At 36.3% G+C, this 144,179-nt stretch overlaps 3 protein-coding genes and 1 long non-coding RNA gene across 4 annotated transcripts; 2 read left to right on the top strand and 2 right to left on the bottom strand.

Annotated features, from left to right (window-relative positions):
* Positions 1-8,312: 8,312 nt before the first annotated feature.
* On the bottom strand, positions 8,313-9,913 carry LOC105441458. The gene is made up of 3 exons (XR_972030.2): positions 9,808-9,913; positions 9,394-9,507; positions 8,313-8,969 (listed from the first exon to the last, which is right to left on the bottom strand). It is a non-coding gene; the product is annotated as an uncharacterized LOC105441458 (long non-coding RNA).
* Positions 9,914-20,826: 10,913 nt separating this feature from the next.
* Positions 20,827-21,492, top strand: LOC115926529. Its single transcript, XM_030991322.1, has one exon. The coding sequence runs from the start codon at positions 20,827-20,829 to the stop codon at positions 21,244-21,246; it is 420 nt and encodes a 139-aa protein (XP_030847182.1). The 3' UTR covers positions 21,247-21,492.
* A 20,481-nt stretch (positions 21,493-41,973) lies between these two features.
* Positions 41,974-61,771, top strand: LOC115918803 (RING-type E3 ubiquitin-protein ligase PPIL2-like; the record flags this gene model as incomplete). The annotated part of the gene is made up of 17 exons (XM_030991320.1): positions 41,974-42,116; positions 44,718-44,770; positions 45,845-45,890; positions 46,114-46,228; positions 47,125-47,176; positions 47,388-47,479; positions 48,956-49,121; positions 50,995-51,095; positions 52,359-52,403; positions 53,356-53,431; positions 53,715-53,821; positions 56,385-56,474; positions 57,819-57,852; positions 58,260-58,377; positions 60,438-60,494; positions 61,115-61,247; positions 61,751-61,771. Coding segments are annotated over exons 1-17 (1,338 nt in total), but the record flags the coding sequence as incomplete, so codon positions are not given.
* A 10,284-nt stretch (positions 61,772-72,055) lies between these two features.
* On the bottom strand, positions 72,056-135,850 carry LOC115926893 (sodium-dependent dopamine transporter-like). The gene is given in 16 exon segments (XM_030992501.1): positions 72,056-72,463; positions 73,867-74,034; positions 77,225-77,337; positions 78,216-78,315; positions 78,806-78,829; positions 78,832-78,936; positions 79,948-80,060; positions 81,193-81,317; positions 82,596-82,699; positions 84,800-84,934; positions 87,227-87,365; positions 87,806-88,070; positions 88,621-88,755; positions 95,675-95,857; positions 108,502-108,611; positions 135,385-135,850. Coding segments are annotated over 15 exon segments (1,917 nt in total). The 5' UTR covers positions 108,575-108,611; positions 135,385-135,850; the 3' UTR covers positions 72,056-72,328.
* Between the last annotated feature and the right edge of the window lie 8,329 nt (positions 135,851-144,179).

Genomic DNA, 144,179 nt, shown 5'->3' with positions numbered 1-144,179 from the left:
ACAAAAGGCGGATGTATATAAGATGGGTCGAAGAGAGTGCCAAAAGGCGGATGTATATAAGACTGGTCGATGAGAGTGACAAAAGGCGGATGTATATAAGATGGGTCGAAGAGAGTGACAAAAGGTGGATGTATATAAGATTGGTCGAAGATAGTGATAAAAGGCGTATGTATATAAGATGGGTCGAAGAGAGTGACAAAAGGTGGATGTATATAAGATGGGTCGAAGAGAGTGACAATAGGTGGATGTATATAAGATGGGTCGAAGAGAGTGCCAAAAGGCGGATGTATATAAGACTGGTCGATGAGAGTGACAAAAGGCGGATGTATATAAGATGGGTCGAAGAGAGTGAGAAAAGGTGGATGTATATAAGATGGGTCTAAGAGAGTGACAAAAGGCGGATGTATATAAGAGACTGTTCACACCGCAATGAGATAGCGCGGTCTATCGTAGCACCCCCTTTTTTCTAGCGCGCGCTAGACCGCGCTATCTCTCGTGGACCACCCCCATAGAGATATATACTACTAAACACTAGAGGGCGTACTCGCTCAAATTGCTGCTCCGAGCTGGAGCGGTGGCCGCCATTACTAAGGAGGGCAGAAAAACGGATGACTCAACAAGATACTGTGCACAACATACGTGGAAAAAATTGGAGAAGCCAGGTTCGTGCGTTGCATTTGGATGTTCAAACCGAAGAAAGAAAGGGAACTGCATAATATTTCACAAGTAAGTTCTTCTTAATGTTATGTTGATTAATAAGGAGATTTTAGAGCTAAAAATGTAGTTTATGCAGTGACTGTAGTCTGTACCCGGGTTGTCTCATGACAAGCCACGGCAGCTCCTGCAGCAGTGGAGCGCGCCAGTCCACACCCGGCGGGCTGGGGCAGGCATGGGTTAAGGTTCTGGGGATGGTGATGGGAAAATTCTGCTGCGCTGGAGTCGCTCGCAACTCCAAGAGTCATAGAGTCCAACTCGGAAATATAACTCCATGAGCTTGATTCTATTAAAGAAAAGTCTAGAATAAAATGATATAATTAATTTTATCTTATCTAATTTCAAGATAAAAATCAAATGTCAGCTTCTTTATATTTTAACTAGACTAGAGTCTAGAGTCTAGATCTAGATCTAGACTCTAGACTCTAGATCTAAACTCTAGTCTCTAATTTCTAAAGCCTGAAAGGCAAAGCCAGGTTAGACAGAAATAACCGTCTGATATGGGTCATTTCTTTAATAAAACTGACATTTGTTGACATTCCCCATAATATAATCAGAGGTCTAGTGGAGCCAGACACAGTCTCAGTAGAACAACCGACAATATAGAGAGACTGAAGCTTTTGGTCTAAGCCTATAGCCTACTTGGTACTTGGTTGTTGTTCCTCCAAAAGATTCCTGGTGGAATTTAAACTGGAGGTCGTGGTGGCAGAGAGTGGACTTATTTCCGGAAGGAGTGCTACTTTAAACTTTGCTGAGTCAGTCAGGGATACTAAAGTCGGATTGAGATTATTCCATGCTTCGGTTGTGGGAGGAAAAAATGAGTTCTTGTATACATCCAATCTGGCTAATGGTATTTCAAACTGACTTGAGTGCCCGCGTCTGCTACAATCTGGTTTAGGTTTAATGTGGGTTCGGGGATCTATGTCCAGCTGGCCATGTAACATTTTGTGGAAACAGCTTAGACGGTGAGCTTCGCGACTGTCTTGGAGGGAGTTCCACTTAAGAGAATTTAGAAGGTGGGTGACGCTTGCTTCTCTCTGATAAGTGCTTGTGACAAAACGGGCTGCCTGCCTCTGGACTCGTTCGATAGAAGAAATGTTCTTAGCTGTGTATGGGTCCCAAGCAGCAACTGCATAATCTAAGTGTGGCCTAACGAGGGTGAGATAGAGTTTCTCCTTAATGGAAGTTGAGCAGTGATGAAAGTTGCGTCTCAGAAAACTCAAAACCCCAATAGCTTTTGTTGTTGCGAGGTGAGTTTGGCCATTCCATCGGAGGTCGTTCTGGATCACAACACCAAGGTACTTTGTCTGCTTACATTCTTCCAGGGTGACACCAAGGAGGTTGTATGAAGATTTACCTGGTTTCTTCTTCCTGGTGACACGCATTGATTCACACTTCTTGGGGTTGAATTTCATGCCCCATTTCTGAGACCACTCCACCATTGCATCAAGGTCTTGTTGCAGGATGTCCACGTCGTTCACTGATTTCACTGGACGGTACAGCATGCAATCGTCTGCAAATAGCTTGCCATATTTCACATCACAGGAGTTATCCAACTAGGCTAGGCAAGCCTAAAAATCCCACCACACACTACACTATTTCTATCAAATTTGCTTATGACTTGCTAACATTATTATTATTTTATTTATTTGGCAGGAAGCTGCTTTCAGTTTCAGTCTTAAAAATCACATGAAATAGCATGAATAGTAGAACAATTGTCATGTTATGAGAAAAAACTCATTGTTTCCATTTGCTTTTATTGTAATGCAGGAATACACTCAAGAGAGGAAAGGATGTTACACACCACATCTCATTCCTAGAGCTGTGCCTACTGTCTTTTCTGGACATCCTCCCTATAAACAGACCCATGGCTCAAGACTCCCAGCAAAACCATGTACAACATCCGAAAGTGTTCCCGTGCCTCCAAAGAAACCCTATGACATTACAAAAGAACATGACTATTCTTTTTCTGTCTGAGTTGATTAGAAACTGAATATAACCAGACAGCAAGTGCAGGATGCCAAGAAACAGCTTAAAGTGGTGAAACAAGGTAAACAGGAGAGATGGAAAAACCAGGACTCTCTTGCAGGAAGTCCACGAAAGCAAGCTCATTAGCCAGGATCAGCTTGACCTACTTCAACACAACTTTGGAGAGAACGCATTTTCAGGAAAAACAAAACAAAACATAGAACTTCATTCGTACAAACTACAAAGACAGATCGGTCTTTTATATTTTGCCTCTTGTCTGCATAGCTTATCCACTGGATGATTGACTGTGAAGCTGTTTAAAACTGGAGAGAGCTTTCAATAATCTTTTAAAAAAACAGAACAATCTGAGACTTTTGTTCTGTGTAATGAAATAAAAATTTTGGGACACATTGTGACAGTTGCACAACCTAACCATAATTTTCTGTTTGTTAACTTTACACGAAGGCAAACTAAAGTGGAACTTAAAAGAGTTGCACTTGAATTTTGAGTTGTTGTGAGGTACACTGTATTTGAATATTTACTCTATAAGCTTCATGATTGTACCTGCTGTATCTGATTCAGTTGCTATAATTTTTGCAAATTATTTGCACTCTACATGTGCTTTGATTCTGCAGGTACAGTATGGATATGTATGTTTTGTACATAGGTTTGAATTTTGTTCCAAAATGGAAAACTGCTTTTGAAGAGATTTGATAACAGAAAAATTATATGGAATAATGTCACTAGATGTAAACCCATAAGATTGTGCACTCTTTGGCTTGTTGTATCTACTGTGTACATTTGAGGGTAATCAGTTTCAAATTTATTATTATACCTGATGAATAATGATGTCAAAAGACCTTATTACTATGAGGTTTCACTGAATAGTGTAGTGCAGTATCCTGAGATGTAAGTCCCTTCAATTATAGTTCTTCATAGCAACACAGGTGACTTGGAATATATATGCTCAATTACTATTTCTGGTTTGCATTTATTACTCGATGAAATGTCTTTGTATTATTAGTAAATGTGACGCGCCTGCGTGCACTTGGAGCCAAGACTAGTTAATAAAGTGTTCGTTATCGCTGACATCTTGACACATAGACATTGGCCTCCTGACATTTATGTTTTGGGAGTTATTGTGGCGGTTTGGGGATGTGTAATGCTTGTCTTTGGTGGCAAATCAATTTGTTGTGGTTGTGTTGCCTATGATCCGTGACAGTAAATTTGGGGCTAAAATATGAGGTGTTGTTTTTGCAATGTCTGTCCTTTCAATTGTGATGTATTATTGCAGTATATTATGTCCGATAAAATGTCAAAACTTAAATGCCTATGCTGTAGAATATCAACACACGTGTGCCGTGTGGTAATAAAAGGTTCATTTATTCATTTTTTTCTTCAAATTTAATTATAAGTTTATTCTCTAAAACTGGTTGATGAAGAAAATAAGAAATACACTGTATCAAGAAGAATATTATTTATGGAGAAAAAAAGTGGTGTGAATAAATAATTATTACATCAATGATCAGCTGTTTTTAAAGAATATTCATATATATATTTATAGTGAACTGTAAAAACTTGAATTGTTCTTTCAGACATATAGAGATTTTATAGAGAATAGGTGAAAGACATAAGGTGTGAATATAAAATGAGTGAGAGAAGAAGAAAAAGAATGTTTGGATGGATGGATGAATGATTGGATGAGTAAATAACATAATTTTTTTAAAATAAATGTGTATTATTCTTTCCTTCCCCCTCTTCCTATCTTCAGTATCATCCTATATCTGCATTTCCATTATCTACCTATCCTTCTATATTATATCTATCTATCCATCTATTTATGTGTCTAGCTATCTACATACCCATCTCTATCCCAAATCTATAAGTATTAATATGTTTATAATAGCCATAAACATAAAATTAATATAGATCTATTACTTTTAAAGCGTTTTAAATCAATAAACCCTGGCTCTCATAATAACTGAATTAGAAAGACATTGGCCCCCGGCATTGGCCCTGTAGCATAAAACTTTGTTTAATATCATGACATAAATATCAAATACAAGTCCCAAATGCTTGATTCTGATTGGTTGAAAGCCAAGTAATATTTAATGTCATAATATCACAGTTTTATATTGACAAAGAGGAAGAAAAATTGAAGATATACTGAAATATAAATAGCTTTTTGTGTCCCTTTTACCTCACCATAACATCCGTAATTAATCTTGACCTACACCAGATACCATGACTGAGGCATGAGTAGGGTTCATGCATTATGCAAAATATCACAATTATAACGTTTCATACTCGAAAACCGATAAATCAACCCGAAAAATGAAGCTTCACATTGCTTATCAGTAGCACAGTTTCGATGGAACATCCGGGTATTTCTCGATGTTGTGCCCTCCTTAGTAATGGCGGACCGCGCTCCATGCGCGCACAGAGCTTTGAACGGGCGCGTATGACGAGTCCGCACTCTAGCCTTATTAAGTATATATCTCTATGACCACCCCCAAGAGGTGCTCCAGTGGCACGCCGTTTTGGCTCGCCGTGGCTCGTTGTTAGGCGGACTGAAACGACGTTGTACCTTCCAAACCGCAGAGATAGCGCGGTCTAGCGCGCGCTATCTATGCCGGTGTGAACAGCCTCTAAGATGGGTTGAAGAGAGTGAGAAAAGGCGGATGTATATAAGATTGGTTGAAGAGAGTGACAAAAGGCGGATGTATACAAGATGAGTCGAAGAGAGTTACAAAAGGCGGATCGATATTGGATGGGTGGAAGAGAGTGACAAAAGGCGGATGTATATAAGATGGGTCGAAGACAGTGACAAAAGGCGGATGTATATAAGATGGGTCGAAGAATCTCTATATCTTTACAATGTTTTACATTGTTATCTCTCACATTCTCTCACTCTTTTGTTTTCCTCTTTTTCAGTTAATCTGACTCCTTTTATTACAAAATACTATCTCGTTATCACCTTCTCATATTATTGCAATCTTCAATTTAGTCTTCCTTTCACATTATATCACGTTAACATACATCTCTTTCATGACAAATTTCTCTCACTTTAAATCAATATCCTCTCACATTCTTTCACTCTTTATCTCTTCCTATCGAATTCTCTCACTAAATTATACATCTCTTTCATTATAACCTTTATCAATTTCTCTTTTCCACAGGTTATCTCTCTTCTTTTTACTTAAACAAACACAATTGATGGTATAATAATTGAAACTAGATTATTTTTATATTTCACGTCAAACAAACATTTAAACACTAATGCTACCATTTCAATCAGAAATAAATCATCATGTAATAGTAGTAACATCCAGTATATCAAGTTTGCCTATAGCTTGGAAAATAATGATTATAGTCATAGCAATAGTAATGATAATAACATAATAACAACAATACTGATACTCATGTAAGGCGCCCATCAATTTGATTCTTGTTTCATACATATCGTTTAACTTGGTCTGTTAAAAACTTTAGGCAGTTCTTAAAATGCAAAATTACTGTGCATTACAATTGCATACCCATTCACGAACTAAAATATGACTTTGTACCCTCACCATCGATAATATTTTAATAATGCATTATTTAATGATAGAGATGGTATTAATCTTGCCCTCATTATTAAAAAAGGCTCATTACAATAATCTTCTCATTCGCTTTTAGAATTTGTGTTTCTTTCAGGTCACGATCGGTCATGTTCGCGTTTGATACTTTGATACTAACGGTTTAACTCTTCCATATAAATCTGGCACAGGAGGATGTTGACATGGCATTTCAAAGGAATGTTTCTCAGTCCAGCTTGTATAGATTAATGTATCATTGGAAAGCATAGTACCTCTGCTCTATGGAAGCCATGCATATTATTATACATCTCATGGATATTCACATTATCTATTTCTTTTCGAGTTTCATTTTTACTAGAACGCAGTGTATAGTGAATTATTTATAAACCGATCATCTTACTTTAGATTACCTCATATTTCACATTAGGACCATATTTGTTTTACCTTACTCTAGAAGATAAAATTTTGACTTTTTTCTTTCATTATTCTTTTCCTCGTCTTGAATCACCTATTAACCTGCACTTGCACTCTCCACCCAGGTGTTAAATGTGTACCCGGTAGGATGCGACCGTCATTGTTGGTCAAACAGTTTTTGAGCGTCCAGTAACGCCTGGCTGGAATGCTCCCCAGGGAGTGGAGAATGCGCACACATTGTGTGTCGGCAAGCACTGAAACCAATGACCGGGGTAGTAGTATTTTGGTAAAGCGCTTAAAGACATTTGTATTAAGCACTATATAAAAGCTACATATTATTATTATTATTATTATTATTATTATTATTATTATTATTATTATTATTATTATTATTATTATTATATGACATGGTTTCACATATTAAAGGTAACACAAAGTGTTGGTATGGGGTCATGAATTTGGTTCAAATAAACATATTGGGGGCATATGCGATTCTACAATATTCAGTGATCGTTGTCGCGGTTGAAATCGAGTAAAGTTATGAAATTGTAAATAATAAACTCTTTATGTTGTATAGCTCCCTCTCAAGGTCGAGACATTAATAAGCAATAAAACAATGTTTTTTGGGACTAAAATCGACCTATTAGCTATTCCCATTTGAAATTCTATATCACAACTAATATTCTGATATTTTCATGGTCGCAGCTACCATTATATCCAATTTTATTTATCCAAATTTACCGGGAGCACAGGTAAATTTTTATATTAAATTTTTCTCGAAAGCAGTTTTAGGTGTTTTAGGGGCTAAATTTGTTAGTGCTTATAATACATCCACAGGGGCATCAAAATATATCAAAATTGTAAAGAATCACTATCCACCCAATTTTCAAAATTTCCCAACACTTTGTATTACTTTCAATATAAAAGCAGTTAAATTAAAAAATTCTAATTTTTGTCTTCCTCAAATGTACAAATTACTATAAAGATTTTTTTTATTACAAATGTAACTATGTTTTGTATACATTTTACATTATATTCGTTATTATGTAATGTATTTTGTTGGAAATAAAATGAAATGAAATATTTTATATAGTTTGCATTAAGGAATGCATTTATTATTATTTTTTTCGATTTATTTAGGTAATAATTGTGAAGTATGAAATAAAATATACTTGAAACTTAAAACAAGTAAATAATGTCACAAACTACCGTGTATTTTGACACATTGACGTTACAATATTTTTTTCGTTATTCACTGGTTTTCTTTGTCTCTGAAGTATAGGCTCATTACTCGAGAGAACACACAGACAGATATGTATTGTCATATTAATATGCATATGTTTATATGTATATGAGTATGTGTCTTTACATGTATATCCATGTATGTGTATGTATATGTCTATATATACGTAGATGTATACTTGGATGTATATGCATATGTGTATGTATATGTATGTTTAAGACGTTATTCATACTTTACTACACAAACTACACGTTTATGTTATCAAATATCTTTGACGTTTCATCATGCAATGAAACACACTATTATTATACAATGAAGTTTAAACAAGGTCTCTTGGCAAGAAAAATGAGATTATATCAAACAAACAAAAACAAACCGCCACTAGTGCTAATCATTAATATGATTATTCTTGAAATGCTTGAATGTGAAGATGAAGAGTGCTCCGTAGTTTAGAGATTATAAATTAACATCTTTTCTACATTCTTTTGAATGCTTTGCATGTGAAAATAAGTGCATGGAACGACAAAAGACCACAGAATTGAGCATTCCTACGGTTCCGATAGACCTTTACGAAAACAATGACTAAAGAAAGAAAACCTAATTATATACTCTTTTGAGGGGGATTCCCTTGCCCCCATCTAGGGGTTCAAATGCACCAAGCGGCGCAACCAGATAGTATGAACAATTGAAAGAAACAAATCCAATCTTTATATCACTACTTTTTTTTTCATATGAATCCTAATTGTCTGGATCGATCATTATCTTACCAACTATATGGATACGTCTCTGGCGCACCAGATTGAATATGATATCAAATTTGAAAAAAGTTTGCATTCTCATTAAACGAAAAATGGTTTAAGTTTGTATATGTAAAACTTGATCCGTCTTGCCACCTTGCCTTTCTGTAGCTGCGACCGGTGAGCCTGATCCAGTAGTTATCACTGGCACCCCCTACGATGAAGTCCTGTTCCTCTTGCGACTCGATGAAGACCAAATGGGATCCGTATTGGGAACAAGCTGAAACTGTAGAAGTATAATTTATCTCGCAAGTGCTGAAATTGTAGAACGTCCCGCCGTATTCATATTCCACCGGAGGAGATAAGCATGAATGAAAGATGAAAAACGATGTGTCAATGTAAATTAAACAATTTAAAGACAGAAGACGAAGTGATCAAAGAAAAATAGATAATAATGATAAAGATGGTGATGACGAAAATTACAATAAGAATGATATATAAAATAATGATACTGAAAATAGATGCAAAGACATGAACACAATCACAGCTTTATTAATCTAAAGAAAATTAGCTCACTATTGCAAATTAGGTATTGCCTTTTGTTCTAAATACATGGTTACTGTTTCACTTTTATTCGATGTTAAATGGTGTTTAGGTCATTGCTTCCTTTTCAAACATTACGTGACAAATTAAGTCTCTCTTCGAGACACTTGAAAATTTAGTTTAAAAAAACACTCACCTGTTTCACAATGTGTTCCTTCATAACCGGCTATGCATGCACAGGAATAGCCATTGACTGCATCATTGCACACTCCACTATTTGAACAGGGGTTGCTTGAACATTCGTTCGTGTCTGGAAATGAAGAAGCAAATTTCCGTTCGACAAACTTTCCAATTCGTTAATAAACGCGGATTTTTCAACGAAATATGATTAAAATTAAACACAAATACAATAAAAAGGAATTTATAACTTCTTGATTCACCAATGTATGTCAAATAAGATATTCTTCTCTTTTGTTCCAAATACATGTATATTGTTTTACTTCTATTTACTGTCAAATGGTGTTTTGATCATTGCTTCCATTTCATACATTACGTGACAAATTAAGTCTCTCCTCTAGGCACTTGGAAATGTAATTTTAAAAACACTCACCTGTTTCACAATGAGCTCCTGCATAACCGGCCACGCATGCGCAGTAATAGCTATTGACTGCATCATTGCACACTCCACTATTTGAACAGGGGTTGCTTGAACATTCGTTCGTATCTGGAAATGAAGAAGCAAATTCCGGTCGACAAACTTCCAAATTCGTTAATAAACACGGATTTTCATGTAAAAATGACTATAATTAAACACAAAACAATAACAAGGTAATTCTAATTTCTTGATTCAACTATGTATGTCAAATAAGGTATTGCCTTTTGTTCTAAATACATGTTTATTGTTTACTTCTATTCGCTGTTAGATGGTGTTTAGATCATTGCTTTTGTTTCAAACATTACGTGACATATTAAGCCACACTGTACTCCTTGTAGCTAATTGCTCCCTCTATATAGAAATCTTCCCCAATCAGGGCCTGTTGGTCCCCATGATCAAATCAAGTCTTTTCGGGGAAAAAATACAAAATATAAAAAACATTTACCTGTTTCGCAATGCGTTCCTTCATAACCGGCCACGCATGCGCAGGAATAGTTATTGACGCCATCGTTGCACACTCCATTATTCAAGCAGGGGTTGCTTGAACATTCATTCGTATCTGGAAATGGAGATGCATATGAATTGTTCGATAATCATTTCAATATAATATGTAACGGAGAATACACATACATGTATCATTCAAAACCCAAACAATGAAATACAATGATATTTTCCTGGGTATGTATGCAATGACCTGGGTATTGCCTTTCCTTTAACCTTTCACTCTCACTTGTTTTTAGATTATGTTCAGGTATTGATTCCAATACAAAGAAACTTAATCTCTGATCGTGCCAAAAACATAAAAGTTACCGCAGAATATAATACATTATCAAACATATCTTAAATGAGCCGATTAGAAACGTTGTGGCATTGTCCAGTCAATTCATGAAGTAGTTTCATGAGAAACTACGAAACAGGTTCTCAAAACACGAAGTAGATAAAGTGGTCACTACTAGAAAAATTCGCAGAAATACAATAAAGGATAAAGTAGTTAAAAGAGTTTTTGCATTGGTTAGAAGAAGCCAGTACCAGATAAGTTCTTCGATTCATGGAGTGGTTGTTATAGGAAACACTACGAGTTTTCAAAGCTAGGATTATTGAACAACGATTTATGTAGAATAATATTGTTATGTTACAAAATGTCAGCTCGACTATGTATCACTTGGGAAAGTTAAAATCAAGGCAACTTTAGAAGAGGAGACAACGGACATGATTGATATTCCTAAAAAGACCGTTGCATGATTTCAATGTTATGATACACAAATATTTCATTTGCTTACCAATCTCACAGTGTAATCCCTCATATCCAGGCGTGCATGAACATGAATAGCGATTTATATCATCAACACAGGAGCTACCATTCTGACACGGCATGCTGATACACTCATCATTATCTGATAGGGAAAATTGTCAGGAGAGATGCTGGATTGTACAATACAGTCTAGTGAGTTCGCATTTTTTTATTTCATATACATAATAACTGACGAAATGAACAGCCACGCTTTTAACGCGGCATATGTAAACACGAGGTGGTTTACAATAACCAAATAGTGATTGATAGTGAAGAGTTTTCAAAATGACCCTTAACATTTGTAATACATTTATATCTCTTTGGTCTCAAAAGCTGTCGTTCTACTATTATGTCCCGTATGTAACGCATTTGAAATTTTTTAAGTATTGCTTATGGCTTTGCTTAGGAGAAATAGTGAAACTTTTAATTTTCAACATTTCAAACGGTACAACTCGGTGTAATACCCATTTCTATGTGTCTCAGTTTATACAGCTTTAAAGATGTTTTTGGAAGTATATTTATTTTCTTTGGACTACCTGACCCCTTAGGCATTTTCTTTATTCAAGCGTATTTTAAAATGATAGAGAGGAAAATCTATAACAGCCCTTATTACTATGGTCCAAAGACCAATGAGCAACACAGCCTGATCTCAATGGCCAAGAAATCAATAAACAAGAAAGCCCTGATCATCATGACCCATACAGAAATAGAGCATGATTCCCAAGATCTGGAAAGCTTTTTTATAAGACGGGATCCTGCTAGTCCCTCCCCCCCCCCCCCCCCCCAAAAAAAAAAAAAAAAAAAACATACACATATACACACACACACACACAAACACGCACACACAAACACCAAGAGGTCTAAGCTACAGAGCTTTGATTTGAATTGAATAGCGCCGCCTGTATCTTCCCTCCCTGTGAAGTCTATTTTTTAACACATGTGCGGATCCCAAGTTTTCTGTTTTTCTATAAAGAGATTGCTCCAGATGGTCTACAAGTCTCTCAACCACCGATGTTCCCCGTACATAGCTGACTGCTTTGTTCGTTGTCCTCGAGTCCGAAATACCCGCTCATCATCATCCATCTGGCTCACCCAGTGTCTCTCTAAGAAACGTGCTGGTGAATTGTCTTTTCCATCGGTTGCTGCAACACTGTGGAACCAACTACCTACTGCTGTGCAGACTGCCTCATCTGTTGACCAGTTCAAGAAACTACTCAAGTCACATCTATTCTGCTAGAAATTACTTTATTACCAGCCTACATATACTTTACTGATCTCTGAGAAGTGTCTAACTTTTGTTTTTAAGTGGCCCAAACATTGTCGAGCATGTGTGCAGCGCTTTGTAACTGCAAGGAAAAGGCGCTATATCAAATATTTTTTGGATTGGATTGGATTGAAAATATGACACGACGTAGTCTACCGAGTTGTGCACTTTTGCAGGATCTACGAACAGGCTTTGCTTCAATTTGTCTCGCAGCTGTAGATATATATTAGTACTATCTATGGACAGATTTAAAATAATAACTTACACCCCATGCCGGATTTGACTGACAATTGTATGTTTTAGAACCTATTAGTAAATGATCATAAGTATCCTATTTTATGTGTAGTTTCTATCGAATTATTTATGAATTGACAAGGCCTTGGGAAAAAAAAGACAGAATGTCTCGACTTCTAATAAGTTTATATAAATAGTTATAAATAATAGAAAATGTGTGCGAGAATGATAATTGTTACTTCTTTTGTTTTAGTAGATAAAATATAACAGCAGATAACACAAACAGATAATTAAATACTTCGTTCAATACAAAATACCTTGCTTAATATAGTTAGGAGTTACTAAACACTAAACACATAGGAGCGATAGTTCGAGAAAGCATGATCCAAAGACTAAGGTGGAACACGGACACGATAGAATGGACTTACCCGTTTCACAGTCTGTTCCCTCATAACCGGGAATACACGAACAGTTATACTGATTGACGTTATCAGAACATGTTCCCCCATGCTGGCAAGAAGAACTATTGCATTCATCAGTATCTAAATAAATATTGACAAGATATAAAGAGTGAATGGATGAGGCTTGGTCTCCTGGTCGAAAAAGGTGTAAGCTTAGCTTAAAACAGCCCAGGGTTCGGTTGATGAATGCAGTGTCCTTTCAATGATGGCGTCATTGACGTAAAGGTAAAAAATTGTAACGTCTCATTGATACCCATCAATACATATTTTTTTCGTTATCTCACACTCATATCTTCTTCAATATGCAAATGACTTTTTTTAACGACAAATAATAATAGTATTAGAAATGTAGCCAATAAACCTTATCCTAACCAAAATACGAAAATTCTAGGCGAACGTGTAGAAGTGACATCAATGTGAATTTTAGTGCCTTAAATTATCTAAAACATCGAAATCTTCGGGCTCAGTGTCCTGTAACTCAAACAAATCTTGTATAAGGGAATCATGGTGATAAGATTTCTTAACCGTCTCACAAAAGATCCCCTTAAAAACCGTACCAGGACAATAACCCCCTGGAAAAAAAAAACCCGGAAAATTACCCCCCCCCCCCCAAGAACAATTACCTCCCGAGGACAACTACCCCCGAGGCATCTTTTTCCTCGAGGACAATTACCCCCCGATGACAAATACCCCGAGGCATCTTTCCTCGAGGACAATTACCCCCGAGGACAACTACCCTTCAAGAACAATCGCCGCCGAGGAATTTGCAACATTGTGACGTATAATGCGAGCTTGTCTAGTTACAGAAAATTTCATAAACTTTATTTTCTTAGTTATTTATGGAGTTCATTTCAGTCTTTACAAATCATTCAATTCAATATATATTTCTGTTGTTATGCTGAAGTAAAATATGTTTTCTTGTAAAGTAATTAATTTTGTAATAGAAAGTGCCTTCAAGTTATATCTACGGTGCCATGCCAAAAGAAATATCCGCTGGGACATTTATCTCATTGATTTTGTAACTCCATAGCAGCGTTTTCCAACTGGGGAGTCGCAAGAGAATGTTAGTTACATAACAACATTTTTTTGTAGAACGTTGATTTTGTGAGAAAAAAAATATCAGAAACGGTTGGAGTATGAAATTACATGAGAAAATCTAATTTCAAAGATAATAAAGTGTCTTTCTTCTTCGCTCGCTTACAATATTATGACAGCAAGGCGTTCGAATATACATTGTATCTTTTATTCGAAATTACATTGTTATCACATTCGTTATATTTAGAAACATGATTAAAAAAGGGCATCGAGAGGCACAAATATTCTCATATTCGTGTATCAAGGTCTAGACCTAATATCTATCTTTTTATTCATGTACATTCAGCAGCGAGGTGCCTCCATAAGGTATTTTAAATCGTTTCTAGTGTTTTGATTACGAACTAATTTTTTACCAGTCTAAAAATGTCATCTCCTTTTTTATTCTTGCTCGTTCGCTAAATCAAGAAACAAATGCGCTCATACATGACATAGCACTCGGCGAGTTCCAGAGTGATGCAGAATAAATAGTCTGTGAAGAATTTGGGATTGAGAGAAAATTTCATTGCTTAAGAGGGTACCGTGACTAACTAAAAGTTGAAATAACGATGCTCCAGAGAAGTGTATTTTCATGCATTTTGAGAGCCGCTGGACAACTACTTAAAGGTCCAAAACTTACATCCTAAGTTGGTGGAAAACAGCAACCGCACTGGTGTTGTATAAATTATAATTAAAGGGAAATGTGTAGTAATGACGAAGATAACGTGCTATATAGTATTTGAACGAATGTGGGTTCACGAATGGGAATGTTGGGCTCGTCGCCATCTCTCAATGTGTCAGACCGTCTTCTGCTATTGAATCCTGATTTTCCACGAGGGTAGTAGTCCTCGGGTGCAATTGTCCTCGGGGGTAGTTGTCATGGGGTAATTGTCATCGGGGTAGTTGTCCTCTGGGAGTAATTGTCATTGGGGTAGTTGTCTTCGGGAGGGTATTTCTCTGGGGGTAATTTTACGGGGGGGGGTATGTGTCCTTGGGGGTAATTGTCCTCGGAAGGTAGTTGTCCTCGGGGGGTTGTTGTCCTCGGGGGGGGGTGAATTCTCTGGTGGTAATTTTTATTGCCCAGGGGATAATTGTACTAGAACCCCTCAAAACGATAAGGCATGAGCACGTATAATGGTTAAATACTTCATTACAAGTGCTACCATTCGTACGTCATGGACAACTTGCACATTCCAGAGTTTCTACAAAAGATATATTATTCACGAATTGTGAAAAAAATACTACCTCGAATGAAGAAAACAAATTCAAATAAGAATTCAGATTTACATTTCGTGATATATATTCAAATGCATATCCCAAGCGGTTGTAACTATTATAGTCTTCAATGTCTTTAGAGGGATAGCCCAGTAGACAGACAACACATTAGACCGGAATTTCGCAAAGGGGCTACGATACCGACAGCCGAGGCGAAAAGTGGCATTCTGAGAGACCGACAGTCCATGAGACAGACAAAACAAAGCGAAACGAAAATGAATGATACAAAAATGAGTTGACAGAAACAAATCGAAAATGTTGAGACATTGCACAAGTCAAACCGTTCTGAGCCAAACAAAAGCTTCCCGGTAGATTTGCTTTCAATGTGACTCTTTAACAAAAACATTGAGTAGCAGTATTGTCTTTCCTTCAGCTTTAAAGGAAGCTGAGGTAACTCCACTGATCAAAACGTCCAATGTCTTGATCGGAATAAGCTAAACAATTACAGATCTGTCTTCGATTTTCCATTTTTCTCCAAAATAACTGATAAAGCTCTATTGTCTCAAGTCTCAAACCGTTTGCATACAAATGATCTTTAATTCGAAAAGCAGTCAATTTATCGATGTTTGCATAGGACAGAGTAAAGGTACAAAATTGCATTCCAGATGCCATAAACAACGAGCCTATTACCCTTGTAGGCAAGTCTAAGGTATTTGGTCATTTAGGTGCCCCGTACGTCTCCAAGTATTTTAGAGTTCTGTCAGAAGTCCGGGTGTTGACATTGGGTTCTCGCTGATGAATCGCCACCTTTCAACCTTATGTTGGTTCGCTTCAGTTAAATCTGTAATTGGAAACCATTCTAGAATAGTATGGACCAGTCGGACCAGTCTGCGTATTAGAGAAGTGAAAGCCTGCATAACTGATGTGAAGATTTTGGCAATGAAAAACAAATTGTCTTTGAATGATTCCAAAACTGAAATCATCCATTTCACATCTAAGTTTCGTCAAGATCCCTCCCTATCTAGTGTATGTGTCGGTGACTGCCACATTAATCCTATTCCTTGTGCCAGAAGCTTGAGGTTGTCTTTGACCAGTCTTTGACCAGCACATCACATTGAAAGAACATATAAAAACTGTTTGCAACTCAGCAATGGCAGGAATCAGGTGCACAAGTAAAATCAGGTGTTTCCTCTCGAAGAAAGGTGCATTCACTCTGGTGGATGCATTTGTGACAAGCAGATTAGACTCATGTAAAATTTTGCTGTTTTGACTTCCCGCAATTGATATTTTCCGGAATCAAATGATACTGAACATTGCAGCGAGACTGGTCAATCGCACTCCACGCCAACAAAGTACAACTAGTACTCTTAAGAAACTACACTGGCTTCCTGTAGATATGCGCATCATAGTCAAACTCTTATTAATTACATTTAAAGCACAACATAGTTCTTCTCCTTCATACCTGACTGATTTGCTCAAACAATACCACTCACCCCGAACCCTCCGTTCAAGCAATCTAGCATTACTTTGTGTACCAAAAACCAATACCATATTACATGGGGGCAGATCTTTTGCAGTTGCTGGACCAAACCTTTGTAACAATCTTCCCAATTCAATACGACAGACACCCACTTCTGCAACATTCAAATCTTCACTAAAAACGCACCTCTTTGGCCTTAATTAATTAGTTTAAACTATCCTTACTTACGTTCTTTGTTTTGACCATGTTAGCTATCTCTTTATTATGTTATTTAATATGTTAAGTTAGTCATTTTTAGTAGTTATAAGATTTTTATATTTCTATGTGTTGATTCCTTTTGTGTGATTATATTTCTCGTCATTATGCGTGTACAGCGCATAGAGAAACTTATGTTTATTAGGCGCTTTATAAATATGGTATTATGATTAGTATTAGCATACTGCAGCTCGTATTATCTCAATATTAAAGACCGTCAATACTACTGGGCCATAAGGGATTAGACCACACAGCGATGTCACTGACAGGTGGCTATTCGCATATATACCGATCTATTCCGTCTTGACACAAAGCTTCATTTTTACATGGATGACTAAAGCATTCGTTATTGTCTGCAGTGAAAAAAAATAGTAGTGGAAAGAAAAGACAAAGTCATTATCAATGAGGCAATTATAACCACTTTAAATCAATGCTTCATGAACTGTAAACTGGTTTGTTTCGTTTTCAAAACGCATCATTTCTGCTTGAATATTCCTTTAAAACCGATGTATTTGTCTATTACATTGAAGTTTAAAATCTCGTTTATTTCTGATGAACTGTATAACTATATCATTATAAGAACTGTAGATATTTTCAAAAATGCATGTAGAGAACGGGAATCTTATGTTTGGCTCTTACAAATTTAGAAATCGGTTCTAGGACAATTTTGAGAATTACCCCCCCCCCCCCCCCCCCGGCAGCGTTATTTTTTTATGCGGCACAGATTGGGGCATGGTGCGTGTTGAGCCTATGGGAAGTACGTTCTTTCCCTTCTGAATAATGTCTGCACGTACGTGAGACTAGGCATGTTCGCTAGCGCATTAGCGCTGCGAAGAAGTTTGAATATCCATCGCGAACTATGTGTTTAGATAACATTCCTCTTCGTTTAAGTTTATTAAGTTTTATTGACTAATTATTGTGATGTTCTTCTTATTGACGTGCTGCCTCCTCTTCAGATTTCCAATTGCATTTTAATTGTTGATGTAATGATTTTTCATACGGTAGTTGATTACATGTAACACTATTAAAAACAGACCTCTACTACTAGTACGCACACGACCACTATTAGTCTGTAAATCAAGACCCCTTTTTAAAAAAAGCCCCAATCTGTGCCGCATAAAAAAATAACGCCCCCCGGCAAATTACCAAAGGGACAATTACCCCAAAAGACAATTAACCCCCGCCCGGAAAATGAACCCGATGACAACACACACACCCCCCCCCCCCCCCGCCAGGACAATTACACCCCTGAAAATGACCGCTTTGGACAATTACCCCCCCCCCCCCCCCGAGGACTATTACTGCTGTTATTAAAACCAACATCAGGGTAGACCTCCCCTTTAATGAGCAGGGGCGAATTGTCCTCTGGGGTGGTTGTCCTTGGATGTCCTATGGTGGAGTTGTAATTGTTCTAGAAGGTAATTTTCAGGGATGGGGGAATAATGTCCTTGGGGGGTTATTGTCTTATGAGAAACTTTCCCGGTGGTTATTGTGCTCGGGGGTGGTTGTCCTTGGATGTCCTTTTTGGGAGGTGTAATTGTTCTAGAAGGTAATTTTCAGGGATAGGGGAAAAATGTCCTTGGGGGGTTCTTGTCTTAATAGGAGGAAGTTTCCCGGGGTTATTGTGCTCGGGGGTGGTTGTCCTGCGGGTAATTTTCCTGGGGTTTATTGTCAGCGGGGGGGGGGGGGTTCCAGAGGGTTATTTTCGGGGGTGATTGTCCAGGGGTAATCGTCCGATATGTTAAAAAAATATTTTAAACAATAATTTGTGTATAGGTAGAATATTTAACCATATGGAAACGTTGTATCATCCGCTCAATCAGACTTGCGTGCATAGAACAAATAAGCATTTTTCCATGAAAAAGTGAAGTTTTCTAAAATGTGCGTTTCTTTCCAGCATTGGGGCGCCCGGAAGTCACTCGGGTAACATTTCATAAAGTATAATATAAAAAGACCATATGCAAATTTTCTGTACTTTTGTCGGAAAAAATACATTTATCCAGCACAATTTCGTATCTGTTTGCGTTGGAGAAGAGCAAATAGCGAGTTTCAATCACACTTTGGCCGCTCTCGCAAGCTCTCACTCGTTTCACTGTGGTCAAGAGACTTTGGGGCAAGCGGTTAATGAAAATAATATTGGCACAGTCACACGGCCACTTACGGTAGCTGCGGATGCTTACGGATAAAAGTCCGTAAGCATCCGCAAGGATCCGTATCATCCGTAAGCATCCGTATCCATCCGTAATTCAATCCGCAGGATCCGCAGACATACGCAGATCCGCAGCGGAATTTTGAAAATCTCAAAATTTTGCTGCGGATGAAATATACGTAAGCATCCGCAGAATATACGTTATCCATACGTAAAATACGTAACTCATACGTAAGATACGTAAACTCATCCGCAGGATACGTTAGATACGTAACTGATCCGCACACTTTGTCGGGTGTGCGGATGCCTGCGGATACATAGGGGTACGTAAACACTATTACGTAGGAGTTACGTATGTTTAACGTATTTTTGACATATATATTGCGGATCTTACGATAGGACTTGCGGTAATTGCGTATGCTTGCGGATGGGATACGAATATTACGGATGGGATACGGATGTTACGGATTGGATATGTATGTTACGGTTGAGATACGGATAATATGCGGAATTTTTACCTATGTCTTCTTTCATTTCGGCGGATGTCGCCCATGCCAAATGGTCTTCACTTGGGTATGCAACCCTGGATGCTGCCAGCATCCTCATCATTGTCAGTTCTTCAACTGTAGACTTTCACAGGTCACTCAAGATGGAGAGAGAACGCCGCCTTGTGTTGCTGGATTGTTTGATGGCCATCCAACACAATCAGATGCAGATGAAGATCCTGATGGCCAAGATGCAAGCCATCCTTGAAAGGAGAAAAGAGAGGATGTGTTGGGTTCGTCACTGGATCACATTGCGACCACACCAGGGTGCCTATGGTAACCTGATGCACCTGCTACGCAATGAGGATGTTCAGGGCTTCCGCAACTTCACCCGCATCACACCTGCCATGTTTGCCGAAATGGTCACCCGCCTCACTCCTCGCTTACAGAAGTATGATACCTGGTACAGGAAGGCCCTTCCAGTAGGCTTGAAGGTCGCCATCACCATGCGCTACCTTGCCAGTGGGGACTCCTACCACAGCCTGATGTACCTATTCTATGTACCCCACAACACCATCTCACTCTTGGTGTTGGACGTGTGTCAGGCCATCTACGCTGAGTATGGCGAGGAGACCATCAGCAACCCATCTACTCCAGAGGGGTGGAAGGGCATTGCCCAGACCTTCTCCGACCGGTGGAACTTCCACCATTGCCTGGGAGCCTTAGATGGCAAGCACATCCGCATCAAGGCACCCGCGAACTGTGGCTCCCAGTTCTACAACTATAAGGGGTACAACTCGATTGTACTCCTTGCCCTGGTTGATGGCAACTACAAGTTCCGGTGGGTGGAGGTGGGAGCAGGTGGTGCGAGTTCTGATGCCCAGATTTGGAACACGTGCAGTCTGAAAGAGGCAATTGACGATGAGAACATTGGAATACCACCAGATGAGCCACTGCCTCATGACGATCGAGACCAACAGCTCCACACGTTTTTACAGCTCCCATAGAACCTAGGACCATCCCTTATTTCGTGATTGCTGACGCTGCATTTGCACTACGCACCACCCTGATGAAGCCCTTTGGTGCCAAGCCACTGACCATGGAGGAGAGGATATTTAACTATAGACTTTCCAGAGCCAGGAGATGTGTGGAGAATGCCTTTGGCATTCTTGCAAACAGATTCCGGTGTCTTCTGAGTGCTATGGCACAGGTGCCTTCCACAGTGGAGACCATCGTCCTCGCCTGCCTGTGCATCCACAACCTCCTGAGAGACCAGGCATCCGCTGAGCAGAATGGCATGATGGACAGAGAGGACGACCAGCACAACATCATCCCGGGTGCATGGAGAGAGGGGGGCGTGCTGGATGACATGCAACAGAGGCTTGCTGGCAACTACACCACCAAGATTGCCAAGCGCCAGCGCCTGTACCTCAAGCATTACTACAATGGCACCGCCGGAGCAGTTCCCTGGCAGCAGCGCATGGCCTAAGCAGTTGGCCAAACATAACAAACAGACAAATCATGCAACTCTTGATGCTTAAATTTGACAACAAAAAAATTGAACAAGGTAACGAAAGGATGTAAATTTATTTATAAAATCTGTGTTGAGAAAATCTTTAAAACTCCTATTTCACAAAACAAATGGAGGAACATTGTTTCAAAACCAATTGTTACTTGGGACAAAATTTATATGATTCCTTTTAAATGTTCTTTATCAAAAAAACTTAAATATTTACAATATAAAATTCTTCATAATATCCTTGGTGTTAACAAGTATCTGAAAACTGTTGGTATATATATTTGTGTTCTTTTTGTTCAAAACACTCTGAAACTATTGCCCATTTATTTTGGGAATGCCCCTTCAATCGTCGATTTTTAGATGATTTTGAAAAATACACTCTCAAAAGGGGGGTGGGGGAACCGTCAGCTCTGCCAGGGATGGTCCCTCTTCTTCTACCTTTTGAGCCTCTTCCTCTGCCTGGGGAGGCTGTTGTGGCTGCTCACTCACTGGAGGATTCTTCCTGGTTTTTCTGCTACTTCTTCTGCCAGACATGATGCACACGAAAGTCCAAAAAGATGGAGAAGAAACTGTTGAATAACTGGAACTAGATCTCAGACTTGATGAAATGCGACTGAAGCAAGCTCCGATCCACGTGGGTTTATATGCGGATGGTGCGGACGCCAGAGGAAGCCGACATGCGCAGACAAGAGCGTAACTTATCCGTATCGTCCGTAAGTCATCCGTATCGTCCGTAAGTCATCCGTAAAATCCGTAAGTCATCCGTAAGTCGTCAGTAACATGTGTCAGCGGGTTGGCAGCGGATGGGTTCATCCGCAGGTTTTACCCGTAACATCCGTAATTCATACGTAACATCAGTAACTAATCCGTATCGTCCGCAGAATATAGGTAACTTTTGCTCAAATTTCCGTATTGGGGTTAAAAATTACGCATTTTCATTATCCAAATATACGCAGGCATCCGCAGGTCCGTAACATGGCCGTGTGACTGTAGCATTAGCTTTCTTCTGGTATCAAACTTGTTTTGATTGATTGTATAATTTTGTCGGAATAAAGGAAACAAAAAGGCTCGACCAATAACTTATCAGCGTATGAATTGACTTTTTGACCTTGAATTCCCTGATGCAAGCGCACTAATGACGTTATCTTCGCTAAATCGGTGTCTTTTATCGTAAAATGTGACACTTTCACAATGTTTATACATCTTTTTTTAATTATTAGTAAGATATAACATATTTTTTCTGATATCACTGAAGTTTTTGGTTTTATTTAATGAGTAATTTTAAAATAAGACCCATTTTACTGTTTTAATTTACTGGATCATACCATTAAAGTCACAGGGTAGAAAGATGCATTTTCCAACCGCGCCAAATTTAATTTACGTTCCGACATTCTGTTAAATGGGTTCGTGTTGTTAAGAATCCACTGCTTTCTGCTCCAACAAACGTCCACATGCGGAGTCGTTTATCAACTAAATTATTCAAATTTATGGATGCCTCCTAGCTTCCCTGGTGTTTGTGTTGCTGTTGAAGCATTTCATTCACCTGCTATCATTCTTTGTACTCCAATTGCCAGAACGCAAATTTCATTTTGGTTTTATAGTTTCATCGGAGTCGTTTATCAACTATATGTATTCAAATTTATGAATGCTTCCTCCCCAGGTGTTTGTGCTGTTTATGCATTTCATTCACCTGTTATCATTCTTTGTACTCCAATTGTTAGAATACAAAATGCATTTTGGTTAAATTTTTTAATGCAATAAGTTAGTCAATAAAAGAGTATGTTCTGCACAATAAAAACAATGTGTGTCCCTATTGTACAATGTAATGTGTCCCCACATTTTGTAATAGTTAATTTACCCATTCACATAATGGAACTACCTGCCCGATGAAGCCAGTGGCCTGTGACCCCTGAGCACTCAACACCGTGTGGGAGTCATTTCGTGGTCAAATTATTTTATGAGACAAATACAAGCAAACGTTTCCATATGTCAACAAACGGTTATTAAGGAATATGAAGAAAATCAATATCAACAACCCCCTAGATATAGGGCTCACATGGAACCCAAGTCGAACTCCATTTCCGTGTGTGGCTTTCTCTATGTTAGCGCGTACGCGTATATTAATAAGTTCACTCAACATGGCATTTTACTGTTCATCTACAGTGTATATCTACCGCAATATCTCATCTTATAACAAACAAATAATTGAAGCTCTATACAATGTAGCAAAATTGAGCCCCTTACATCTGGAGCAAAACACGTTTTGGTGATGGGTACACCTAAATATCCCCACTATTTAGTCATCCTTGTGATCTTTCCTTCCAAGTTCTCTGATTGTCCTTTAACAATGTATTCGAGAATGGCCCGGTCGGCATTTAAGAGCAATTGGCATTCAAGAGCAAATTAATAGACCCCGTTCTCACTCATTCCAAGACTAGATTCAGGCTAGATCGTTCTAGGCTAGATTAGTTTAACTGCGACTGTGTACAGACAAGAGTTCCAGGAACGATCTTCTGGACCGATTCGCTTCCTAGATTGCCCAAGACCGATCTAGTTTGCAATACGAACACGAACCGTGCCAGGAAGCAATCTTTAACCGGAAGTGAGTTTGTTTCGGGCGGGAAAGTAAAGAAATAGATGACTTACAAAGAATAAAAACAGAGAATAATATAAGGAAAGATAGAAAGAAGAGGAGAGAATGATAAAAACAATGAATGACATGAGAGAAGGTGATAGAAGAAGAAACGAAGAATGACATAAGGAAAGAGAGGAAGAGAAAATGATGACATGATTTAAACAGAGAATAACATAGTAAAATGTTATAAAAGGAAGAAACAGAAAGAATAGTGTAAGGAAAGCTAGAAAGAGAAAATAATAGAATATTAAAAGTAATGAATAACATAGGAGAAGGTGATAAAAGGAAAAAAGGAAACAAGAATAACATGACGAAAGATAGAAAGAAACAGATGATAGACATATTTAAAAAAAGAACAACATAAGAAGATGGAAGATGGAAAAAAATAGCATTAGAAAAACAGAAAAGAAAATGATAGAATGTAAAAAAAATATATATCTATTCGGATTTAAATTCCGCGCGAAAAAATTGATTGACCCGCTGACCTTTCCCACTCCAGCAAAAAGAGCGGTCTAGCTCGTTCGTACTATACCATAGCAAAAAGAGCGGTCTAGCTTCTGAGTGTGCACCTGGAGTGCGTATATAAAACGAAGCGAACCTCTGGAGCGATCCACTAGATCGGTCTACCCTAGATCGATCTAGGAATGAATGAGAACAGGGTCTTACATCTGATACAACTAGTAAGGGGATCTTAATTCGATAAGAAAAATAGAAACAACTTGCCCTATGTAATCATGTATGTCCACTAAACGTTATGATACAGTGACTAAAATGAAAGTACAATGAAGTAAATCAAATTAAAACAAAAGATTGACAGAACCTTTACACAGTGACCCTGAAAATCGTTCGGTGCAGGTACAATGAAAACCATCCAAAGTTTCGTCGCAGATGGCGCCATTCCAGCAGGGTCCTCCGAGACATGCTGCATAAAAGATATCAAATACGTAGGTTTTAAATAGCGGCACGCCAGACGATAAACCTAAGTCACAGTCACAGTTAATATGCGACCGCTTGAGGAAATATTGGTGAATGGTTGGCACTTGTTACGTGATTGATCGGCGATAACATATAATTGGCAGATGTTATTACGATGGTCGGCGAGCTTTATATTGGGGGATGGGTATAATCAGAGGAACAAACATGCATACAAAATTATAATTCCTTCCTCACTATAAGCAAACGTATTTGTTCAGATGTGGGATTATCTGTTTTGTATTTTTCATTCTGCCATTTCTGTGACGTTTCTTTACAAAATTCAAAGTAAGTTCCACTCAATCTCATTTACTGATTTAATTATAAAATAATAAAACATTTTCATGAAAAATAGAAAGGAAGAGGAGTGAAACAGTCTTAAAAAATGGAAGCTAGAAAGATGATAGCAAACTGCGTGCACCTAACTATGGAGCTCACACGTATAATTTGACCCATAGCTAATACCCTTATGGCCCTGACGAGAAGACAGTCAGATCAGAAAACGTTTTTTATTATCTATTTTTCAAGTGGCTGCCTTGAAAGAACATAAAATGGTGTGACTTTTACGTCCGGGCTATTTACTCATTAGCAACCTTCTGTTGCTGTGTTGTTGTTAAGATTAAATAAAAAGCAATCTTAGGGTATTATAATATAGAGGGAATTTTATCCATTATATTACAGAAAGTAGCAATTGCGATATATATCATTGAATGTAAAGACATACAACTCCACCTCTCGGGGGGGGGGCGTCCTATGATAGATAAAACAATTTTCGAAAGCTGATTGTAAGCCGCGCGAGAGCGAAAAATAAATATAACATCTCCTGATTAAAAAAAAAAACTGTCTCTTTCTAGAGAGTCATGTGATATTTCTACATTTAATATAAAACAGACCTCTGAGTCATTAAAATTCTCGATTGAAATTTGATTTTTTTTTTTTTTTTTTTTTTTTTTTTTTTTTTTTTTTTGTTAGCAGGCTGTTGCAGCACGAAATAGAAAACAGTTTATGTCATGAATAAAACATCACAGAATAAAACGATACAAGCGATTTATTTTCATATTTTTGTTCTTTTCTTCGCTCCCTGTAAAAAATGGACAAATATCAAACAAACCGAATTTATGAACCAGCATAATATAGAAGCAACAACAGAATTTTCAAACTTTCCAAACTTAAATTCCTTGCTAGCTGTCGGTGTTCATTTTGAGATTAATCGGTGCTAGAGGGGTCTGGGAGCGTTTTTCTGCAATCTACAGCATATCATGTTACCCCAAATGAGGACACATACATGATCAAATTCATTGTAATCATCTTACAGACAACACTGATTATAGTTATTCAAGCAGGACTTTAAGATGGTACAAGTAAAAGGTAGAATTCAACTGAGTATTAATCTTGTCTTTCCCTTTTGTCTCTCTCTTTTTGAGTCTCTCTTTCTCTACCTCTATATCCTGTTTTTTGGAAGGAAAGGAAGGGGACGTGCGCCCCCACGCCCCCTCTCCCTGGAATAGCCCTTTATTTATTTATTATTGGTCAGCAAAAGGTTATGCAGCAACGAAACCTCCAGCCGAACAAACTGGTACGGAGAGCAATCGCTCATTACTCACTAGGCGCGGATCCAGGATTTCTAAAGGGTGGAGGCCCAAATTTGAAATAAATTTGAAATTTAGTGTGCTGAAATATGAAAATCGTGCCGGCCAATATTTCACTCAGTGGGGGGGGGGGGGGGTAGTGAGCACTAAAAAAGAAATTGGCCCTCGAAAAATTAAAAATTGCACCCCCTCCCCCCCCCCCCCCCCCCCCTTGAGCGTAAAGAAAAAAGGTAAAATGAACGTTAACAAATGTAAAAATCCCCCCTTCCTGGATCCGCCACTGTTACTCACAACCTTTTAAAATTGCCTAAAACCTCTCTCGATCTCTGACAACTATTTCCCGAGCAGTAGTTTGAATCGGTGACCGGTCGTAATACTAGTATTGTTAAAGGGGCCGTCAAAAATCCAAAACGGAGCCCGCCCGACTTCTCTACGAGCCCAAAAAGGCATTTTCGCCAGGAATACGGCCGGTGTCTGCACGATTACTGTTTGATCACTGCGTGCTCCGCTCCTAGATCGCTCGGGCATCGGAAAACATTCGATCGATATTCGGCCGGCAATCTGACAATTCTAGACCAATTTTGGCTTTAAGAAATCGGACGCAAAACCTGCGCAGCTGCCATGAGGGATCCCTGCGATACTCGAACGTCCCCCTTCCGCCCGTGACTTGTACATAGTCGGGCGTTCTGGTGTCGGCACGCCATCGGGCGGCTTATACGGGCCCCGCCCGACGCTCAACTCAGGAATTGAGCCCCTGGGGTATATATACATCCCCTGCATTCTGAGATACTTTCCATTATTCCTCGTTGCTGGATAAGCCGTCTTATCCGAGCTACTTCATCTCTGTCTTGTACACAGTATGCAGCAGCTAGTCAACAACCCCCCCCCCCCCCCCCCCCGTCCCTAATCCAGCTACTGTTCCGTTTCCGTGTCGCGAACCCAATCAGCTGAAAGTAGACCTATAGCCGTTCCTCTCATTCTGTTCCCCGATAACGTTCTTGTGGACGTTAATTTGGGGGTTGCACGATCAGTGGAGAGACCGCGCTGTCGGTGAGATCGATGCGTGTGATAGAAGAACAAAAACAAAGAACGGACTGAATCTGAACTATCCCCCCCCCCTCCTTCGCAACGGCTCCGCCATGCTTGTATCCCCCCCCCCCCTCCCCAGGTCTTCTTTGGCGCCATCTTAGATCGGTTTTCTGTACATTTTCACTTTCAAAAATCCTGTGCTAACTCTCTCACAACCTTCGAAGTACTAAATGCTTCGCTGTTTACTCTCTCAGACCTCAGAAATAATTATGATGCGTACATCTTTGTAAGTGTCTCATATATATATATATATATATATTAGAGGCGCGGACGCATCCGGAAGACAACAGGGAGGACGTCGGGCTGGCACCGAAAGACCTAGCTAATATTGATCGCCGACTGAAACTCAGGTGTTCAAAAAGCACCTACCGAGCCCCGTTGAATATGTGAAAGGGTAGATTTCAAGCGAAAAATACGCTCGACTCCCCGCCGGGTATGAAATAAGGTGACTTTCTGACCGGAGACCGTTGGATATGTGACGCTGGCATAAAGCTCATCGTACAATATACGATCCGACTGCGATCCGATTTTAGAAGAATTTGCAATAGCATTGGATACGAACATTCAAACAGGTAACAGTTTTAATCAAATCTAAATTGCGATGGATTTCATGCTACCCGTTGAAGAGGAAAAGCTGAATCGTTGTGATTTCAGGCCAGTGCGTGGTTGTCCTACGATTTGAAACCGATCAGAATCGTAGTGATTTCAGGCCAGTGCGTGGTTGTCCTACGATTTGAAACCGATCAGAATCGTAGTGATTTCAGGCCAGTGCGTGGTTGTCCTACGATTTGAAACCGATCAGAATCGTAGTGATTTCAGGCCAGTGCGTGGTTGTCCTACGATTTGAAACCGATCAGAATCGTAGTGATTTCAGGCCAGTGCGTGGTTGTCCTACGATTTGAAACCGATTCGGCTGTTTTCAGACTAGAAGAATTCAATGAACTAACATTTAACTTCTTTGTATTCTTTTCATTATTGAGCGTTAAATCAGGAAGATGGTGGTTGTTTAGGTTTCCTATTTAATACAATAATATTGCTATATATTCGAAAATCGGATAATAGGATGTTCGTTTAGTATGCGTTCGGCCTAAGCATTAGGCTTTAATGCAGCACACTATATTTTTTCCCAGCCAATGTAATAATTTTGTCACTCAAATTAATTTTTCGTGCATGTAATTCAAAGCAAATGTCGCTAATCCAGGAAGAATTTAAATATTTCTGAATCCATTTTCAGACTAAATTATATAGATCTTTCAATTATACATGTGTAATTACATGACAAAACAAAATAATGTTCTCACCCGGTTTTGCGCAGTAGAACTTCGTCACATTCTCAGTAATATCGCCTTGTAGATTTTGGATTTCGTAACCGACAGGAACATGTTTAGGTAGCAGTTGTATGTGTTGCCCTGTTGATGAGTTGTATTCTACAGGGCAGATAATCTTTGAGATACCTGGACACCCGTCGCGAATCTCATAGCTAATTACTAGAATTACAAACAGAAAATAATAGTTATGCTTATCCCGATACATAATTTATATCTAAGTTATAAATCTACGGACGAACGCAACATAGAACTATGTTTTCTCTCTGTGTTAAATCAACAGTTTATACCTATGGTGGATATTGTTTACCTCTTCTTTCTCCCAATTTTTGATTTCCACTTTAATCACTGTATATTGTAATAATATGTATATCTTTATCAAAATAAATTGCTCATAATTTATTTACATTCTTGGGTGATTAAATAAATAAACGTTGAACTAAAGTTCGGTCGTTTAAAGGCAGATGGAATTATGGTTGGGGCCATGTAGGATAAGGCCAGGTTATCTATTTTATCAAGTACTTTTCAAAGCAATTGAAAATGATGTATGTGTGGATCAAAATGTCAGATACCAATATATACCAGAAAAAGGATATAATAAAATGAAGGTAAAAATAAAAATAAATAAATAAAATTGAAACTAGCAGGCACATCAATCGACCATTTTCGTAACAAAAATTATTCCCATAGATGACCTTAAAAAGGTGACCTTACCCCCCCCCCCCCCAACGGAGCAAAATGTCAAATTTTCAAATTTCGAGACCCCCCCCCCCCCAAAAAAAAAAAAAAGGGTCCTCTAAAGTGTTCATTAGAAGCAAGACGTGAGCAGTTATGTATAGACTTTGCAAATGCACTTGTCAAACACCCACAATTTAAAGAATGTTTACCTCTTAGACAACAAAGCACTTATTCTCTAAGATCTCAATCAAAGTTTAAACAATACCAATGTAAAACAAAACGCTTCCAGTGCAGCTCTCTTCCTTACTTTATAAATCTTTTGAATAAAATGTAATACCAATATAAATTGTATTTTTAGAATTTCACAGTCCATGATTGAACTATGTGAATGAATTTTGATAGTTTTAATCTCAATTTTCTGCATTACTGAATATTTCTTGCCATCTCCCCTCATCTGTAATGATAAGGTACCCTTTGTCTGTCTCTTCCTCTCTTCAACTCTCTCTCTCTCTCTCTCTCTCTCTCCCTCTCTATCTCTTTCCGTCTTTCTCTCTCGTCCCCCTTCTCTCTCTTTCTTTCTCTCTTTCTCCCCTTCTCTCTCTTTGTCATCACTCCAACTCTCCCTCTCCTACACCTCTCCCTATCTCTTTCTTTTTCAACAAAAATTTGAATCTGATCAATGAATTTTTATGAAATGTCTATAATTATGTTTGATTATTGATTTATGTCATATTTTGTGTTATTTCAATTTGAATTGCAATTGTATTGTATATAACCTTGTGAAATGGATCGCAATTCAGCCATTGGTCTAGTCGTGCCGCGCCCGATTTATCCCGATACTCGATTGACTTTTTGTACTTTAGTATTAAAATATCAAATATATAGATATGTGATTAATTAAATACATCTAAAAATCCACATTATTATACATCTGAAAAATATATCCATTTACAATTTAATCTTGCAAGTTTTATTTGATATTTGATGGGAATTTGAAGATTATATAATGTATTATGATCTATGTCGAGGCGTTGTTAGATCACGTTTAGCGAACACGCGTACATGATTTCACTTTGTATGCAAATGTTATGTACGATTATTATGGTATTACGCGCGGTACTCCGAAACCGCTCGGATGTACAAACTGAGTTTCCTTCAGGAGATTATGGCGGTGTCCGTGTGCTGCCCTCTATATACTCATTATTTACATGATTTAGACACCAGTAAAGGCGATTTTCGTAATATAATCAAATTTATTGCTCACGTATTATTTTGTGAAGTGCCTCGAAACAAATTATTTCTTTCAACTGTTACGAATAACAATATCTAAATAGTTAGAATGCGAATGATATCCATTATTTCTTGCTGGGTAGGACAGTATGGCTCACTGAACAACAGGAAATAAATATCACGACTTACCTCGTATGGTATTCACTAAACACACGAGGAGTAGGAATCCAGTTTGAGCCTTTTGTGAGATTAGATAAGAAAACAAAGGGGAGAATGTAATTATATATGTACATTAAACAAACAAAATCCTGATGTTATTACATGTATCAAGCTAAATAACAAAACAATGAAATTATCCTATATTGTGAAAATCCACCAACCCTGTGGAACTTTCCCCCAAGAAGCTCGATGGAGGCAAGACAGCCTTGAAAACATATATTTTGTCAAGGCTCTCCCGAAACCAATAGTACTCACGACCTCCCGAAGCCTGTCTGGAAGCCCGTCCACAAAATATGCTGCAGGTGAAAAGGCACGATCGCCATAAGTTGATGTGATAGATTGTAGTTTGAAGTTTGAAGTTTAAGTTTAATTGTTTCTTCTACATTTACTTAAAGTTATTACAAAGTTTTGGTATGGGGTCCTGAATTTTGTTCAAATGAACATATTGGAAGCATATGCGATCCTACAATTTTCAGCGATCGTTGTTGCGGTTGAAATCGAGTCTAAAGGAATGAAATTGTAAATAAATAACTCTCTATGTTGTATAGTTCCCTCTCAAGGTCAAGATATTAATCGCGCGATTGGCAAATCCCGTTTGGAAATTCTATATATCAACTCCATATTTTTATTCTGAGATTTGCATGGTCACAGCTTCCGTTGTATTGCTGTAGGCGCTATTTGAAATTTATTAAAATTTACCGGGAGCACGGGTAAATTTTGATATTCAATTTTTCTCGAAAGCAGAAGTGTTTATGAGGGGGAGTATCGTTAATAATAACATTAATAATATCTCTCAGTAAAGTCCTTATCAGAGAAAATTCCTTATTTGGCGGATATTTTTTAATTACAGACATTACAGAACGACATATAATTCCAAAATGATATCTAACTTGTATGTTGATCCATAATTATATCATTTACATACCCGAATTCCTCGCCTTTGATGTCTCTGGAATATTTCAACAATCAAACGTTTAAAACAGAAGCAGTACACAAATGAAGACAAATAAAACTTTGGACGAAAAGTTCACTTTAGAGACATTGATCTTTAATTTGTTTTTACGAGCCCATGACTGTCCCTCAGACAGTTATTAATTGTTTTTAAATAGCTGCCTGCAGACCACATTGAAAATAGTTGACATGGATTTTCGTGTCGTAAGTATAACCCTTAAGGCACATCGTGTTCAATGCTGACACGATTGGGTATTCCGTCCAAAATGATTATCCGATGTTTTCTTTTATTTGCATTTGTAAATTTGTATCAATTGAAGAGTTCAAAATATTAATATATTGATGTTTAATACCCGAATAAGTTATATATTTATGTCAAGATAAGATACATTCAATAATCGGTCACATATGCAAACCATACGGTCAAAAGAAAATAAAAGTTTTTACAAAATAATCAAAACTTCGGAGTTTTTCATGACACAAAAATTCATCAAATGTTTGAAGAAACAGTTACATGTTGAATCTGTTAACATCAATTTAATGTATAGTTCTGAAATAATTGACAAAAGTTGAAAAAGATTAATTGAGCCCTGCAAATTGATATTAAAAAGTGGTTCAAAATAGTTTGTAACGACATTAAAAAAGGTTCATGTTTATTGCCTATGCAAAACAAAGTTTTATTTTCATGGGGTAGTTCTATTTGAATAATAAGAAACAGTTTTTCATAGAGCTTTTTTTAAAGCATTAACTTAATACAGTTCAATAATATTCCATTCACATATCGCTTATGTTATCAGAATCATTATTATAATTATCATTCTTACAAACAAAATTACTTACCAACATCATGACGAACTGTGGTGTGTGCAGAGAACAGAACCGATAACGGTTAGTCCTATGAACTCATGACAGCATAACGAGCTCCCTATAAGGCGCCAGAAAACCCGCACGTACACACGGACGTAGACACAGATTAGCGTAATGGGACAATATGTGTACGAGCCGATGAATTACTTACCTGAAAGGGAAATTCACAGAGGCGGCGCTCTGGGGTGGGGGCAGTAGGGCCACAGTGCCCCACGTTTAAGTACCCCACTTCAGATTAGTGCCCTTTTTGTCCAATAGGTGCCCGTTCCAACTGCCCGTTCCCCTTCTCACCAATGCCCCTTTTCACCCCTGATAAATGCCCCTGTTAAAATTGATATTTGCCCCTTTTCCTTTGTAATAAGTGCCGCTTTTTATTCTCATAAGTATCCTTTTTTTCTTCTGATAAGTGCCCCTTTTTCGTTTATAAAAGACCCTTTTCCCTTTTTCGCGCGTCTGATATTGGACCTCTGACTTTTGTCGCGCTTATTTTGCGCTTATTTTAAAACATGGATTATGTAAATGAGGGTTTAAACCATGGGCTAAATCTAAACCTCCTTCGTGAATTCGGGCCTTACTGATTAGATTAATCTGGTAGGTAAATGATTATTCATTGTCGCTATGGTGTTCTATTTCTTTTCTTTTTTTAATTAAGCGAATGAATGGATCGGAACAACATGACGCAAGAAAAGAAAAAGAAAGAGACTAGGCCGACAGAAAAAGTGATTGGTATTTACGCCAAAACTAGCATTCATCAGTTTGCTTGGATGTGAAAATATCAAATAATGATAAAGTTAATAACTAAATGAATAGTCACGAAAGACTTTTGCAAATATCTATTAAAATGGAGAGAATTGGAGGGAAACATATTTTGTGTGAACTCATCCTCGAGATACGTCATTAAAAACTTGATCACCATAAACCACAAAATCATATGCTACTAACTCGATCAGCCCATATTATAGCGGCAAGAAAAATGGGAGTCTGGCAATTGGTCAATTTTTTTCCCCTACCGATCACCAAATTGGACTAAAGAATAATTTAAGCGTTAAGTGGGATGATGGATTATATCCCGACGATGTGTTGTCAATCCTAACAAACGCTTAAAAAGCAACATTTACTACAATTCCCTACAGTCTCTATTCGAGCCACAGTGCAACGGAGGGATGCATTGCCTGTAAAGTACAAATTAAAATTACATAATTGATCGGGTAACCTTTTAATATTACTGCTAATTGATTAAAGATAATGCAGTAACGACAGTATCTCGACCAAACATGGAGGAGAATCAACAATTATATCTAAACATGTATTTAGATGGCTAATATTTTCATTACAGAAGAATTCACTTGATCTAAATTTCGCAAACTCACGTCAGTTGAAATGTTTTGATCTTTTTACTTTTTAGCCATACATGATACAAATCCACAGTTTGGCAAATTGGCAAAACTGATCTGATCAATTCCTAAATTCTCCCAACTTTATTTTTACAATGTAATCGTCACAAAGCAATGAATTGGCTTAATATACCATTCCAGATAATTAAGTGTCGAAAGATTTTATAAAGCCTGTCTTATGTCCTATTTTTATGGAAAACGGTTGGAGGTTTGCTGCTTCGACAAGGTTCTCAATTTCTGATAGACTTTGTCTTTTAAGTATCGTGGTTAAAATATGATCTATACATTTTGATGAATTGCTTGTAACCCTTGTAGGCTTCAACACTAATTATTATAAATAATTTGTGAATCAAATCTATAGGATTATTAAATAAATTCTGATCTAAGATGGAATCTTAGAGGTGTGGGGAAGCACTAGAATAGTTAGAGAAGTATATTGTATTCACAGAACATGGCAGTTCGTGCTTTAACATCTAGTAAGTGGAGAACTCATACAACTTCCCTAATTAAAAGATTACAAATCCTTAATGTCTATAATTTGCATGATTTATCAATTTCTTCGTCCATGTTTAGGTAATTAGCCTAGCGCTGATAACCTCAGTAAGATATATATGTAAAACGCTTAGAGATATCTCCGATATACCAAGCTCTATATGAGCCTAGAACAAGATTATTGTTATTGTAATTTATATATATTTCGTTGTATTTAATATATGTAATATATTTTTCTTTGTTTCGTGCTTTCAGTTTTGTATTTATTATCGAGTTGGTTAAGTGACATTTAATGTTTTTGTTTAGTTATTAAAAAGCTTTAACTGACCCCCCCCCCCCCCCCCCCCCCCCCGCCTCTGCAAATAACCTGTTGTGTCACGAGTCAAATATTTATCATGTTTCGCTCTAAAACGTTTAATGAGCATAAAGGGACGTGTGTCAATTATTCTTCAAGCCATACCAAAAAAATCTCCGTAGACTGCAGTAGAGAGGTGACAGGATGCCGAACCCGATCCACCCAACCACCTCTTCTCATGAATCCATTTACGCGTGATGACATGCATAAATTGATACTGTCCGACCGATGAATAAAATTAATTATCCCCCGATGATTAGCTCCGTACCCTTGGACGGTTTGAATGATTGAATCCGTATAAGAACGATAAAACCGTTTAAAATGAGGGCAATTATTCCATATTATGCAGCAAACGTTATAGATTGATCGTTATAATTACAAAACGTCGTATTAAAAATCCTCATACTAAATGAAATAAGATTCAATATCTATTATTTTCGAAGCAGGATGGCTGAATCGTTTGTTATGAGAGTTAGGTTATGATATACAATTGAAATGAATGAAGACACACACACACATCAACACACCAGGCGCGTACGCAGGATTTTTTCAAGGGGGGGGGGGGATTAACATTTTTAAATCGGGCCCAAAATTTCGCACTGATTCAGCCAGCCGCTGAATAAGAGGGGGGGGGGGGGAGGGGGGGGGGGGGGTAAGAGGACACTTTTTTTTTTGGGGGGGGTCTCGAAATTTGAAAATCATTTTGCTCCATTGGGGGGGGGGGTAAGGTCAACTTTTTTAGGTCAGCCATTGGTATAATTTTATTTTATTTTTTATTTTTTTAATTAAAAAAAAAAAATACCAAAGGGAGGGGGGGTTTCGTCAAAAATACACACATACAAAATACCAAAGGGGGGGTTAACCCCCGAACCCCCCCCCCCCCCCCCCTGTGTACGCGCCTGGAACACACACATGTATATAATTTATATTTCATCATCATCACCAACATGCGTGATTAACATCTTATGTACAAATCTAAGTTTACAATATGTAAAAGAATTTTTTATACAGAATCGGAAGATGACATAAGCTGAAATGAGCACAAATGCTAGTCGAGCCTGGACCCTCTCCAAAACTTATTCAACTTTAATCTGCGATACAAAATAAAAACAGGTACAGTTGTTATCATGTTCATGTTTATATCACTATTTGTACCTTTTTCTCAACTGCGCCATGAGTATCACTATTTTAAACGATACTGGAGCATTGTAAGTGTTCGTATCATTATTATTATTATATAGACAGCAATATATTTGTCTTTATCGACTTTACAAAGGAATTTTTAGTGCTCCTGAAACGTCATCTTCTTTAGTTGCAGTACAGGCCTGGGTCAAGTGAATTTTCGTACTGTTGAGGTGCAGCGCAGATGTGTGTACAATGTCTGAGAAAAAGTACATTTAAGTTTGTGCGAGTAAAAACAACTACCGTTTTAGCGGAGTTGGGTCTTTTGTACCTTTTGCTTGAAGCTGTTAACAGAGGTACACTTAAAGGTGTTCTAAGTAAGGGCGTTCCAGAGTCTTATAGCATCCGGGAAGAAGCTCCTCTGGTAGACCAGCGCTTGGACAAAACTAACTATGATCTTCTTGGAATGCCCTCTGGCTCTGTGCAGGGATGTAGATGGAGTGAGGAAAGTGTGTAGCATGTCTATCAGCGAGTTGGTAATGCGATAGATCACTACCACCTAGCCTGTGCACTAGCTGTGTTCTTGTAATGTTGGCCACTTGAGCTTGTTCAGCATGGCTGATACGCTGCTTGTCATCAGATGGTCATTGATGATGAATATAAGAGAAGGTGATCGATAGAAAAAAAGAAACAAAGAATGACATAAGGAAAGACAAAAACAAAAAGTGATAGCATGATAAAAACAAAGAATAACATAAGAGAAGGTGATAAAAGGAAAAAGAAGAAATACATAAGGAAAGAGAAAATGATGAAGAATAGATAATGGAAAAATAGAAAGGAAGATGAAAGATGGACAAATAAAGAATAACATAAAAAACTGAAAAAGAAAACGATGGAAGGAAAACAAAGAATAACATGACGAACGATAGAAAGAGAAAAATGATCGAATAATAAAAAGAAAAATAACATAAGAAGTGAAAGAAGGAAAAATAAAGAATAACATAAAAACAACATAGAGAGAAAATTACAAATAATTGAAAATTAAAAGATAGAAAAGAAAATGAAAACTGGGAAAAAATACGTTTAGAAAAAAAATATTAAAAAAATGATAAAATGACAAAAAATAACAAAATATAGCAGAAGATGGAAAACGTTATTCGGTATTAAATTCCGTACGAAACATTTGACCCGCTGACCTTTGCTACCCCAGCAACAGGAGCGGTCTAGCTCGTTCGCGCTATACCCATCGAACTCAAACTATTTCGATGGCTATACCATACCGGGAGGGGGGGGGGGGGTAATCAGATTTAGCTTGGACGGGGGTGTGCGCTCAAGCCTCGAAGCCCCTACCCATTTTTAAAGCCCATTTTTTTTTTTTTACAATTTTCGGGTGTTTGCCATGCAAACACACACAAATTTTGGACATTTTGAAAAAGCGGACCCATGTTTAGGGGTGTTTTTGTTAAATGGGACCCATGTTTTAGTAAAAAAAAAAAAAAATGGTGATAAAGTGACCCATTAGAGCGGCGGGTCAATGTCGCTATTGATGAGGACCCCCATTAATAAGGACCGCCATTCATAAGGACCGCTGTTCATAATCAAAGAAGAGGGTCGGTATTATTCATGGTATGAGAAGATGAGGGTCGCAATTCATAATAAAAAATCGGGGTCGTCATTCAAAAGGGTCCCTATTCATTACACTAGTAAAAGGTCGCTATTGAGAATAGGAGAAGAGAGTCGCTATTTATAATAGGAGAAGAGGGTCGCTATTCATAATACGAAATGAGGGTTGATATTCATAATGTGAAATGATTGTCGCTATTCATAAGGGTCATTCTCAATCGAAGAAGATGGTCGCTATTCATAACAAAATGAAAACGAAATGAGTAATAAACAAAATAATAATAAGAAATCGAAATCCCCTAACGGATAGGGGACACCAACGGCTGTGGCTTGGCCGGGGGGACGCCATGTGGCCCCGAATTTTTGTAGAAAACATTTACTGAAAACAACTTGAAAACATGCATTTCTGAGAAGAAAAAAAGGCGTGCCCCAATAATGTACGTGAGTCATCATCCCGCCCCCCCCCCCCCCAATCATCATATAGGCGAAGGCGGCGAGGGGACTGGGGATATTTTATAATTCAAATTCAAACTGTATTGCTTTAAATTCTCAATTTTGTTATAACATTGGATAACAAATTTCAAAATGATAGTGTAACATATATAGGCTAATTGAGTGTAAAAGTAAAGATGACAGTAACCAGGAATGACAACAATTACAGGGATAAGACATTTGATAATACATTTTACCTTTTTTCTTCTTCTTTCTTTCGCTTTTTTCTATTCAAATAAAATGGGAAAAAAGATATACGACATGATAATAAGACAATATATAACCAGAAATGACAAAAATTTACCTACAACTGCATGTCTCTACTGGCCTTTCAGGAATATAATATATATATGATTTATGATTACCAACCTCTCCTACTAGATGACCCTGACAATAAGACCCTATTCTAAACTCGTGAGAGACAGTTAGCATGAGATGACAATATATCATGCTTTTTACAATACTAATTCCATTAAGATTAAAAATATGATGTGTTTTTTTCTTTCTAATATATATATATATAATATATATATATATATATATATATATATATATATATTCCTGTTCTCAATGTGTATGATAAGTTGACAGTCAGGTGGTATGTATATTTTCTCTGGCGTACTGATGGGGGAGGCTTGGGGGCAGTTGACCCTCCCCCCCCAAAAAAAAAAAAAAAAAAAAAAATCAAACGTGGTTTATTTTTAATTCGATACAAGTAATTACAAATGTTGCTGAAATGACATGATTTTCCTGTCTTTTCTCTCATTTTTGCCCATTATACCAGAGGCGGCATTCCCGGTGGGGGAGGGAGTTGCACTGCATGTGCCACCCACTCTTTAAAGGTTCCCACAAAAGCCCCTTTTTACATAGGACAAGTGCCTCTCTTATTTTCTAATTACTGTCCTTTTCCTCTCTTTTCATCTCTGGTGATACGTCTTTTCAGCGACCCTCTACTCCTATTATGAATACTGACCCTCATTTCGTATTATGAACAGTGGTCCTTGTGATTTGACCCTCAATTGGCGATCCCGATTGTGTATTATGAATAGCGGACCTTCCCGTGAAAAAAGTACTGCAGTAGTATTACAGTACCCAGCTGAAGTACTTGTTTGAAGTGATTTTCTTCCATTCTCGAAAATTGTCTCACTCGACCTCCAATTGGTGATGCTTGATTAGAATTTGCAGTAAATTTGGTTATTGATAACCCAGGACCAAAATCCAGTTGAAACCAATTGGAGCAAAACCAATTGAAACCAGTTGCCAACTGGTTTCAATAGGGAAATTGGAACAACTGGTTCCAATTGAAACCAGTTGCTAACTGGTTCCAATTGAAACCAGTTGAAACCAATTGCCAACTAGTTCCAATTGAAACCAGTTGAAACCAATTGCCAACTGGTTCCAGTTGCCTAATTGGTTTCAACTGGAACCAGTTGTTCCAATTTCCCTATTGAAACCAGTTGGCTTCAATTGGTTTCAATTGGTTTCAACTGGTTTCAACTGGTTTCAATTGGTTTCAATTGGATCCAATTGAAACTTACAGTTGGCATAAACTTAATTAGTTATAAGTTAATTAGCTCTTACACTAATTATCGCTCATGTCAACACAGAAGCATTGTTATATGTGTCTACATTAAGTACAATGTAAAGGGCATTATAATATGCAGACCATATAATATACTTAACAAGTTGTTGTTTTTTGTTGTAATGGCAATCAGTCAAAACCTGACTATTATCACCAACGCCTTTCTTTTTAATATTAATTTCTTTCTTTCTCTTTTTTTTTAAAAATAAGAGTATCAAAAATATAATTATAGTAAAATATAGGCTTCTCTCTTTTTTTCTTATTCTCTTTTTTTCCCCCTTAAAATAAAATGAAAGAGAAAATAGATGAAGAAAAAAAAAAAATAAATAAATAAATAAATAAAAATACGACAAAATGTAGATTTTTGTATCCTGTAGGTTACCGCGTAGTCCTGTCCGTTCTAAGACACCGTCCAGACACCGTCCTGTCTCTCGGGTGTAGACAGGGGGCTCCCTTTGGGATACATAAATAATCTGGAAACTCGAAAGAAGAAAGGAATTGATCAAGGAAGGCATTGCCATTATATATGTTTGTATTTGATGTATTTTGTACATGGTTAGTGTTTTACTAATCAACTTTTAATCTGTGTAATTACAAAAATATGTTACTAATGAACATGCTTATCATTGCTAATTAATCTTTGTATTTATCTAAAACAAATGCATTACTTGCAAATGAAAATTAATTAATAAGTACATTGTAAATCAAAATAAATTACATAAAACATTGATCTGCACACAAGCAGATAATATGCAAATTAACTGGTTTCAATTAGATCCAGTTGGGTAACTGGAAATATTTCCAATTGGAACCAATTGTGTAACTGGAAATGAATTCTAACTGGAACCAGTTGGGTAACTGGAAATTACTGGAAATGAATGCTAACTGGAACCAATATTGGGTAACTGGAAATGAATTCTAACTGGAACCAGTTGGGTAACTGGAAATTACTTCTAACTTGAAATGAATGCTAACTGGAACCAGTTGGGTAACTGGAAATGACTTCTAACTGGAACCAGTTGGGTAACTGGAAATGACTTCTAACTGGAACCAGTTGGGTAACTGGAAATGACTTCTAACTGGAAATGAATGCTAACTGGAACCAGTTGGGTAACTGGAAATGAATTTTAACTTGAACCAGTTGGGTTACTGGAAATGAATTCTAACTGGAACCAGTTGGGTAACTGGAAATGACTTCTAACTGGAAATGAATGCTAACTGGAACCAGTTGGGTAACTGGAAATGACTTCTAACTGGAACCAATTGGGTAATTGGAAATGAATTCTAACTGGAACCAGTTGGGTAACTGGAAATGACTTCTAACTGGAAATGAATGCTAACTGGAACCAGTTGGGTAACTGGAAATGAATTCTAACTGGAACCAATTGAGTAACTGGAAAAATTACCTTACTGGTTCCAGTTGCACTTCTTATTGGTTTTAACTGGAAATGAGTACCCATAACAATATTTTCCAGTTCGGCAATTGGTTTCAACTGGAAATTTTATATTCCAATTGAAACCAATTGAAACCAATTGAAACCAGTTGAAACCAATTGAAACCAGTTGGAGATTTCAACTGGTTTCAATTGGATTTTGGTCCTGGGAATAAATGGGAAGTGTTATTATGAGTAATGCCCCTCAAAGTGAATTATGAATAGCGATCGACCTTCATCTCACATTATGAATAGCAGTCCTTATGAATAACGGTCCTTATATCTTTATGAATAGTGACCCTATAGTGGTCCTGCAGGTAGAGGAATTAAGTTCCACGTTATGAATAGCGGTCCTTATTAATATCGGTCCTTATGAATAACTGTCCTTAACAATAGCGACCTGGGGCGGGTTCCTAGAAACCGTCATAAGTCTAACTTCTTGACTATACCATTGAAACCCGTGTTAATTCTATAACACACGTTTCAATGGGATAGTCAAGAAGTTAGACTTATGACGGTTTCTAGGAACCCGCCCCAGACCCCAAAGCGGCACACCGATAATGTCTCGATATGTGAGTTTTCCTTTTTATTTTCTCTACTCAGCGAGACGGTAATTACTAGCGCCCTGTACTGTCAGATCATGTACGCATATAGGCCTATACATGTACATTACGAACCAGCTAAAAACTCTACAAGATTTCTCCGTTAATTATTTATATTTTTACCTTGTTTTGGGAAACATTGATAATTAAGTGTCAAGATGGGGAAAAGACAACATCAGTCGGATAAGATGTGAGTATCAAGTCATTTTCTATTTTGGCTCAAGTTTCTACGATTCCCAGATGACTATCACTTACGCAAATCTTGGCTCAAAACGAAATGAGGTAGGCCTATGCCTTCGTGTTGTCATGATTGGGCTGTGCCGCGCCGCAGGCTCGGGGGCGAAGCCGAAGCCCGTCGCGTTGGGTTCACTGCACCCCATTGCATAGACCGAAAGCTTCAGTCTCTATAATCGTCGGTTGTTCCACTGAGACTACGTCTGGCTCCACTAGACCTCCGGTTATAGAGACTGAACGATCGCCTATACCATCGTATGTTGAAGATATCACGGCTAGATTTTAGCCGCTAGGCCCCTCCCACAAACATGACAAACTTGCCACGGCCGTATTGTTATGCCCCCCAAATCCCCCAAAATGTCATTTTACCTCGTGCATATCCAATTTTAAATTAGGCCTAGGCTATAATACATCGGTTCCACTTACTAACTTGATTGAAATAATCCGTTTAATGGTCCCTTTTAAGGAAATTATGGGTCAAAATCGACGTCCATGTTGAAAATCTTGCAAGCCGTGTTAAACTCTCGCTGCCGTCAATCTCATCCCTTCTAGTCTACGCCGAAGGCAAAATGATTATGAAGGAAAAACTGTGATAACGCCATTACGAACGTGTAGATGGCGCACAGTTTTTCCTTCATAATCATTTTGCCTTCGGCGTAGACTAGAAGGGATGAGATTGACGGCAGCGAGAGTTTAACACGGCTTGCAAGATTTTCAACATGGATGTCGATTTTGACCCATAATTTCCTTGAAAGGGACCATTAAACGGATTATTTCAATCAAGTTAGTAAGTGGAACCGATGTATTATAGCCTAGGCCTAATTTAAAATTGGATATGCACGAGGTAAAATGACATTTTGGGGGATTTTGGGGGCATAACAATACGGCCGTGGCAAGTTTGTCATGTTTGTGGGAGGGGCCTAGCGGCTAAAATCTAGCCGTGATATCTTCAACATACGATGGTATAGGCGATCGTTCAGTCTCTATAACCGGAGGTCTAGTGGAGCCAGACGTAGTCTCAGTGGAACAACCGACGATTATAGAGACTGAAGCTTTCGGTCTACCCATTGCATTGCTAGGGGGATTCATTTAGTAGTAGGGATCTTGGGAGGCCAATATTAAAATCTAAAATCTAAATTAGGCATTCCTGTATGTGAGGCTAGTTTTAAAAGAAAGCAAGGCGCTAGTTCAGAAGTCTAACCAAAAAATTACGGGTCAAATTTTGGCTAGGTTTCTAGACTTCTGAACTAGACCTAGACCTGATGCCGAAAGCAATTATCTTGGGCTTGGCGCTAGTTCAAAAGTCTATCCAGACTTTGACCCGGTACTCCGGTGTTGAGATACCCTACTAAAACATATTGAAAATCGACTAAATCTTCATCAATTGTTCAAAAAATGGTCATGATTTAAAAGTTATGTTTCTTACCTGTTTCGTGTCAATTTTCTTATCTTTTTGGAGTATTTTTCCTAAAAACAAAGACTTATAATAAACACTTTCTCACCGGATTCCGCAGCAAGCTGCTGCACAATATAATTGCATACTGTACCGATGATGGGATGGGCGCGCGCATGTGTTAAGTTAGCAACCGTGTTGATGAATTGCTTAGCATAGATTACAGTCGCTAACTTAACACACGCACGCGCCGCACCCTTTACTATACAATCAACTAGAACCTTAACTCCAGGAAGCTCAGCGTCGGAGCTTCAGTAAGTCAACCGTGGGGTTATTAAAACAGCCGATTAGGCGATATTATCTTTAAATCTGCAAAGGGAGTACTTAAAATTTTGACTTAAGATAATAGCTAGGTTGCTCGACTCCTCTGAGCATCGGAATGACCTCTTGAAATTATAATTTGAAGAAGTTTTCGATGGGAAAAAGGGGGAGATTCTGAGTCCTACCCTAACAAATTTTCCATGTTGCAGCGTCGATTCAAAATGGCAAACAGAATGTACGCATGTGCGGTAGCGGCACAGAAAATATGAATATTCATGCTATAGAGCGCCGATCGCTCAAAATTGCTGAATATGCACGAGATTGAGAAGGGCTGAGGGTGTTTACATATACCGCACTGTTAGTTCGAGTCGTGCATACTGTATTCAGCAATTTCAAGCAATTTTTATGTTAATTCTTGTCATCTGAGAAAGTTGCTAGCTCCCTTAGATATTTTTGGTGTGCCCGAATGATTATACGAACCTTGATTATTTTGTGTTGATTATCTATATAAATTGTTGATATTAATTATAAAACCTAATTGTTTTATAGTGTGGTTTTTTCCTCATGAGATCGTAAAGTTAAAAGGTACAACCCCTGTCAGGGGAGTTCTACAAACTTTTTAAATAGAGACCCTAGAAATCCAACCAAAAACAAAGCAGTTACCATTAAAAATGGCTGGATATCAGTCTATACAGTACTCCAGTGATACATTTTGCATGATGTATGTATGATGTAAAGTTTATAAAACCTCATAGATGTATATTTGTATGTCTTTATTTTTTAGACATGTGCAAGACAACACAGATGTAAATAACACTTATTATTTCTCTAATGATAAAACAGGTATGTGACTTCTAAGGAGTGGTCAGCATTCTATGGAGGCAAGAAGAAAACTGGTAAGAGTGATATTAAACCTTTATCCAGGGCTCCACACTAATGTTATGGTCTGTATGCACAAGCCGTATATAATTGTCCCAGGCACGTGTAAGTGAAGAGCCCTGCTTTATCGTTCGTAGCCAGCATATTGGGGGAGGGGGGGTAAATTCATGTACAATATCATATGACTGCCTTAGACAATTTGCAACAAATGGATAGAAGTGTTTGTATTATATTGTGAATCATCAGTGTTAAGTTAATTAATCATATCAAAATTTAAGTTAATTGTTTCTTTGTTAGACAAGTCCAAGATATTTTGTTTCTCTGTCTCTCAAAGGTTAGGCTATATCTAACCATTGGTATAAGAGATTACAGATCTTTCCTTAAGAATAGCAATGAAACTCAGTGTTTTTTAATATTATTTGTAACTTGGTAAAGACATGGGATGTACATCTATATAACATAAAATATCTTTAAAATTGCTCTGACATATATTTAAAATTGTTGGGTTAGTTTCAATTATATACCAACTACTGTAGAAGAGATGAAAACAATAGAAACAGGAGAAGGCACCGAAGAGTGTAACAAATATTTTTACTCATCTGATATATAAGAGTGAATTGAAGAGTACGTCAATTAATTTTTTTGTTAAGGGAGGTATCAAGATAACCCCCTTTTTTATTCTTTTTGTAATCCCTGTCTAACTCTGCCAAAGTAAATTTAAACGGGGCTTTGTAACATTGATAGCATTAAAACTGAGAAAGGAATCAGTAAGAACTTTTTATGTTCAAATTTTCAATCAATTGAACCTGATAATGTCTTCTTTTTTGGGAGTGGGCTTTATAAAAATTATGAATTGCCTTTAGTGCTGTAACATCACGGATATCTCCTATTCCGTTTAACCGCCTGTCAAAACCGGACGGTTTTCGGTTAAACGATTTATTTAAAAAATAAAATAAAAAAATAAAAAAATAAAAAAAACAGGAAAACGAAACCGTCCAATTGAAAACGGAATCCGCCATGGGCGGTCGGATACCGGACGGTTAAACGTTTGACTACAGCACTAATTGCCTTTTCTTCATATTTTTTCGCAGATCCACAGAAGTCTGAGTTTCGCAGATTGCCCTTTGACCATTGCAGGTATGTGGTTTCATTTGGCTAATCCTTTGACTGTAAATCACTTTTGATGTCATTTTGTTAATGTACTTTGAATTATGAATTGTTTTTCACGCATGCATGCTCTGTTATAAATTAGGTTGAGGTTTAATCGTTGAGGCTTGTTTAAATAAAATTTGTAAAATTATGATGTAATAATCATACTATTTTATGAATATCTGTGACACTTTTCTTTTTTGACCAATAGTCTGTCGCTCCAGCCTTTTGAACACCCCTACTGTACTGTTGATGGTATCATCTTTGATCTGATGAGTATTGTTCCTTTTATCAAGAAGTACAAGGCCAATCCTATAACAGGACAGGTAAGACTACAACCTGTCATCTCAAAATGTATTCCCCTATTCTCAAACAGTTACCATCACATTGTTATGAAAAGATCTTAACCAGTAGAAAACCAAGGACATCTTAACTTTTTACTAATAAAAAAATGTAAATATTCTGTGACATATTAGCTCTCACTCAATCAAAATGCAATGATTTCATTAGCTTATGAAAAACCAATATATAAGCCTTATGAGGTTAATGAAGCCTAGCCCATGTCCTTTCAAATATTTGATATACTACATTCCACTTGTACAGGAGTACAAATGAACCTTATGGAAGTCTATGAAGAGCAATAATATCCTAGGTTGGTTTCAAATTCACCTAGTCTGATCTTTCAATTGAAATATATTAACAGGATTACTTTGCAGACTCTGGTTATTTTACAGTTACCATTATACTATGAGTTGGTAGAAGTCTGTCCCTTTAATGGTTACCATTATACTATGAGTTTGTAGTAGTCTGTCCCTTTATCTGTAGCCATTATGCTATGAGTTTGTAGTAGTCTGTCCCTTTATCTGTTACCATCTTATTATGAGTTTGTAGTTGTCTGTCCCTTTAATGTAACCATTATACTATGAGTTCGTAGTTGTCTGTCCTTTATCTGTAACCATTATACTATGAGTTTGTAGTAGTCTGTCCCTTTATCTGTTACCATCTTATTATGAGTTTGTAGTTGTCTGTCCCTTTAATGTAACCATTATACTATGAGTTCGTAGTTGTCTGTCCTTTGAATGTAACCATTATACTATGAGTCCGTAGTTGTCTGTCCTTTGAATGTAACCATTATACTACGAGTTCCTAGTCATCTGTCCCTTTAACTGTTACCATTATGAATTTTCCCGTTAATGTAACCATTTTACTATCCAACATGCAGGCCCTAGATGCAAAGTCTCTCATCAAGCTTAATTTCCATAAGAACACTGATGGTAAGTGCATTGGTCCATTGATATTATTATCATCAATGTGGGATGCCTTCTTAATTACGCAATATTTGGCTTTTAAGCAAACTTACTACCCGTATTTCCTACCTATGTTGCATTTGTATGTGTTTGTTCAAAACTCCAAAAATCATAACCTGGAAAATTGATTTGAATTGTGAGATTACTCCTTATACATTATGAATTGTTCTTCTTTCAGGAAAGTACCACTGTCCAGTGACGTTCAAGGTATTCAATGAGAATACTCATATTGTTGCTGTCAAAACAACTGGCAACGTATATTGCTATGAAGTGAGTATTTAGTTCATGTTGGCCTGTAAGGGTAGTTATTAAACTATATTTGAGAAATGGTAAATCAAGGTTACATGTGGCTGTGCACGATGAGTTAAATAAACAATGTTTTTCTAAAGCTATGGTCACAAATCAGAACAGCGACCGACCGATCAGTAGCCTGCTCGGTCGCTGCTGGAATTAAGCATCGCCCAGCAATTAGGTCGGTGCCCGGGCGGCGACCGTCCAGGCACCGAGCGTATTTTGGGCGGCGAGTGAAAAATGAGCAGGCGCCGCCCAAATTTTAACTCCGCGCTAAAACTTCAGCGGCGACCGAGCGATGCCCTAAAAGGTGCCTAAAGGTGCCTGTGTTTTGTTCAAAACTCCAAAAAGGTGCCTGGGCCGCCGCCGCTCGGTGGCCGGGCAGCCGCCGGGCAGAATTGGTTAAAAACTCGCCGCTCGGCCGCCGAGCAGCCTACTTTTGGGTAATGTGACCATAGCATAAGTTGGTGATAGAGGATTGGATTTTTTTTTATACAGTGCCTGTGTAAAACATATTAGCAATAACTAAATCTAGGGTGCATGCATGTTTAAATATTTTCTTTATAGAAAATAGAAATCTATGTAGTTTTAGTATAGAGCGAATGGGAGAGGACCATGTAAGATGTACATGTAGTACATCACAGAGTTGACAATTTGTGTTTGATATGATTTCAACTTTAACAAATCCACTATTTTTTTTTATTTTTATCAGATTTTGTTTGAACCTTCTCTATTTGTTTCTCTGATTTTTTTCTGCCTGTCAAAACTAACTTAATAGCAGGATAGACTTCCCCTTTTAAAAACAATATGAATTATTTCCCCTGGGTAGACTCATGTATCAATAATGTTCTCCATGTGGGCAATGCAATTATTGTATTATTATCCTACCTTTATGACAATGATTCTTTTTGGCCTCAACACCAACAACAACAGTTGACCTTACTTTAGAACAAATCATGAAATATTGATATTTTGTTTTAACAACAGATAATGCCAATTAATGTCATATATATATATCTAAAAAATTAAAAATCTAAAGAGAATAAAGAATTGATCTTTAAAAATCCATAAAGGAATTCATTTCTAATCAGATGTAATTACTCACCAAATATATGCTCCTATACCGGCTGTATATGCCACACAAATTATTGACTAATCTGCGATCAAATTAGTGTGTATTTAATGCATATAATAGGGAGCATAATTATCAAACAACAAAAGTTCAGCTTTTGACTCAGATTTTATACGATAATGAAATTTATGATTTTTACTTTATGTAAGTTTTGGTTTTGAATCTTGGAGACCAGCAAATACCAGTAAGAATCAATTAAATTTGTAAGAATAAGAACATTTGAATCTTACTGATTTCTTGCATGTAGAGTCATTCTTTGAAGTCTATTAGGTTTAAACTGGAATATAGGCTTATTCATCGAAATTGTTCATGTTATGAATCAGGCTATTGAACAGCTGAATATCAAAGCTAAGAACTGGAAAGATTTGCTGACTGATGAAACCTTCAAACGATCTGATCTCATCACCATCCAAGATCCAGGCCAGCTGGACAAGTTCAACATCTCTGCATTCCATCACATCAAAAACAACCTGAAAGTGGAAGATGAAGGTAAGCATTGACTGGGGGAGGAAGGAAGGCAGGCAACAAAGGAGGGAGTGAAGGAGAGAGGTAACAAGGTAGAGAGAGGGAGGGGGAAGGAAGGGGGAAAGGGAGGGAGGGAGGGGAGAGAAGGTGGAGGGGAGAGAGTGGAAGATGAAGGTTAGCACTCACATAGAGAGTGGGAGGGAGTGAAGGGGAGAGGTAACAAGGTAGGGAGAGGGAGGGGGAAGGAAGGAGGAAAGGGAGGGAGGGGAGAGAAGATGGGAGGGAGAGAGAGGGAGGGGAGAGAAAATGGGAGGGAGAGAGAGGGAGGGGAGAGAAAATGGGAGGGAGAGAGTGGAAGATGAAGGTTAGCACTCACATAGAGAGTGGGAGGGAGTGAAGGGGAGAGGTAACAAGGTAGGGAGAGGGAGGGGGAAGGAAGGAGGAAAGGGAGGGAGGGGAGAGAAGATGGGAGGGAGAGAGAGGGAGGGGAGAGAAAATGGGAGGGAGAGAGAGGGAGGGGAGAGAAAATGGGAGGGAGAGAGTGGAAGATGAAGGTTAGCACTCGCATAGAGAGTGGGAGGGAGTGAAGGGGAGAGGTAACAAGGTAGGGAGAGGGAGGGGGAAGGAAGGGGGAAAGGGAGGGAGGGGAGAGAAAATGGGAGGGAGAGAGTGGAAGATGAAGGTTAGCACTCACTGAGAGAGGGAGGAAGGCGACAAAGGAAGGAGAGAGGGAGGTAACAAGGAAAGGAGAGAGAGAGGCGGAGAGAAAGGGGAAAGGGAGGGAGGGAGGGGAGAGAAGGTGGAGGGGAGAGAGTGGAAGATGAAGGTTAGCACTCACATAGAGAGTGGGAGGGAGTGAAGGGGAGAGGTAACAAGGTAGGGAGAGGGAGGGGGAAGGAAGGGGGAAAGGGAGGGAGGGGAGAGAAAATGGGAGGGAGAGAGTGGAAGATGAAGGTTAGCACTCACTGAGAGAGGGAGGAAGGCGACAAAGGAAGGAGAGAGGGACGTAACAAGGAAAGGAGAGAGAGAGGCGGAGAGAAAGGGGGGAGGGAGGGAGGGAGGGGAGAGAAGGTGGAAGGGAGAGAGTGGAAGATGAAGGTTAGCACTCACTGAGAGAGGGAGGAAGGCGACAAAGGAAGGATAGAGGGTGGGAGGGAGTAAAGGAGAGAGGGAGGTAACAAGGAAGGGAGAGAGAGGCGGAGAGAAAGGGGAAGGGAGGGAGGGAGGGGAGAGAAGGTGGAAGGGAGAGAGTGGAAGATGAAGGTTAGCACTCACTGAGAGAGGGAGGAAGGCGACAAAGGAAGGATAGAGAGTGGGAGGGAGGGAAGGAGGGAGGAAGGTAACAAGGGAGGGAGAGAGGGGGAAGGAAGGGAGGGAGGGGAGAGAAGGTGGGAGGGAGGGACTGGAAGATCTAGTTAGCACTCACTGAGGAAGGAAGGCAGCAAATGAGTGATAGAGAGTGGGAGGGAGTGAAGGAGAGAGGTAACAAGGTAGGGAGAGAGAGGGGGAAGGAAGGGAGGGAGGGGAGAGAAGGTGGGAGGGAAAGAGAGGTAGGGATGGAGAGAGAGAAAAGAAATAGGGAGTGGATGTGTGTATGAGAGTGAGAAAGTGAGGTGATGGGAAGAAGTGTTAGAAAGAGAGTTACACAATAAGGGAAAACAAAACAGAGAAGATGGTGCAAACTTCAGACAGAATTTGAAGATGGCAGGACAGGAAACAAAATACATATTAGAAACAGGTAGAATATGAGCTCAAACTTAAATAGTCCATGGGTGTAGGGGAATCGTTGAGTGGTCACAGTAACAAATTTAGAATCTAAGATATTGATGATTAGGGCATTGTGTCTTTATGTAGTATCACTTGACTATTAATGCTTTATTTGTTTTATGCCTTACAGCTGAGAAGAAAGCCAGGAAAGACCCAAAGTATACGCTCAATAAGACCAATGTTGAGACAGAAGACATCTTAGGAACACTCTACAAAGAATACCAGCCTATGGTAATGCATCATTTGATATCATTTCCCTACTACAAATATACCAGTATTCAACATTATAACAGAATGATATGTGTAGCATGCATGTACATGTAGCTTCTCAGCGCAGTTCTGTAGTCTTAGCTATATTTTCATTATAAGCAAGCAGTCAGGGAATAAAACTGATTTAAGTAAAGAGTTTTAAAGTACAATGACTTAGTGAGGTAATGTAGATATTACAAGATTCCCAGCTATCGTGGAATCGGGGTAAAACTGGTAGATTAGTTACCCTTTTTCCAGTTTGTAAAAATCATGCACATCAGGGGAAATCTAGGAGTTTTAATTGGCCCTACATTATTTGTCAGTCTCTTTATATGTATCTTGTACATACAGCTTATGATGGTTGGCCATCTAGTGATCCTGGTATTTTGAAACTCCAGTTTAAAAATCATAATAATTAGGGAATTTCATTCTCATGAAAAATTGAAAACCGTGTATAATTCTTCTTATTAGATGTGTGCTAGTACATGTAACACATCTTAATCAGATAAAGGAAACTCTAAAAGAAATCAGATAAAGGAAACTCTAAAAGAAATCACATTAAAAAACTATAGAAGGAGATCAGTGAAAGTTTTTTTTTAAATTGGACAAACAAGAAGAAAGTTTTGAAATTTTGAAAGTTGTTTTTTGCTATATCTACGTAAGGGAATTTCAAATTGGCTGAAACAATAATGTCATTATAATGTAGTGGAGGGCTACTCCATTTGTTATAATACTCTAAATTGCTATTAATGTCAGTTTTTCAATATGTATGATTCCACAGGGTCCTGTCTTTTTAGAGGATCTATAAATAAGATGCTGTTCGTTATATTTATTTTGGTATTACCCCAATGGAGAAGATGTTTAGGAGAAAAACGGAAATTAATGATATGACAAACGGGAGAGTTGTCCATGACTATGTCACAATCTGCTAACCAAAATGCCAATTTAAGATTTGCTCAGATGTTTTTTTTTCATTTCACATTCCAAACTTTCTTGTCATTGATCTGATATCTTTTAAACTTTGGCCATTCTGTTTCTCTTATTTTTCTGCTTCCATACAAATGAACTGTTTACAAAGGTTTGATTGCCCTTTCAGAGTAAAAGAGAAAGCAATAGGCAAACATTTTATACTATTGTCCTATGTGAATTGCTACCCAAATTGTATTATTTATAAAGAATCATTTCAATAAATGATGTATTGATTTTGATTTTCCTTCATCTATTTGTATTCATCTCACTCCTCAGGATGGGAAAGAAGAAAAGAAACAGAGAGCAGATAAACTCAATTCTGTGAGTATTTCATCCCATATGATTCATTTTAGTTAATTCAAAGCCTAGAATTGACCAGTCTTTCAGCAGAGTTGGTTTTGTGCCTTCATGATCCAACATACATGTATGCTCTATGTTTAGTGTTGGTGCTCCCTGCAAACAATTAAACCTGTTGGTGTTGTCTTGATCCAACAATTGCTTTTTGGTCACAGTGTGTTTTCAGTTGACACCTTATAGTTGTGTCAAGCTGTCACTATTCGTCCTTTGATTTAAAGGGAGTGTAGCATGATGAGACTACATGTTTTTCCCGTGGCCTGACTCAGGGCCAACCGGGTATAATACGACTATGGATGACGCGACCGCAGTTTTCACGTACGTGCACCATACTCGAACAGAAGCATGAGGAGAACTAAGGTTTGTTTCACGAACACTAACGCGCGCTGACCGTTAATCAAGTCCATTCGTTTACGTGCAGTTGTCCAAAAGAAGTTGTAGATGGAGTCAACCAGTATTTGCCATGCTACACCCCCGTTTATTTGAGGACACATATATAGGGTTTGGGTTGCTAATAAGTTATAGGTGTGATGTAGGGTTATGATAACATGGAGGGTTTGAATTTAACAATACTATCTGTGCTTGAGTCTAGATCACTAAGCAAAAGAGGAGTAATGCAAACCGAGCGCCCAAGGCTAGCAAAGTTTTTTAAATAAACTAGTATTGTTTAGTATGTTTACATGATGACTTTGTCTCATCTGTTATTTCTTTATTTTGATTTGTTGTATTAGTCCATTTGGCAAGCATACACTGATATTGATTGTGTGTATTGCTGTGACAGCTGTATAAAAATACAAAAAATCAGTCAATTTTGCTTTTGATTTCCTTGATTATCTTAGTATCTATTAAGTGAATACTTCAGATAATATGACAGTTGAGATTATCTTAATGAAAAAAAGAGATTTGTATTATTTTTTAGGCACACTACAGTACAGGTATGGTTGCAGCAGGTTTCACTTCAACAGCTATGGCTCCTCAAACCACTCATGAAGCAGGTTAGTCAATATTATTTTCCTCTATTTTCCACAAACCATTCAGAAGATACTAGGTAATTCTATGCTGTGGCTCATTAAAAACAAATAATATGATGTTCATGCAATCCTACTTTAATATACTGTAAATGTTTTTCCAGTGCTTGATGGTGACACTCTTTTCATTGTAACTAACTGCTTCTAACATATATGTCATGAGGAAATCAGGTTAATTTAAAGATTTTATTTAATTACATTGAATATGAATAATAATGAGTTGAACTTATATACCTTTGTTCCCATGTAGCTGTGATTGATGAAGACATCATTCGATATGAGCGGGTGAAGAAGAAAGGTTATGTTAGGATGAATACCAACAAAGGAACACTCAACATTGAACTCAGATGTGATCTGGTAAGTCATTAAACATTGTCGTAAAGGAACTTGCATACTGAAACAGGGAAAAAACTAATTTAGTATGCACTATGCAGGAATATTTAGATAAGATATATTTGTTCTACCTCTGAATTCCATAGACGAGACTAAGGGTAGTGCTGTAGCCGAACCGCCGAACCGAACCAAACCATACCGAACGCAAAGGCCTGGTTCGGATGTTCGGCAGAAAAATGTAAACGTTTTCGCAAGCTAATAAACTAGTCATTTTGTACCTAATTTTCATGTCATGATTGCTCATTTTATATTTACTTTTTTCCCATTTTCCGCCTTTGTGATTTATGCCTATCAAGTGGTGGGCGCGACTTCACTGGCGCCATTTAAATACAAATCCTGACCTCTGTTATGTCACGATCGCAGGCCTTAAACAACAATACATGTTCATGATCTAGGCGCTGATCAAAACAAGTTCAGCTCAAACCCATTCAACAACAAAAACAATATTTTAATTGTAACAATATCAGAGAAATTTTACAATATAAATAATGAAATAAATATATATTATAGTATGGTATTTATTTATTCAGGAAAAATAGGGATTTTATATTTTTCCTATTGAAAATAAACACTTATAAAAAACAGTAATCGACGCACTTGAGTCGCTATTTAAGATGGCAGCTTTCATGACTCTAACATTAGACAACAACCGTCTCGAAAAATCTTTAAAAAATATCATTTATTGACAAATTGAAAACATGATTCTTTTAAAGTAGATATTCATTGATTTTAAAAACTAACTTAATTTTTATTATTGCAAAGTTGAAACTTTGATTCGACAAGCTTATCAAAATTCAATGCTTGAAAGCATTCAAAATAATGATTATCATAACTTACAAAACGCTTAAATACAGCCCCGGCATAGCACCTGAAGAGCTCTCCGAACGCTGCTGAGATGTGTGAGATCACAGTATGGACATGATTTGCACAAGCAGACGATGTCCCATGACATCTCACACATTTTCAGTGCCTGTGTTTTCATCTTCTCTTGAGTTCTTTCTCTTACTTCAGTACCGTCGGGCTAAATGTATAACCTATTGCCTCACTCTAACCCCGCACATGTTTTTATTTTGATGACAAATGCAGCGATACAAAAATAAAGGAATCTGTCGCTTGTAAACAAAATAAGACGCCATTGTATATTCAGCTGCACACACCCCAGTATGTTCGGCGTTTCAAGAGGGAACAAATGCCATCCTTAATATCATTCCGGGGGGTTTTCAATTTGAAAGTCTGGTTTCTTTGATTGTTAATTAACCCCTATCCTGTGTATTTACAAGCAAAAGATTTTAGTTATCAGAATCGGGTCATATCCCCTTTTGAATGGTTTGACATGCCATTACATGTATATAAACTGAACTCATTATAATTTGACAAATAATAGCTTTGCACTTATGTTCATTCTTTATGGGGTGTCGTCTGCTTGGGCAGTGTTGGTTCATATAGTGACGTCATTAAACATCCTTATTTTTCTGGCGAATCTCTCGTGTATCCCAGCTGCTATGGAGGTGGTTGTATTTGTATTTTTATAAATCACCCGATATGTAGTTGACCTTAAACTTGTACGATGGCCATCTGTTAGCTTACCAGTTTCTAGTGAAACATTAGTTGACATATTTGTGATTTTCTTTGAATTTCACCTTTAAAATTGCAAATAAAACACGATTCAAGACGGAAATACGAATGTAAGTAGTACTTTTCTTCGCAAATATTTACGTTTAGAGCAGTTTTTTTATGTGAAATTCATGCTGGTCGGAAGCAGTCTTTTTCATCGGGAGTGGGCAAAAGTCTTCCGTGCTGGTCGGGCCCATCCGGCCGGCCCGCCCAGTGCCGACTGCCGTGGCTATTAAACGCTGCTTGCTATTATATTACCGAACCCGAACCAAACCAAGTTCGGGTGAAAAATTGCCGAACTCTGCCGAACCGAACCGAACACGAAGATAGCGTCTGACTTACAGCACTAACTAAGGGTGGTTTATATAAATTTAACAATTAATTTTACATGTACAAAGCTCATTCTCTCTCTTGTCTTTCCTCTTTGCCATCCAGTATGATGTACATTTAGTTTATGTCTGCTACCCAAAATAAACAGTTTTTATCTGGAATTTTTAACAATTGATGAATAATTGATTTTAGATGTTTGCTGTGACTTATTCTATTTATATGCTATATGACATTGATTGTTGTCATGTACATTTTCTGCTATTTATTTAAGTTAGTATTGTCTGTTGGGAGCCAGGGGAGTACAAATTCAAATAATTCCCGTGGCTCTACACAGAGAGGTTAAATTATATTACATTGTTATGTTGTTTATGTTATTTGTAGTTACTGTCTATGATATGTTAATGTATTGTTATATTTTATACAAATGTGAGCTGTAAAACGATTTTTATGCCTTCATTTTATTTTGTGCATGACAATAAAGAAATTCAATTCAACATATACATGTATGTAATGGAAGGATTTGATTAACCAATGAAAGGTACTCGTTAAAAGTGCAATGTGATTTATATCTTGACTACTATAGGTAACTAAGACATGTGAAAACTTTATTCAGCTGTGTGCAAAAGGCTACTACAATGGCACAAAATTCCACAGACTAATCAAGAACTTTATGGTAAGTAATAACTCACTCATTTTTTCTACTGCTGGATCAAAACATGTATCATTTAGATAAATCTGGATGTCACTTATAAATCAGGATGGACTGCTTCAAAAGTGAATATTCAATATCTCACTCCTCTGATCTCCCTCTGATCTGAGGCATGTCATTTTCAGGTTACATTGGACCGTCTATCATTATGATGATTGATAACTGAGCCACCAGTAATTGCCATTTAATTAAGTTTCACTGAATTAAGCTTTTAGATTGGTTTTAAATATATTCCATGGAAATGAACTTCACAATGATGTGGTGTGTTTTTTTTGGGGGGAAGGGGTAGGCAGCCATTCTGAGTCTCAACACATTATTAAAAACTTTAAATTTTGGTCGGAAGTGGTTACAGTTTACGTTAGTATGCATCATCATCATCCACCCCTTTTAGTGTTTGAACAGAAGTATGGCACTGCATGGTAAACTGTAAATCATCATTGATTCATTTTAGTGTTTGAACAGAAGTATGGCACTGCATGGTAAACTGTAAATCATCATTGATTCATTTTAGTGTTTGAACAGAAGTATGGCACTGCAGGTCCAAAGTCAATATATGTGGATTTTGTAAACATGTATCTATTTTTCGTGTTATATTATCTCAAGATCAATTTGGCATGAATTGTAAAGTTGATGACATTATGCAGCAACATCAGTAGTATAGTTGGCTTGATTAGGATATCTGGGATCACTTGCGCTTTAGTGTTCTCTTAAAGGTATTGCAAAGTTTTGGGAAATTTTGAAAAATGGGTGGATAGTGATTCTTTACAATTTTGACTTATTTGGATGCCCCTGTGGGTTTATTAAAAACACCAGAAATGTTAGCCCCTGAAACACTTCTGCTTTCAAGAAAAATTGAATATAAGGATTTACCGGTGCTCCCGGTAAATTTTGATAAATTTCAAATAGCTCCTATGGCCGTACAATGGTAGTTGCGACCATGAAAGTCTCAGAGTATGTAGTTGTGGTATATAATTTCCGAACGAGAATAGCTAATCGGTCGATTTTAGTCAATAAACATTGTTTTATAGTTTAATTAATATCTTGACCTTGAGAGGGAGCTATTCAACATAAAGTGTTTATTATTTATAATTTCATAACTTTAGAGTCGATTTCGACCGCGACAACGATCACTGAATATTGTAGGATCGTATATGCTTCCAATATGTTCATTTGAACCAAATTCATGACCCCATACCAAAACTTTGTATTATCTTTAACTTATTACACAATAAGACGATGATACTCAATTGTATAAAACACAACAGAAGTTGTTACTGTTTCTGTTTACCAATATTTTTTACTGAACAGATTCAAGGAGGAGATCCCACAGGAACTGGAACTGGTAAGTTACTCTAAGCTCTGTTACATGTACATGTGACTAATAATCAACCACTAAATTTTGACCCATTTATTATTGTTAAAATATATAAACACTCATGTTGAGCTTTTTATTTCATAATGGATAAACATTTCAATGTATATGTATGAGTTGTATTAAATTGTATCACTCACCTTTTGTGTACAGCAAAAATGAAATGAAACTCAATAGCTTTACCCGGCATTATCTGAGGAAACAGATAAGAAGTTTGAATAAAATACAGAATAACATAAGCCCCAAGTCAGACCTGGGTTCTGTGTGGGCCTTATTCTATGAAAGTGTGTACAGCTGCATTGAGTAGTCTACTCACAAGTTGCTTTTTTAACTGCTATACTGTACAGTTATTTATGTATTGTATTTATTTAATGTAGGTGGGGAATCAATCTGGGAAAAGCCATTTGAAGATGATTTCAAGCCTAATCTGAGCCACACAGGAAGAGGTATCCTCAGTATGGCTAACTCAGGTCCCAACACAAACAAGTCACAATTGTAAGTACAACCATTAAACCACAGTCTCTAATGTTTTATAGATTGTCTGAAGTCCCAAGCATTGTCCAATAACTTACAGTTCATATTACATCTGTAGTATAGGTTCACTAATCTACATGTATGCAAACGGGGGGGGGGGGGGGGGGGGGGGGGGGGGGGGGGGGGGGGGGGGGGGGGGGGGACTGGGGGGGGGGGGGGCATCGAGAAAATGTGTTAAAAGGGTGTCTTTTTCAGTTTTATCAGTATATGGCGTTGTTTACGTTTTCCTTAAATAGGGTGTTTTTCAAGCACTAATCGCTCAAAAACCAATAAAAGGGTACATTTTCAGGTTCACAGTTTTCAGAAAATGTGCGATACATACCGATACACCATTAGGGTAATTTCAGACAAGGCGTGATACGCCATTAGGGTCCATTTCAGAGGTTGATGCACTCGAGTGGGTAGCACCTGTTGATGAGAGAACCCCCCCCCCCCCCCCCCCCCCCTCCGATGTAAAACTTCATAATTCAAATTATAGACTCAAATTGAATGACATGACAAAATCATCCGACGGTCTATCTCCCACAAGTCGATGTCTGTCACGTGTGAACCTCTGAAGTCAATGGTGATAAAAATGTCTCAATTTTCTACATTGACTTGCTTGTGTTGATTCACTCTATTTTTCAATTTGTTGAGGTCTAATAATCGCCCAAGTCGATGAAATTCTCAGAACAATTATAAAGAAAAAGCACTGAATTCATATCACAAAAGTCAAATGTCACTGATGTGTAATTTATCACTGTCAAAGCACTCACCACACCGATTTTGTTTCCACAATACACTCCTGTAATCAAGACTTGCTGATGCGCACTCCTCTGTTCTTGTCTCTCCCTCTCTCGTACTGGCCTCTTTCCCATACCCCTTCCCCTCTCTCCCTCTCTCTCTCTCACACTCTCTGTCTATCCCCTGATAATTTCCCTTCGATTCAGACTTCTGGCAAATGCCACAAAGTAAACTGTGTTGATCAAAAGTAACTTGGGATAGGATAGAGATAAAGAAGTTATACATTATCAAGACAAACATAATCATAAAGAAAGAAAATGGAAGTGTGAGGAAATGATCATAGACAATAAAATGGAATAAAAAGAAACATACAAAAGGAGAGATAAGGGAGATTGAATAGAAGAATTAATGGAAGCATACAGGAGGAGAAGATGAAGTAAAGAAAGGCATAGAGCAATATCATTCATTAGTGTTTTTATTTTTACTTTATTTTTCACTTTACTCTTTGTCTTATTTTCCTACTAAAGTAGCTCCCCCTTTTTTTTCTTCAAAAATACTTGTGTCCCCTGCCATCGCCCCCTCCATGACCTCATTTCAACAAAGCAGAGTTATCACACAAGGGCACTACACTCCCATTTTATACAAGCAGATAAGTCTAGTTCATGTCTGGTTTTTATTCATATTTATCTTCAAAGTTGTAACAGGTGGGTGAAATCGTACACTGTGTAATAAAGGTCTGTTCCTATTTTCCTGATGTCTGTACAACAATTTAAACCACGGCATGCGACAAAACTAATCCCAATGAAGCCACCAGCCACGCCAAGGCACAGCTTTCCCCATTGAAGTGAGGCTTAGGGACGACATACATGTAAATGTGCGTATATGTGAGTCATATATCTATGCCTTATGCACAAGTCAGAGTCGATGCATTGAACTTTAATAGTCTGTCAAGATCAATTTATGCGAGGTTGAATGTATGTTCTATCCAGGAAAAAGATTTTGTAAAAATTAGGATAGTAATATGTCGATATAACGCATATCATGTATGATGTGATTTATCTCTGTGCTTCCATAACCTATGTACCCAGGCTGTATGTACCCCATCTTTGGCTCTGGCAACCATAGCTCTCAATGCAGTCAAGGATTAAATCCTAACTACACCTGGATTCAATATCGCATATGTACATGTAGTACTGTGGCAGGGATTCAAACCCTGTATCTGAGACTTATCTACTAGACCGCAACACCTCTATATTGTACCGGTAATGGAAATTGTGAATTCTTGTTATTGTTTACAGCTTCATCACATTCAGATCCTGCAAATACTTGGATGAAAAGCACACCATATTTGGAAGGTAAGCTTATGAAAGCTCCCATTTTTCCATGCAATTATGTCAGGATAAAATAATCACATGATGAAGTTGAGATATTAGAGTGAAAGCATTTTTAATTAATATTTTTAGAATTTATATATAATTGTATGATTATACTCGCACTTTAAGTTTTTGAAGAGATGACATCAGGGTTTTGTATTAAGGTCTTTGGAATTGCCTAATGGCTAATTTCATTGATTTGTGTCATGCGATGGGATGAATGGAGATTCGGATATAAAAGTATAATTTAACAAAGGAATCATTTTCTTTGTAAAATGATATTACATGGTTTTATGTAGCTAAGGTAAGTGGCAACATTTCTTTTTCATTTAATGTATTGGGGAGAAAGGCATCAGAGATAAAGTATGGATACTATCATCAAATTTAGTGTGTGGGACTACTCTTAGCGTTCATAGATTCCATCCTGTTGCATCTGAATTCTGTCTTGTCATACCTGGAAAAAAACCCCATTGTGATGGGACAGAAACAAAAGTAAATACAGCACATTTTAAGATAAAAGAGAATTAATTTTGAAGACATGATTGTTTGTTTGTTTTTGTTTTTGTTAATCACAATGAATCTGTGTGTTTGGTTTGTTACAGCGTTGTTGGTGGTCTTGATACACTCACTAATATGGAAAAGATAGAGACTGATAAGAAAGACAGACCATTAGAGGACATTGTGATTCAAGACACAGTTGTATTTGTCAACCCATATGAAGAGGTGGACAAAGAGGTAATTATCATCTGAGGGAGACCTGCCAGCTTGCTATCATTATTATATTCTATTTTTTAACACTTATAGTAAATATATCCTGTCAAAATGTAAATGACATCATCTGTAGGATACAATCAAAGGCATATTCTCCAATGCCTTCTAATTCATTGTATAATTAGATACATGTATTTCATCTTACAAGCACATGTGTGTTATGTTGTATCATACAAAAATCATATTACTGAACGGGGCTTCTCTCGAGTGTGCACTCAGGATTTGCCAGCTCTCATTTTAATTCACCTCTTCAAAATCATATTTTTGTATATTTTTTTATATGAGGTTTCTTTTTTACAATATTTTCTTTTATACGTTTCTTTATTTGATATTACTTCATATACGTTTCTTTGTACAATATTCCTTTATATTGCGTTCTTTCTTTAAAACAATTTTCTTTATATAATGTTTCTGTATACAATATTCCTTTATTTACGTTTCTTATACAATATTTTTTGTTGTTTTAGATTTCAGAGGAGAGATTAAAAGCTGAAAGTAGAAGAAGAGACCAAAGAAAAGAAAGCACCCCAGTCTAGAGCAGTAAAACCAGGAACCTCAGACAAGCCTAGGGTTTATAGGGCAGGAGTTGGCAAGTACTTGGCTCAAGCATCAATGGAGAGTACTAATGCCAGGTCAATATTCTTATCAATATTTACATTTTTAATTGCTTATATACCATTTAGGGTGTAAACAAGTGAAACATTGTATAATACAGATTTTTATGCCTCCGCTACAAAGTAGCTGGAGGCATTATGTTTTCTGGTTGTCCGTCCGTCTGTACGTACCGTTCTATACGTATCTTGCAAAGCCAATGAACTGATTAGATTTTGGGGTCCCAAAGTCAAAGGTCACAGGGCTCAATATGTATGAAAGACAGCTTGTGATCGCATTTTCTCAAGGACTGATTGATGGATTACCACCAAACGTGGGTTATGTATGTATGTAGCTTGTGAAAGCATCATGTTTGTACTTTCATACACTATATATTATCGTTTGTATCGTTGTGTCATTATCTATGTATAATGTATAAGAATTGTATTCATAAGTCATGCATTGATATTTATACTTTTATGTTTGTTTGTACTCTCATACCCCGAGAGGGGTCAAAGAGTCAATAAAAATTCTACTAATTCGAATTCTACAGATAGAATCGAGGGATGTATTACTATCAAACTCAAGACGTCTGTATTTTGCAGAACAATGAACTGATTAGATTTTAGGGTCATAGGGTCAAAGATCAAATGGTCTTACATGTATATGAAAAATAGCATGTAATCACAATATTCTGAGAACCGTTAATGGATTACAATCAAACTTGAATTTCAAAAAAATGCTTCTGTTTTCGTTTGAAAATCGCTCTATGACGAAGGCATCATTTTAGACTGCGCGCAGTGGTTAACATTGAGTACTCAGTAGATGTGTTGTCAAATGGTTATTTACTTGACTGGAAATGCAAAGTTTATTTACTTGAAGCAATGGCAAGGCACTTATGTCAATGTGCAAGACATTTTGATACTCACCCAATTTCTCTGTTCTTTAGATTGACATTATAGAACACTTGAAATCATGCCTCAATACTTACCAGTACCTATTTCAGCTAATGTAAAAATGCTGACTTCTTTGGAGAAAAAAATATGTCACTATATCCATTTTTGTAAATCATTACCATCATACTTCTCTCCGCCCATTTGTTAAAGAGTACTAATCACCCCCCCCCCCCCAAAAAAAAAAAGGTATATGTTTATCTAGAGTGTTTAAAATCAACCTTAAAACCATTACAGGGCATCCTATCCTGTACTTTGAAAATAAAGTTTATTAGGATTCAATATTTATTTGCAAAAGGTGCAAATTAGATTGTTATATTATCATATAATCATATTTAACCATAATTATGAAAGTGATGATCATAATGATATATCTTTTTGCAACAGAGATCAATATACATGTACCAGTAAGTGAATAATGCCTTTGGACAAGGATTCACCTTTTCATCAAAATCAAATTAATGAAAGACAATAAAATATTCCCTTTTCTCTTCTGAAACAATTACTATAGATCTTTAGATCTTACAGACATTCAGTAAATCAATAGGAATATATTCTACCACAAAACTACCAAAGTTATAAGTAGATGAATTGCTCCGCTTGGTATCTTTGTCAAGTCATTGAATCACTATCTCAATACAAATAACTTTCATTTCAATTTAGCAAAGTTTGTTTTAATGTTCACTATTTAAGGCCTTCAACAAGTTCAGCTTCAGATCTACCAAGCTCAAACAGTGGTGGAGTTACAAAGAGACCAGGAGAAGGAGAAAGGAGTTACCAAGCCGACAAGAAAAGGGTCAAAAGTTCAACGAGTTTGAATGACTTCAGTGCTTGGTAATCGGGTAGGATTAAAGCTATGTTCTATTTCATGGATTGAGGTTAGGAACTAGGATGAGGTAACATTAGTTGGGTAGGATAGAAGTCATCTATTTCAGGATTGAGTTTGGAGACTAGGATGAGGTCTTAGTTTTACTAATTTTTATTCTTTACTGCTTTTAAATGTTCAATATCCCTGTTGCCCGAAGAAGAAAAATGGATTAGGTTATGGTTAACCTAGTATTGGATCAGCACTGTACAGCACACAGTACAGTACAGGATCAAATGTGAGCATGTTTATTAAAAGAAATTTTTACAAGATTTTCAGTGTATAGTTATGTGCATAAAATCAGCATTTACATTGATAAAAAATGGGCCAATACCCATTGTCGAGATGGCAGGGGGCATACACCAAGAATATTCTCACGTCAGTAAATGTTCCTCAGGTGATGAAAAACTGTCCCTCTTGTGATGGAAAATGTGCACATTCTCAGGTGAAAATTGCTATTTTGATAATTTTCTGCCTTGTAATTCCCCTATGCTGGGTTCCCTGGCATGGGAAAACTGTGGAAGTCATGAAAGTATAGCCTTCTGGAAATTGAAATGTCACTGCTAGGGCCCGTTTCTTTGATGAAAATCTCAATGACTTGAAGTATGATTTAATAAATCATTGGAAAATGAAGAAATGTGTATCTCATGACATACCAGTATTTCATCAAGTGATTCTTTTTTTTAGTAAGAATTACACAAAAGCAATGAATTATCAACAAAATATAGATTCCCATGGAAAAAAAAGTGAATAAAAGCATTGTGGTGATCCTGAAATATTGATGTGTTACTTGAATGAAAATACTACATTATGTATGAGTAAAGGAATGCTTATTGCCTATTGAATAATATTTCAATATTCATCGCTACAAACAAGGGTCACATTTTGTAGAATGCTGGCATAATTTACCAAACATGTAACCTCCTCATCCTGCTTGGGTGATATTTTTGGAGAGTAGATTGCCTTTTTTAAGCATGACTGCCTCCTTTAAATTGTACAATATGGTGGATTCACAATCCACAGCACCATTTAAGCGATACCAGTGTTAAGTCAATTACATGTGATGCATCATTGGAAAACATTGACATTGTATCAGCTGTGGCTAGGCTTGGTAATAAACCTTGGCCTAGGAGATAAGGGGATTTAATCAATTTTGGTCGGGAGGATTTGAAAAGTTTAACCGGGTAAAAATAAATTAGCGCTGAATAAAAAAAATGTTTTGATACTCACCCATTTTGATACTCACCCAATTTCTCTGTTCTTTAGATTGACATTATAGAACACTTGAAATCATGCCTCAATACTTACCAGTACCTATTTCAGCTAATGTAAAAATGCTGACTTCTTTGGAGAAGAAAATATGTCACGATATCCATTTTTGTAAATCATTACCATCATACTTCCTCTCCGCCCATTTGTTAAAGAGTACTAATCACCCCCCCCCCCCAAAAAAAAAAAGGTATATGTTTATCTAGAGTGTATAAATCAACCTTAAAACCATTACAGGGCATCTATCCTGTACTTTGAAAATAAAGTTTATTAGGATTCAATATTTATTTGCAAAAGATGCAAATTAGATTGTTATATTATCATATAATCATATTTAACCATAATTATGAAAGTGATGATCATAATGATATATCTTTTTGCAATAGAGATCAATATAATGTACCAGTAATGAATAATGCTTTGGACAAGGATCACCTTTCATCAAAACAAATTAATGAAAGACAATAAATAATTCCCTTTTCTCTTCTGAAACATTACTATAGATCTTTAGATCTTACAGACATTCAGTAAATCAATAGGAATATATTCTACCACAAAACTACCAAAGTTATAACTAGATGAATTGCTCCGCTTGGTATCTTTGTCAAGTCATTGAATCACTATCTCAATACAATAACTTTCATTTCAATTTAGCAAAGTTTGTTTTAATGTTCACTATTTAAGGCCTTCAACAAGTTCAGCTTCAGATCTACCAAGCTCAAACAGTGGTGGAGTTACAAAGAGACCAGGAGAAGGAGAAAGGAGTTACCAAGCCGACAAGAAAAGGGTCAAAAGTTCAACGAGTTTGAATGACTTCAGTGCTTGGTAATCGGGTAGGATAGAAGCTATGTTCTATTTCATGGATTGAGGTTAGGAAACTAGGATGAGGTAACATTAGTTTGGGTAGGATAGAAGTCATGTTCTATTTCATGGATTGAGGTTTGGAGACTAGGATGAGGTAACATTAGTTTGGCTCCGGGCTAATTTTTATTCTTTACTGCTTTTAAATGTTCAATATCCCTGTTGCCCGAAGAAGAAAAATGGATTAGGTTTATGGTTAACCTAGTATTGGATCAGCACTGTACAGCACACAGTACAGTACAGGATCGCAGGGGAGCATGTTTTAAAAGACATTTTACAAGATTTTCAGTGTATAGTTATGTGCATAAAATCAGCATTTACATTGATAAAAAATGGGCCAATACCCATTGTCGAGATGGCAGGGGGCATACACCAAGAATATTCTCACGTCAGTAAATGTTCCTCAGGTGATGAAAAACTGTCCCTCTTGTGATGGAAAATGTGCACATTCTCAGGTGAAAATTGCTATTATAATAATTTTCTGCCTTGTAATTCCCCTATGCTGGGTTCCCATAGGCATGGGAAAACTGTGGAAGTCATGAAAGAATAGCCTTCTGGAAATTGAAATGTCACTGCTAGGGCCCGTTTCTTTGATGAAAAATCTCAATGACTTGAAGTATGATTTAATAAATCATTGGAAAATGAAGAAATGTGTATCTCATGACATACCAGTATTTCATCAAGTGATTCTTTTTTTTAGTAAGAATTACACAAAAGCAATGAATTATCAACAAAATATAGATTCCCATGGAAAAAAAAGTGAATAAAAGCATTGTGGTGATCCTGAAATATTGATGTGTTACTTGAATGAAAATACTACATTATGTATGAGTAAAGGAATGCTTATTGCCTATTGAATAATATTTCAATATTCATCGCTACAAACAAGGGTCACATTTTGTAGAATGCTGGCATAATTTACCAAACATGTAACCTCCTCATCCTGCTTGGGATGATATTTTTGGAGAGTAGATTGCCTTTTTTAAAGCATGACTGCCTCCTTTAAAATTGTACAATATGGTGGATTCACAATCCACAGCACCATTTAAGCGATACCAGTGTTAAGTCAATTACATGTGATGCATCATTGGAAAACATTGACATTGTATCAGCTGTGGCTAGGCTTGGTAATAAACCTTGGCCTAGGAGATAAGGGGATTTAATCAATTTTTGGTCGGGAGGATTTGAAAAGTTTAACCGGGTAAAAATAAATTAGCGCTGAATAAAAAAAATGTCAGTCTTTTCTTACCCGCTGAAAACATTATGGCCACTGTTTGGCCAAAACTGACCATTATGGTTACTTTTGGTCAGGGATAATTTTTCCAATCATTATTATCAGCTAAGGAGAATGGAGGGGTCAATTACTTAATTCAATGTAAAAATGTGCCCTGAAGGCCCCTGATGCTACAAAAAGTGGTCAAATTGACCCCCATCAACAACAGTATGGTAATTTGTGTTACTTGTTTTCCAAAAGAAAACCCATTTGTATTGAGTTTTGTCTAAAATCTTGCCAAACTTTTGAGGCATAATAGATCGATTGGTTAGTCTTGACATCCAAATTCAATATAAAAATGTGCGCTGATATCAGAATCAATTGATCTCATTAAGTGAATTTTCCACAGTTCTGACCGCTTTGGTTATTTCTATTGGTGGCTAGCATTTCGCTTTGCTGCACTAGTTGAAAGGTGTCAACCTGCAAAATGAAAAATTGGCCTGTCGCGGCTTGCCAGTGGGGGCACTGTTAATTGTTGTTAAGCTGGTTTTAACTTGAATGCTGATTTCTACTCTACATTTTGATAGCAAATTGTTGTAATGCCACATCTGATCATAACTAAAATGTGGGTGATTGCGAAAGATCATGTCTGATTACAGGTGTACCAAAAAAATTTCAGGAAAGTCTATATACATCTTACAGCGTCATTAGACGGACATATGTAATGAGAAAATGAGTCATTATGTAGACATGGTCATTAGCAGGACATTTTCATGTCCTGTTAACGATTGAACAATAGAGTTACTACCCTCTTCGTACGTTTGCAGGCAAGGAAACTTTATAGGCCTCCCAAGAAACAATAGGTTTAATCATTAGTTTAATTAGTTATATTGTTTTGAATTTAGGGTTAGGGTGATATACCAGTTTTATGATGTCCTTTTAATGTACCATTTAGGGTTATATACAGTTAATGTACCATGTAAGGTTATATTTATATATATGTATATACAATCAAACCTGATCATTAAGGCCATCCAAGAGGAACACATACAGTGACCACTGTCTACAGGTAGCCTTGTTAGACAGGTTCTCCATCACACATTTATATCTAGAGGGAGGCAACATGGGTGACCACTATAAGCAGGTTGCCTTTATAAAGTAGTGGCCACTAAGGCAGGTGTAACTGTATATATATCATATACATGTAGTTTTGCAATCTCGTTTTTCAACAACTCTCTGTTTCTATTCCTTAACATTAACTCCATGCTCTCAATTAACAGGAGGTACTCATTTTTCTGCCAGTACATTTTCCAACATTTTGTAATTCCTAGACACAAATTCCTCTACCAGGGTGCCCATAATAAGTAGGGTTTATAAATGCTGTATAATTCAAAATATTTATGCATTATTACGAAGATTCATTATTCTATAGGTTGCTTTCACAAATGTCATACCAGTAATTCAGAATTTTTGCAATTTCGAAAATGAAATCGGATTTACTTTCCGAAAATTGAAAAGGGTTCATATTTCAGAAAATAAAATTGGGCTCATAATTCCAAAAATGCGAAGGGTGGTCTTATCCAGGGGTAAAATGAGAGAGTGTTAAGATTTAGGATCAATACACCTTCTGAATAATGAACCTTCAATCTTTCCTAAAAATTCTTATTCAATATTATTGTATTTTTAGATGATTCAGTTGACCTGTTTTTATGAGGTGTTAAAAAGATTGTTTCACTTTCCCCTTAAAGTCATGACTTAATGTGTGATAAAATGATATGTTTTTATTAGACAGTTTAGTGATTAATGTAAGGAGTGATGATTGTGGATATTACCAGGTTGAATAAATGTACAGATATATGATTGCTGACTAAATTCATTTGTGGATACATGAGTGATAATAGACAATGAATGACATTCTCAGCTGTATGCTGTTGTGTTTTTATGATGGGTGGAGGGGTGACACGTATAAGTATCTTGAATTGTAAAATATCCATAGAATAAGCCAAACTAAATTGTTCTATTTTATCCATAACATTAATATATTTGTGGACGTCGAGACATCTTGCAGGTGAAAATATATAATATTGGATACAAATACAACACTCAGGATTATAGAATGATTACATAAAATACATGTATTGATATCACAGCCTTCTACATTACACCTAATAATACTTACAAATCACTGTACATTCATTGACAACTTGATTTTGAAAAATTTGAAATACTCTCACAGTGTTTTAAAACATGTTATATGAAATGTTTAGATAATACTAAAAAGACATTTACATCACGTCTGATACAAAACACAGTATATGTTACAAACAATTTACTAATTACATTTCGGTTTCTCCTTTATCAGTATTAAATGTTTCAGAAATCTGTAGATTTACAGTTTAATTGAGAGTTTAACAGATTGACTGAATGAAATATATGTGTGTAATTTCTAAACGTGAGAGTTGTTCAAGATTCTTTTTTTTACAATTCCTGCTCATTGAAATGTGTAATAATCTGAATAACAGAGTATTACTGTAAACTGAATTAACAACTGAATCTATTACACAGTTATGTAATACCATTTAATGGCTGGCAAGTGTTAAAACATGATTGGAGTGAAAACCTATTAAAGATATATGTAGGTAGGGGAAGTATACTACAGTAACTTAATATGTAAATCATATTCAAATTGAAGTATGAACACAAATTTAAATCTAGCAATGAGGTTTGTGGAGATACCTCCAAATATGGAACCAAACAATTTTTTCTCTTCACTGTCATGTCAATGGGTAATTTTCCTCATTTATCTTAATCATGTACATGTACATATACATACCTGTACATGAGGACTACAATCATAAAGTATAACATCATTATTATTTTTGTTGTGCATCCTTCTCTTTCGTTTCTCACAAAACATTTAAAGTAAAATTTATCAAAACTATAGGTTTTCTAAAAATCTGCTTGATAACATCTGGAAACACTAATGAACAGAATGTACAAACAGATCATCACAAGCATGTATAGAGGAGAGAGTAGTTCCTATAATCATTCAATATTACATGTAGTACATTATGATAATAATATGTCATCTATATAGGTACAGTTGTTTATACAGAGTGATTTCACATCTTAATTTATGTATCACAATTCTTAGAGAAAAGAGAATTCTTACTGCAAGGAGTGATGAATATCATGTACATTTTATACCTTTATGACAGGTGATCAAATGATTAAATAATGAGGAGTGCATTTTTATGTACAAAATGAAGTATCATACTTTAATTAAATCAACATTAAACTTATGGAAAATGTTTACAAATATTTTTGTCTCATTTATATGCTTTTGATTTATAATATAATACATAAGCATAGGTTGATGTCCTAATTCTACAAAGGTATAGTTTGTGTTCTTCAAAGACAGATTGCAGATAAACTACTTGATGTATCCAAAAGTCATCATTTACATCTACATTGAAATATATTTATGCATGAATTGGGAGTTTCTGGTAATTCATTTTTATTCAGATTTACAGCAGGCGGAGTATACAAATAGAGTGAGAGACAGTGCAACCTTTGTACAGGCTCAAGAAATGATTTGGCTGACCATTATTGAAAGAATAATGGAAACATGAGAATTTCTTGTACTTGTGACCCTTAAAGCCCCACTGTCCTACTTGTAGCTACTTGCTCCCTCTATATAGAAAACTTCCCAATCAGTGCCTGCTGGTCCCCCATGATCCTCTTGTTTTTATGTTAGTTGAGAGCTGAGTTAATGAGATAGCCACCTGTCAGTGACCTCGCTGTGTGGTCTAATCCCTTCTGGCCCAGTAGTATTAATGGTCTTTAAAGTGTGGCGTGTCTGCACACATGTACAAGACATTAAAACCATCAATATCCAACAGTACAGAACCTGTACTTGGAGTTCACATATTTTGATTCAGTAATTGTATTTCTGGTCTGTTGTGTTAAATCATCTAATAGTTAACATTAATATTGGTCTTTTCATTTGAAAAAAAGGTCTGTATAACAGGAATGGAGAGTCACTATGTTCGAAAGTGTTAACTTACAGTCATCTTGTAATGCAAGACTTAACAAAATGGCTGCTGAACAATGCCACAACAGAAAGACATGTAATCAACGATTCTGCATAACTTTACAGAGAAAGAATACACAACAGATGACCATGTCGACCATCAAAAGAGTATCAGCAAGTTATCAAGCTAAGTTCAAACCTCAATGTTTAAAAGACAGGTAGACACATTTGTATATACTTAGTTGACCAGACCCACCTCCTCGAGACCTTGTTATTGCGACTATTTTGGTTAACAAACATTATACAAACTTATACTTCATTTATGTACAATATATATGAATTCTAACATTAAAAAATCCTTTATCCGATATCAATTGAAGTATTTAAGAGTTCACTCCCTCATTAACACCATATCAAATACTGAATGTGTAGCTAAATCACAGATTTTGTTTTTTATTTGCTAAAAGGCCTACTATTAAACAAGCTATGTGAATGATTACAGTTTTCGTTTGATAACAAAAAAACGAAAGCTGGATAGTTAGACACTGCTTTCAATACAACTTTGTAAATTTGTTATTATATCACCTTTATGAAAATGAAAAGATACTGGAGACATGATGGCATATTATGCTTGTTTCTACTAACATAGATATTGCTTGGGTAGGATGTGGAAGAAACATTGGTACAATAGGTATTAATTCTACATCCAAAGTACAGTTGCTTTGGTCGACACCAGTCGCTCTCTTTACATACATCATAACTTTCACTATAAAGTTACTACAAAAAACATAACACTTGATGTATAGTATATACACAATCTTATCGGAACATTGGAAAGATAACACTATGTACACTGTGGGAAATTTAATTTCTTGTGCTATGATATTGATTGAGAAAAACAAAATAAGTGACAATCATCATGAGCTTTTGTCATTGTTCAGCTAAACATTGTTTTACATAATTACATTATATATCATGATGTGTTTAGTGTATCACATTCCTGAAATACATTACTTTGCTATAGCACATTGGGGATCCTCACTTCCAGTTGAAAAAGAAAGCAAGAGAACTACCTATTCATGTACCTGACTTACCTTTGTTAATGTACATCCTTCAAACATGTGTGTCACTTTTAATTTAGAGAGAAAGCCATAGGAATACTCTGTTGGTTATTGAACAACATCACCGAACCACAAGTTACTCCCACTTATACTCCTTAAAGTATTATATACAAAACGGACCTTTAACCTTATAAGTCCCTCAGACCAGAGTTACTGGCTTACATGTTGCCTCTAGTACCATGCCATTCATTCTGCTTTCCTGTTCTGCTGTGTACATGTTGCTTTCATAGCCAAAAGGGCGTGGCTGTTTCACATACAGGTTCTTCATGATACGCTATATGAATGAAGCAAACAAAGTCAACCATAGTCAGTAGCCATAAACAATATTACTAAATAACAATACTCAATGAAATACATGTAATATGTGATATTACTGAACATAACCGTAGTCAATATCCATTGTCAATAACCATAATCAGTAACCCTAGTCAATAATAATTGTCAATAAATGTAGTCATATAGTAACAATGGTCAATAACCTTAGTCAATAACAATTGTTAGTATCTATAGTCAATAGCCATAGTCAAATATCCTTAGTCAATAATCATAGTAACCGTAGTAATTGGCACATTGCGAAACTGCATCTTGGTCTATACAGTGCGTACCAGAAAAACGAAACCGAGAATTATCGATGTTTTATCATAACTTAATCACATTTATAATTGATAAATGACACATATTTGGAAAGCTTAGATCCTCCTCTTTCATCTGATGCAACTCATATAATACATAATATTTCACGCATGAGTGATTAAAATGAATTTGAAAAGAGGAAACCAAAAAGTCATTTGGCGGACGGTATCTGAATTTCAAAAAGAAAATCGCATTCCTAGACAGCTGAGTTTCTGCCCTTTCATATGGCACCTCAATCAGGAAAAATGAGCAAGGAATGACAAAGTTCTGTTTGTTTAAAGTAGTGCTTGCATTTCCATAATTTTATCAAACGAATTCGTTTGCACTGGGTGCCTGCCGTAGCAAAAAACAGAGTTGACAAAAGACTTAACTCCATTTCGTTGACAATCAGCCATAAACGAAAGACTTCAAGCATGGCTGATTGTCAACGAAACGGAGTTAAGTCTGTTGTCAATTCTGCATGTTGCTATGGCAGGCACCCAGTGAAGACGAATTTGTTTAATAAAATTATGGAAATGCAAGCACTACTTTGAACAAACAGAACTTTGTCATTCCTTGCTCATTTTTCCTGATTGAGGTGTCATATGAAAGGGCAGAACCTCAACTTTCTAGAAATGTGATTTCCTCTTTAAAATTCAGATACCGTCCGCCAAATGACTTTTTGGTTTCCTCTCTTCAAATTCATTTTAATCACTCATGCGTGAAATATGTATTATATGAGTCGCATCAAATGAAAGAAGAGGATCTAAGCTTTCCAAATATGTGTCATTGAGTAATTATAAATGTAACGAAGTTATGTTAAAACATCGATAATTCTCGGTTTCGTTTTTTCTGGGACGCACTGTCTAGTCAAATTGTTTACATGAATGGATAATGAAATACATGTAATACGGATATTTTTTGTAATCCTACATACGATTTACAGATTGATTCAAAGTTGTTCACCTAATGATCATCAAATCCTATCATATCACATTTCCTATCCTGCCCTGCATTTGTCTTACCACACTTGACACATGTAACTGATAGGAGCATTGAACTAACCTCACTAATTGATCCAGGTGTTGTGATTATTTGGTAGGCAGCTACGATAGGTATCATTGAGATGGATGTACACGATATCAACCAACCAACTGCTACTGCCCATTCGGGGTAATCATAGTCATCCAGAGTAAAGGGTTTGTAGTTTGCCAGACCAAAGCCTATGATGAACTAAATAGATAATGGGGTAAGGACGATAGGCAATATAAAACAGTGCAGTATTTTTAATATTATTCTGTACTACTGACAGACCCTATACCGCCATTAGAATACTGTACAGAGTGGACCTCAAAATAACAGGCAGGCATACTTCCAATAGTGTGGGGTCGACTTCACTGGTACCAGCGGAAGGAGAATGTTTTCACATAATAAATGATACCAAGATTGACAAATTCGGTAGAGGGGTTTTTGTTTTAGGGAGCAATTTGTGCAGCAAAGTAGGAGTTCAAATTTGTCCAGTATCAATTAAACTGTATTTTTTTTAATCGTATACTTTCATGTCTATAATTTACAAGTCATTAAAAACGTCTGAAAGAAAAAACTATATCTGTGGAATGTTATAGTCAAGTTCAATCTGATATTTCTTACAACCTGCCCAAAGTAAGTCTTTTTGTCTGCAACATTGCGTCTAGAAGAAGACAAAAAATCGTCCATTTTTGAGAAATTCAAAATCTTTTTTATTCTAAAATGATTCCCCATCAACTGGTACCAGTGAAATTTGCTTCGCATTAAATATTTGAGGTATGCTAGTCCATTTTGTATAGGCCACCCTGTAAAGTTAAATATGCTTGATGTATTAATCATCATCCAACAACAACAAAATGTGATATGTAGGTTGCTCATGAACATCCTTTCACAATAATTTGTGCTCACATTTCTAAAATCACCTTAATAAACTAGTATCTTCCATCTTCATGCACCTCATACATGATATTGTAAGCTATCAACATTTTAACAGAGTCACAAAAATGAATCTAATATAATCATCATTGGGGATTTTTAAAAAACACAACTTACCATTATCACCGGGGCAAAGAGCGTGTAATAAACTTACTATGATCATAACAGGGCTAAGGAACATGTGATAATCTTACTATGATCATAATGGAGTTAAGGACATGTGATAAACTTACTATGATCATAAGGGGGATAAGGAACATGCGGTAATCTTACTATTTTTTTTTTCTTTTTTTCTCTTTGCCTCTTAGAGGTGTTTATTCAATATTCAAACAATGACATAATTTTGCTTACAATTCAGCAAATCAATGGAACATCAATAATACACAAGTTATTTATTCAAATATGACTAAGCAAATTCGCAGGAAATTTCATATTTTGTACTTTCAAATGTTCGTTTATTTCTATTCTGTTAATCATTTCTCTCTTAAATAAGTAAATCAAACTCAAATCTCTATTATCATACCCATACTTATTACGAAAAATAATCATTTTATAAATCGACCAAAAAGCAATAGTCATTATCAAATCGATTTCGGTTTGCGAATTCATTTTGAGTAATAAAACAATATCTATCTCTATTCTAAGATTGAAAGCACGTGAAAATAAGTCCTTTAAATAGGCAAAGAAGGTTTCATTTGCCTTACATGAAATGAAAGCATGAAGCACATCTTCAGTCTTTTTGCATTTTAAACAAAGGTCATCGTATGAGAGACCCCACTTGAACAGATTGTTACGAACTAGTAACATATTATATAAAAGCTTGAAATTAAATTCACGTAGACGAAAATCTTTTATCCCAATCAAATTCCTATTAAAAACAGAGGACCATCTAACGTCCTTCTGCAAGACATCTTCCCAATACAAACAACATTTATTTATTTTAATTTGTTCAAAACTAATCATATTATACCACTGTTTACTACTCAAAAGACTAACAGGCTTAACTGATTTTCCAAATACAAAATGGGGGATAGAGAAATTATGGTCTTTGAAAACCAAAGGTACCCTATGCTTATCATTTATCCAAATTTTTGGAATTGATTTTTGTAACTTTGTATAGTCAAAAATCAAAAATTGTTTACTTCTCCTAGTTTTAAGGCGGATAAATAATTCATTTACTGAAACAAAAGTACCATTTTTAAAGATATCATTTAAGTATATAATACCACTTTTATACCAGTCTTCATAAAATAACATTTTCTTTTCAAAAACAATATCTTGATTATACCATAAAATATTTTCGTCGACATGTTTCTGTGTCTGACATTCAGCTGATGTGTATTTGTTTATGAGGTACCATGCTTGTAATATTTCTATGTAAAAATATGGGACATTTCTAAGTTTTAAGAGATTTAAAGTATAATCAGTATAATTGCAATTGAGCAGTAGATGCAGCCCTCCCAAACAGTCAAACCAATGTTTACACATGTCTTTCCAATTTCCTGTTGTATTATCTAAAAGCATCCCAAGCCACTTCAGCCTAAAACTAAACATCTGCTTTTTAACATCAATCATTCGTATTCCTCCTTCACAATAATCCTCAGTAACAATACATCGTTTTACCTTTTCAATTTTACTTTTCCAAAGAAATTTAAATATCAGGCTATTAAGTTTTATCAAAAAAGTAGACGGTATTGTATCAACAATCATTAAATGGATAACTTGACTAATTGCAAATGATTTGATAATAGTCAGTCTTCCAAACAAAGTCAGGTTTCTTTTTCTCCAGTTATCTAACAGTTTTTGCATTTTTTCTAATTTATTTTCCCAATCTATCTTTAAAGCACACTGCAGATCATGTGCAATATAATGTCCTAAGTATTTTACTGGCTCATCTGTCCAATGTAAGCCAAACAAGATAACGACCATCGTTGACAGGCTGTTCCAATCCAAATCAAGACAGTCTTTTCTCTATTTAACTTCGGTCCTGCAACTATGCCAAAAACCTCTTATTCGATTAAAATATTTTCAAAAGAATTTATATCAGATGCATAAAATAAGGTGTCATCTGCATATTGCAGCAATTTCAGATCAATACCTTTATTATCAATATCTAGACCTTTGATTTCCTTATTTTCTCTCACTTTATTTGCCAAATATTTGGCAAATAAAGTGATAATCTTACTATGATCATTATGGGGTTAAGGACATGTGATAAACTTACTATGATCATAAGGGGGATAAGGAACATGCGATAATCTTACTATGATCATTATGGGTTAAGGACATGTGATAAACTTACTATGATCATAAGGGGGATAAGGAACATGCGATAATCTTACTATGATCATTATGGGGTTAAGGACATGTGATAAACTTACTATGATCATAAGGGGGATAAGGAACATGCGATAATCTTACTTCGATCATAAAAGGGCTGAAGAACATGTGATAAACTTACTATGATCATAACAGGGCTAAGGAACATCCAACAGAACCGCCAATAAAATCCTGGCTTGTATCCGCACATCTCTTCTATGTCTCGAGAAATCTTCTCTGTTGGTGTTGTGAAACCTGGATGCAAAATATAGAACGTTTAGGCAGGGATATATCCCTGGTTTAGGGGTTTGCATTTATACTGGAATTAATGCTCTCATCTGAAAAAGATTATCCCTGAAACATGGACTTATTAAGCATATTTCTTTTTATAGCCAGTTAACACTGCCCCCCGGGGGGGGGGGTCGGGCTAGGAGAAGGAGGGGATCAATATGACTTATACGAAGATACGTTGTATACACTAGCATGTCCAGGTGGGGGCTGTAGCCCCCTTCATTCGCTGACCCCCCCCCCCCCCCCAAAAAAAAAAAAAAATAATAAATAAATAAATAAATAAATAATAAATAATAAATAAATAAATAAATAAATAAATAATAAATAAAAAATACACCACACACAAAATATATATATATATATATATATATATAAAAATAATAATAATAACAATAACAATAATAATCATAATAATAATAATAATAATAATAATAATAATAATTATAATTATAACTATAATTATAATAATAATAATATATATATATATATATATATAATTAAAGGGAAGACAACAACAAGAAAAACAAGGTGTTTGAACACCTAAAACATCCCCCTGTATGCCAATGGGGTGTTTGAACACTCCCACCCCCCCCCCCCCCCCTCCAATCGATACGCCAATGGTACCCGGTAGTATGCGATGACGGTCATTTGATTAGAACGTGAACGAAATGTTTCCCGCGGGAGAGGTGAGTTCGCTCTGTAAAGTGCACAATCGTATGAATAGAATCTAGCGACCGGGGTACTGTGAGTGCTTACTTAGTTTACGGTGTTTCCGACAAATTTAACGACATAAGAATAAAAAATGAATGGAAATAATGAGAAGGGGAAAGTAAGGGTATTACCATACAACCATGCCACCGCCAGTGTCTCAAACAAAACCACGAACAATATGGCGTAGTAAGCTGCACAGTTGTCGAATAGATTCACCAGATACGTGCCACCCTGTAAAAAGTGGTAAATTAATTGTTGTTTATTGTTATTCATTTGATTTAGTATAATAACTTGTATACATCTGAAAATATTCTCAAGGTGTTTGTGCATAATACATAATTTCATATTTACTTACCTTTTTATAAACAAAAAAACAAACAAAAAAATCTTATTTCTATATACACAAGATATGAAATTCATGTCTGGAACATATTACTTCCATTATTGATTTGATTTGATCATTACCAACATGTAATGTGAATATGTACACCGAATAGAAATACAACATACTTAGACTTATTTTAGTAATTTTAAGGAACCAACAAAATAGCATGATTCTATTCGAGGTTACTCTTATCAACATATATTTGGTATTAAAATTATTTTATGTATAGACATTGTTGCTTTATTACAAACATATTGCCTTCCACATTAATGAACCATTATAATTCAAAATGTTGGTCAAAGATTTGGTTAATTAAGGTTACCGGTACATACGAACCTGGGATGTAAATGCTAAACCAATCAAAAGTAGATTGCGAAGAGGAAAGCGATGAAGATCTCACGATGTTTCTTTACCACCTTAGGAAACTGATCACCAAGACCTGTTAAGATTGCTTCTGATCCTCCAAACTTGAATACAAAACACAAACAAAATAACATTTCATCTATGGTGTATAATGCATAAAATATTTATTATGAGATTGAAATGAACCGTCTATGGTATTTCAATGCTAAAAGTGTTCAGTATCAGATTGAAATCAACTGTCTAGATAGATAAATAGATTCTTTTATTGATCCATATTGTAATAAACGAAATATTGGAATTTTGGAAAAGAGGATGTCGGACTAGTTTCATTTAGCTATACCCCTAGCGGCACCAACGATCCTGAACAGAAACGAAACTCGTGGCTTTTGTCCAGCGTTGTGACCGTCTCTAAAGGATCCCGGGGCCCCGGAACACAAAGGTTTTTAATCAATTATAAAATGGTAACTGACCAATCAAGATCATCGTTTCAAGCATATTATTGTTATTAAGGCTGACTATTAACCAATCAAATATCGGACAAGGTGCGGTGCAGATGAGCACGGACAAGCCTGAATCCAACGATTGGGATGGTAATACATGGCAGATAGGCCCAGGGGCGTACGCAGGGGGGGGGGGTTTGGGGGTTTCAAACCCCCCCTTTGTTATTTTAATGTATGTAAACCCCCCCTAAAAAAACCGAAAACCCCCCCCCCCCCCCCCCCCCTTTGGCTTTTTTTTTTTTTTTTTTTTTTTTTATTATAAAAAAAAAAAAAAAAAAAATTATACCCACGGCTAACCTAAATAAGGTGACCCTACCCCCCCCCCCCAACGAAAAAAAAATGTCAAATTTTGAAATTTTGAGACCAAAAAAAAAAAAAAGTGTCCGCTTACCCCCCCCCCCCCCCCCCCCCCCCCCCCCCCCCCCCCCCCCCCCCCCCCCCCCCCCCCCCCACTGAGCGACTTTTCGGCCGGCGCGATTTTCGAATTTTCGGGAGCAAAATATTTTTAAACCCCCCCCTTGAAAAATCCTGCGTACGCCCCTGGATAGGCCAATCGCTCAGAGACGTAGGGTAGATGTATTATTATAGAATAAACACGAAGACGACGAATATTACCGAGCTGTCGAGACCAAGTGTAAGAAGCATGAGGAAGAAGAGAACAGACCACACGTTCGCACCAGGCATAGTAGCCAATGCTTCAGGATACGTCACAAATACAAGCCCAGGTCCTTGTGATATAAAAAAAACAAGCGTTAAGAATGCTAACAAATCGAATTGTTTAAAACAAACAATGGCACCTAGAATTTATTTCAAAATGTGTTTGATTACTCGTCTGCATGAAATACAATACTATGACAAACCTATAGGTTATTAAACGAATGAGTTTTTTCCATGTATACATGGAAAAAACTCATTCGTTTAATAGCCTTTTCCGATAAGCTAGTCCTTATTAGATACCCTCATGGAATAAACTCATTTGTTGAATAGCCTGACATCATAAGATGGGCCGTAATAGATACCCGCATAAAAGGACGCCATGCAACAATTAACCTGACTTCATCAACAGGCCATAAAAGTATTCCTTGGTTATTGTTAGAGTTAGGTTTTAGGTAAGGATAAGGGTTGGTGTAGCGTGTGGTCCAGTGTGGAAGCACATGTAAGCACAAGCACAAGTTGTTTCTTAAAGGCCCTGGCCTATAATATATTCTGTATTTATGACTTGTAGTTGTTTTAATGATGCCAATTAAAACTGAATTGAATTGAATATAGGAGCGATTGTCGAAGGAGCATGTGTCACACTGTCATTGGTTATACCAATCATTTGCTTTTCTTCACATCAGTAAAGTCGCTCTAAGCACGAAATGGATTTGATATTGCAAATCAGGTTGAGTAAATTTAAATGCAATTAATTTGTCAGATTTGGCTGCAGTTTTTTTGTTTCATTGTGGAATGTATGTACATTGATTCTCAAGATGGCATGTGAGCTGATCGATATATATATCTTACATTAGAAACAAATCATTCATGGATAGTTACAGTCACAGTTCGAGGTTTTCGTACTTTTTCACATTATGTGGCACATCTATGGAATGTAGATTTGTTCCTCTTTTTTGCATATTATGTATTTCATAACTTATTCTTTAATATTCTATGAATCCTCTCCGTCTCTTTCAAATACCGTGCATATGTTATGAAACAGATGGGTATGACATTAACACTCTATGCTATGTTTGAAGACCAAGAAAAGAAACCCGTGATTATGTCATGGGGACAGTAATTATGCATCAATAAGGGAATAGTATGAGGTAATGTGAACTTTGACTTTAAACTGCACTGTGATGATCAGCAACATAAAGATACCTTCTGTGGCTACTTCATCGATGGACTGGTTGTTACGCTTTGCCATGTATCCCAAAACAGCAAACACCACAAACCCAGCCAGGAAACTTGTACAGCAATTGATAGTACTCGTCAGCAATGCATCTCTATATCACAATACGAATATGAGCAGGAAAAAAAACAATTAATAAGAATTGATGAGAAATTCAAGAACAAAATCAGTTCAGCATTCTTTCTTTATGTTTTTTTGAAAAGGATAAACTCATTCATGCGTGAACACACAAACTTATAATTGTAGTCTTGCAAGTCTGCACTGCCTTGCGAGACTCTGTTAGTTCAAACTTTCAGTTCGATGTGAATGTCTTAGTAGAATTAAGCTGGTGCCTCGATGTTTTAAATCTACATTATTTCAGTAGTTGGTTTTACTGCATTTTGGGATTTAAGGTATATATAAACAATAATTTAAGTATTCGTAAGGTGAAGAAATGACACCATTTCAGGCAGTAATGGCAACCCCAATGCGCCTCTGCCGTTTCCATGGTTTCATTTTTGGGTTAGCCAAAGTGTAAAACTTGGTGGTCCAACATTCAGCAGATTTCTGCAACCAAACTACCTGGCTAGCCGCACATTTAAATATCGTCGCTAGCAATCAGGGAATATGGTAAACAAAATTCATTAACTCTGACGTCACAGATAAAAGGGGTTGATCTACTATTAGAAATATGTTTGATCATCCGATCATAAAAACGGAATAAAGTAAAGCTCGAAATAGAGACTATAGAAGAAGTTTAAATAAGTACACATTCCAAATACAGATCATTGTGTCTGCAATATTAAAATTAAACCCTTGAAAAGTTTCGTGTGTTCAGTCCTCAATAGGTTCTACCATTGTGCCAACTTTGAAGGAAAATGCAATTGCCATTCTTGAGATATGTCTTCCACAAAAAATGACAAATGTACAGAAAATAAACAAAGAAATGACGAATATAAGAGGTGATATGTACAATAATACGTACCCCCTTATTTACAAAAACCTCTCAAATAAGAAAAGACAACCCAAATTCTATATAGCCGTGTCACAGATTCCTTTTCTAAGTCCAGACATCTTCCCATCTGAGACGTGTACTGGAAGACTAGAAAATAGCTGCGAGGTAATGTCAGACAACTGGTATGCGCCCTCTCACCGAAACTGGACAACAAAACTATTACACAGTCATATACAAATAGCATTTGGATGTGCCAAAGAACAATTTTCTAATAATCCATACCATCCTCATGAAATTATTCAGCAAACTCACAAACTCTTTTTCACCTTCACCACAAATTAGCATTCTCTTTACACGTCATTATAAAAAAATTTCAGTCATGAAGAATATACAGTATCTACAGAAATATATATAAGAATGTATTACGGGACCACTCACTTGTAGATGTTATTGTTGAATCTGTTGTAACTTGAAAGAGCTAGAAGAACACCAAAGCCAGGACCAAGAGAGAAACAGATCTGTGTCGCAGCATCAACCCATACCTACAATATCATACATTCATTACATCCAATTATTATCTCAATGTCAATTTATTTCGATGATTTTCTCTTTACCCCCTTGCACAAACACTATATACATTCTTGAACTCCGAGTAAAACTCTATGCTACTTTTCTTAATATATATTAAAAATCAGATATTTCAAACTATGAATCAATTTATAGGTGTAATCCCCAGCTCCTAAAAAGAAAACAAAATACAAAAAGAATAAAATTTCTCTTATGATAAATTAACGATTATATCATTTGCTTATTCTATAAAGTTCTTTTTTTTAGTCTACTACAATCGATTCGTGTACAATATTGTTAATCCAAATTCTTATTTCAATATGACAATAAAGGGCTAAAATTCATATAGATACAGTCTTAGTTATTTAATCAAGGGAAAATGCCAAAGGCCCTTAGCCTACAATGTGCTAATATCAAACTCATAAATGGCGGAAACTTTTTTGGAATGTATTACTAACTTACGTTAAGTTTAAGTCTAAATTTATAACAGATAAAAGGAACTCCGCAACTCATTTTTTGTATTTGCTTTACTTTTCTCTTTGTTCCCAAGTACATATTTCATTTTTTGGATATAGTATATCATTATTTGTATTATTATTATTATTATTTTGCAGTATGAGATACTACTAGACTGTAAGGGTTTACCAACTGAAGCCGTGACAAATTAATCTATTTTAACGATGAGATAATACTTGATTTTAAGGTTCCACTTATAAAGCTACATTGTAAGGGTTTACTTACCGAAGCAGTGATAATATGATCTCATTTAGCCACGATATAATAATTGATTGTAAGGTTTCATTTGCTGTATGATTTAATATTTGATTTTAATGCCTACCGCACACTAAACGGTCTTCTGGTAATTATATTAGATTTGGCAATCTAGATAAAAGTATCTACCCGATTTAAGTTCTTAATTATGATTAGAAAAATAAACAGTAATTTAAGTGCATTAAAGCCTTCTCGTCAGAATAAAAACCAATCGTAGACAATCGTTGAAAATCGCACTATACTGGTCTGACGTTTTTGCGAATCTGAGCCTATTTCGCTTTCCTTCCTCCAAGAAAGCTTGCAGTCCCTTGAAATTTAGATTTAACTAATCATATGACTATTCAGATCCTCGATCATTATAGTATTAATGACTGCTTTGAGAGAAATAGTTGTTTTATTACGCTCAAGGGAAGGTTAGAATTGTGCTATTCCCCGAGGCTTGCCGAGGGGAATAGCCCAATTGTAACCTTCCCGAGAGCGTATGAAAACAACTATTTCTCGAATATTAAAGCAGTCATTAATACTTTTATATGCCGAAAAAAATAGACTAAAAAATAAAAAATAAAAAATATTTTTTTTTTGGTCGAAGATGAGATTCGAACTCTTGCGTACAAAAGGTGTTGTATGCTCAGTCAGCGCCTCAGACCTCTCGGCCATCGCGCGCTATCAAAATGCTTGGCAGTTTTGTACCATATATACATTAAAACGGATTGAAACCGGCTTCGCGTGTGATGAATGCTTCGCAAAAGCTCCATATACGGACTCTTCTTTTACTTTTGCAATGCATATTGGCACGAACTTAGATCAAGATCTATCGGCAGATGTTGTTTTTTTTTTTTGAGAGTTAATTTTCGTCTTCATGTCAACAATGCAAGATAAAATTGTCGGTAAGATCGATCGAGATTCAATTATATTGAAATTGCCGACCAATTTTTCGCACACGTATGGTATCCTCCATCGCTCAAACCATTTTTTAACATGTAAACCTATGGGGTAACCATGGAGACTGACCTATTTTTTTAATAACCATGGTTATTAAAAATATTGAAATGTTTTATGCATGGTTACCGGAATTTTACAGGAACAGTTGAAGTTTATGAATGCAATTCGACCAATCAGATGGCTGGATTTCTTAAGTGAGGTATATAATAAGGTTTATTACATGTTAATGTTTACATCAAATAATTGCAAATTCTTCCAAAATCGGATCGTAGTCACATCGTGTAGTGTGCAACGGACCTAACGTGCTGTATGAGATCGTTGTAAAGGTTTACTTATAAACTTGATTATCAGGGTTTACTTACTGAAGCCGTTAGAAGACGGTCCCATTTCGGGATGAGATAATACTTGATCCCATCACCAGCACCAGGTAGAGTAACACCACGGATGAGCAGACAGAACAATACCACGTATGGGAGAGTAGCTGTGATCCACACAACCTAGGTACAGAAAAACAATAATAATAATACTCAGCTTTTACATAGCTCGGATTACAATTATGTATCTAAGCGCTTCCAAACTTAGAGATAATTACCCCGGCTTAAACTGTGCTGCCATTACGGTGCTCTAGCATTTCAAGGAATCATTGCCTGCCATGCAGGTACCCAATAACATCACCAAATGTTGCTGAAATGACATGATTTCCCGGGTTTTCTCTCACTTGTTGTCATTTTCACCTCTGATAATTCCCCTTTTTACTTTGACCCGTGCTCCTTTTCTTTTCTAATAAGTGTCATTTCCCCCTTTGGATATGTGCCCCCTTTCGTTTCACCATAAAATATGCTCAAATTTTAAAGCAACTGAGAGCAATTTTTTCATTAATTTTGCCTAAAGCTCGCTCGCTAAACGGCTCGATCGCATTAAAAGTTGATATAACTATGTTTCTTATTAAATTAAGTTTTAGTCTTTCATGATCAGATTGTGCTTTAAACCCCATTAGAATTGTTTTCCTCTTTATAAGATGTAAGACTATAAGACACTCCCTCGCAAATATATTCAGACCATCAAACCCAACAGTAAAGTATGATGCTTAAGCAGTATCTTGGACCATGTAAAGAGAGAGACAAACATTGAAATCATCTTTAATAATGTAATCACAATGTAGGGGTATATACTAATGTTTAAAGATGGCGTATTTTCACTGCGACGTTTCCCTTTGTATGTGCCTCTTTTACCATAAAAGTGCCCTTTTTAATTGGTGCCCCCCCCCCCAACACTTTGCAGAAGTTCGACAGCCCCTGGATAATAGGCGGGATGTTAACTTATCATCTCATTGCTCAAAGTGTGAAGAACATTAATGTAAGCAATCAAGTAATTTGTTATAGTGGGTAGATCGACAGTATTCTAGCCTCATGAATATTTAGGCTAACAAAAAATAGTACGACATAGCTAAAAAGTAGTTTGTAGGCCTACATCTTGACTGTTATCGTCATTATCTGCATCCCCCTCTACAAAACAATTGCCCATTTTGCCACCTGTTGGTGATGCGGATTTTTTTTTTGCCCCCCCCCCCCCAAAAAAAAAAAAAAAAAACGGCTTTTGCTCATTACACCACTGTGCGCGCTCAGGATATCTATGAGTATATACACGTAAATGATATAGGCGAACATTCATGATCTTCATTAAGATGAAATCAGTGACGCCGACGAAAGGATGTACCTTAGCGTCGTCATGATGAACCTAAGCTCATTGGTAAAGGAAACCATCGTCTTTTTTAATGTGGGTAATAACATCAGCGCAGACTAGATGTTTCATTTATGCTATTTATGATCAGATGACATGGACGCTGACCTACATGTGATACCATGATTACATTTAGGAAACATAACATCGACACCAAATTTATTGCCACTATGAATCACTGATCCTGGATTTGACTAAGTGATATGAGCCATTAATTTGTAGAAATCCAAGGACTAACTTTTTCGACATGCTTCCATTTTGTTTTCATGGATATTTTTTGAAGGGAGCAGATGAAAAACAAAAGAACTAAACGTGTCGCTATTAAACAGAGATGTAAAGCACATACTCCCTATGGAGTCCTCGTGATCAGCAGAATTCTACGCGAGATTTAAAATTAGTTTGTTCCCATTCTACCACCTAACAATCTATTAGCTATGTCATGTAAGCCTAGCATTTCTGATAGCAAGAACAACATGAACTGTCGGTAACCTTTGAGGTTGGACAGTTTTTAAACCCAAGTGTTTGTCGACCGCAATCGAACAGGTAACACGACTCGGACGACGGTGGTGCTACTCGATCTCTTCTCCATCATCGATTTGGGGAAGACACTTGAAATGGATGACCATGAACCCATTACATCCTTGTTTTAGAATAAGGAATGATGCAAGCAATTCAAAACAATACTGCTTAAGCTAGATTATCGACTAATGCAATTACTTTAAATACGAAACGGAGCAATTAATAATTCATGTATTCGATCGTTGTCTTTATATAGGAAGCGTACATGACTGATAGTTTCCTGATCGAGAAGTGCACACGCGCCGGTGTTCAATTTATAAACTAAGAAACCCCGACACTAGAGGCAACAACTTAGATTTCATTTGTTGGAACCTGGTATTAGGCTAGACCTTGTCTTGTGTCGAGTTTCATTCTGTCTTCTTCTTTTTTTTATTTGTAGGGGGGTAAATATTGTTAAGGTCTTAATTTAGGTCGATGGTTTCTTGATAAATACTGTAAAAGTAATTGTGGGATAAATTAAATAATGATACCTTTCCTGATCCCTTGATGCCCTTCCAAAGACTGAAGTAGCAGATGATGTAGACTGCAAAAAGACAAAGAGCTAGTTGCCATACCACCTTTCCCAGATCGTCAATTCCAGCGCTCATATGAACTTGTAACACAGCTCGTCTGTTCAAACAATAATATTATACTTTTCATTTTCAAAATAGAAGTACGTTTCGGGGGAGACGACAATTCGCCTAAGGTAGGTGTGGATTAACTTTGTACCCGTAAAATCAAACAGATATCTTTTCCTTGAGAAGTCTTCCCTTTGGCTACACAATCTCCCTATTTTCAGTCAATCAATGAATCGACAAATTAAACATTTCCCCGAGTGATGTTATTATATTCCCTCAAGCCCGTAGGCCGAGGTTGAAATATAACGGTAAATCTCAGCCAACTGGATGCTCTCTATAAATAAATACTCCATATTATTATATGTATTCAATTATATATACATAAAATTAATGACACACAAGTCTGTTCAGAAACAATTTCAACTAAATGATAAACATATAGGTTAGACCTATAGATACTGGCTATACTAAATGAAAATAAATAACATTTACTCGTAATATTCTGTTGCAGCAGAAACATTTTGGTTGACGATGTCAGTGACGTTGTTTCCGTATTCATTGACGACCATGATAGAGACATTGTAAGCCGGTCCGTGCCGTGGCTCAAAGCAACTATTAGTGTTCCATGAGTTAGTACATACACTCCATGGCAAGACCTTCTGGAAGGATGCGATCAGGTAGTAGATGGAATACGAGATGATCACGTTGTAGTAGAAGTCGACAAAGAAAGCGATACAGATCATCGCAAATCCCACACCTGCCAAGTTAGGACAATCATTCCATTTTCAATTTCATTTCATTTATGAACACAACATAATATTAGCGTGATGGTAATCTTGAGTACGGAATTATTTCATTATACACAACAATGAATAATATAAGATAGTGAGAAGCAGACCAACAAATAGACAAACAGACAGCTATATGTATAAAGCTTGACATGCTCATCATCACTGATTATCAAATCTACAGGGTTGGTGTGTACTTTATTCGAATTTCAGGGAATTTGGTTAGCTAAATACTTTTTGTGGGTTTTTTTTTAAAGCAAGAATGTAATGGGGTTGTAATATATAAAATAAACAATTTCGCGCCAATCAGAATAAAAGTTTGGGTTGTCATTCATTCATTCAATGGTGAATTCTTATTTACTTATATCAGAATAGAAGGGATTTATCACGCAATTTGCAGACTATTGTCATTTTGTTAGACACGGGAATCAAATACAAATCTTTGAAATGATCATGATATGGAGACGTCAGTATGTGTATTCGATGCAGCAAAGTGTTAGATTGTATGTGTACTATTACCTTTGAAAAGCGGGCTAACCTTGTCCCATACGGTGATAGGACCAGTTTGATTGTACTGGCCAAGGGCTAACTCCATGTAGAAGAGTGGAATCCCCATGAAGATCAACATGAAGAGGTAAGGTATCAGGAAAGCACCTGCAAATATACAAAGACTTGTATTTAGCTACAAATTTGTCTAACATTTCTATTTTTGACAAGTATGAACAGCGTCATTTTATCAAAGATACGTGCCGTACGGAGAGAATCTGAATCTGTTAATGTTATTGAAGGTGATAAAAAGCTAGAGGAAATGTGAAGGGGAAATGTATATAAACTTATACCGAGACAGGTAGGGAGAGAGGTGAGGGTAGATATGTGGTTGTGATATAAAAGTTCGTGTTGAATTTGCACTACAAAATGATAATGAAAAGATGTCAAAAGAAAAGGTAGAATATAGAAGGTTTGTGTTTCTTTTCCACGCCCCTGCAGGTTATTACCTTCATCTAACCCTCCTCTTCGATTCTTTCTACAAGGGTTGTATCGTATGATTCGATATGTTGTACAGCTGTTCTCTTCAGGCTATAACAAACCTCCTGGTATACAAGATTGCCGATTAATAATGAGCGCTAATTTCAATCAAAATTACCACCTAAGGAAATGACAAACGTAGGATGAAAATAAGCCAACATATCGTGTGGTATTTGAATAAGTTTACTCCTTGTCAAAATCTCGTCTTGTTCGGACATATTGAATATCAAGATAATATTTAAAGGAACAGATTAGGTTTGGAATGCTATAATTTTAAACAGATGGTGAGATAATGAAGTTTTAAACACTTCATTTGTAAAAGAATGGCTTGACCCAACGTTAGCTAGTTGGTCTATATTAAAGTCATCACTACAGTTCAATTTCCGTTCATCAGATTAAGCATACTTTAAGTAAATTTCCCGTATTTTTGATCGGTTGAATTCACAATCGGTGTATATTGTGAGGGACTTAATTGCAAGCATAGGCTACTTTCGTTTCGTTGTTTATAACATTTCATTATACTGTTGGGAATCAAATCAATTCCTAATGGACTAGAATTGCTCTAATGGATTCTTGAAAAGGTTGATCGAATTGACCTCAAAGACAAGATGGCACCGATATGCGTACCAGATATTCAAATCTTCTCCTTGGTCGATATTTTTATTGGAGAAAATTACAAAAATAATCAGCGGAGAATTTAGGTTCTCCGCTGATAGACAAAGTAGAAGTTTCGTGGTCTAGGCATAGTGGGTATATTGCCAGACGGTGGATCACATGGTTCGAGCCTCGACTCCCGTCTCGGTATAAACATCCTTTGGCAAGACTTTATTCCACATTTGACACACTGCAGCCGGGTGCACTACTTGGGTACCTGGTAGGAACTGAACCCTCAACAAAAGTTTGGAAACTCAAGTTTGATCGCTGACATCTCTCTTGTCATGGCATAATCATCACTTCGTTTAGTGTCTTTAGAAACTGTGTTGATTCCTTTTTAATGTGATACCATATTTTGCAGCCATTGAATAAGCAGTGCATCAGAAAAAGGAACAGAGTCAAAGGTGAAAAGTTGCAAAATGTTAAATAAAAATTTGTAAGCGTTTTTTTAATCTTTTTTTACAGCAATTTATTTATGTTAGATAAAGTGTATTGTAAGTTTGAGTAATAATATTATTGTTATAGTGCTTGCAAGTTTGTTCAACTTCATGCATTTAGTTTTTAGTGCAGTGTGAATGTTGTTCATTGGTAAGATCATCTGAAACACTGCAGCTATACAATTTTCAAAGAAAGAAGAATACACAGCCGAACAAGAGCAGTGCATTTCCATCTTTATACTGTTGACCTTTTACTTGTGTTAATGTAGTACACATTCCATGACTTACACAATCATAAGAAATGGGGTATCATTTTAAAAAGGAATAAACTCACATTCTAATGGCATTAAACCTACTAAATGCAGCGATGATTGTGCCATAAGAAGAGAGATATAATCGATCAAACTTGACTTTCAATTTTTTTTCGTGAGATGCTTTCAGTGCCTTAGGGCAACTGGGCTAGCCAGAATAATACAAATACATGAGGATTCTCTGGAAAGAATATACACGGAGTGGAAATTTAACTATTATTATTTTTGTTAAAATCATAATCAATATTATTATTATTATTATTATTGTTATTATTATTATTATTATTATTATTATTATTATTATTATTATTATCATTATTATCATCATCATTAATATTTTTATCATCGTTATCAATATTTATTCAAGTTTGAGTGCCTGTTGTATTTATGATACAGGCCTACCGTGAATTCTTCGCCTTTGGATCATAACTTATAGGAAATTCTTAACATCACTGTGTATTTGTAAGTAACATTGAAGGTGATATGGCGATGAAGTTTATCCAAAAGAATAATAATGCAGCGCCATGATGAATATTGGTATCAAATATCTCCAAACGCTCATTGGCATTTTTATGGAGGTAGTTTGAATGATATTCAAAATAAAGTTTGAAGAGAGAATTCGACGATAACAAATTACTTAGTTTAGTGGTTACCAGATCGACAGATTACATGGCAAAGTTAATGACTAGTGATAGTACATCATTCTGGTTTTGTTCTGGTTTTGTTCGTCAGAGCTTCGTAGCTAAACAGGTCACTTGAGCCACTGAACACGTTACCGCAGGCAGCCACATCTCCATCACCTCTACATGCAACTTCCATGTGGTTAAATCCATTTCAATGTGAAAAGCCCCCCCCCCCCCCCCCCCCCCGCCCCCCGAGGAAAATTTCGTTAAATGTTGAATCCAAATTTCCCTCCTAATGGTATTTTTTTTAATTCAGAATTGTCTTGGTTTTCCTTGATTAATTTAAAGGGTTTATACAGATTAGTATGACATACATGTATGTAAGAATAAGGTACGAATATATTTCTACCTATCTGTAAGGCAGGAGAAAAAAAAACGTGAGATGCAATGAATATATCAAAAGAGATCAACACATTCTGGGATTCACGAAAGCAATTAAAAGAGAATGGTTGGTCAAGATGGCAGAGTTTGTAGAGAGAGAGGGGGGCGAGATTGGGAGGAAGAGAGAGAGAGAGAGAGGGGTATGATATTTACCTAACGAGAGGTGATGAGCAAGAATGAAGAAAGAAAGTGGCGAAAAAGTGGTCGGGAAAGAAAGAGGGAAAGAGAGGAAAAGGAAAAATTGCCAATGAATTCTACACTGCAATATCATCTGGCCATTACTTCACCGCAGGTCTACCTCGCTGTATCTGTCACGAACCCTGAAAATGTTTTTACATTCCCGGCTATTGATTGATAGAACAAGGGCCTAGCTTTATCGATTAGAGTATCAGTTTGAATTGTAGTGTCCATTATTTTGGATGAATTCAATCCACAATTCAAAGACACAGGTAGCCCCAATTTCATCACTTTTAATCGAACCAATGTTAGGAGGAATAAGTAAGGTATTACAATAATCACAAATGTATTACTATTATCTCAAGAAGCTGATAAATTCAAGTATATATTGTTCGAGAGAGAAAATAGTACTGGGAGTTTAATTGGGAAGTTTACTTGGAAGGGTGTGAAAATATTAATTAATCTTAACCACTTTTAGTTGTTGCCTTTGGTTGTGTCTGCAAAGTAAAACAAAAATGTAAGAATGTTGTACTGATATAAAGTACAACAATCTGTCTTAAACTGTCAAATCGATCCTTTTCTTCGTTTTCTCCCATATTCTATAGGGAATCCTGTAGCTTCGACGTCATATTTATTTATTTTTAAAGCAAGAAATATTGTTAGCATCACCGTTGTCGTCGTCTTTCTGGCTATTGTTGATTTCTTTGTCTCCTGGTGCAAGAGACATTTATATATACACACACCATTGATACACATTCGACAAAGGATGAAACTAATATTCAAACACGGCGAGAAGAAGTTAGTCGATTGGTATAACTACTCAAGCGAGATGATTTTCTTTCATTTTTTCTCATCAATTCTGCGGTGAAAATGACGTAGATAGCTAAGATATTGCATTATCCTACGAAAATAGAATTTAAGAATGCTGAGCAATACGAGATGCGTGCAAAGCAAAAGATAAAGGACAGCAACAAAGGCCTACATTCTTAATTGTAAGACGTGTTAACTTTTACTAAACATTACAATTACAACATTAAATTTTTATTTAACGAAAAGTGTTACGGGCTAAGATATAATGACAATTTAATGCTTCCGAAACCAAGAACCAATCAGTGTAAACGCACATTCTTATATCGGGGATCCGTGTTATACAATGAACTACCTATTAAGCTCCGTCAGTTAGGCACACTAAATTTGTTTAATAAACATGTTCAAAATACTTCAATTATTTTGATATTTAAATTTCGCAATCCCATTGGCTTTTGCCATAAACATAACCAATTTAATAACAGACTAAATTAGATAATGTGTAGAATATTTTAAAACTAATTAAGTTAATTGTTAGCAGGGTGGGTGATAAGGGTGGGGTCGTATTTTGTTACATTAGGGATGGTACGGGATATTTGAATAGATTTTAATGCTTTTTGTTAGTGTTTTTTGTTTAATTTAATTTAATTTGATTTAGTTAAGTTAAGTACAAGTACAATGTTGTTGTTGTTTTTAAATATTTTTAATTACGACTTACTATTTTGTTATATCATTGCTTATTATAGTATCATTATATATATTGGACTCCATGGAAGAACAGAGCCATTAGGTTAATGGCTCTGAAATGGACTATCCAACCGTTTTATCATTCTATCATTGTTATATAAGTCTTTAATTTTGTTATATTGTGTTATTGTTTTTTTTATGATGATTTTCGGAAATAAAACAAACAAACAAAACAATCAATAATATCTGTTATTGCGATATGTATTACATTTTTTATATGGGTAATGTGTGAGTCTGTATTGGGCTACCCACTTCCCTGTTTCACGAAAATAGGATGTGGCACAGCACTTTATTGCGACGGATATTGAAATGCTTTCACTGTACATAAAGGTATTTCTGTTATGTAAATATAAAAATTCATGACACTTAGCTGGAATGTGGGTGAAGGGATAAATACCGTTAGTCAATGATTATAGGTAGGAAGAATATTGTCACATATTATCTAAGTTAGATGTGGACATCTTATACAATATTGAAAGACTGAGCAAGTTTGTTGTATGATTTTTGGCTCAGAGTCACATGAGGTGGAATGTTAGATGTATCATTAGAATCATGATTAAACATATGGGTTTTCTTTTTATTATTTCGTTAGAAGCTTGAAAAGTTACTGTATGAAATTATCTAACACACATTCTTCTACGGGATGTATTTGGAAGAACATTTTACATATCTCCATCTCTCAGTTTACATATATCGTCTACTTCTCCATCACTAATTCCAATATCCATGATCATGCACGTCATTCCTCCAAAGTTCGAAAGTTTTGTTTTAATTCAATTGATTTCATATTTAGTAATTGTACAGTAATTTGTTCTACATAGTTCGATCACTGGTTAGCGATAAGAGACTTCGATGGAAGCGTTTATAAGCACCGTTTTTTTGTATTAGTAGTAGTAGTATTATTCTCCACCCCGTTGCACAATATCTTCCTCTCTCTCTCTCTCTCAATCTTTCTCTCTCTCTCTCTCTTTCTTTCTTTCTCTCTCTCTCTCTCTCTCTCTTTCTTTCTTTCTCTATCCCCCATCTCTCTCTTTCTCTCTCTCTTCTCCCCTCGCTCTTTCTCTAGTCGGTGCCTATTTTCTCTGCTGCTCTCTTAGTTCCACCACTTGTTTAACTGACTCCCAACCTTGCAGGTAGCGTTCAATGAAATTCTTGTACTTTTCGTCTTTTCTATATTTTAACGGCTTGACTCGTTATCTTATTATCTTTTTCTCATTTGTCTATCTCTGTCTGAGTCCTTCTCCATATGTCTTCCTCTCACCCTTCTTTGACCGACCACTCCCTCTCTCTCTCTCTCTCTCTCCTCTGATCTCCATCTCAGTCTCACTATCCTCTTCTCCCTACCCATCTCTAATCCATGCCATCAAGTCCTTCCCAGGTTCCTGGCCGCCTGAGGCTCTTTTAATCAAACACAATCCCCTCGGCATAGGGTCGTCTTCTTCATCGATTTATGATGATCACGGAATTAATCGGCGTGCGGATTCGATGTGTTATCTCCTCTCAAATTGATGCACATTTTAATAACTCTGCCACCGAATACCCCCATCCTTGTTACTCTTCTCCTCTCTCCCTCCTAGATTTCTTGGCCCAGAGTTTGACGGGCGCATATTACTAAGGGTTGGTCGTGAAGACCGATTGGTCGCGCAAGCGGGTGAAACAATTAGACATCTTTAATAGTCAGGGATCTTCGAACAAGAGTAAATCGGAAACAGGTGATGCATTATTCATGAATTAAAGTTACATGTAGTCTTAAAACACGGATGGCATTTGACTTATCAAACTAAGGGTAAGCTGAACATGCCGAATGCCATACTGTAAGACATACTCCTTGTTCGCTTGACACCCAATCTAAATATTACCCAAGTTGCACATCCAGATATCATATTACTTTACATGATATCGTCTAAGAATGAATGTAACCAAAAAGGAGAACGAGAAAACGAACTGATTGCATCACGACATACCATAAAGTGATAAAGATGAAGACTCAAAGAACCCCGAAAAATACTTTTTATCTTTGTTAAAGATGAACACATTATCTAACCATACCCATTGCCGTTATGTTCTGTTTATATGATGATAAAAGTCAAATAAATTATATCATAGTATCAGGGTTTTTTAATTTTATGGCATTAAGTCCAATCAGGCGGTCTTAGGGATAAAGAACGATACGATGTGCTGTGATTGACTTGGTTTCGAACCAGTTTCTCAGGTAATGATCATAAGAAGAAGATTATTCACATCAATAAAATGCGACATTGTGATACATACATGTATATCAAAATGAAAAGAGGCTTTTTCAGAGGAAGACAAATATTTTTAAAAAACTCCTATTAACAATCAAACTTACCGCCGCCATTTTTATAGCACATGTAGGGGAATCTCCACACGTTTGCGAGATCAACACAAAATCCAATGACAGAGAGTAAGAAGTCAATCTTCTTGGACCATGTCTCACGACCAGTACCATCTCCACGTCCAGCTATTTCATTCCCTGAATCCATGGTTACCTCCATAAGCTTTCCTTGGGTCGCTAAAAGAGCAAAACAAAAGTTCATATCTGTTAATATACTGTTTACTGATTAATAATTACAAAAACTCTTTTGGTCGTGTTATCTGAGAGAAATAATTGATAAAGAAAAGAGGCAACAGAGAAATTACCTAAATTGCAAGGTACAAATTTAAATTTGACGAAAATGTAATGAAAACGTTTAGAGACCACCCCCCCCCCCCCTCCTCCCCACTCCCTTGCTTTCATTCACTATAAGCTCGACAAATGGTACACATCATTCAAGAAGTATATGAATATGAAGAAATAGTAGTAAAAGTAGATAAAAGGGGGAAGAAGAACAAGAAAATGATGATGCTAGTCACCTAGTAACAATGATGACGAGGAGGAATAAAGAATACCCACAAATAGAAGAAGAAGATCAATGATGAATTAAGAACACAAAGGGTATATAGATGGCACGCAATCTCTCCCAATCTTCATTCTAAGTAAGAGAGAGAGACAGAGAGAGAAAAAAAAAGAAACGGTAGGATAAAGGGAAATAATGGAAGAGGAAGAAACGGTAGGATAGAAGGAAATAATGCAAGAGAAAGAAAGAAAGAAAGACGAATAGACAAAGAAAGAAAGAAACACAGCACAACACTTTTGATTTGACTGGAAGATCAAAATTATTTTACAAAGGTGCATTTCTGGTTCGACGTAGAGGAAATATTCATCAAACTTAACGATAAATCAGATTTAATTTCAGACAAATTTTGAATGTTCCCTGTAGACAATATCACAATCTTGGGAATGCCTCCTCCGCTGTCGTATATACCGGTATACAATACATGTCTACACAACAGAACGTGTATGGGATAAAACGACTTAACCCCTCAAAATCATCCCACTTTTTGCCCTTGGGCGCCATAATTTTGTGGAATCGACAACAAGCACAAATTGAAATCGAGGCAAGTACAGAAGAGGTTATGACCTACATCCATGAAATGCACGGAGCCTCAAGCCTACTGGCCCCCGTAACTCTTGGCTGCATGCACCTGTTGTGAAGTGGTCTCCCCGAGGAATATCCCCTGGTCCATTTTACATGTTTTAGTTATGCATTTTTAGGTAGAAGTTTTTAGTCGAGGTTCGGAGAGGGTAGTAGTTAAATCAAGTTCGCCACAATAAAGTAAGAGTGCTATTATTATTCACTATGATGATAAGTGTAAGTGACTGACTGAAGCCTGAATATGTTCTTGTTCAAAGCTTTTCGAAAACATTACTGTTTAAATAAAAAGTATATCAGGTAATAGTAGGCCTAAATCTTTGCTTTAAGTGGTTCATGGTAAATTGGAAAAATCCAAGCAGGCAACCGTTTCATACCGATAGCCTACGTGACTAGAGAAATTTGCCTACTGAAGGAAAGATTTTATATTAAAGATGAAAAAAGGGTAATCGACGAAAAAGAAATAAACATAGAAGTGTTGAGCGAGCAGGAGAGTAGTACATTTAATATACCTCTCTTTAGTTTGTTGAGTAATTCTAGTCATCTGATTGGTCGAAATTGGAGTCGTGATTTAAGCCATGGCCGCCTACCTGTCAATAGTTTGCTTTTTTTTAAATGGCCGTTGCCCCGAGTAACCGGCCGCATAAATAAAATTTGCTGAGATCCCCATTGGTTTATGTGTAAAAAGTTTCTTTGTGTGAGCGCGGATACCTAACAGTGCAGTGTGTAAGCGATTCCCGAATGATCGTAACATTCAGGCGACTTTCCAGCGAATATTTACAGTCAGTGTCTCAGATTTTCTGTGATTTTTTTAACCAGTCTTTATTCAAGAAAAGGATATGGTAGGATGTTACGCCCCGGCACGCCTCGGGGTCATAGCAGGATGTAAGGTCCCCTTGAGCCTACAGAAACAGCGATGCCTCTCATAGCAGTCAATATATCGTTTTAACAAAAATATCACACGTATGCCAACCTGAAGTGAAAAACACGAAAACCTATTATTTCAAAACAGTCAATAAAGAATTTAATTGCTCACCGAAAGGTAATATGTCCCATTTGCATAAATTAAATTAAAATAAATTCCAACGGCATTTGAAAGACAATACTAATTTAGAACTTCCCTTAAAGCGAAAGTGCTTGAAAATGGCTTTTAGTGGGAAATTAACGATTATTAGTTGTCGAATCGACTTTAGTGATTGCAATCACCTTAGTAAAACTCTGATTTTCAGACCCTTTTACCGAATGGTCGTACGTTTTGTGCTGCACAAAGTTTAATTTTGGCCATTACAAGTATTAGGTTATTGATGGAGACAAGTGCTCATGTACCGGTTTAAAGCTCATTTTATGTATGTTATTACCAAAGAAAAAAAAGATGTCAGTCAATAGTGTCCGACAGTGGAGTCTAGAAGGTAAACGGGTTTCCTTTCATAATTTGAATACTAGGACACTGATAATGTTTAGATTTCACAGATATAGGACATACTGAACATATTCATAAGTCCTGCAAAGTTCTACAGGATTTGATGCTGGCTGCAAAAGGGCTATTATCTTTAATCATTAAATGTTGATGACATAGTCATGTCAGGACACATAGTGTACAAAGCCTGTTCTTCCATAATCGTCATTTACTGATCAGAATACATCAATTTCCTGAATATGTCAATTTCCTAGGCCCTTTCACTACTCTTACCTTCAGAACAGATACCAATTCGAGTCAAGTTTGGAATTTATACACTTACAGAAATGTGGCTTTTGCTCACTCGACTGTAAAATATCGTTACTTTTGATGTCATTAGATGAATGAGACCGCAACCTTTTTACAGGTAAGAAGAGCTGCTGAGAATATTTTGAAGAATATTTAAATCATTTAGGCCTATTTGGAAGACATTTCCAACACTACAGTTTTGACATACACTGTGTAAAGAAATGTGGAGAAATTAAGAAATACAATGGATATCAGTTATGATAAAAAGAGAAAAAAGGCAACGAAATGCATAATAGAATAAAAAGTGAAAAGAACAAAGAAAGTGGAAAAAATCAAACGCGTGAAGATAGCAACGAAAATAAAAAAACGTAGGGTAAAATGATGAAGAGATGGAAATTATGGATCATGTTCATTATGCACCTAACCCCGGAAAGTTGTCTAACGTCCCTCGAGTTCGTCTAGCTCGGTCTCAGGGCTGATATTAGATAACAATTTTGAATACGATCTAAGTAATCATAACCCTAACCCATTATAATAATAATAATAATAGTTCAGTTCTTGTAAAGCGCATAATACGTCATGAAATAACATCTCCGTGCGCTTCCAAAGAGCTTTGGACTATACCAGTAATTGGGGGAACATTTCAGAAATAAGGAAGTGTTCCAGGTGTCCATTGGCATTATGTCCATGCTTTAGGGTAAATGATCTTAGTACAGAAGAGGCTTGTTAGTACCCCCTGGATCTTATTGGTATAGATTTGGGACGTTTTGTGTATTAAAGGCTTTGATTGTCTCGATATAGGCCAAATACCCATACTTAGGTTCATTCTGAATGTGCTGTTTGAGTACAGTAGGTAACATTATCATTCGGGGACAGGAAAACTTGAGTCGTTGTGGCTTACATATAAAATGTAGGCTGCGATGTAGACAGGTGAGAACATAGAAACGGTTATTGCACCCCACTCACCCTCGAAACAGAAACTACGTTCAGTGCCTGAGGCTGTCGCGGTCCCAAACTGAACGTAGCATTGAGTAGGGTGCATCACCGCAATGCGCGCGTAATCTGACACGGTAAACCAACCTCAGTGCAGGGTCCTACATCCTTAACCCGCCCTTGCGGCTACCGTACAATTCTTGTTCCGCCTCTGGTTTCCATCTTCAATCGTACAAGAGTAACCCAAGAACACGTTCTCTTGCTGAATTAAGCGACGGTTTCCGTGTCCACTGTACCAACTTTCTACACACAAATAATCCGGTTCAATACACTTGGTTTGGTTTCAGACATGGCGCCTATAATTACTTTTTTTTTCCTCACTAAGGATTGTTTATTTTGCTCTGCGGTTCTGTTTTGTGGCGACGTTTTCAGCAACTAGTTCATAGTTAGCCACACGTCGATATGTGCTTTAATTCTTCAGGGTAGTTGTGTATCGTATACTTTTCATCAGAAAGATTTCGGCTTTTTTAATAGAAAAGCCCTAATTCTTTAAAACCCATGGTGACACAATGCAGGCTGCAAACCTATACGACATTGTAAATCAATTATTATCAACAGCTATATGTTTGCCTTTGCATACGAGTTGACCGTCATTTAACATTGATTGCGTTAGTCACTGTACTAATCAAGATTGAATGAATTCAATAAGCCAATTATTCGACGTAAGATTCAGTCTGTTCACTTTGCATTTACATGTACTTTGTGTTCGATGTCATTCTCACTTGGCACGTCAACTAGACGTCGCGAGAAACTGACGCAGTTCTGCGTGAACTAGACGTCGCGAGAAGCTGACGCAGTTCTGCGTCAACTAGACGTCGCGAGAAACTGACGCACTTTTCCGTCAACTAGACGTTGCGAGAAACTGACCCAGTTCTGCGTGAACTAGACTAATCAAGATTGAATGAATGCAATAAGCCAACCATTCAACGTAAGATTCAGTCTGTTCACTTTGCATTTACATGTACTTTGTGTTCGATGTCATTCTCACTTGAATCGTCAACTAGACGTCGCGATAAACTGACGCAGTTCTGCGTCAACTAGACGTCGCGAGAAGCTGACGCAGTTCTGCGTCAACTAGACGTCGCGAGAAACTGACCCAGTTCTGCGAGAACTAGACGTCGCGAGAAGCTGACGCAATTCTGCTTCAAACGAACGGCGCCTCGTGAGCAATGAACACATTCAGATCACTCCAAAATCTTTATAGGCGTGTGCTTATATCAACTACTTCAATTATTGATAGTGAGAGTTTAAACTAAAATAAGTTTAAGAAATCCTACCGCTTGCGCGTTGCGTTCAAACAAGTCATGAAAAATGGCACCTCTACCCCCCCCCCCCCCCCTCCATAATTTGAACCGGATTTACATATAATCGATCTCAGGGACTATCCATTTTTTGAAGAAAAAAAATCGTGAAACCGATTTAAATCATCAGGCTTGGCAAAGATGTAACTGCGCATGGATGTTGGATCTTTGAAGTGCCATGTGAAAATGATATCGAACACAAAGTAAATGCAAAGTGAACGGCGCAAATATAGGCTAAATGGTTTCATAGCTTGATGTGTGCACAGATCGGCGGGAACTGGTGTAATTTAATGGCGCGATGGTATTGACACATCTTGTGTACCTGTTACTTGGTTTTAGCGTCAACCTTCTGTTGGAGTCTGGCCCTGTTTCAGCGATAAGAAGCTGAACCGTTAGGATTGTGGGCAGAACTGTCTGTAGTCGCCTTTGAATTTTAAACTACTATGTCATAAGAAGAATACTTCTTTTGCACTCTGTGAACCTGTATTCAATGGTTGATTTCACTCTGATGTAACACCTCACTGGACAATCATATTTATCAAGCCAGTATTATTAAATTATACTTCATAGGTACTTAAGCAGTATTCCCGATACAGTATAGATATCTAAAAGAGAAAGAGAAGTCTCTTTGAATCGATATGTAAGATTATTTTTTTGTTTAACTCCATCTATTTTTACTTACAATGTCCTAAAAAGAAAAAACGGGAAAACAGATAAACTCTGCTATAAGTGCCACATGCATGGATATTGAGGTACGATCATTTCTACACCAATCCCTGCATGTAAGTTCGGTTATATCTCTGATGTCAATCTCCTTTAGATGTTAAACAAGTGAAGGTTAATCTTTGTTTGTTTGTTTGTTTATTTTATTTTAGCACGGTGGCATACTTGTCCAAAGGCTGTTCTCCAGCATGGCCGTGCATATATAAAAGCAATCACAAATTTACAAAGAAACAAACATCTTTGCTCTTGTTGATCGTACATTTTTGAATATCAAATACAAAGTGATGATTGTTTTGCAAAATCACGTTCACGTGGAGTTTCTTTTAGGTCTTTCCTAGTGTCATCCGTCATTATTATTGGTAGTAAAAAGTAGCAGCAGCAACAGGAGTAGGAGTAGTATTAGTAGTAGAAGTAGTAGTAGTAGTAGTAGTAGTAGTAGTAGTAGTAGTAGTAGTAGTAGAAGTAATAGTAGTAGTAGTAGTAGTAGTAGTAGTAGTAGTAGTAGTAGGAGTAGTAGTAGAAGTAGTAGAAGTAGTAGTAGTAGTAGTAGTAGTAGTAGTAGTAGTTGTAGTTTTAGTTGTGGTAGTAGTAGTAGTAGTAGTAGTAGTAGTAGTAGTAGTAGTAGTAGCAGTAGTATTAATATGATCACTATCATTACTTATTTAGAGAGCATCAAGGCTTATCTTTTCAAGATAACGCTCAGTTGTTTTGGCGTATCAACTGTTACTTTTTTTAATTGATGAAGGGGTTATATTCGATATATTTTCTCATTGTTCTTTAATTCATTGTAACGTTGCACTTCAGCTTCTTAAGACATATTGTCTTCAGTATTATAAAGCCTCTATTGTAAACAGTTCGTTGGTGTTTTTAATTAAGGTGGAGGCCCCACGATCTTGATAAACATAAAACGTTCTTGATTCATTTCTTAGACTATATAAAGACAAGAACTATGTCAAAAAAGTAAAGAAACCGCTTTGCATCAAAATGAATATCAGGCCTTGCGAAAATAAAGCAAGTCAAAATTACGTAATATCAGTTAGCAAGTTGGTGCAGCATTAGTTAAATGATGAATTGTTTATTACCTGTGTTAATTAGTCACGCGTGTGACGTCTTATTTTAGAATCATTCCACATTGTTATTGAATAGATGTTAGATTTGACCTGGATTTTAATCATGACATTATTAAATGAATATATGTAGACTTGCTGCCTTGTCGGGTTATCTCAATCAAATTATTTTAGTTTGATGGTTGCCTCTATTTTGCCAACCTTCCTGTACACAAATATGATTTCCACAAATGAATGCGCCTGCTTAATTTTTCAAAAGTAAGACCAAATGAAACATCCCTTTACAGCCATGAAGGTAGAAGATATAAGAAATATTCACTTAGGAACTACTTCATTAATTCACTGTGGATTTAGCTGTGAGATATATTATTTGTCTACATTAAAAGAAGACAATTCTAAGTCTGTTTCTTGTTATGCTTCTTGAATGATGTTTGGTGAGGATAAATGATCATCAATGTGACAAATTTCAGTAACACAAATTCTCCTACTGATTACCCAAGAATATTCCAAGAAAAGAATTAGAAAAGCTACCTCAAACTCTGTATTTGTCAAACATTAGGCATGCCTCCATTAATGAATCAAGCAAGAGACCATGTAAATAAAGCCGCAATGAGACAATCTAAAGGCGCCTCCCTGGTCCCTTCTTAACACTCGTCTATACTTAATGATATTACTGTCAGTATAAAAGTCAGGAAAATCGAGTGTCTAGCTAACACAGACGATTTGAAATATCAACATCGTGATGAAAGACGATCAAAGTCATAGTATTAAAAGAAACTGTTTTTATCATTATATGAATAATCATAGAAGCTTATTAGTTACTAAGGATTTTGATATCCACAATGTGATAATGAAGTTTATCTTAATGTTAATGAATTTTGATAAGTCAAGGTGCTAAAAGTCTTTCGATGTCAACTAATTTCTGAAGAAAGGTGCAAAGAAAGGTGAGTTTCCTGTATTTGACAACGACTGTCAATAGCGGTCGAGTGGTGGACTAAATGGGGCCGATGCTCCCATCCTTGGAGAGATATTAAAATAATATAAAACATATTCTATTTCGGGGAAATTGCTCCTGGTAATCAAGGTTGCAGAGAAGTAAACTCAAGCTGACTCAGTGGATCTTACTAACAATCATTACCATTCTGCCACTTGTCGCTTCTCTCATGTTATGTCTTCTACTTTTCTTTCAACGACCGATATTTGTCACCAGCCAGCGTTCATTCCCTAGGGTTTGATGGGTCTTCATCGATTTAAATATGAATTTGTGTAAGTGATACGCTATAATGTTGATACATGCCTGTTTTTATTTGCCCTGCAAGTTCGTCGGACAGTTGGTCGAACTAGTTTGTCAAGTTTGTCGAATTGACAGCCGAGTAACACAACACAACGAGTAAACATTCGCCTAATATCACTGAGATCGATTCGATTCAGAAATTAAACTAAATCAGAGTGAGTGATATTAAACAACCAGGGACAGTTTGTGGCTACACTGCATAATATAAGTATCATGACTACTGCTACCAATACCAATCTACCACTACTTCTTCTACTACTACTACTACTACTACTACTACTACTACTACTACTCCTACTACTTTTACTACTACTACTGCTACTACTACTACTACTACTACTACTACTTCTTCTTCTTCTACTACTACTACTACTACTAATACTAATACTAATACTATACTACTACTACTACTGCTACTACTACTACTATTTCTACTACTACTACTACTACTACTTCTACTTCTACTACTACTTGTGCTACTACTAATAATACTATTAATACTATTACTATTATACTACTACTACTACTGCTACTGCTACTTATACTACTCTATGTACTACTATTACTACAACTACTACTTGTACTACTACTACTACTACTACTACTACTACTACTACTACTTCTACTACTTCTACTTCTACTACTACTTGTACTACTACTAATACTACTATTAATACTATTACTATTATACTACTACTACTACTGCTACTGCTACTTATACTACTCTATGTACTACTATTACTACAACTACTACTTGTAATACTACTAATACTACTATTAATACTGTTACTATTATACTACTACTACTGCTGCTACTGCTACTTATACTACTATATGTACTACTACTATTACTACAACTACTACTACTAATACTAATACTACTAATACTACTTGTACTACTACTAATACTACTACTTATACCACCACCCCACCACTACTATTCCGATACTACTACTTCTACTACTACTACTACTTCTATTACGTCTACTAATACTACGAACAGAAAATCATGGGGTGCGTATCCAACCCATGTAATTTTATGTGAAAATTAAACTTCTTTCCATAGTTATTTTTATATTTCTCTCTATTGCGGTTGCTACAAAGCATCTGTCTCCCCCTTCTCTTTCTCTTTCTCTCTCTCTCTCTCTCTCTCTTTCTCTCTTCCTCTCCCTTTCCCTCTCCTCCTTTTCCACTTCAAGAGGGAATGAGAAAAAGAGGAAGAGTCAAAAGAGGAAGAGACAGAAAGAGATATACGAAGATAGACAGATAAGAAGAGAGATACGAAGAGGGATAAGAATATAGATAGAAAGAGATATACAAGGAAAGATTATAGAAAAAAGAGAGAGATAAGAAGAGAGTGAGAGAGACAGAAAGAGAGATAGGAAGTAAGAAGAGAGTGAGAGAGACGGAAAGAGAGATAAGAAGAGAGATAAGAAAAGAGAGAGAGCGAGAGAGAGAGATAGAAAGACAGACCGACTGAAATCTTAAATGTGAACAAGGTTGTATTCATTTAACTTTGCTCGGCAGGCATCCAGGTATAGAGCTTGGGGCTATTCAGTGCATTTATCGATTGATAAGGAGACGGAGAGTGCTTACTTGAAACCAGCCTATTCATTACCATCTTCTACCCGTCTCCACCACCCGTCTCCCGCCATTTTCAGTTTCACTTTCTTCAACTCTCCAAACTTTTCTTTTCCAGGAACGTAAAACAAGGATAGTTAGTCAACGTTGGAGATCTTACCTAAACTACTAATATAACAAATACACAAAAATCAGTCTTTGGCAAGCCTGGTTTTATAAGTGAACTGTTCGTTCAATGATTCATTTTATTATTGTTGAACTTTTCAGTACAAGTTCTCTGATTCATACTTATCTCTTGATTGCATTTGACATACAAGACAAAGAGTTTTTTTTTTTGGGGGGGGGGGGTATGATGAAATGTTCATTTAATGGACTATGGTTTCTCAGCTTTATGCAACATCTATTTCAATGAACAATGTTGGAATATCATATTATTTAGGTTTTTTTAATAACAGTTAATGATACTATCAAATTTGACATCAATTTATTTGAATAAGAGAAATAAAGAATAGTCTGTTCTTTTTCATTTCTTGTTTTTTATTGTATTGTGACATTTTGTTCTGTTGGTTTAATTTGGTTTAGATATTTACATCTAATCAAAAGTTACCATGATTAGTACATGATAGGTTTCTTTTCTCCATATTATGATGCTTTTAATTTCCATGTTTAATTTTAAAACTGCATGATCGGGTGTAAAGAAAAGGAATTCCAATTTGTATAATATTTAGGAAAGAGGTCGTTAAGTTTTATCGGGTTTAATTTTTAATTTATACCTTTATCTTAGAAAAACATCGACGAGATAAAGATTATGGATATGGACTGTGGGCTGGAAGCTTTGTATCCACAAGGACTAACGAAAGGGCGCCCCAAATTAAGTACACTATTATCTTGATGCAAAAATGAAAGCTTATTAAGTAGTGTGGTCTTTGACGCACCAAGCAAATTAACGAAACAAAAATTGCTTTCAATGAAAGGCTTCATTAGCGCAGGTAATAATGCGATCGAATTGACGTCTCATTTGAAAAATGAAGTTTCAAGTCTTCGAGTTACCAACATTCCCCCCCCCCCCCCTCCCATATATGAATATAGCAAGGCGATCATGTCACTTCGAGGACAGTCTTCGAGAGCAGTGCATGTTGAACGTGCGGCGTCATTGATCATAATGCACTATTCATTTTACATGAACTGCTTGTACGATGTGACTCAAAGTCCCACTGCACTACTTATAGCTACTTGCGCCCTCTATATAGCAAACAATGCATAATCGGTGACCATTGGTCACCCATGATCCTCTTTTCCTATGCTAATTGAGAGCGTATTTGATGAGATGACCACCTGTCAGTGACCATGCATGCAGGTATAATCCCTTCTGGCCAAACTAGTGCGTAGGAGCTATAAACAAATTCTTCAGGGATCACGCTAGTGACTGACGCAGCACTCCGCCACCATCATCTTTACAGATCGCGCTAGTGACTGACGCAGCACTCCGCCAACGAATGACGCCTCGTGTGCAAAAGACAATACGCATCTTTTCAAAATTGGCAAACGAAAGCTAAACCTCTTTACAGATTTTTGTATGTAACGATACAATTAAGCAATATGAATTTCCTCTTTAGGCCCAATTGAGAATAGAAGAGGCATCTCGCGACTTCGTTCAAGTTATATTCTGCAAAAGATATGAGTTGGGAGATTAGTTTCAAGGTTATTTATTTCGATTGTCACGCATGCAGCTAGTCTCAAAAAGTGTTGGTAAATTTCACCAGATTGCATACAAGGCGTCGTTTATCTCCTGTCGTAAAACTGCGCCAGTGATTAACGCGGCCTTTGAGCCTTCACTTTAGATTAATATCGTACAAAAGATTACTTCGACATGAAAATTACAAGCATTGCGTTGATTAACTCGTGTTTTACCTTGTTTTCTTTACAAGAGGTGTTGCATTCAGGCATCGAAAGTGCAAAGCTTTTCCACGCAGCGTTACGCTCAAGAGAAGAATCAGATATAGAAATCAACAAGGAACAATTTAATAATCTATTTTCCTTGCATAGCAAGGTGAATAAACGATGATTCCAAATGATACAAATTTGTGACTAAATGTTTAATAAAACACAAGTTCTTCTTGACAGAATAAATTTGTATTATTAGAGGAAGTGGTAGTAGAAGTAGTAGTGGTATAGTAGTAGTAGTAGTAGTAGTAGTAGTAGTAGTAGTATTGTTATTATTATTATCATCATCATCATCATTATTCTTTGTTTTCTTCTTCTTTTTTATTATCATTATTATTATCATTATTATCATTATGATTATTATTATCATTATTATCATTATTATCACTATTGTTGTTGTTGTGATTGTAATTGTTGTGTTTATCTTATTATTACATCATCATCACCATCAGTATAATTATCATTGTCATCACTCCAAGCAACGCCCTCTAAAAGGGACATGGAAAGAATGTTTGTCATATAATTTAACCTAATCAAATTTACCATTATCATGTATTTTTAACGATTACTTACCAAATTCCATATCTTAAAGAGTCATTGTAACCTTTTCTTATCATTGGAAATATTATAAGGGTTTTATTCCCCCTCTCGATAATTATAATGTTTGTAAATCTAATACTAAAATGAAAACATATTTTTCCATGTAGATCTAGGAAAATGAAGTCAAAAGTAGTAAAGCTGTGGGAATATAATACACGGAAGAAGGTTATCACGCTTACATAGAACTATAGACTTGCAAAACTGCTTTTTAAAAAAATATTTTAAGAAAAAAAATAGGGAATATGAATAATAGGCAAAAGTCAAACGGAAGAGTAATAATCTTAAAAGTATAAAAGGGACACTTTCAATAAAATATTTAAAAAAAGGAAACAAATAATTTGCAGTTGTCGAGGAAAGGAATGTAACAAGTACAGTCTGTATATCGTATAAAGTATTGACAGACAAGGGCTAAATCAGGCCAAGATAGAGCAATTGAGCAAAAGGGAAAAGGGCGATATAAGGGCACCGAACTTACCCCCCACTGGATTCAAGTTAAAGGCGTACACTTTGTCCTGCTTAGGACCTCCGGGTGCAACAGCGTTATCCATATTGGTACGAATCACCTCACACGATCACTTACATATACTGTAGAGAGAAAGACAGGAAGAAATGAATGTAAGCGATATCACGTTTCAAAGGTTCGAAAGCCTAAATATTGATGCTTTCCGGCAAAATGCGACTCCACAGTTTCCATGACAACATTTTGAGGGTCTGCTAAGTTTTTAGAGTAAGGGGATGGATGGATGATAATAGTTAGAATCTCATCTTTTCTCCAAAAAAAGAGCATTCGTGATAAAGCAAAACATATCCCTCATCTATAGATTTAGGTAAAGTTTATTTCAAACCGAATATACCACTTGATTTAGACTTCCAAACTGACGAGTCATTGTTGAGGAGAGGTGACTTAATAACATGTCACTTACTCACAACCAGCTTTTGTTTGAAGTGTTTTGAACACAATTGGTACAAATGATTATTGTAAATCAACCTTTAGTCACACACGATGAAATATTATTTCATGATAAAAGACGATTCAGATTTGACGGCATAAATCAAAAGTTCAATTTGTAATGTAGCAAAATTTAAGAACAATCATAAAGTTGTTGGTATTCGAATTAAATGTATTCATTAAAAAAGAGTTAGGTCGAAATATCCACCTCACCTGTTCATAGAGAATCATAAATAAACATTAATATTAGTGAACCATGATATTACAGCAAATTTAAAAAAAACTTTTCCTTCTGAAAATCCTAGATACTACTCTGGAAAATAAAGAGTTGCAAATGTTCCGTGTTATAAGGAAAACAAAAACCATAAAAGCATAGGTTACTATATTAACTAATTTTTTTATGTAACGACCTTCCATAAGTTTTGCCTCATCATTGAGATGTCAAATAGTGGTTGTATTCTAATAATCATACATGCTATGACGTTTTCTTACCATATATTGTTTAAAGGCTTTGCCATACTCTTTGAGAATTCAATGTATCCGATTTCTTTTTTAATACCAGTTCTTAACTATGACCATTACATGGATTACATCATGAGCTGATGGTAATACAATTATGGTATAGGCTTCGTTATCCTTTCGCAGTTGTTAGTCCATGAAAGCTTAGAAACAGGTTAATTATTATTTTACCTCTCATCCCACAAATCAAAGACCATTTTCCAGGTATACCTGCGTGTATGTTTGTTTTACACAGATGTACACTGTCTGGACCAGTGTGAGTTTTGAACTCTTGTTGGTTTAAGCTGTCATGTAACTGTCAAGCTGTTAGGCTAGTCTACCAATATCTTCAACATCATTTCTTGAGACAAACCACATGCTTTACTCCACAAGGAATCGGACAGAAATAGAGTAATTTCCTCGATTTCGAGTGGTATTCATCGACTTAGAGATTGACTATCAGATGTCCTACTGATGAGGAGGAGAATGACGTTACCATGTAAATAAATGTACTTCTATGTCTAAGAAGAACATGTAGAATAGAATAAATCTCTATGATAATTCCAAAGATTGATAATGATTTTCATACTAGTGTATGCTTTGTATTATATCTATAGAACGTTTCCAGTTTTAAGATTTTCATCTATCCCTGTTCTCATTCTGATATTAAATACCGATTAAAGTAAACGTATGAGACAACTATTAGACAAATACCCCCGGAAAACGGAAGGCCTCTCTCCGGCAAAACCTTTATTCGGAGAGGAAAAATGGCGACGACAGTGTGCTGTTTGACGTTTCTTTAATACCTTTCTCTTAAATCAACATACCTTTAGGATAAACATGATAAAGCTTGTCAACATATGCAAAACATGGAAATAATTACGGCTGATTTATGTTGTTATAACATTGGAAATATTACTGAAGATGATCACGAGGACAATTTAGAAATAAACACTACTAGAAAAGCACAAGTTCTGACTTTTGATTTCGACTCGCCCCAATTACCGCATTGTTTCCTCTTCTTCTTCTCCTTCTTCTAACATCATAATGTGTGCAAGGTATTTGTTTTCAACCACAATCTCCTAGTGTCTCTATGTTTAATAATAAATGGTCATTGAAATCAAAAGAGTGAATAGACCTGCTTCCGACATTTCAAAGGATCATTTTAGATGTAGGTAGCTATTCATATGAAACGGGTATTTGGCTCACAAAGTTGTAGTTGAAAGTACGATAAACTTGAGAGTTAATTGGGGAGTGCACTTGACTTTGACTTTGACTGGCAGAATAAGACCCTCTGTTCTAGACCTAGAGTCACAATTAATTTGGACGGACTTTTAGACGTATTCTTGTTACAATCTCGTCTTTGATGGTATAGTTTAAGTTATAAAGTAGAACGCGGTTTGGTATCGTCATTTGTTCTAATTGCAAACAAACACGATGACGATCGTTGTATTGTTTACCAAGCATTACATTCTACAAAATATCAGTATTTGGTTTACATACCAGTGTGATGAGAAGATGCGAAATTGTTTAAAATGGACGAAACTTTTGATCTGAATAATTGAGACAGATTGAGCTCCTTTGCAGGCTGACAAGTCTCTGCGTACAGAATCCAGTGGACGAGTTCAGTTTGAGTTTAAAAATCTTTCCAAAATCCAAGGAATTGGTGATTAGAATAGGTAATCAGGGCTTCTCCACCTTTCTTCTTGACAACGAAGAAAGGAGATAAGTTAAGAAGCCAAAAGAGAGGCAGCCAAGTGGATAGATGTTCAACTCAGATCGTCTTAACTACCATCTGAGATAAATCGCACACCACGCAACAGGTTGAATCTATTCGCAGTAAGAATTAACTTTGTTGCGCGCTTTGGAAGAGCATGCGCAAAACGTCTCTCTCTCTCTCTCTCTTTCCTTCCCTCCCTTACTCTCTTTTCTCCTTCTCTTGCCTGTACAATAAAATGCTCTTACTAATACTACTTGAATTGAATTCCTGGTAGATGTTAACGTTTCGTACTCACAATCGAATTATCGTAAAGAAATATGACTAGGCTATTTTCCAAATACAGATGGATTATTAAAATGGCTTTATAAAATTGTCTTTCGATCATCTGGGTTAGTATGTACATCGAAATTATGAGAAAGGATATCCCATTTTACCTGGCTTTTACTCTCCCAGTCCCTCCTAACCCTCTCTCTCTCTCTCTCTCTCTCTCTCTCTCTCTCTGTTTCTCTGTTTTTCTGTCTGTATTTCTCTTTCTGTATCTGCCTTTTGTCGGTTTGTAACTCTTTCTTTCTCTCAATTATACCTTCGTTTTATACTCATCATACATAGTCTTACTTGCTATAATTACTATTACTTATTAAGAACTACGAGATGTGTGTTTCATTTCAGTTCTAACTCCAGCTTCTCTATTCTTTAATTTCTAATCCGTTGGAATTTCATTTTCTTTTTACTCTTTAATTTCTTAATAAATTTTGTTATGTATTTCTTTCTTTCTTTCTTTCCTTTCTTTCTTTTCTTTACTGTTTGATGTCATCTCTCCCTTTTGTCTTCATTTGTTCTCTCTCTCTCTCTCTCTCTCTCTATCTCTCTTGCATGATAAATCTAAACACTCTTTATATGTATATATATATCTCTCTCTCTCTCTTTCTCTCTCTCTCTCTCTCTCTCTCTCTCTCGTTTACTCCTTCTTGATACGCACCATTTTACCAAGTCCAAGCCAATAATATTTGCAGCCCTCCGCTGCTCGCAGGTTTCTGTTTTAATTAAACCTTCCCACACCAAACACGAGTCCAAAATTGTGAACCCTTTTCGTTCTTATGCGAACACGTTGAAAATATTGTTATCGATTTTCTTTCTATAGTCCCAGGCCCGTATGTTGACAAATCTAGATTTACTGGGGTTACATGAAAAGAGAAGAGGAGTGAAAAGAAAAGGCTGAGAGAAAATAAAATCTCTTTTTTATGTGGTACCTCTCTAGGGCAAACCAAAAATTATAGATGGGTGTAGCTTTGGGCGTAAAATGCTTTTTAGACTGAATTCATGTCTAGTCTTTTTTATGAAAAAATTGAGGGAGAAAAACGCTTCATACAACGAATCATACAGACGCCTTGATTGTCAATATAATTATTCCATTCGTTCCTGGACAAATATTTTGTTTCTTTGAATGCCAATTTGCTCGATGACGTGAAACAGTCACAATGTCAGTGTAAGCTCTGGATCATTTTTTCCACTTTTTCCTAAGTTGTTCACTTTCCTTCATATCGAAGGGAATCATATGCTGACACCACATCTAACTCCGTCTCAATGGTATTGTAGGTTAAAATGTATTATACAAAAGTTGTACAAGGTCAATTTGTATTAGTTAATCATAAATCATTTTATGTATTTATAGTGTCATTGTTTAAAAATGATGAGAACGACGATTTAAACTATTATTATGAAGACATTAAACTCTCTATAATAATGCCCTTACTAAATACATAGAAAATCCCTTTATTGTCAATGAATTTAAATTCTAGATGGTATTATGAGGCCCAAGTAGATAAACGTCTAATTAATTGACCAAGGCTTCAATTTGATCATGTTAATTCGACGGGCTTTCATTAACTGAGGGACATTAAGTGTCTTTAATACCGTTTCTTATTTTCTCATTAGAAAGTTACAGGCCCAAAGCAATTTAATTCCTTCACGATGTGTAAATGGATGCAGCATAACAAGAGACATATGTTAATACACAAGACACGCTTTAGGGTCGGTCTCGACATAAGAAGGCGATTACTAAAAATGCACTTCGGCCAATTGTGAATGGTCATTAGGACATCTAGAATAACTCTAAAAATATCTACATGTTCTCATTTTTAATTTGTTGAAGAATGTTTGTGGCAGGGATTTTAGTCATTTGAAATCCAGCCTACATTCCCGCATTTGTATTAGATTATAAAGGCATGCCAATTAAAAATAAACGTTTATGAAATACAAAATGCTTACCGAAACTACCAAATTAGTTTATTATTCTTCCTCTTTGTACAAGAAAGCTTTTAAAAAACACAGATTATGAAGTAAGTGGATTGGAATAAAACGCACTGGTAACATTTTCAGATATGATATGAGTTAATGATATTGTGACGTCCATGCCTCAAAATTTTGGATTTTTCTATTATTAAAAGATACCCAAAAAAAAAAATTCGAGAGAAAGCTTCCTTCGAACATCAACATCTTTATCTAGTTGAGTGATTACGTCACAGCCAAGCTGACAGGGAGTAATAGAAGAATCAGGGACTTGTCTCCCAAGTCCCTGGTAGAATCGAGCGATGCGAAGAGAAAGAAAAGTATCGTCTGAATTTCAATCAAGAAGCACCAAGCAGGAAATTAGGATTTGCACGCCGTTGTGATTAACCTTTGCATTGTATACGCGCATAATGAGTAATAACACGAGGTGTGCAAATTAATTTGCCTTCATTTACGCACCCAAGTCTCCATAATATCCCGTTGGTTTTAATAATCAAATACCTCCACCACACATAAACCTTTATGGCCGATGTCTTGCGGGTTGAAATTTAATTTAGAAGCTCGGTGTTCTTCGCAACCAAACTTCCACATGTAATATGCACATTTAGAGTACCCAGATGATAGCTAGTTTGTATGAGGGTTAAAGTAAGTGGATGGATAAATGGCGGTTTACAATGTTGGAAATATTCCGCGGGATATGGTAAAATTATTAAAACATATATCAACTAAAAAAGCGAAGACAAGTTTGTGAAACTGGAAAAAAATATTTAAGAGGACAAAATAAATGAAAGAAAAACAAAGGAATTACAGTGGGAACAGCGAAAATGCTGATAAAATTAGCTAAGAGTAAGAGGTAAGAGAAGAATGAAGAGGGAATATGTATGGGGAACGAGTGAAGGTAAGAGAGTTTGGGTTCGGAAAGAATTAGGGGATAATGAAAGTTAAGAAAAAAAGAGGATTTAATCAATGTGCAATGCAATCAGCAGAATAGAGATTATAACATATCAACGTCTTTAACTGCTAGGACCTACGACCTACCTGGGTAACATTTTACCTTTCATGATAAAGAATATTAATGCTTTCCATTTATACAGAGTACAGCCATACGTTTAAAAAAAATCAAGCACATTCGTCCCCAAGTAACTAGTCATAGTTAGGTTCATGGTTATACCCATCCTCTACACCCACCCTCTTAAATCTCTCTTTATCTCTCTCTTTCTCTCTCTCTCTCTCTCTCTTTCTCTCTTTCTTTCTCACTTTACTTCCTTCCCTTTCTCTTTCCCGAACTGTAACCCCCTCCCCTCCCCTCTCCATCTATCTCTTGCTCTCTTTCTCTCTCCCTGTTTCCATTTGGGATTGGTATTGCATCACTGGAACGACCCAGGGTTTTTTCAGAAAGCTGCAATTAATACGGAGCAACAAGAGAAAAAAGTGAACAAACTGGTAAAGCCTGAGGGGTGTCTATCGATTCACTTGTTGGGTCGATTGTGTTCATGTCTAAGCGAAATGAATTTCCATGTGTTGAGATATCATTGATAAGCTAAGAGAAGATGACAGTTCTTGTAAGAGGTGAGATTATGATGACGGTAGTAACCATGCTAGTGGTAGTGAGGGTGATCATTTTTACGATAATAGCAGAAGTGATGTTGATATCGATGTTGATGATAATCAATCACGTTTGCTAAGTTAAAAACCAACATATTAGTAGGTGAATTGTGCATCATCGAGGAGAACATAGTAATACAAAAGTTTGAAAGAAAGATTGAAAGAAAAGTAAGAGAATAAATCAAATATTTTGAAAAGACTAACCATAGGCCTGCATAGAAGAAAGCTGAGGTAAGAATAATTCCCATGAAGCCTAAGTCACACTATAGAGGTACGACCGGTCGCCAACTCCCGACAACGACTGGTCGGTAGTTGGTTGTCAGAGGTCGTAGAAAAAGTGTTTGACCGTTTTTCGAAGGTTGTCAGTGGTCGGCGATTTATCTGTTGATCTCCAACAAATTGTTGATTATCGCCTTACAATTACCAACCATTCGTCATCATTTCCACGAGCGGTCACAAAATACTTTACAAAAATCTACAACAGCTAGGCAACTAAACACACACTATAAATTCATGCAAATTAGTTGTCGATCGTCGCCTTTATTTTTATTTTTATTTATTTTTGTTGTTGTCGTTGTTGTTGTCAGGTGTTAGCAACCGATCGTATGTCTAGTGTGATATTTTCTTGCAATAAGCCTAATATTTCTGAACATATGCTCAAATGAATTTGTCCTTGAATATTTAATGACATTGCCTTAATTATTTTGATAAATACTGATCCACGTATTCGATGCATTTTTCTAAATCTTTTATGATATTGCTATGTGATGTAATACCATTGTTATTTTGTTATATTGCTTCTGTATTTTGGCACTGTTTTGTTATATTGTAAATATATGAATACTTTTTAAAACATACAATATCAGCCTTGAGCTGCATTTAATTTTAATTTTTGAAATAAACCTATTCAATTCAATTCAATTCAATATTTTGTGTGGATATCACGGTTTGTCCAGAAAATTAATTATATCATAATCCAACGTGACCCAAGGTGTCAAAAAGCAATTTTTCAGATCATACAACAAACGTAACGCAATGTAAAGTAGGTTCTCTTGTCAAGTATTGTCGCTGTATGTTTTTATAGAACATCTATAGAGCCAAGCTGTTACCAACTCGAAATAGATCAATAGTATACACATATCATGACGTCATGAAATTTATGATGTCATCCAATATTGGGTCATTAAGTCAAGTTATAGCAAAAACGTTTACCTTATGACAAATCAAATTAACCAACGATAGTTTGATGAATAAATGAAGTGATCAGAAGGTTACTGAACGTTTCACTATAACGGTTGCAAGAGTAAGATGATGTCATGCCGATGTAACTCGATGTCATTATGGGAGTCTCGGAAATAGTATAATTCTCACTATCGTGAAGCTATCGTGAAGCTAAGTAACGTTCATGGAATCGTGTCATTATACTTAATTACGGCAAGATTATTTTGAAAACAGTTCGGGGAAGATGGAGGGTCGATCGTTAATTTTAACAAAACAGGCATATCTACTCTTTCCTTCTCAAACCTTTTCTAATTCATTATTCTTCTTCTTCTAAGTATTGTATTGTTTTATTATCATCATTATTATCATTATAATCTTCTTCGTTCTCTCCTTTGCCTTCGTCTACTCCTTATATTAATTCTCTTTCTCTGAATTCTAGATCTACGATTCAAAAGGTACACTGTCCACTAGATGACGTCATGTCAAACCATGAGGCATCACTCTGGCGTCACGGTCAATTTGTTGAGAGCGGGAAAGCTATGAATACGGGATTACGTCTGCTCAGAATGATCCGAACAGGGTGTAACGCACTTACCTTCTCGCTTGCTTTTAGCCTAGGTTGGGAGCAAAGCTTTATATGCTATGCCTTGCTAACTGACGGTCATGGCAATGTTTAACTCAATACTGCATAAGAAAGCAGAAATCGAGAAACATGCTGAGAAAACGTCTGGCAAACTTCATAGGGCGTGGATGAAATTCAATTCAATTCAATTTGTTCACTCATTAAAACCATAAATACATAAAATATAAAATTACAAACATCATGACAATAAATGTAAGTGAAGCTTGGTTTAAAAATGAGTTGGGACAAATGAAAGATCAAAAATCTCGTAAACAATGATTTCATCCCTACATTGAAAACAAGAAATGTATAAGTTATTTTACCCTCTGAAAATCAAGGACAAAAAATATATTACAACCCAATGTCAGGTGTTTGGCACAAAAGACAGCTTAGACAGAACAACGGCGATGATAAAATGAAAAGGTAAATAGAGAAAGGGGTGAGAGAAGGACAAGAAGGTGCAAGATGAGAGAGAGAGAGAGAGAGAGAGAGATAGAGAGAGAGGGGAGAGAGAGAGAGAGAGAGAGAGAGAAAGAGAGAGATAATACATGTACATAAATTATAACACTCCAGAATTATTCAAAGGGAATTTTTTGAACGGTTTTTTAAATGAGTTACGTAATGGACTGAATTTCAATTGAGTTGGTAAGGAGTTCCACTGCCTAGGTCCTGAGTAAAATACAGAATTTTGTGATATGGATGTTCTAGCAAGGGGCATATGGAAGTTATACAAATTCCGTGTGGAATAAGAATGAATATCTATATTGAGTATAAGATATTTTGTTAAAGGTACTATGTCCCTTTTGCAGCCAACCTCAAATTCTGTAAAACTTTGCAGGAATTATGAATATGTCATGTATGTCCTATCTGTGAAATTTAAACATTAGCAGTGTCCTCATATTCAAATTATGCAAGGAAACCCGTTTACTTGCTAGACTTCACTGTTAGACACTATTGAGTGACTGACTGGCTTTTTTCTTCTTTGGTAATAACATACATGAAAAGAGTTGTAAAGAGTCATAAGCATTTGTCTACATCAATAACCCACTTCTTGTGATGGCCAAGATTAAACTGATTGAATTTTTGCTCAGCATAAAACGTATGACCATTCGGTACAATTGTCTGAAAATCAAGACTATTACTTTTGGGCTCTATAGCCCTAAAGTCGATTTGACAACTAATAGTCGTTATTTTCCCACTTGAAGACATTTTCAAGCCCCAACTTTTTTAGGGAAGTTCTTAATTAGTATTATCTTTCAAATGCAGTTGGAATTTAACTTTTTCATTTTTTTGGCCTGCAAATGGGACATAGTACCTTTAATACATTAAGCAAATTTTTTTTTTTGTGGCAGGAATACATGAGCATAGCAAGAGATAATTTTTACATTTCAAGAGAAAGAAAAAGAAAAACCGTAGTTATGTATACCTACTAGTATTTAATCATTTCTAACACGTGCATGGTATACATTTATATGGCTGTTCTTTTCCAAATCACTATCGAAAGCCGATATTCAAATCCTGTTAAAGCAGTAGACTGAACTGAACTGTTAAAGTATGCAACAGCAAAGTTTTCGTTCTTAATTCGATTAGAACATTTTCACCGCCTTTACCGAATTTACCGCCTAAATATATTAGCAGTGCACAACAAGCCGACGTTTACAATTTTTTTTATATAATTTAAATCATGTGTATGTGTATATCTCAATCGCATTGTAGGTATAAATAGTATCCGAATCTATCCAATTCGACACATATCTCGCATCATATATATTCCGACCGAAAGAAATCGCCCCAGTACATCAATAACACGGGGCTGTGTATGTGCAATTGACTTTCGTCTCAGATTGCCTCTGTATTACCTATCGTGTGTAGTTAGATGCCCCAGGGGGATCTTCGCGCCAAAATTAATATCTTCCATTGTTACTAGTCAGTCAGGGAGCAAAGCAGACAAGAAATTCACGCAAGCGAGGGATCGTATATCAGCCGTGAACTCAACAAGGTGTCCCTCTTTCACACATACACACACTCTTTCTTCGCTTTTCTCATTTCAAATCTATGAGAGTTCTTTTCGATCTCTTATATTAATTTTATTGCACGCTGAAGAAAACCTACAAAATATATGGCCATTCGGAAAATGCTATTTACTTGACCTTACTATAAAGTACCAGTATTAAACACTTTCTTGGCTGGCATGAACAAGCGTATCGCAAAAGGGCAAAAAGAGCACCAAAAATGTATAATTATGCATCTCATCAAATGACACATATCAAAACATTCTCTCTCTTCGATTAAACCTTTGATTAGATATATATTGCCTGCTCACACAAAATATACGGTGTCCTTAACTTCTTGTGTGAATACAGTCTTATGACCCGTCTAATCAGTCTGATGAAGTCTGTATTCTTTTTTTCATTTAAGAGGATCCCCTTTTTTCTCCATTTAATCTCTAATCCCTCTAAAACAATATCAGGGGCCCGTTGCATAAAAGTTATCATTGATAGTAACTTTGTCATCAATGTTAACTTCCAAGGAAAGCCTGGATTTTGATTGGCTGTTGAGCAGTGTTACCATGGTAGTTACCAATGATGGCAGAGTTACCATTAGTGGTAATTTGTATGCAACGGGCTCCTGGTTATTAATTTGTTATGCTTATATATATCACGTTAACTTTATAATTAAGTATTCGTGACTAGACAGTGTGGTAGAATTTTTTTTCCTTTTCATATCAAATGTATTGTTATGTATTACATGAGAACAGCCTTTTTCTTCCACATTTTCCCCCGTGTTTATTGCTCCATCTGAATTCAAATGAGGCAGTCTTACTTTAGTTGTTTTTTTTTCTTTATTGTACAGCTACTACTCAAGTTCAGTCACTTTATTTCCGTTCTGAATTCGTTAAAATTTAGTTGTGAATTCAGCCATGTTAGTACCGAAACGTTTACCTCTTGCCAATAGTGTATTTGCACAGGCGGGGCAAAAGCAATCCTTGTCCACAAAAACAAAGATTTACTTTTAATAACTGAAACTAAGAAAGGGTCATATATAGCCACCTGTCATATTCTAATAAGTAATAGAATTCATAGATTCAATTTTGACATCCAGAATTCTACTGGAGCGGTACATGATTATTGAATGTGTCATAATGTTGATCGTGCAATTCAAAACAAAATGATTACAATGATGACATCTATAGGATACTGGTTGTTAAGGTAATGATGATCATCATCATAACGATAAAGACCTACATTACACGCATGATAGATAAGATACAGAAAAAATTCACGCCCCTGCTTTCATTTCGTTTTGTTTGATATTCGATATTCATATCGTTAAGTGATATGTGGTGGATTTCCATTTCGTGGTGGGGGGGGGGGGGGTGGGTTCGACCAAGTAACCCTGACTCACCTCACAATCTAGGTAATCAAATCAAAATGTCTGACAAAAAGTGTGTGAGTATAATGATACAAACAAAATATGTTTTCAACTCAATAAAAAAGCCCAAATACAGGATAAGACTCATAGATCATATTTTCAAGAAATTATAATCAAAATTCATTTACAACTTCAGGGATATTAGATTCTCTAAATAAAAAAATTGTATTCCTTTAAAAACACACGATGCGACGAAATAAAAGGATGATAGTCAATTAATGCGACTTTAACTTGCAGACTTCACGAATAATCATCATGGATGTTATTAAGGTAATACGGCTCTGATTGTGTAAGTTTAAAAAGTAGATTTAGTCGTATAGTGGTACATTCACTTGACTTTCAATCCAATCAAGTATATACATTACCAATGTATCACGACAGGAGATTGTGTTATGCGTGTGGGTGTGTGAGGGTGTGTGCGCGTGTGGATGTGTGGTGTGTGTGAACATGCGTGCTCGTGTGGTGCGCGTGCTTGCGCTGTTAAAACAGTACTATTAAGTGTGACTTTTACAGGGGCGATTGAAAGTCATGGGGATTCAGAAATTTTGAATAATGGAATCCTGAGTCTAATTTCCTTGAATTGTAAGGCCCTTAACCTGATATGTTCTCCAGTAATCTAGTCTCCGCAAGAACATTGGAAAGGGGGGCAGGAATAAAGTAAGAAAGGATGGATCACTATCAATTGGTAAGGTGCAGTGGAAGAGCCTAGATAGTTCATTGTTAATCTCATGACAACATTTGGCTGTGTTAAACGGATTCCAGGGTTAAGGTTAGCCCAGACATCAGGGTTACAAAATAGGTGTAATCGTCGCAAATGTCAATTCACGAATTAACCTATAACGCTACAAACATCTGTCACTGTTCCCTATATCATGATGAAGCCAAGTCCACAAAGTGCTTGAAGATAAATAGCTTTAGAGAGACCGATGGTTCATGTAAAAATAAGGGGGTGGGGTTAAGACGGTGTGGGTTAAACATAGACCTAGATATCACAGCTGTTTTCTGTCTGGATTAAATATCAGACGTTTCTGGAACCTTTTGAATTTTCGAAAAGGCCAAAAGGTGGGTGGATTCCTCTGATTTTTTAATTCACTAATAAACATAATAAAGGTAAATATCTTTTATCTTAAGAACATTGCGAATCGAAGGAGCTTGTGGTTATTTTGTGCCGACGCGAAATAAGCAGTCCAAAATTCACAAATATTATCAACAGTGATTATGGTTTTGCAAACGATTTTTTTTTGTTTTCGACCAAAGTTATGCACCTTTCAACATCCCTATACCGAAAATGCTATTGATAGTGGATTTGGTTTTAAAAAGGCATGGTTGTATGAGAAACGGAACACAGTAAATTAGAAGAAGGTACAGAAAGAAAAAGATAGACATGGGACATCATCGTCAAGTTGAACATTGTTCTTTGATTTAGCTTCTATAGAAAAGTTTCTTTCAATATCGGCTTTCAGCAGGCGTTGAGGTCGACCGCTCTGTGCAGAAGTGCACAGTAAAGCCGAGATTGGTAGTGGAGCATCACTTTATCGGCGGAAATTTTGTCCAAGCGAGAAAGCAAAGCGACTGAGTGCAAATTTCCATCTTTCAACAATGCAACTTGACATCCTAACGCATTACAAAACCTAATCAGAGTTTTCACATAAGATTATATGTTGACAATTTATAAAAAACAGTATTTCGTATTTCGTAGAAATTTGTGGGTACGTGCGCATGAGCCTTTTTTATGTGCTATAACACTTGTTTCACCCCAAATATAATCATGGAGGGTTTTTTAATGATAGATACAAAAGTTTGAAATGTTATTATCTTTTCGAACAAACTGATAATTAGCTTCGAATGCAATGTGTTTGAGCTACAGGTGTCGTGCGATCATGATAACATAGTGACATGTTTAGCTGGTGTTGGGCAACTCATTAACATTATTTTGAGAGAAACCGTATACTTTGCTTTTAGATAGTGTAACAAATAAATGGAGCTGCTGTAGAACATGACATGTGTACACAATAATATAACAGAGAACTAAGACAGGGTTGTCCATACCGGCACATTCATGGAAAATCTAAACTGTATTCTTAGCGCTTTGAGATGGCTTTCGGTCCAGAAAAGCGCTATAATATAAGAACTAGCTATTATTAGTAGTATCATCATCCATTTATAAATTACTTTTAAATGATTTCTCACCTTAAGATGGAGTTTGTTTGGCAAATATTCCCAATTAATTCATTGAGTATAAAAATATCATTGAATTCTGAGAGTGAATTTTACTTTTGACCATTACAAGAATTCGGGACCACCTTTATGCCTCGGTGTAATCGAATCAATCTGGAAAGCTACTTATCTTAACTCATGTGAACTCAACTCTTACAACGCCCCTATCTGCCTCTTACATACATTTGACTACCGAGTTGTCTGCTCAATGTCAAAGTACTTTTCACCATCATTCTGTGAATCCATCAGTCACTACGTGTTATGAAGTCTGTGAGGTAGAAGGAGGAAATATACAATTTTCTTAGATTGTGAACTATACTTTCATTCATGTCCAACATACAGACACCTGGTTGTTCAGTTTGATAAAGAACCTTGATCCTGAGTATATGTTATCCCTCCTAACACCACATTCCTCACGTCGTTCCGGTTTACATTCATTCAGTAATATGAGGAAATCTAGACTAAAGGAAACTCCCTTATAGAACATTGTCATGAGCATGATCAGCAGCTCCTGCTGTGGAATAAGTTATCTTCTTCTTTTAGAACAGCAAACACGCTTCAAACTTTCAAAACTATACTCAACACCCACTTAATGTTTGGTGGTTACATGAACATGATTAAGGGCGTGTTCATGCTTCACTTTTTCTGGCCAGAATCAGGCATCTGTTACGCGTTTAGTTTAAAACACGGTTGCGTCCATGCTTACTTTTGTAGAATCACCGAAAAAACGGCGATCACGATCGCCGATCGTAAACTCACAAAAAGATGCGTTTACAATTTGTAAACGCGTTTAAATGGGGTCAACGCACTGACCTCTAGTGGGTCTACGTAGCATGCACAGTGACGGTTTGCGAATCCAGCTGGAAGACCAATTAAGGCCACACACGGAGAATTGCCTCGATGAGCCAGAGAAGTAAGCATGAATAGTACACCGTGGAACTGCGATCACGATGAGCGTTTACGATGAGCGTTTCAGATCGCTCATTCTACCTTCAAAATCAAGCATGAACGCGCCCTAATAAGTCTCCCTTTTAGAGTACAACGTTTTGTTCATGTATTAAAGGTAAAGACCAGTATTGGAAACGCCCCAATTTCAAAAAATGAAATGGAAGATCTCATTACCACTCATGTGAAAGAATATGTTTTGGCTAATACATGATGATAAAAAATTTGCCGGGAAACCGCCTACTAATTCATATATTTGTTAAATTTGTTTCTCTCATGGTCTGTGAGAGATATAGGGTAGTCCCATATACATCTTTCTGTGTATAGTGCTTGTAACTTTACGAAGAATGGGCCAAATTTCTTATCATTTTGATGATTCCAGAACCTTGCAGATGCTAGATGCTAGATGATCAACCTTTTCTGATCGATTCCACAACGTTTCTTTCACAATGCAATCGCATGACCATAACTGGTCTTTACCTTTAATGTTGATTCAATTTCGAGCTTGTGTATTTCTTTTTTTAGGCGCCTTTTGCAACTTTATAGAGATGGACATGTGGGCCTCGTGAACATTGTCATTATTATTATTGTCATTATTATTATTATCATTATTATTATTATTATCATTATTATTATTATTTATATCATTATTATTATCATTATTATTATTATTATTATTATTATTATCATTATCATTGTTATTATTATAATCATTATTATCATTGTTGGTAGTAGTAGTAGTAGTAGTAGTAGTAGTAGTAGGAGTAGTAGTAGTAGAAGTAGTAGGAGGAGTAGTAGTAGTAGTTGTAGTAGTAGTAGTGGAATAGTAGTAGTAATAGTAATAGTAGTGGTAGTAGTAGTAGAAGTAGTAGTAGTAGTAGTAGTAGTAGTAGTAGTAGGAGTAGTAGTAGTAGTAATTATTATTATTATCATTATGACCGTTATTATTATTATTATTGACATCCCATCACATTTTTTAATATGCGGAAATTACAATGACACGACCTGTACATGATTTGTGTTGAACAAAAAGAACGAGGCGGGATTGTTGTTAATTTATTTACATTCCACAGATGGAGAATAGTGTAGTGTGCGTGTAAGGTAAAAAAAACAACTACTTTCTATTCGCATTTAAATAAAAAATATGATAAGGTCCGAATTGTCGTACCTTTGTTCTATACATTTAAAATCCTCTTTGAGTTTAAGTGTGCGCTAATAAGGTCCTTGGTAAAAAATGAAAAGTAGAATGTTAGGTGAGGGAGGTTATTTGCATTCATTCACCACGAATGTTTTCATGATCACAGCAATGAGAGTATTCTCTAAAAACGAAATATCGACTCTATATTTTTCTGATACATGTTTACGTTGATTTCACTGGTTTTGCTACTTGCAACTAATTTATTATTTATTATTTTCATATAAAAATGGGCGCTGCCTTTTTTTTTTGCACAAACATTCGAGAACAGAATCACTTTGAATATAACGGAATAGCTCCATTTGTTTAAGTCCAAGTGTTAACATTCAATCTAAATTTTAGTCGTCTGTATCAGACACTTGCTATTTTTTTAGATTGGAAAAATAAATAACATACTTTTGAAAAGGTATAATCAATATAAAGACAAACTCATTTTGTTTGTATAATTATTTTCAATCAAGTTCACCCATCCGCTCAATGACGAAAGAAATCCATTCAAGAATCTGGTCTTGTTTTTGAAAACAAGACCAGAGTTTATTCAATTGTTCAATGCACATTCAATGTGTTGTTTTATCTCCATGAGAGTTGCCTTTGATATGGAATCTTTTGTAAATTGTATAAAGGATTTCCTTCACCCCTACGAAAACCCTAAGCATAGACCCAGTATATTGTGAAGGGTGAATCCATCCTTTTGAACTTGTGTAATTTAGCTAGACGATGAACAGTGAGTATCAACAGGAGAAATTCTTCACGAAGTGATTTTGAGTAATGAGTCCCAGATGACCACTTTACGTCATCTGTTCGATTTCTCGAGGGCATATGTTTTGATCTTGTGGTCTAATGACTCCACAGATGTAAAGTGAGAACATGAACAAATAAACCCCGGGTAATCACGCAAATCATTAATCTTCCAAATTGAACTGGTTTTCAATATGCTTTCAAAATTAATTCATTCTTTTATTACGTGACTAAACATTTTGATCTTGTGTTTTTTTCGACACGATGACAACTAAAATAATACCGATGTTGTCTGGATATGACGATCCTAGACTTGTCTTTATCATAACACTTCATCTACACTACTCGTCTAACTCGTAAACCAAACAGTATAACACAACTATCACTATATCACTGTTATAAGGTGTTATTACTGAATTTATATACTTATAAACAAAAACAATCAACATGACAGTGCTGTCGTATTAGGCCTGTATCACCTATTTAAAATGCTTTAAATGACATTTTGGAAAATTTCAAAGCATATAACTCTAAAGATAATACGTTTTATATTAAACGATCATAATACACAAGAAAATGGCTCTCCGTTGCAAAAACCTCCTTCTATTTAACCAATAACATGACATGAAAAATCGACTTGCATAATATGTCTCAGACAGGACCCAAGTTGCAATTACTTGTAATTATTTAGTGAATTAACTAAAAAATAATAATCGAAATCATGTAACATCGGTGGCACGAGTTTTTTCCTAACAAAAAAGTTCCACGTAGCACCGATCTAGCAAGCTTGTTTTAATCTCCATCTCATTCTGGAGGATTTTATTTTGAACTACGTTACCTTGAAGGTATGCGGCAGAAAATGGACTAAGTTTATTTTGACAAAATTTCACACCAAAGATTTGGGTTCGTCGATCATTAGCCTCTCTCTTTAAGTCGATGGGCTAAAGATGTGGGCTGAGCCATAATATGAACACAACTTGCTACATTACAAGCAGAGAAAGTGAATACGTCACTGTGTAACCACATCAATGCACCAAGCAACAAGGTAGGTTAACCTTAGGAAAGTATTTTGAAAGCACTTGGCTTTTGACACATCAAGATTATTATTTTTTAAAGGGTTTTCTACTCCTCACAAATTGTAAAAATAACGTAGGACGGGTAGAACGTATACGGGTTTGATATAAATTTTGGTAAAATTGAGGATACGGCAATGTTGCTAAATTACAAGAAACAAATGTGAACGCGACAAAATACTTTAATTGTGAGCTATGTGAAAACAACAATGAGTTGTTTTACTTTGAGATCGTAATAATAATGGATATAGCAATTGGTTGCTTTAACACTCAGAATGCAATAATGGGTTGCAATTCCACAAACACGACATAAACAGATCATGGAGCTTATAATTGCGTGGACATAGGAGTGTAGTGGTTCCTGCTGCTTTGAAAAGTAGGTATGTGAACGAGGCATTTTTACGACGTAGCATTCGTAAGCGGGCGCTATTCCATCTGATTCGGGTAGTAATCCACTCAGTTCCGTACACGGAGCACCAACGGAATAATCCAGTCCCCCTCCCCTTTCACCCCCCCCCCCCCCCCCCCCCCCCCCCCCCCCCCCCCAACGAAAATACATAAAGTTATAGTACATAAAAAATGATATAAGTAACCTAATACAAATTTTAAAAATAAGAATGTTGATGTCTTTTTAGCATAAAACCCCCAATATAAATAACATTTTAAAGATTGTTTTTAAAATTATCATTGACTATACAAGCCATCCCGTATGTTTCTTTCCAATACAGAAGCACATCTCTATGCTCGAAGGATTCATGAGCATGTCCTTCAAATACTTGTTCACTCCTACAGGTCACTCTGGTAGATCTATTCATCATTGTTATCTTTCTAAATTAACTGATATTGATGAGAAGATAATGATATCAAAATATGATTCGTTCCTGGTATTCTACACTTAGAATATGTCTTTATAAGCTTACGATATGATATTTCCACTAATCTATTCAACACCCCATATTTCCATTTATTTCAAGATATCAAAATGTACACAAAAGCGGGGCATTTGTTCAACTTTCAACTCCCTAAAGAGTACTAAACACCCGAGATTTATCGTGGAGTTTGATAAGATTTACATACATTTTTTTCAAGAGACGAATGATTTATGAAAGTATATTGATCGCACGAGACGCTCAAACTCGCTTCGTCAAGTTCATTTTTGACATTAATTGGTAAACAATCATTCAGTGCGTTTGGTATCAGAATAGAACAGAATTTGAAAGATCACTTCTCTCATGAAAATTATTTTATTATTTGTCGTTGAGATTATAACCTCCTGGCACGAAGTGTGCAAAAGGTCATGAAGTCATTATTAGGGGCCTGACTTTGACAGTTCCATAATCTGTCTCGTTTGTTGGAGGATTTAATGCCGAAAATGAGGGTTGGCAACTTTATACAAATTTGTATGGCCTCTTGATATCATCGCGTTTCAATTTCAATTCAATTTCAATTTATTCAACCAATCATTAAAAACAGTTTACAATCAATCACACCGGTACTGGTACAATTACAATATATTGACAGGTTATGGACCACTGAGAATCAAAGCTTGTAAATGGGGCCCATTGACATACAATGGAATAAAATAAAAACATACAGTTAACAACAACAAAAGTATATATATATATATATTTATGCTATTACAAAACTGTTTCAAATATCTTACACACACACTCAGCCATACTCACCCATTCACACACAATGTAATGCAAGTTTAGACATATTATAAAGAGAGAGAGAGAGAGAGGAGGAGGAGGAGAAAAGAAGATAATATCAAATAGAAAAAGGGGAAGAAAAAGAAGAAAGGAAGCACGTAAAAATGCGAAACATGAGATGATAACTTATAGTTTTACCCAGTTTTACAAGTTAATGAATAGTTCCCTTTTGCACATAACTTTAAATCTTGACAAAGTTGAACTTAAATTGGATAATACTATTGAGTTTAATAACATTAACACATTTTGAGGGAACGGTAAATTATAATTTTGATAATACCCCAATTGCTTCTTGATCCTTTCAATGGTACATTTTTAATGTGGGTCTTCCAGTCTAGGAATTCGTCTACAGTGACACCAAGAAAAGGATAATGAATGTCTCTGGGAGCTCTTCTGTTCTTTGAACGAAATATGATGTACTTTGTTTTATCTTGATTTAAAACTAATTTATTATTCTAAAACATAAGAACAATTTACTTATATCTTCATTAACCAGCGAAATCAGTTTATGTGTCATCAGCGAATAACGAAAATCCGAGAGACATTGTAACCTATTACAGCTACACTCTATTTCGGTTGTTATGAATTCCATTGTTCTTACAAATTGACATTATGGCAAAACCATGTACAATGTAAAAAGGAAAGGTTTTATTCGCATGTATTCTTATATTTCGGGACAGTCTGAACATTCTAGATGTTACAGTTTAAAAAACATTGTAAGTCATATTCCTTAAACGCAGGGTTTAGGGGTACGGTCAGTTCTCCGTCTTCGCAGACAAACTTACTCTGAAGGATCTCGGTTCATAATTGAATCGCATATTTCGAATGGTGAGGTTATAAATAGGGAGGTCCTCAGATATGTGAATAATCAGATTTGATTGATACACGTCTGTAAGAGCACAATTTACGCACACATAACAATATGTACAGTTCATCGCACCTGTTTCTCTACATGGGTACATGGCTCTTCATCAATCTAGTTCGAGGGTTGAATATGATTGCTAAATGCTAACAAACTGCCTTTGAGTTTGAATACCGAAAGCCCCAAAGAGAATTAACTCTAACCGAAACGGAAATAATTTTGTCATCGATTGAATTAAGCATTGCTTGGATTCTGACATATCATTTCATATCTCAATAATATTAATCTTTTGAGATAATGGGTTTAATCTAAGCATCCGAGGTTCGAAGTTGCCTTCACATTAAAAAAAATGTATATGTATTTTTTAAATATATAATTTCTCATTTAAAGGATTGGAGGTTTTAATGCTTCCGGATCCAACCCGAGGACTGGATATTACCAAATATATCCAAAACAAATCTAAATAGATTGCGTAAAGTAGAAAATGATGTGTCGCTTGAACATTTTCTGTCAACAACAAAAATCGCTGAAAGCAAACCAAATTATCAAGCAACTGCAAAAAAGATGTAATCATTTTTTCCATACTACCTATGAGGCGTTTATATTCATTTGATAGCTCCAAAGCACGTTGTTTTCATTTCCGGTAATACTCAAAGGTAGAAGAAAAGAATAATACCTTCGTTTTCAACCGTCACTTCAGGCATGTGAAACGTAACCGAGAGGAGGATGTGTGAAAACCCCGCAGAGCTCACTTGCCCTCCAAATTTTCCAATTATCGTCCAATTTCCCTGCTCTGTTACAGAACAAACTTTTCTGAAGGGTTTATGCCAGAGATCATATCAGAACTGGTAGTATTTTATCTTCAAATTGGTCCTCTGGGTATTGGCATTTACTCTGAAAATGATCTGGGTCAAATATGTGAGACCCCCCTGGCATTGTAACTGATCATCTGTTCTGTTCTCAGTAGTTGTCAAATCAATATATATTTGGCACCTTTACCTTGGTTATTTTGCTTCTTATTTGTGTTCCTCCTATTTATAGTTATAGAGTTAGTTAACTTTTGAAGAACCGTTGATATTAGGAATAGATCCCTTTTCAAAATGTGTTGCATAGGCAAAAGTAGAGAATAATTATTTAGCTCATTACCCTGGACCAAAAACTGCCTTATTTTCAAATGAGACAAACCATAATTAAGAGTGTCTTGGTGCGAATAAACGATTCATCTGATTCTTTTAAAAGAATACCAAGAACGTCACTATTGGTTCGATGAGCCTTTTGTCTATTATATTTAAAGAAGCTTAGTTTTTCTTTGAAGATGTTATATGACCTCATCCGTCATTATATTTTCACCTGTTACACCTTGTCATATCTCTTCTCCTTCAGATCCCCCCTTCTCTCTCTCTCTCTCTCTCTCTCTCTCTTTCTCTCTCTATGCTATCTCCGTTTCCCTCACACCCTTCATCCCCCCTTTTTGTCATCCCATCTCTGTACATTTCATTCAGACATTCATTCTCTCTCTCGCTCTCTCTCTCTCTCTCTCTCTCTCTCTCGGTTTATGATTTTTAACAATTAACACATATCTCAGGCATGGCATGTTTTATCCACTTTATAAATCGTAACAGGGTATCAGGCTACCTGGTCGTTGAAAGTGTTAATATTTCAAATAGTTTTCATCGAGAAGGTTAAAAAAGATCTGTACCATTGGACAAGGGTGGTAATAAATAAAAATGACTTCAACAACAAATAGTACTCACCTCCTTAGTGACTGGCTGATGTTAGGACCGTGTTTCTAGATTCGTACCAATATAGAGTGAACGGGAATGAGCTCAGACCGCTGTAGCACCCTGGAGGCTAGCAATACAACTTACATGCGAAAGACAATATTCCAATGCAACTCCTCACAAACAGAAAGACAACACTCTACATCCGGAAAATGATAATAGAGTCTACCGCATGAGATCCATCTGAGAAGTATCCATCTACTCCGTTATCATAGAGAATATACTGAGATAAATGACTTGCTCCAAATACTACTAGTGGAATTACGTCGACTGAGTTTGAAAGGATATCTAACGAGCTAATTCGGCGAGATCAACTTGTATTTTCAAATAACATTTTCAATGAGTTTCGTTTAATACATTATCCTTGGAAGTGATCTCGATTAATTCCCTTCAAGTATTGAAGCACCATATGGTGAAGGTCTATGTAAGAAGTCAAGAATTTACTAACGTCGAATTTACGATGAGGTTTAAAATGTCTCGTTTATGCGAACACTCGAAGAACGAAGTTAGTCTGCAGTATAACCATGAATACAGACATGATTTTCTGCAGAATGATAAGCAAAGAATATATAAAGCTGCATCAGTGATCTTTATGATGTCTGATAAGAAGTACATCAAGTACACAAACTCAGTCATTAATCCAACCTATTGCCGATCTCTGATTTGATGAATCAGAGAAGAAAAAAATCCCTATTCTCTGTATTCCTTATATCATTTTTGTCATCATTACAATAATGTACAAAAGTGAACAAGAACCGTTTTGCTCGTCTACGTAATCTTGTTTGTCCCCTTTTTTAAAATAATTTAAACAAAAGTAGCTAGAGGACGATTCAAGCGCAGTCATGCATTCGACGAATATATCACTTTTTGATCCGATTTGAGCAATTTCGATTCCACTTTGAAAAAACACAACAAAGGCACAAAAGTTATACGATGAGGAAATGTGATCCTAACTATCCACGGAAGATGCAAACTGTGAATCTAGTCGTAAAATACGATATCGGCTGCAAAGCACTCTGGTTTATAAAAATCGTCCGCTTGATATTCGATCACTATGTCCATTTCTATTGGCATGAAACAGCGGTATCAGATGTTGATATCCTTCTTTTAGTACATCTAAAAAGCTAACTTAATACTGGAGTAGTTAGTAATCTAATTGTCTCTTTGCTTTGAAGTTCGTCTTTCTGATCCGATAGAAAAGTTTTCTCGGCAAAGTCCGTGTGACAGATGTCATGACGGTCAGGGTCAAGTAGCTAGCCTCGCACCAATCAAACTGAGCATCGCTTTGGTTTCATTGGGGGAGTATTCAACAGAACATTAGTCGGTCTAATTATCGAACAATGACTACAAAAGAAACATTACCTGAATTCTCTATATACACTGTTGTTTGTTGTACGTTTTACATGAAGAAAATAATTCATCAAAACGATTCCAGTTATTGTGATGCCATGTGGTACTGACTCCGTCGTTCAATCACAAGTAATTATGTTAAGATTCTTTTTGAAGTGACTCGCATCAATACTACTCTTGAAAATAATGACCGATATCATAAAGACTAATACCCTAGTGCCCATGGGCGGTGATCCGGAGGGACTGGGGAGACACGTCCACCCTCGAATTTCTTTTTTAAAGTGCAAACAAATTGAATAGCAAATTCTGACTAAAACCGGCAACACACTTTGAGGCTCTGGAGGGCCCAAGTGTTGCGTTTAGACTTTAAAAAAATTCAAAAAAAACTTCTCGCCCGTAATGTAAAACTTTCTACTCAATTTACCTACTATACTGACATTTACAACCGGGCCCTCGGACTGCACATTAATTACTGGCAAAATAAAAGTTAAGTGTGAAAAAAGTTTATTGTTTGTCTTTATAAGTTTTTTTGCTATAAAGGAATGTAATTTCTTTACACAACAAAATTTCGAACACCTGTGAGCCAGAGGGGTAGTCACTTCCGTCACCTTCGCTCCTCTTATGTTCACTCGTCCCTCGCATTTCGCCCCCACCCCCCCCCCCCCCCCCCCATCGGTCATGAAAAGAAATCGCCGCCCCTGCCTTGCTCTTGCTTTCCGCCCCAAAACCTGAACAATTTGATGACATTTTTCAACATGCAGTGTTAACACATTGTTAAGCTCAAGAATGGCATCTATAGGTCTAGCTCAGTGATAAGAATAACCTCGTCCATTGAAGGTGGAAATGCATTTCTTTTATTGAAACGGTAGGGGAGATAAAGCTAGTGTATACCTTATACAAACCGTAAAACACTTCTAACATAAATGGCTAATAAATCTACACATACTCTGCATTTTGGGTCGTTCATAACGTACGGATCCTAGAGACGATGTCCCTGAGTGCACTTCTAAGTCCCATGAGAGGGGGCGGAAGAAAAGTGAAAAGAAATAGTAGGAAGGAAACCAGTGTAACTTGAATATATGACACTAAAAAATAAAAGAGATGTTAGAGAAGATTCGGATAACCCTAGTTTCTGCATGGTGACCTGAAGAGGAAAAGAGATAAAAGGGTGAAAAGCTGAAGAAGAGGGAAAAGGAGGAGAAATGGAGGAAAGAGAGACTGAAACGGATAAATAATACCGACTTATAACGATCCATGTAGCGACGTGTCAACAACTAAAAAGCAGGTGACATGCGGAATAGAGTTATGTTCTGAGGAGCACCAAGGAGGTCTAAGGAGCACCTACAGTATCAAGATTTTAACAGAGAGCCGTTGGGTGTGAAAGTGACGAACCCAGTGTTTTAGTTCAGTGACGTATCTACGCCTAAAGTCACTTCAGGGGGTAGATCGAGGTCAAAACAGCGAGATAATTCGTTGATACTGGTCTTGGGCCGGGCCTCGAAAAAGTAAACGAAATTTGGTTTTTTAACCAATAAGGATAGGGATATAATAGATAGCGTATTCAGGACTTTGAAATACTTTCATACCAGAGACCACCGTTGTTTATTTGAGGGCGTGAGTGGGGATTGGGCGGCAGGTCATCTTGTAAAAATAAGTTTTAGAACGAAAATGGGAAGCCGAAAGGATGTGCTAAAAGCTTCAAGCACATCATTTGGGAATCGTTTTTTTGTGTCATCTTATATTATGACAACATGTTTACGTATGACAATTTTTTAATTGATTTATAACGTTAGTTGCAGTGTTTATTTACAGCCTATAACTGCGCGAGTGACAGGCCGACATACACTGCCTTTCTATGAACTAATTAGTTTTAAATGAACATAACGAGTAATTAAACAAATAGTTTGAAGGACGGTGTGTGATATCCTTGAAATAGTGTCAACTTTACAGATTAAGCTTAGACACAAACCACTTATTTCTGTTAGATGCAAATAGATTAACCTCATGACAGCTCAGAAATAGGATAAGGTTATCCTTGCAACATTTTGTAGTAAGGAGCACATTCCATATAAACTTTTAAACATTAAAACCATGCTTCAAGATGATATAGAAGCATTGCAAACATGACCTTTAGTTCATTATGATAGTCTATACGTTTAAATCATGATTTTATGTAATTTGTATTAGAAAACTTTGGTGAAATACAATCAATTTTAGTACAATAGTATAGTATACCGTATTTCGTTATGTTCATGAAAACAAGATGACACCGCTGTTGTTTGTAATGATCATTCTTTATATATCTCTTCTTAGGTTTAATGTCGGCTGGAATCATTACTTGTGGAGGGGTATTCAATTCAATTCATTTATACACTCAATACATAAAAACAGATACATAAATTTGCGTATGAACGCATATGACAAATATAAAGAGATGGACATAGTAAATCAGTAGTTGAAAGCACAAGGAACAAAAATTGAGTGGGGATCAGATTAAAGATCTATTTAAAGATCTTGTAAATTCGACTCCATTTTAATGTATAAATTGCATTGTATACTGTTGCGTGTACAACAACAAGGGGAGAGAATGCATAGACAGCTGAGCCATAGAGAAACGAGAGAGGAAGAGAGAGAGAGAGAGAGAGAGAGAGAGAGAGAGAAACAGAGACAGTCAGATAGGGAGAGGAAGGAACATGATATGAGGGGGGATAGGCAAGATGAGAAGTAAAGTTAATACATAGGATGAAATTAGACCCAAGCAGAATAATAAATTAAATAAAGCATACAAACCAGGGATATACCAATTAACATTGAGGTAAACAACAAACAAGAGGTGTGAATAAGATTTTAAAAGCCTTTCTTTGTATTGTCTCTTGGAAACGTTCTGAGAGCATGCATAATATTTTTGATTAGCTGGCAATGCATTCCATAGTTTGGGACCTTCATAGAAAATATTTTTTGAGTATATTAGAACACCTAACAAAACAATTTTCCATACGATAACAACGTGTTATGTAAGTTACAGAAGGTAATTTTAATCAATCAACGACATGTCCCCAATTCATAGCCATTAACATCGTTCATTAAAACTTTTACGATATATGACCTAGCTGCATGAAATATAACCATGGTAATTTTGTCAAACTTACCCGTTTTATCCAGATGTAAAGATTCCAAAATAACTGAATCTCTTAGGGCTATTCCTTCATTCTTCTCTTTTGATAATCTTTCAAGAGGCTAAATAAACACAATGATCTGTTAAAAAATGTTGAACATGACAAGTCTCATAAGATCATCACGCGCATATCCGTCTCCAGACACGTAGAATCCTAAAGCGTGGATATGTCCCATAAGTCAATCCCAGATCAAGACATATACAATCCAGCTCACAGTATAAAATAAAATTCTTGAAGCTAGATCACCATTTCGTCTGAGAAGAACACCAACTTCTTGTTTTTTTCCAAAGTAACAGAGTAAAAATCAACGCTAAGTGAATTGTGACGTCCAAGATTTCGATGTCATCTTTGATATAATTCCTGACGGGTTTGAGCAGACGTGATGTTATGGTCTTTCATATGTATAAATATCTAGCTCATGCAGTGTAAGTCAGGGAGGGAGTGAGTTCTACGCTTCAACACCCCATATAAAGCCTTTTCCTTCATTCTTGGCACGACAAAATAGGGGGAGGGGCGGGGCAGGGGAGAGGATTTTCAACGCATGAACACAGACAAAAACCCGTTTTACCACGATACATGTAGACACATGAGTGGGACAAGGATGGTCGAGTGCTGCTTTGGGAGAAAGAGGTGACAGTTTTGTTGACACATTCACCCAAAGTGCCACCTCTTTAACACAATTCCTTCAAATGAAAAGTTCTCTTAAAATATATAACGAGTATAAAAATGCGTAGGGTTTCAACAACTTGTTCTTGAATGTGTGCTATAAACATCACTCACCGACATTATCTAGATGTTATGTGTTGAAAGGTCGAACTCATCAAAATGTATGTACCTCCAATGTAATTTCATAGATGGATGCTAAATAAACCCATGAATTTACTGCCTCGATTATTAATCCCAAACAAAAAAAATCTTGGCATCAAAAACTACCATTGGGTATCGTCAATGTCGTATGTTACATTTTGTCATTAACATGTTTTATATTTTGTATCAGTTTATGTGGGGTTCTCTATTATCAAAATCATTTAGATGGAAGTAATAAATTAACTTTCCTCTGTAAAGAACGCCAACATGAATGAAGAAATAATTTGCATAAACTACATTTTGTTATAGAAAATGACTATTTTGAACTGGTTTATGTCAAGCAAGCACTTCTAATATCTCTGTTAGGATGAGGGGGTGTGACGGGAGACTGTAAGGGTGCACGTTATGCAGGGTATAAATAGGTCCTTGGGTTTGAGGGCTATTATACCGAGATGCTTACCCCCGAAACTACTTCACTTTAAGTATGGCTTCAGAGCATGAAATCAGTGAATGAAATCATTCAAGCTTAACACCCAAACAAAAACACACAGATTTGATAACAGGGTTTAAGTAGGTAGAAGAGGAGAAATCCACCCACCCAAATACCTAGCCCGGTGAAAACCCTTTGATGCAAAGAGGAACAAGAAAGAAAAGGATCTTGTGGGTCAAAGAAATCTAAAGGTATTTTGCACACATTATTTCAAAGTACGGAAATAAAAGCCAATTCATGCTTTCAAGTGAAGTCGACAAAGCAGCTTTGTAACGGTTAAAACGTAAGAAGAAAACAAAGAAGTCAACAAAGACTCACTTGTTGATTTTTTGTTTCCTCTTAGCGAATAGAGATAAAAACTAAACATTATATTGGAGAGGGGTAATAACCCATACATGTACTATTCTAATTCATTGGAAAAAATAAAAATACTAAAAACATTTGATAGCCCAGAACATTTGTTTAGAATGAATTTCGTTGAATCTAAGATCTAAGATGTTAAAAATTAGATGTTAAGAATAAGGCTTTGAAATAACACATGCTTACACGACGCGATGTATGTTTATGTCTCTTTAAAATGATGAATTGGACCTGAATATACATGACATGCATATGGAACCGATATTTCTCTAAAGTAAGAATCATATACTTTTCAAAATGTATTTCTTATACTACACAAGAAAGTAATTTTTCTACTTGCAGAATGCTTACAGTGTGCATAAACGTGCCTGAACATAATAAAACATAGCATAGAGGTTTGTAAATCCAAGGATATCTTGCATTGAGATGAACAAAGATAATGCTTAACAATATCTGGCTTCCTGGGAGTAGAGTAAACTTACTATCCAAATTAATCTTATTCACGACATCTACCAATAGCCAAGGACTAACCTACTTAGTGGGCCTCGCAAGACATCTACTGACATAAGGCATCGATTGTAGTATTATACATAAATAGGGTGTGTTAAAAACAAACTTTTTTCCCCTCCTCTCACCGTCACCGAAGGTGGTGTCGTTTAATAGGCATTATGTTTTCGGGTTGTCCGTCCGTCCGGTTATCTCGCTATCGCGATTTCTCAAGAACCTCTTGATATATGAAATTCTAACTATTAAAAGAAAAGGATGTGTCATCATAGGAAGACATTCTGATTAGATTTTGGAGTAATTAAGTTAAAGGTCAAAGGTCAAAAAGTTCAACTTTTGAAATTCAAAGTTTTCGCCTCGTTTTCGCGATATCTTAAAAGGCGATGCGCTAGTGCCCTTTGGTAAGGCATTAATCCTCATTACCAGGTCCCTCGGAGAGGACATAAAGCCGTCGGTCGTCTGGTTGCTTACTTACAAGCTTTTATGCTTTCTTAGCAGTCAGGTAAAATAACCATCAAATTGATCACATTGATCGGAGAACCATTTGAGGTTGGAGGTTAATTTCTGAAATTACAGGTTTATCCTTGATATCGCGATATCTTAAGAACCATAAATTCGCGCCATGACCGTCATAGAGTAAGGACCTCCTCCGTTTCGCTCCGCTCCTCTCCTCTCCACCCAATACCACGCCCAATACCACGTGCCACGTGCAATTATTATGGCACATCCCAAGAGAGCCCGCCAGCGCTCGGGCGCGGATGGGCAACTGAGAAAAGACCTACGTGGCAGCCCGCAGGAGCTTTTACCTTCAATTCAACAGCTGCTCGATGCTCAGTCAGAACAAATTTGGAACAAATTTCAGATGGAAATTCGAGGACTAGAAAGCAGAATAACTACAGAAATTAAGCAGTTCGAAGCCAAAATAGCTGAAGTTATCACTTCTGTCGACTACAACGCAAATGACATAGAACATTTGAAAAATGACACCATTCCGAATATGAAAAAGCAAGTGGAAGAAGATAGAATGCAATTAAAGGAGGAGATAGACAGACTAAGCACATACATAAGCAGAGAAAACTTGGTGTTTTTAGGAATTCCGGAGAAGGAACCTGAAAATGGGGCGGAGAATGTGTCCAAGGCTGTATGACAAATAAGTAGGAAAGTTAAATTAGGGGAGAGGGGAGAGGGGGGAGGGGACTGCCATGCAACGTTTGCAAAGGCAGTCTGGTTAATCATTATGTATGATTCGCCACGCTAACTCTGTTATTTGTCTGTTTCATGTTGTCATCTTATGTTTTCTTGTGTTCTTTTCCTTTTATTTCCCTTTCTTTTTTTTCTTTTTTTCAAATATGGGTTCTCGAATATTTGTAGTAGTCTCATGTATTTATACATATTCTTTTTCTTTCTTAGTTTCCTTTCTGGTAGGGAAGAGGGTCGTGAAGTTGTTTCATTAAAAATATTAATTTGCCAAGAGATGATCCCTTTATCTGCAAGGTCGGAATTTATAGAGGGTCCCAGCTCATATATAGATAAGGGTTTATTTCAACAACAAAAAGATGGATAATAAAGGGAACTTGTTTTCATGTAACTATCTTACACTAAACGTGAGGGGAATTAGAGATAGAAGCAAACGAGAAAAAATGTTTAATTGGTTTAGGACAAAGTCTATAGATATAATATACTTACAAGAAACATACAGTACACCTGATATCGAAAAGAAATGGCAATTGGAGTGGGGCGGGAATTGTATCTTTAGTCATGGTACAAGCCACAGTAGAGGAGTTTTGGTATTAATAAATAGTAAGTTAGACATTGAAATTAGCGACACTTGTGCAGACATAAATGGAAGATATTTATTGATTAGATGTAATATACAAGGTCAGAAGATGTTGCTAGGAAATGTTTATTTTCCTACTGGAAATAACGAAGGGGAGCAAATAAAATGTTTAATGGATTTAAGGGAGTTGTTGTATAGAAACAATTCAGAAGGGAACCCAGTAGTTCTTGGAGGTGATTTTAATGTTATTAGAGACAAGAACTTAGATTATTTTGGACAAGTTACAAAGAAGCAATCAAAATTCAGTAGCAAATTAGAAGAATTCATGGATGAATTTAAATTAAGAGATGTATGGAGAAATAAAAATAAAGATAAAAAACAATATACTTATAGACAAGGGAATCCATTTATGCAAAGCCGTTTGGATTATTTCATTATATCAGAGAATTTAGAACAGATAACATCCAAATGTGACATTATTCCCTCCTTAGCACCCGACCATTCAGCTGTTAATTTGGTTCTGCATGATAGAACGTCTAGACAAATTCAGGGTAAAAGGGGTTATTGGAAGTTCAATAATAGCTTGGTAAATGATAGAGACTATGTTTTAAAGATGAAGGAAGAAATACAGACTTTAAAGAACAAAATGTTATCTGAGATAAAAGACAAGAGAGTATTATGGGACTATATCAAAATGGAAATACGCAGGTTTACAACTAAATTTTCAAAGGAAAGGGCAAGGGAAAGGAAGGAAAAAATAGAAAAGCTAGAAAAAGAAATTGAAGACTTGGAAGAGAATCTACTATCAATCAATAATGTACATTATAAAGATATCCTTGAACAACTGAAAATTAAGAAACAACAACTAAGAGTATTTTATGACTATATTAATGAAGGTTTAAAAATACGATCAAGGGCCTCTTGGTATGAATGTGGAGAGAAGAATACAGCATTTTTTAAACAGCTCATGGAAGCAAATAGAAAGAAAAGTGTAATACAGAAATTAAACGTAAACGGAAAGATTGTTACTAAGGAAAAAGAAATTGTCGAGGGAATAAAACAGTTTTACAGTCAGTTGTATAAAAAAATAGAAGTTGTACTAGATGGAGGTTTAGAATTTTTCCCCAGTAACATGCCAAAATTGAACGAGACCTTAAGGGGTTTAGGTGAAGAAAAGATAGTAGAAAGGGAATGTATAGAAATATTAAAAAATATGAAATTAAATAAATCACCAGGAAATGATGGCTTAAGTGTAGAGTTTTATCTTAAATTTTGGCCGGTAATTGGAGATCTAATCCTTGCATCTTTTAATGAAGCCTTTAATCATGGAGAACTATCGGCCTCTCAGAGACAAGCAGTTATTACCTTGATACATAAAAAAGATAAAGATTCAGACTTTATTAAGAATTACAGACCGATTTCTCTTTTAAATGTGGATTATAAAATTTTAACAAAGATACTTTCAAAGAGATTGCAAGAAATTTTACCTGATATTGTATCTTCTGATCAACTTGGATATGTTAAGAATAGAAACATTGGAGAAGCCATAAGAATAATAGATGACATGATTTTTCATACTTCTTTTTATAAGGAAAATGCTTTTTTGATGGCCTTAGATTTTGAAAAGGCATTCGACTCTGTTTCTCATTGTTTTCTATACAAAGTCTTAAATTCATTTGGTTTTGGACCATTGTTTTGTAAATGGGTGAATATACTTTATACTAATACTGAAAGTTGTGTTATGAATGGAAACGCATCAACAGGTTATTTTAAAGTTGAAAGAGGAATTAGACAAGGAGACCCATTATCTCCATACCTGTTCATTTTATGCATTGAAATTTTAGCTCATACGATTAGAAACAATCAATTGGTAAAAGGAATTTGTTTTGGAAATACAGAAATAAAGCAAGTATTATATGCTGATGATATAACACTCTTCATCAAAGATATGAGTTCAGTTAAGGAAATAGAACACGTTTTAGAAGGTTTTTATAAAATATCAGGATTAAAGTTAAACAAGGATAAGACATATATTCTGCCCCTGGGCCCACAGGTGTCTAATAACACATTTCCGTTTGGGAAACTTGTAGATGCTGTTAAAATATTAGGTGTTTATTTTTCAGTTCATGTAGATATCAAGGAAAAAATGAATTATAAGGAAATATTGAGCAAAATTAAAAAACTACTGACGTGGTGGAAACAGCGTGACCTAACTTTAATGGGTAAAATTCAATTGATGAAAGTATATGGATACTCTAAATTGACATATGTAACATCACTAATGCCAGTTCCAGAGTGGGTATACAAAGAAATGGAAGTAATATGTTTTGATTTTTTGTGGAGAGGTAAAGATAAAATTAAAAGAAGTACAATGATGTTAGACTATCAGCAGGGTGGGCTCAAAATGATGAATTTTAGGTTGTTTGTAAAAGCACAAAGAATAATGTGGATAAAAAGGCTTGTAACAGGAACTCATGATATCAAGTGGAAACAATACTTTAAATATTTAATGAGACCGATAGGAGGTAATTTAATATTTTATTGCAATTATTGGAGAGATACAGTGAAACTTATGTTACCTTCCTTTTATCAGAATCTTCTGAAAGCATGGATAGATATGAAAGAATATGTTAAAACAGAAGAGAGATACAAAGGGAATGAAATATTGTATAATAATAATTTTATTCAACTAGAAGGTCAAACCTTATTTGAGGAAACTTTGTTTTTGAAAAATATATATCGAATTCATCACATTTGTGAAGAAAATGGAGAATTGAAACCTGAAGCTCATTTTATAATGTTAGGAAGTGGAGATTGATAGAGTGGAAATTGATAAAGTAAAACAAATTTATAAAGTAGCCCCTTATGAATGGAAACAGAATGTTCAACCTTTAAGAAAAGCAATTCACACTGGCTTTAGTTTAGAATTTATTTTTTCAAAGAAAGTGTTTACATTTGAAGATTTAACTGCAAAAATGGTATATAAGAGTCAAATTAAAAAGAATGTAGAAACAAACTCGGCAGGCGGCAATTTAATGACACTTTACAATATTCCAAGAAAAGAAGTAGAAAAGATATATGTTCAACCAAGGATGTGTACCTTAAGTAGTAAACTGCGAGAATTTCAGTTCAAATTATTGCATAATATTTTATATACAAATCATCATTTACATAGATTCAGGTTCCATGAAAATGGTTTGTGCTCATTTTGCAAAAATTTTGAAGAAACTTATCAACATATATTCTTTGAATGTAATATAATAAAGGAAGTCTGGGGGAAATGTGGAGATAGACTTAATTTACCAATTTTGAAGAAATTATCCTGGAAAGAAATTCATATAGGAATAGATGACACTACATTTAAAACAGAGCAATTATTGAACCACATTTTAATTTTGATTAAATATATGATTTTCCACAGTAGAGAGAAGGGAAACCCTCCAAAAGCAAAAGAAATAGAATATAGATTGTTGGAAAATAGAAATGAAGAGAAAAAACTTTCAATGGAAAGAGACACACTTTCAGTTCATTTAAGGAAATGGGAAGCTTTGGAAAGTTTAGAATAAATGTTTTCATTTTTTTTTATTTTTTTTTCTCAATACACAACTTCCTGACCCTCCCTCTCTTTTTTTTTTTTTTTTTTTTTTTTTTTTTTTTTTTTTTTTTTTTTTCGTTCTTTGTTAGCGTGTGTTTTGTATACTGTTGTACATGTTATGTGTTTAAATGTTGTGTGGGGTGGGGGGGTAGTAGGTGTTTTGTAGCTTTTTCCCTTTTTTATATATATAATTTTTTTTTTTGTCTCCAAAGGAAAATGAAGAGGTGTAACTTTTGTATGTAAATGTAAAAGATCATTGGTAAATTTATAAAGAACTATGTTAAATTATTTTGTTATTTTGTATCCAATGTATTATGTTATAAATGTACAATTTTCTTTGAGAGAAACGAATAAAAACCTATGAAAACAAAAAAATAAGTGGCACTTGTATTAGCCTCAAACTTGATAATAGTAGGCCTAAGTATCACCATAGGAACACAGTCTCATTAGAATTAAGGTAAGTAGGTCTAAGGTGTGTAATGTCTTTTGGCAACGCATTAATCCACATTTGCCACTTCATACTCAGGAGAGAAATGGGGACCTAGTATGATGACGTAAGCCTTCGTTTTACTAATTGCCATATGCCCTCACGGTGACCATATGGTAGGAGTACTAACCAATGGATGGATATGGTGCACATTATGCGCGAATGAATCCTATGACCGGGGGTAATAATATCGGTATAGCGCTTAGAGACTGTATTTCGTATTAAGCGCTATATACATCCAGATCATTATTATTAATAAGGACACATAAGTCAATTTCTGAAATTAAAGGTCCTTAGCCTTTCTTATGCAATATCTACATTTAAGGGCTAGTAGGTCCAGATCATAGTCGTCAGTTGTCATTTGATTATAGGCTTTTTTGTTCATCGTGATGTGTCACAAATAACTCGAGTTGCTATACGGAGGCATATTAGAAAAGACTCAGTCGCATCAGTCTTGTTTGTAATACACATACTCGAATGTATAAAGCCGCCGCAGTCTCTAATACATACATGCACCCGCCTACGCACTCACACACACACACACACACTCTCTCTCTCTCTCTCTCTCTCTCCCTCTCAACACACACACAGTCCCCCTCCCCCACCTCCCATGTACGCACATTCGCGCACGCACACATTCGCTTTTAAATTCATAGGGGGAATGCGCTAATTGGTCAATCCATGCCACAATTAACAGCTGCACCATGATTACATGGCGCACAAAATGCTTGTCTTGGTAAAATTATAA

This window comes from Strongylocentrotus purpuratus, unplaced genomic scaffold (genome assembly GCF_000002235.5).
Source record: "Strongylocentrotus purpuratus isolate Spur 01 unplaced genomic scaffold, Spur_5.0 spur5_scaffold_2, whole genome shotgun sequence".
In the NCBI taxonomy this organism is placed as follows: Eukaryota; Metazoa; Echinodermata; class Echinoidea; order Camarodonta; family Strongylocentrotidae; genus Strongylocentrotus; species Strongylocentrotus purpuratus.
This window is presented reverse-complemented; position numbering and strand designations above follow the sequence as displayed.

Bases quoted from the DNA above. Each gene is read 5' to 3' on its own strand.
- LOC115926529 (XM_030991322.1), top strand. From the start codon at position 20,827: ATGAAGCCCTTTGGTGCCAAGCCACTGACCATGGAGGAGAGGATATTT.